Source organism: Hevea brasiliensis, chromosome 4 (assembly GCF_030052815.1).
Source record: "Hevea brasiliensis isolate MT/VB/25A 57/8 chromosome 4, ASM3005281v1, whole genome shotgun sequence".
In the NCBI taxonomy this organism is placed as follows: Eukaryota; Viridiplantae; Streptophyta; class Magnoliopsida; order Malpighiales; family Euphorbiaceae; genus Hevea; species Hevea brasiliensis.
The window spans coordinates 9,966,137-10,078,335 of NC_079496.1; the positions used below are offsets into that span (position 1 = coordinate 9,966,137).

At 33.2% G+C, this 112,199-nt stretch overlaps 10 protein-coding genes, 2 long non-coding RNA genes and 2 pseudogenes across 24 annotated transcripts; 7 read left to right on the forward strand and 7 right to left on the reverse strand.

Moving 5' to 3' along the window:
* The first annotated feature begins 4,675 nt into the window (after positions 1-4,675).
* LOC110648548 (stress response protein NST1) lies at positions 4,676-12,312 on the forward strand. Its single transcript, XM_021802825.2, has 12 exons — positions 4,676-5,008; positions 5,734-5,881; positions 6,446-6,541; positions 7,882-7,958; positions 8,220-8,299; positions 9,196-9,256; positions 10,172-10,239; positions 10,336-10,417; positions 10,728-10,811; positions 10,894-10,971; positions 11,085-11,204; positions 11,868-12,312. Exons 1-12 carry the CDS (start codon positions 4,841-4,843, stop codon positions 12,042-12,044), a joined length of 1,239 nt encoding a protein of 412 aa, XP_021658517.2. The 5' UTR covers positions 4,676-4,840; the 3' UTR covers positions 12,045-12,312.
* A 1,536-nt stretch (positions 12,313-13,848) lies between these two features.
* On the forward strand, positions 13,849-20,312 carry LOC110648546 (uncharacterized). The gene is made up of 9 exons (XM_021802822.2): positions 13,849-14,279; positions 14,368-14,460; positions 14,706-14,810; positions 15,652-15,804; positions 16,731-16,829; positions 16,910-17,038; positions 17,566-17,745; positions 17,921-18,037; positions 19,864-20,312. Exons 1-9 carry the CDS (start codon positions 13,920-13,922, stop codon positions 20,026-20,028), a joined length of 1,401 nt encoding a protein of 466 aa, XP_021658514.2. The 5' UTR covers positions 13,849-13,919; the 3' UTR covers positions 20,029-20,312.
* A 941-nt stretch (positions 20,313-21,253) lies between these two features.
* On the reverse strand, positions 21,254-27,761 carry LOC110648545 (O-fucosyltransferase 1). 3 transcript variants are annotated; one of them, XM_021802819.2, is made up of 10 exons: positions 27,551-27,761; positions 27,279-27,438; positions 26,641-26,719; positions 26,450-26,520; positions 26,025-26,113; positions 24,872-24,995; positions 24,458-24,741; positions 23,412-23,541; positions 22,452-23,166; positions 21,254-21,535 (listed from the first exon to the last, which is right to left on the reverse strand). In XM_021802819.2, the coding sequence occupies exons 1-9, from the start codon at positions 27,607-27,609 to the stop codon at positions 22,552-22,554; spliced, it is 1,611 nt and encodes a 536-aa protein (XP_021658511.2). In that variant the 5' UTR covers positions 27,610-27,761; the 3' UTR covers positions 21,254-21,535; positions 22,452-22,551. The 3 variants fall into 3 exon arrangements, with proteins under 3 accessions (XP_021658511.2, XP_021658512.2, XP_021658513.2); XM_021802820.2 differs by having other exon boundaries at positions 27,602-27,760; XM_021802821.2 differs by having other exon boundaries at positions 27,279-27,433; positions 27,602-27,756.
* A 1,256-nt stretch (positions 27,762-29,017) lies between these two features.
* Positions 29,018-31,672, forward strand: LOC110648542 (uncharacterized protein At4g04980). 3 transcript variants are annotated; one of them, XM_021802818.2, is made up of 7 exons: positions 29,020-29,404; positions 29,505-29,631; positions 29,723-30,509; positions 30,625-30,790; positions 30,901-31,065; positions 31,147-31,299; positions 31,384-31,672. In XM_021802818.2, the coding sequence occupies exons 1-7, from the start codon at positions 29,324-29,326 to the stop codon at positions 31,582-31,584; spliced, it is 1,680 nt and encodes a 559-aa protein (XP_021658510.2). In that variant the 5' UTR covers positions 29,020-29,323; the 3' UTR covers positions 31,585-31,672. The 3 variants fall into 3 exon arrangements, with proteins under 3 accessions (XP_021658509.2, XP_058001263.1, XP_021658510.2); XM_021802817.2 differs by having other exon boundaries at positions 29,018-29,404; positions 30,901-31,299; XM_058145280.1 differs by having other exon boundaries at positions 29,019-29,404; positions 30,901-31,299; positions 31,389-31,672.
* Positions 29,629-32,933, reverse strand: LOC131179189 (uncharacterized). Its single transcript, XR_009148168.1, has 2 exons — positions 32,741-32,933; positions 29,629-30,318 (listed from the first exon to the last, which is right to left on the reverse strand). It is a non-coding gene; the product is annotated as an uncharacterized LOC131179189 (long non-coding RNA).
* A 133-nt stretch (positions 32,934-33,066) lies between these two features.
* Positions 33,067-33,494, reverse strand: LOC131179190 (uncharacterized). Of its 2 annotated transcripts, XR_009148171.1 has the most exons (4): positions 33,442-33,494; positions 33,338-33,357; positions 33,199-33,265; positions 33,067-33,126 (listed from the first exon to the last, which is right to left on the reverse strand). It is a non-coding gene; the product is annotated as an uncharacterized LOC131179190 (long non-coding RNA). The 2 variants fall into 2 exon arrangements; XR_009148170.1 differs by having other exon boundaries at positions 33,079-33,126; positions 33,199-33,357.
* A 3-nt stretch (positions 33,495-33,497) lies between these two features.
* Positions 33,498-35,322, reverse strand: LOC110648547 (pentatricopeptide repeat-containing protein At5g62370-like; annotated as a pseudogene).
* A 265-nt stretch (positions 35,323-35,587) lies between these two features.
* Positions 35,588-37,326, forward strand: LOC110648543 (stemmadenine O-acetyltransferase-like; annotated as a pseudogene).
* Positions 37,327-40,641: 3,315 nt separating this feature from the next.
* LOC110648552 (actin-related protein 2/3 complex subunit 4) lies at positions 40,642-44,783 on the forward strand. Of its 2 annotated transcripts, XM_021802831.2 has the most exons (8): positions 40,642-40,861; positions 41,020-41,085; positions 41,177-41,229; positions 41,578-41,605; positions 42,121-42,195; positions 42,991-43,095; positions 43,850-43,939; positions 44,480-44,783. In XM_021802831.2, exons 1-8 carry the CDS (start codon positions 40,859-40,861, stop codon positions 44,567-44,569), a joined length of 510 nt encoding a protein of 169 aa, XP_021658523.1. In that variant the 5' UTR covers positions 40,642-40,858; the 3' UTR covers positions 44,570-44,783. The 2 variants fall into 2 exon arrangements, with proteins under 2 accessions (XP_021658523.1, XP_021658524.1); XM_021802832.2 differs by lacking the exon at positions 42,121-42,195.
* A 2,712-nt stretch (positions 44,784-47,495) lies between these two features.
* On the forward strand, positions 47,496-67,184 carry LOC110648550 (protein NO VEIN). 3 transcript variants are annotated; one of them, XM_021802828.2, is made up of 13 exons: positions 47,496-48,306; positions 50,180-50,517; positions 50,773-51,481; positions 52,479-52,598; positions 55,272-55,437; positions 56,082-57,814; positions 58,485-58,697; positions 59,959-62,175; positions 62,582-62,694; positions 63,020-63,422; positions 63,494-63,811; positions 65,041-65,298; positions 65,592-67,184. In XM_021802828.2, exons 1-13 carry the CDS (start codon positions 47,584-47,586, stop codon positions 66,681-66,683), a joined length of 8,403 nt encoding a protein of 2,800 aa, XP_021658520.2. In that variant the 5' UTR covers positions 47,496-47,583; the 3' UTR covers positions 66,684-67,184. The 3 variants fall into 3 exon arrangements, with proteins under 3 accessions (XP_021658520.2, XP_021658522.2, XP_021658521.2); XM_021802830.2 differs by having other exon boundaries at positions 56,094-57,814; XM_021802829.2 differs by having other exon boundaries at positions 47,497-48,306; positions 56,085-57,814.
* A 1,686-nt stretch (positions 67,185-68,870) lies between these two features.
* LOC110648549 (alkaline ceramidase) lies at positions 68,871-74,211 on the reverse strand. 2 transcript variants are annotated; one of them, XM_021802827.2, is made up of 4 exons: positions 73,901-74,211; positions 73,714-73,775; positions 71,542-71,868; positions 68,871-69,689 (listed from the first exon to the last, which is right to left on the reverse strand). In XM_021802827.2, exons 3-4 carry the CDS (start codon positions 71,790-71,792, stop codon positions 69,176-69,178), a joined length of 765 nt encoding a protein of 254 aa, XP_021658519.2. In that variant the 5' UTR covers positions 71,793-71,868; positions 73,714-73,775; positions 73,901-74,211; the 3' UTR covers positions 68,871-69,175. The 2 variants fall into 2 exon arrangements, with proteins under 2 accessions (XP_021658519.2, XP_021658518.2); XM_021802826.2 differs by lacking the exon at positions 73,714-73,775 and having other exon boundaries at positions 73,901-74,207.
* Positions 74,212-78,152: 3,941 nt separating this feature from the next.
* Positions 78,153-80,076, forward strand: LOC110648869 (paired amphipathic helix protein Sin3-like 4). Of its 2 annotated transcripts, none has more exons than XM_021803231.2 (2): positions 78,153-78,916; positions 79,699-80,076. In XM_021803231.2, the coding sequence occupies exons 1-2, from the start codon at positions 78,371-78,373 to the stop codon at positions 79,741-79,743; spliced, it is 591 nt and encodes a 196-aa protein (XP_021658923.2). In that variant the 5' UTR covers positions 78,153-78,370; the 3' UTR covers positions 79,744-80,076. The 2 variants fall into 2 exon arrangements, with proteins under 2 accessions (XP_021658923.2, XP_021658922.2); XM_021803230.2 differs by having other exon boundaries at positions 78,168-79,056.
* Positions 80,077-82,148: 2,072 nt separating this feature from the next.
* Positions 82,149-90,119, reverse strand: LOC110648870 (probable methionine--tRNA ligase). Its single transcript, XM_021803232.2, has 17 exons — positions 89,869-90,119; positions 89,487-89,631; positions 88,777-88,930; positions 88,458-88,613; positions 87,785-88,015; positions 87,430-87,573; positions 86,446-86,536; positions 86,188-86,294; positions 85,973-86,087; positions 85,302-85,420; positions 85,149-85,214; positions 84,904-85,032; positions 84,666-84,806; positions 83,724-83,835; positions 83,302-83,537; positions 83,121-83,222; positions 82,149-82,660 (listed from the first exon to the last, which is right to left on the reverse strand). The coding sequence occupies exons 1-17, from the start codon at positions 90,008-90,010 to the stop codon at positions 82,430-82,432; spliced, it is 2,421 nt and encodes an 806-aa protein (XP_021658924.2). The 5' UTR covers positions 90,011-90,119; the 3' UTR covers positions 82,149-82,429.
* A 1,894-nt stretch (positions 90,120-92,013) lies between these two features.
* Positions 92,014-110,625, reverse strand: LOC110648875 (beta-galactosidase 9). Of its 3 annotated transcripts, XM_021803241.2 has the most exons (19): positions 110,279-110,625; positions 109,494-109,589; positions 109,265-109,377; positions 109,003-109,069; positions 108,336-108,428; positions 107,731-107,874; positions 107,387-107,475; positions 106,539-106,644; positions 105,807-105,894; positions 105,505-105,626; positions 104,602-104,805; positions 103,923-104,155; positions 103,304-103,419; positions 101,157-101,254; positions 95,758-95,868; positions 94,646-94,756; positions 94,046-94,254; positions 93,543-93,891; positions 92,014-92,743 (listed from the first exon to the last, which is right to left on the reverse strand). In XM_021803241.2, exons 1-19 carry the CDS (start codon positions 110,468-110,470, stop codon positions 92,603-92,605), a joined length of 2,682 nt encoding a protein of 893 aa, XP_021658933.2. In that variant the 5' UTR covers positions 110,471-110,625; the 3' UTR covers positions 92,014-92,602. The 3 variants fall into 3 exon arrangements, with proteins under 3 accessions (XP_021658933.2, XP_058001265.1, XP_021658934.2); XM_058145282.1 differs by lacking the exon at positions 110,279-110,625 and having other exon boundaries at positions 109,296-109,377; positions 109,471-109,589; XM_021803242.2 differs by lacking the exon at positions 110,279-110,625 and having other exon boundaries at positions 109,471-109,589.
* Between the last annotated feature and the right edge of the window lie 1,574 nt (positions 110,626-112,199).

Genomic DNA, 112,199 nt, shown 5'->3' on the forward strand with positions numbered 1-112,199 from the left:
CTCAAAGATTTCGCTGTCCTGAGTCCATCGGCGGTCTCGAATTTCTAATCCGGTTGGATTACTGAAAAAGTAGTTGAAAAACCACTGCCATACCCATTTTCTCTCTCTCTCTCTCTCTCTCCATTAAAATAGGCAAAGCTTGCTGCCTGCCATACCCATTCTCTCTCTCTCTCTCTCTCTCTCTCTCTCTCTCTCTCTCTCTCTCTCTCTCTCTCTCTCTCTCTTCGAAACTCCATTAAAATAGGCAAAGCTTGCTGCCATCTTCCTCTTTAGACTAAGGTGTGATGAATGCTAGCTGAGACGTAGTCGGAAAGTGGCTAGAATGGCAGAAGCAAGATAAAAGCTTTGGTCCTTCTTCCCTTTGCATCACCGAAAAGAATGGAGGATTCCATCTCTATTCAGCTGCTGTTGGGTGTTGTCCAGAAAGTGCCTCACTAAAATAGCCTTCTAGCTGTTGTCCATGTCCAATTGGTGAGGCTCATTGGTGCGAGGGTCCCCTTGCTGTGGGAGACGACACAGAGAGGGAAGGAGCAGTAGCTCCATTTCGGTGGCCATGCTAGGTAGAATCTTGATTTTTTATTGGTTATGATATTTATTATTTTATTCAAAATATGTACTATGCACTAGTTTGCGATATACCAATGCACTAATTAATATATATATACTAATGCACTAATTAATATATATATATATATATAAAGACAATATAATTAATATAATAATACCATATTTAAAAATTTACTCTTTAAAACTAAATAAATAAAACTTGTAATATAGTTAAGTCATGCTAATTTACCTTTCAAATAACCATAATAACAACCATGTTAGGTAAATTAAATAAACACTTTAAACTTTAATAATGATAATAAAAATAATAAAAAAAAATAAATAAAGATAACTAATATCGATTGCTAAATCTTTGAATTAGATTACTCAAGACAATAACAAAAGTTTAACAAAATTTCTTTCTTCCATTCACAAGAAAATAAAAACATAAGTACATAATAAAATAATATACGATTTAAAACTTTGATTTAATATATATATAAATATGAAAGTATTACAAAACTGTAAATTAATTAGATAATATTAAAATAGTATTTAAATACCATTAAAATTTATAAAATTCTTATTTAAAATCTATGTTATTATAGAAAAATATATTTTTAAAAAATTATTTTTCATGAAAATATTCTTCGTTATTTGGTTATAACGTTAAATTAATTATATTTATTTATTTCATATATATATATATATATTTATATTTATCTTATTAAAATTTAAAAAATAAAAAATGACTTTTTTTTAAAAAATATAAGGCATTTTTCTTAAAAATAACTTAATTTTCTTTTGATTAGGAAAATATTTTCTATTGGCTAATTTTCCTCAATGCCTCTAAACACTAAAAAATACATAAAATATTTTTCAAAAAAATATTTTTCAAAAAAATATTTTTCCTAACACAAATGGAGCCTTAAAATTCAATCAAGTTAGGTATTTATAAAAATTAATTTGTTACCATCCCTAACTCAGGTATCATTTTAAGATTTATAATGATGATGAATTAATCAGTTAATTGTTAAATTTAAATTAATTATAAAAATTGCGTGGTGTCATAAGCGAGAAAAAAAAAAGTAATTAAAAAAATATAAATTAAATTAGCATTTTTTAGGCTTGCATGGCATGCAAGTTGCAGCTTTTGTGAAACAATAAAATATCAAAGTGAAATTTTCTTTTGTTGTTAATCAAGTTTAAAAGGGAAGTAAACACTCTGAAATCTCCGATTTGACAAACATTTTTATGTTATGTGCAAAAAGCTGGAAAATTTTTTTTCCTTTATCAAGTGTGTTCTTCAAAATTATGAACCTTGAAAGGCTACCCGTGCTCTCGTTTCTTCAAGCTCAAAATGCCCATACTCTGTGTTCTCTCTCCCTTTGTTCTTTAAGTTTTGTTAAAATGAAAAATAAGTAGTACATAATCAATATAAAATACTATACAATTTCGATTACTTTAGATTTTGTGGAGGTGCTAGGTATTGAATATATTATTTTATTTGTGCTTGTAATTTTTAAAATCAAATGGTTATAGAAATTAATTAGATTAAATGCAGTTTTGCCAATCTAATGAACTAAAGGCAAGTGAATAGAAAATTAGAAGAGAACTTTTTGATTGATTAATTGCAAAGTAAATATGGTATTGTGAAATTTAAGAATAATTGAAAAATTAAAAACTGGTAAAATAAATAATAGATAATATGCTGAAGTCTTATTTGGTTATTTGGTAAATTTATTAGAGTATTTCATATCGCTGCTCATAAAATATTTATACTATCAGTATATGTACTTAAAAGAACCTAGAAGGAAGTGAACAAAGGAGCCAACTCTTTGTACAACGCTTCTCCATTTCTCTTATAGTTTCCTCAGTTGCCTGAGACACTTGGTCTCTTGCTTTGCCGGATCTGCTGTCTCCTTTACCCCATCCGGGCAGGGGAGACATTCCTCTCCTCTATTTGGTAGTGGGTTATAATCTCTCCCTCCCGGTGGGATGTTGTGTGTAAATAAGTTTTGGTGGTTTAGTAGATGGTGCTGATTTGAGAGAGCCTTCTTTGATCTACCATAGATTGGAGTTGCTTTGTCTAGCCTTAGATGTTGCATGCAAGTATTAATGCTTTTCCATCATTCTCTATCTTTTTGGCTCTGGGAGGGTTTGCGTTTTTAAGGGATGTGGGTACCTTGGGGGGTCCTTCGCCGGCTATGACATCTATGGCTAACTCCAAGGCTTAATTGGCTAACCAAGCTCTGCCTCATCATCCTCTTGGAGCAATCTGCTATGCTTCTTCGTCTTGCTGGTCCATCTACCTTGGCTTGGTTCTTCCATCTGTGTTTTTGGGTCCTTGTGAAGTGCGATATCTCTTGGGTTGTAGTATTATGGGAGACCCTTGGATGTAAGGCTATGGCTTTGATGGGTCTCCCTTTGTGCCTCATCTGTTTGTTTAGATCTTCCCTAGAGTGTTGCTGTAGAACTTTTTTGCATGGTGAGGCAGCACAAAACTTCATGTCTCTCGGGTTTTGCAACTGTGGATCAAGTTTCTAGGGTTGTTTGCTCGAGAATAAGTTTCTTGGACTTGGAACTGGGTTGGTTTTTTGGATCCTTATATTTGTTTTTGGGCCTCTAGCTATGGGTTTGTTATGTAATCTTTGTTCTTTAGCTAGGTTTAATGGAGGCTTTTTCTGTTTCAATTGTATCTTTGGACTTTAGCTTGTACTAAGCTCAAGGCTTTTTAATTAATGAACTATGACTTTGGCACACCACAAAAAAAAAATTTAAATTTAATTAAATTTAAATTAGTTTAAATTTAATATTATTTTTATTTTTTATCATATTTTAATAATTATTCAAAGGATGGTTGCATCTACACTTCATCTTTCCATTGCATCCATTACTTTTCCATTTCATTGGTTTTAAAATTTCCATGGAATATGTTAATTATTCGAATAACTAATAGAGTCGAATTTAAATATCGTAATATTTAATTTAAATGATTTTTATTTAGAATTAAATAATTGCTTCAAAAAAGTTGAATTAAATAATTATATTTTATATAATTGTAAATATATTTTTATAATATATAAATATTAAAATAATAAAATTTTAATTTTAATTCGAGTATGAACTCATTTAAATTAATTTGATTTTTAATTCAATTATGATAAATAAATTTGTATAAATTTGCAATAGTATTTGATTTTGAATACACGTTTAAAATAGTTATTAAAATTAGATTAATCATTTATTTTAATTTAAATTACTTTGATTTTATTTTTTATTTTATTATTCTCGTCACTAAATTAGAGTTTATCAAATTATTTAAATTATAATTATTAATAATTTTAAAAAATAATTTATAACAAAATAAAATTGTGATAAAAGCTCTATTATTTATGTAACAATATTACCGATCTCAAACGATACCAATATCACATATAATTTTTCAATAATAATTTAGATAAATACAATGCAACTCAAACCCCAATCACAAAATAATGTAGAAATATAAAGTGTAAAAGATAAGGCAATATCACCGATGAGCTTTAATGAATTAATATTTGAGACATATTCATAATGGTGAATTTTTAAATTTGAGTATTAATTGTGTTATGTTCGACAATAACTTCTATTTAAAATATTATTATTTTTTATTTATATTATTTAATAATATAATATTTATACTAATATTTAGATATTAGAAAAGTGATTTATAAAAAATTAAGAGTGTTTTGATTAGGTTATATCATTATTTTTATCAAAATTTTTTATTTTAACAGTTATATAAATATTTAAAATTAATTTTAAATAATTAATGATTAATAAAATAACTGATAATTATTAAATATCGAATAAGGCTTAAAATTAGTTATATAAAAAATTTGAATTTAACAATTTATTTAGCAGGTTAATATATTAAAGAAAAAATAAAATGCAACAATTAAATCATAAAATAAAAATTAATGAATTTTAATTTGATAATAATGAAATTTTTTATTTGAATTGAATAAGGGGTAGTTGGAAAAAAAGTAAAAGAAAATAAATTAGTTAAAACCCAAACCCAGCCCCTTTTAGGCCTGGCCACGGTTTCAAAACCTAACCTAACCTAACCTATTTTTCTAGGGCCCAAACACATCCTTATTTCAACCGTCTTGACGTTTAATCGTCGACAAGGCTAAAGCCAATAATTTCCAGGTAGTGAATCAACCCCAACACTGCAAGGATTCTCCTAAAGTTCTCCACTTCAAATCTCTTCTCACTTGTCATATCGACGGACTGATCGATCGATCAATCAATGGCTGGAGTATCGTTGAAGTGCGGGGACTGTGGAGCCCTATTGAAGTCCGTACAGGAGGCTCAGGAGCACGCCGAGCTGACCTCTCACTCCAACTTCTCAGAGTCCACGGAGGCCGTCCTCAATCTTGTCTGCACTACTTGCGGAAAACCTTGCCGATCCAAAACAGTACGATTTAATCAATATCACCATTTACTGTTATTTTCTTTTTCTTCTCTCTCTCCCCTCCCCCCTTCCTTTTTTTAATTAAATGGGTCTGGGATTGCCACAGAAGTGGGGTTGATGTGGAATTGAATCTTTTGAAGTATGACAGTTTTGATTTTTCTTTGTGGGTGCGGTGGGACTCTGGAATTTGGAATAATGTTGTAATATTATGTTGGCATTGGACTTCTTGGAACTTGAAGGGAATCGAAGTTATGCAAGTTATTTTCAAATCGATCACATGCAGTCTAAAGCTTGATGTAGTCTTTGTTGGATTTTATATAAAGTTCATGCTTTGATCTGCGAGAGATTAAACCTCAACGGATTAATTTAAGTATGTTTGTAGAATTTTTTTTTATATATTTTTTCTCGTTATTCAGCTGAAGAACTTGTGGGGTTTTGTGTTAAATTCGGAATACTGGTAAAATTATGTATTAATTCATTATTAATTAGGGTTTATATTGCACTTTTGCTTCATATTCTTTCAATGTGAGATTTCCAACACTTCCCGCCCAAGTGTAAACGCCCACAACAATATTAATTTATTATTAATTAGGATTTATATAAGTGATTAAGATATTTTACAAAATTACTAGCCAATTTAATGTTACAAACATTTCTATATATTGCCCTTCTACTTCATATTCTTTCAATTGAGATTCCCAACATTTTGTTTTTGTTTTGTGATGAAGGAAAGTGATCTGCACACAAAGAGAACTGGACATACAGAGTTTGTGGATAAGACTTCTGAGGCAACAAAACCAATCAGTCTAGAGGTTCCAAAGGCACCAATGGATGTCGATGAGCCTGTTGATGTGAGCGCCAGTAGCCAGCCTGAAGGTACCACTTTTTGATGTCCTGCAATGGTTGTATGATTTTTTTTTCCTAATTTTTAAGAAGCATTTATCAGTTATCATTGATTAGTTATATCAATGATGGGTTATATGATGTTATTGTTTCTAGTTATTGGCTGGCTGTTCTCCCATCGGCCTTAGCTCAACAGCATTCTAAGGTTTAATTATATGCTGTTAATGTAGTTGGGTTTGGTGGAGAAAAACTTATGGGGTTGCACTTATACTTTAGCAAAGGCAAGAAAAAGCTTTCATGATACCTCTCACTATCTTTTTCTTGTGAGATGAAAGAAGTAGAATAACATTTGAAGGATAGGAATTATGTTTTTTTGCTATTACGTATGGATGACTTAATTTGCTGTGCTGGTGGTGTATCGTTTACTTTAATTTTTTCATATGCAGGATGTTTTGAAACTTCTAAATTCACTAATTTGCAGATGAATCTCTCTTTGTTCATTGGTGCCATTTCAATCATATGTTATAATCTGTTCAATTATAATGTCATGTTTACCTTTATGCAACATAATGATGTTCATTTCTGTTCATTCTCTAGAAATGGTTGCTCCAGAGGTTGACCAAAAGCTCCTTGAGGAACTAGAAGGAATGGGTTTCCCAAAGGCGCGGGCAACTCGGGCACTTCATTATTCTGGTAAGACCATTGCCAGTACTATCTTATTATTTCCTCAATGGAGTTTAGAAGTGGCCATTGTTGGTTGTGGCTGAGGTGTGAAAAATATATGTGAACGTGTATAAATATGGTTTTGTTTACTTTAGGCATTGAAATTAAATTCAGAGCGATCAAAAATGCACCAAGGATCTTCTGAAAATTATCAGTGCTAGTTATTTGGAAGGTGATTTGTTTCTGCATATAGGGTAATTTGGTTCTATAGTGTGTGTGAAAATTAGGGTATAAACTGCAATATGGCTATTTTGCTGGATCTAATGCGTAAGCAACTCATGCACACATTACTCCAAAGTTCAGTATCATGCAGCTCTAGAGGACATTGATATAAGCAATTTCCATCAAATTGGTACCATAACTTTGTTTATGCATATGAGGAAGAGTATATATGCATGTTTGTAATAATTGATTGTACCATCACTTGCTTACCTACCCATAGATGTGAAAAGAGACATTGACAGTTGAATATTGGGAAGAAACTCCTAATTTGCGGCAGTTAAACTGTCAGCCTATGTAACACAGAATTGGAAACGCGGGAATGGACACAGAGAAACACAATTTCTAAAATTATAGGAAACAGAAATGTGTATATAGAAAAAATATGGTGGTATATTTGTAGATTTTTATTTTTTATTTAAAAATATAGATATATTTATAAATTTTAATTTTATATAAAAATATAGGGATATATTTATAAATTTTATTTTTTATATAAAAAATCTTATATTAAACACCAAAAAAAAAAAAAAAAAAAGAAGAAGAATATAAAAGACATGCACTTTGCTTCTTTATGGCCTTCTTTGAATCAATATCTTTAACAATCTCATTCTTATACAATAATTAGATGCAAATCCTTTGTTCCTCAATAGGCTTGTTTTGTTGCTAAATTTCATGATTTTTCGTTGACGAAAGGAACATTTTTTTTTTTAAAGAAAAAAATTAAAAATGTGTTTCCAATTTTTTCTAAATCACAGAAACAGCCCCAAAACTTTTCAGGAAAGTTTCCTAGAGTTTCAGTTTCATTTCTGAAAAACTCTGGTACCCTAAAGTTTCTGTGCTTCATAGCTGTGAGCTGATAGCTAAATCAAGTCATAGTCATATGAATTAGATGTGCAGACAATGGAATGCATGCAATTCTATGAATCTGCAACATTGTCCATATAATCTAAGTGTCACTAGAGATATTATATGTGTAAATGGGAGGAAGGAGATGATCTGTATTTTTGGATCTTTTTTTGGGTTTCTAAATCTTGTTTACAATTAAATCTGAGAGCTTTTGCTGCAATGGTGGGTTTCTTTTTCTTCAGGAAATTCCAGTCTTGAAGCTGCTGTTAATTGGGTAGTTGAGCATGAGAATGACCCAGACATAGATGAAATGCCCTTGGTATGATATTCTTGTTCATTTTCCCTCATTTGCTTTTGTGCATCTTCCTTTTTACTTTCTGTTCCACCTCATTCTTTGAGAGTGTCTGTGGCTGTGTACACAAAGCTCTAATTGTCACATGCAATGAATTTCTTGCTGATTTAAAGTTCAGCCTGTAGTTTACTGAAATCTTAAGTTTCTGTAACCATTTCATTAACTCAATTCCCCCCTCTGTTTGAACTTTTCTTCTCTCTGATTTAACTTTCTTGAATATTTTCCCAGATATCTGCTAACACCAAAGTTGAGGCTCCTAAACCTACTCTTACACCAGAAGAAATGAATCTCAAAGCACAAGAGCTAAAGTAAGATGTGTTAGCTTGCAATTTTATCTTCATTTTCATACCATTTAATTGTTTTTTTTTATCACTGATACTGTTAATTCTCTTATTTATTTTTTTATTATTGTTCTTGCTGCTGCAGGCCTCTTGGCCTTGCATCAGTTAGAAGATGGGATGGGTTCAGTATAGGTTTTGTTCTAACATGTTCCTTATTTGACCCTTGATTTTATTGGATAAGTGTAGCGGGATTATATATGTAATTGGCCTTCTGAAGTAGATTTTGAGAAGGGTGAGAAAGCTCTTGCAATTTTTTTGTGAAAAGGAAATCTACAACTCTTGAAACTAATTGTTTGAAGACCCTGTTTTAAGTTTCCTATGGCATCATAAAACTACTACTATTGAAACTATTATGGACTGCTATTGTTGGACTGCTAAAAAAATTGCCCTCTGGACTGTTCCATGCATTCATGTTTATTGCTGTTTGCTTATTTCCTGCGTAATTGCATGCCTTTATGGTAGCATATGTTAATGCATCTGCAAGTTTAAAATTTTGATTTTTATTTATCATTTGTTATACTCAGTGTTTTGAACGTTAACCATGGTGGCTTCTATGGTTACATTGCTTTCAACAAAGTAGAATTGCTTTGCTTCACAAAAATTTTCATGTTAACTAATTTTATGTAAAGTTTAAGTTTTTTGTGAAACAAAGGAATCCTACATTGTTTTAGACAAAGTAACCATAGAAACTACCTTAAACCACATAATTTGACCTTGAAAGTTATCTTTGAAGGACAAATATGTATCGGATTCTTTTGATGTCTTCTCTCTGCCCTTCCCACCCCTCCTTCTGGCCTCCACCTTCCAAAGCCTTTCTATTAGGGTTTTATCTCATGCCTCTCTTTTGTGTAAATGATTTGAAGGGAGCGTGCTCGCAAGAAGAAGGAAGAGGAAGAGAAGAGAATGGAAAGAGAGAGGGAAAAGGTTCTTGATTTTCTTTGACTTCTCTTTTATATGAACTTTCTGTATCAAAAGTATGTACATTAATACCTTTTTCAAGCATATTGCCAGTTTTTCCCATTGCACTAATGAAATGCTTAATGGAGCATATTAAAAACTCAGGAGATAATGCCTTGTTTGGTTTTCGTCCTTGTCACAACCTGAGTTCAGCAGCTTGCCATACTTGTACCTTTTTTTCCTTCTTCATGGTAAAGCTTGCATAGGCCATACATTTTAGGGAAAAGTAGCTGCATTTTCATGACTTTCTTATGTAACATAGCATAGACATTCTCAATTTATATCACTCCATTGGCATTCCATTCTCAGAAGAATAACACTGCCAGCTAGTGCAACAAATGTAGTATGAAAAAGAAATAGACAATCTAATAGGAGATTACAGTAATAGATAAACATGGTGGCTTGATGCATAATCTTTCTTTCCATGAGGCTGTCTTAAACTCTATGATGCATCTATTGTGTCCGAAGTTTGTAATTTAACCTTTTATTCAAGCTTTATCATAGAAACATGGATTGTTTCACACATATCTGGTACTTACTGATACATTGATGAACACAGAGTTTAATTTCCAAATATAATCTCCACAATTCAAGCAGTAGTAGTTGAATAGCAATTTGAATGACATTATCTGCAGAGATAAAGCATATTTCTCACAGAATTTATATTTTCTTACAGCATTTTTCATAAAAGGCAAATCTTTATACGTGTGGTATTATATATTGTTGTTTGCTTTTGCCTCCTTGGGAGTTTAACTCTTATTTAGAATTCTGTTTCCTGGATACAACATGAATCCTTTCCTTTGATGTGTTATCTTGTATCTTAATGACCTTCATTTATATATTGCTCATGTCTTGAGCACATACTTATACTACTGTTTTTAGGAGAGAATTCGAATTGGCAAGGAACTCCTAGAAGCTAAACGAATTGAGGAAGAAAATGAAAGAAAACGGTTTGTCTTCATCTAATGTGTCTTTTTGTTGTATTTAGTATGGTCCGATGCTTTTTTCTTAAGTTGTTTGATGAAAGATACATTGTTCTCTATCAGTTTACTGGCCCTGCGAAAGGCAGAGAAAGAAGAAGAGAAGAGGGCAAGGGAAAAAATTCGTCAGAAGTTGGAAGAGGACAAGGTTACTTCTATCATTTTGCTTTGTTTGCACCACTGAGTATTAAAATAGTAGTTCTATAATTTGATGAAATTGGGCAAGTTTTGCTTGTTCTTTTTTAATTAACTTAATACTTCTTGAGAAAGAAAAGCATTTAAACTTCTCTAGATGCTAAAAACCAAGATCTTGCTAGATCTCAATTTGAAGATACCAAAAAATTGTATTAATCCTTCTATCGCTGTCCAACATACTGCATCACAGTTGTTGTTTACTTTATATTTGGAGTGGTCCATTTTTTGTAGTTGATCCCTGATTTTAGTTGGATGTTTCACAGGCAGAAAGAAGAAGGAGGCTTGGATTGCCACCAGAAGATCCTGCAACTGTAAAACCTTCAGCACCTGTTGTAGAGGAGAAAAAGGTAAGGGGAATAATTATGAGCTTGATTTTTTCCATTCAAAAATTGAATAAATTGTGGAACATACTGCAAATATGTTTTGCAGAGCTCCTTGCCTGTTAGGCCTGCCACAAAAGTTGAGCAAATGAGAGAGTGTTTGAGAACTCTTAAGCAGACTCACAAGGTATTTACAGCTCTCCCTGTGTCATCATTTGGTAATGCAGTTGAACCACAGTTTGATTTCTCTTTTTAGCATTATAGTATAGACTCAATTACCTTTGCTTTCTGCGAGTGTAGGATGATGATGCTAAAGTGAAGAGAGCATTCCAGACTCTCCTCACTTACATAGGGAATGTTGCCAAAAATCCTAGTGAGGAGAAGTACCGAAAAATTAGGGTCAACAACCAAACCTTTCAGGTATGGAACTTTTATTCCAGATATTATAATTCCTACATTAGTATCTAGGCATGCTCTTTTTTCTTCTTTTTTTTTTTAAAAAAAAAACGTAGTCTTTGTTCATGTTGGGTGCTCTTATTCTGCACATACCAAGAAATTATGGGGATAAATCCTGAGGGCTGTCGTCCACTAAATGGGACATAGTTGTATGACTTCAACTTGGGATGAAATACTTCACAAGGGCTAAGAATCCCTAGATGCTCAGCTTAACCAAATCCCTTGCATCTTTTTTCCCTTTCATGTGCATGCATGTTTAAATGCAGGTGGACTAATGGAGGTGTTTTTTAACAAAGCATCATCCTTGCTTCCTTCAGCATATTCTGATCAGTCTTCCTTGCCACTTGTAGCACTTGTATTTCTATCTTTGCTGCTGCTCAGTTCCATGAGATCCCAAGTTCATTTCTTACATCTATAATCTCCTCTGCCCTTACAAGCTGTATAATCTAATCTTATTTTCGAATTCTAATAGTTCGCGGCTAAATAGATCATGATTATTTAGAATCAACTTCCATGTTTATTGCATCATTTTTTATGATCAATTAATTTTTATCTGCACATGATGACCTTTCTAATTTTTTTTTTTTAATTTTTTTTATTCACTGTAATTTGAATTTCATTAAACAGGATAGAGTTGGTTCATTGAAAGGGGGCGTCGAGTTTCTGGAGCTATGCGGTTTTGAGAAAATTGAAGGGGATGAGTTCCTTTTCTTACCAAGGGACAAGGTTGAGACGGCAGTGCTGAATTCTGCTGGGTCTGAGCTGAATTCTGCAATTAATAATCCATTTTTTGGTGTTCTTTAAGTTCAAGAAATTTCCATGTACTGAAAAGTGTTCTTTTCCAGAAAAGTGCAAAGTATTTTCAAGAATTGTACAATTAAGCCTCATGTTGGTTAGATTTGAGTGAGTAGCCAGTTGTGAATTTATACATTGTTGAAATTGACAGCACCACCACCGAGCTTATTCGAGCTGTATCTTCCATCTACTGCTGTATACTTATGGTTGCCCAAGGCCTATAGATATGGCTTTATTATTAAAATAATGTGAAAAAAAAAATCAATTTGATGTTAAATTTGATTTCTTATTAAGTTTTCTCTTTAATGATCGACGATTGGAAAAAAAATACAACTGAGAAAATGTTGGCAATAATTGAAACAATAAAGATTAAGCCACCGAGTGTTATTCTTGACATAGAGATGAAATAATAATTTATAAAAAAATCCAATGGAATGATATTTCTTCAACAATGTTCAAATGAGAAATAAAATAATGAGTACACAATATGAGTTCCCAGTTTTTACTATTTTGTTTTTTGTTTTTTGTTTTTTTTTTTTTAATTTTTATCGGGAGATGGGCTAGAAGCCCAGAATTGAAGTAATAGAATAAGAAAATAAGTGAGATTGGATTGAACGAATATGCACGGCAAAAGGGTGCCCCCCACTTGTGTTCTGTAAATTGCAATTATGCAAAACACATGGCCCTGAATAAAGTTCAAGACAACAAAAGCTATAATCCGAAAGCAATTGGATTCTCGGGTCACGCTTGGCTTCAGAATATTTGGTGGTTTGCATGAGTGGTTACTCTTGTGAACACACAATTTTATGCTATTCTAAAAAAACTTTTAAGCTTTTAAGAAGCATAAGAAATTAACTTATTTAATAAGTGTTCACTTTTACTATTTTTTTATCGGTAAGTTACTCTAAATTAAATAATTTATTTCATAAAAAATAAAATTTTTAAAAAGTGATTCATTTAAATAAAATAAGTTCTTATTATAAAGGTATTCCTTTTATGACATTCATTATTCTATTTATAAATATTATCAATATTTTTGTCTCAATTACGTAACTTGATATGAGGAAGAAAACTGTTTTTAATAATTTAAACATTTTTTTTCTAAAAGAGAACAACACATACTAAACAAAATAGACTGTTGAACTATTCAGTGATGCTTTATGGAATCAAAATTCAAGTAGGGGTGAGTTGGCTCAGTTATGAGCCAAAATTTTGAAACTATCATTGGTTAACCATTTTACTCGGTTTTATTTTTTAACGGTTTGGTGCAACGGTTGGTTTTTTTTTTTAACAAAGATATGCATGATTTAATAACAAAAACACATTTCTTAATAATATCATGATAATTTTATTATGATACAAAATCTCATAACATACACCTTTTTATATTTGATGTAAAATCTCAAGGGCCTATGTATAAGATCACTTGATTGGGGCCATGCGAGGGCTCAGGAAACCCTAAGAGCTAAGTGCAACGGCTTTTAACTAATGAAGTAAATTTAATTTATATTAATTAATTTAAACTTAAATTTCATTAAAAAATAATTTCAATAACTATTATTTTCTAGCTACATTTTTTTTCTACTATTATTTACTATCCTAAAAAAAATATATATATATATATTTTTTTAAATAAAAAAATTGACCAATTAAATAATAATTTTACTTTTAAAAAATAATTAACCTGTTAACCGGGCCCTCCCAATTGCACCGTGACGACCATTTCATAACCGCAGTGTGACTCCATTTTCCCCTTCTGTCATTTCTGCGAAAGCACAAATAGAGAAAGAAACTCCAAATATGGGCTCAGTTACCAGAGAACTCCATTAACCACTTCAAATCTTCTCTCTCTCTCTCTCTCTCTCTGTATCAATCTCTCTTGAAATGGTGAAGAAAAAGGTTCCTGATTGGCTCAACAGCTCTCTCTGGGCCACTACCACCAGTTCTTCCTCCTCCGCCGACGACGATCGCCTTCAACGCTACTCGTCCAAACACTCCATTATCGCCGACACCGCCACCCCAACCGAGCCTCTCGATGGGTCACCGGTTCCGGTCTCAACGCCGGCCTCAATAAGAGAGCAGCCTCCTCGTCCTTCGAAGCCTGAAATCAAAATTAAGGATAAAGATAAGGATTCGCGAAACAGCGTTAGTAGTAATATCAATAATAATGAGGAGGATAATGGGAACTCCGTTGCCGGTCCCTCTGCTGAGGATATTTCTAGACAGGCTCAGCTCTTGACCGAGGTCAGAATTGCTTCTTTGATAATTTCTCTCTCTCTTAAGTATATGTATGCGTACATGTTTTGATTCTGGTGGTGGAATGTGAATGTAGTTGTCGAAGAAGGTGGTAAATATTAGGGAGTTAAGGAGAATTGCATCTCAGGGGATACCTGATGGTGCTGGCATTCGTTCCAAGGTCTGGAAGGTACTCGCTTTCTCTCTCTCTCTCTCTCTCTCTCTCTCTCTGTAATTTGATTTAAGTGAATTGTGGTTTTCAAGTTTCTGATTTGGTTGCTATAAAAATTTTTAGGAAATTGGAATTTTAGGTTATCTGATGGTCTTTTTTGAGCTGATTTTGGTAATTAATTTGGGGTTTAGCAATAAGAATTTCACATTCAAGTTGAGGATAAATGGCCCCTTTTTTAATGTATCTTCAAATGATTTTGGCAGCTTTTACTGGGGTATTTACCAGCTGATCGCTCACTTTGGTCAAGTGAACTGGCTAAGAAGAGGTCTCAGTACAAGCATTTTAAAGAGGAGCTTTTAATCAATCCTGTAAGTCATGTTGTTGATTTTGTTTACTTGATTTTGTTATTCTAAATTTGTTGCTTTGGAAAAGACCCTGTTGGCATTAGGGAAAGCATAAACATAAAAGGATAATATAAGCGGTTAGATTGCAACGTTAACTTTACTGGTCATTTTGATGTGTAAAGCAATTTAATTACTTATACAAGTTTATAAGTTAAGTAATTAACTTATATAAGTTATATAAGTAATTAACTTATTATTCTTGGGATAAAGACTGAGTTGAGTTGAGTTGATTTGTCAAATGACAACCATGTGGTTGAGTTTTGGGATTATAAATTCCACCTTGGGAAAGTATAAACATAAAATATAAATATAAGTGGTTAGATTGCAATATTGGCTTGACTAGTCATTTTGATGTGTAAAGTAATCTAATTACTTATATAAGTTTGAATTAAAATGAATTAAATTATTATTTGATTAACACTCTTTCCAAATTTAACACTATTTGAAACTAAAATCGTTGTATGCTCATGATACTACACAGCTATTTCCCTGCTGTTGAGGTTTCTCTTTACCTCATCTCGTGGTCAACTTTTTCAAATTGTGGGATTTTGTGAAGTCCTTAAAGGTTGACCGCATAGTTAAACCATAAAAAGCCATAAAAGGCTGCAGTCTGCACTTAAAGAGCATAAGTTAAATCATGATACTAGATATATGCTCGTTGAGTTGGCTTTACTTGTCATAGATAGGATACTAGCATGAGATGATTAGTTACTCAATTCATGCAATAAGAATCTAGTTTGCATTTATTTTAGTACTTTGTACTTGTAAATAGTTTTGGATCTCTGATTGTTTTTGTGCTAGTTAGTCGGAAATCACAAGGAGGTTGGAGAAATCCACAGTTTGTGAAAATGATGAGGCAAAAAGTGAAAGCAGTGGTATGCTATCAAGATCACAAATAACCCATGGAGAGCATCCTTTGAGCCTTGGGAAGACCAGCATCTGGAATCAGTTCTTCCAGGTATCAATTTATTTGCTTTGGGGATGTGATACTTTTAACCTTAGGCATTTTCTATGTACGAGAAATAAATAAATAAAAAAGAAAACTTGAATCATGTTACTTAATAACTTGTGTTCCATTTCTCATGAATTTAACTTCCAGGGTTCTGTAAAAAGTGTGTATTTAAAGTGTTTGGCTGACAGTTTAACAAGAAGAGAGTCTTCATCATCTTCTTCTTTGTGAGAAAAGTAAGGGTTGGGTCAGGTTGGGTGGGGGTTGGCTTACTTAAACATCATGTTTTTTTGTCACTTATTAATGATCTTTCTCTTCTTGAGGAAGATGACTAGATTTTCACATTTAGTTAAAATGTATTGAGATCTGGTTCCCAAAATGTTCTGGTCCATCACTCTAATAAACGTCTCCTTGTACCTACATCTCAATTGTCATGGACTTGAGAAGAGGAAAATGAAGTTGGTGAATATGCTTGTTAAAGCTTGAAGTTTCTCCAGGTGGTACTGGTGGGTTGGGATTTGGGTCAGTAAGGTTTGGATCTTTCTGCTGCAAAATTTTCAAAACAAATAGATGAATGGATAAAATATTTGATCTGAGGATGCCTTCCTGATTTTTGTTTGTGGTGTTCCGGGCAAATGATTTAAAAGTATTTATGTAGCACGTTGTGACATGTAATGGAATGCCCTCTATTGTAATAGCTATCGCTGAAAATGTATCTTCTGTTTTTGGTGAAGATGTTTTGCATGTGCCAGGTGCATATGATCCCTGATATGCGTTAGTAGAGGCCTTGTTGGCCGTTATCAATGTTATCATAATATTTCAACACCCTGTGCATTTGTGCTGTAATACATGATATCAGCATTCAGCAGAAGTATTTGCAGCATCATCGTTTTTGTTTTTGTGAAATACGTAACTCCAACCTTTTCATTTTTTAGGACGCAGAGATCATGGAGCAAATTGACCGAGATGTGAAACGTACTCATCCAGACTTGCACTTCTTTTCTGGGGACTCATCTTTTGCAAAATCCAATCAGGTTTGCTGGTGTTGTTTATATTTGATGTTTGATGCAAACTTAATTTGTTTGGCTGACTTACATGTGCCTTTCATCTTCAGGAGGCTTTGAAAAACATACTGATTGTATTTGCTAAATTAAATCCGGGCATAAGATATGTTCAAGGGATGAATGAAATTCTGGCACCTCTTTTTTATGTATTTAGAAATGACCCTGACGAGGAAATGGCGGTAAGTTCATGTTTATTTATGCAATTGGCCATTTCAATCTATATCATGCATCTGTTTCTCATAAAATATTTTGATAGGTATTTACCTTCTTCACTGGCTTGCAGTTTGAATTTGATCTTGTCTTGTCTATAATCTATGAATTGTTTTTCAGCAAATTTAAGGGAACACTTGAATATTGATTTACCTTTTAGTAGAATTCACAAATGATTTATCGGCTTTAGTTTCACAAGCATATGAAAGGGACATACTGTTTTCAAAGAAATTGTTGAGGAGTTCCGTGGAGGGGAGAGAAAGGGAAGATGATAGAAATGTCATATCATTCCCTTGGGTTTAGCCTCTTTTGGGAAGAAACAGAAAGAATAAACACTGCCCATTTGCTGTTCCCCAGATTAGGGAGAATACAGACAATGTACAACATGCTTATTGTCATCATTAATTTGTGGTCAATGATGACCTGTATGCTTTGTTTATTTTGTTTTCTTTTTGATTTCTTTTGATTTATCATTTGCTGTTTTTAAGTTTTGCAGGCTTGTTCTGAAGCAGACACATTCTTTTGTTTTGTTGAATTATTAAGTGGATTTCGGGATCATTTCTGTCAGCAACTTGATAACAGTGTTGTTGGGATTCGTTCAACAATTACAAAGTTGTCACAGCTTTTGAAAGAACATGATGAAGAACTTTGGCGCCATCTTGAGGTCACAACCAAGGTAAGATATTTTAAAGTACTAATTCATTTTCTTTGAAGCATGGATGCATTTTAAAATGGCTTTCTTATGTAGTATATTTAATATTATCAGATGTATGATTGTAGGCTACTAGGCTTGTCTTTGGGTTAGATAATTCTTCTCTAATGGCTTGCCACTTTGTGTTTGAATATAACAGGTCAACCCCCAATTTTATGCATTTAGGTGGATTACTCTCCTCTTGACTCAGGAATTCAATTTTGCTGATTGTCTTCATATTTGGGACACACTTCTGAGCGACCCTGAAGGTCCACAGGTAAAACCCATTTCCCCTTTTATTTAACTTGAAGTTGAAGTTGGTATATGATAGGTAAAACGTGGGTCCCATCCTGCCTAGGGGTATGGGCCACAATATAGTGAGCGATTCTGAACTGTAACGAGCTGCAAAATCCGAATAACCAAAAAATATATATTTGTAACAAATCAAACTACTAGTAAAACCAAATTTAACCGAACTGAAAAAATTGGTTCAGTTCGGTCAATTGGTTCTCCAATTCGCATTACAGAGCAAAACTCCCCCAAATCCTTGGCAAACTTTACCAGATCCTTTATTCCCTAGCACAATAACAAAAATCACCAAATAAAAAGGAAAATTGAGCTACGCAAATGGTCCAAACACATAAAAAATCTGCAAATCACCAAATACATAGAATCACATTTCACACATCTACAAATGTGCAAATGGTTCAAATACATCAATTAACTCAAATCTGCATTATGGAAATGGTTCAAAACTTCAAATATAGATCTGTAGTCTATGATCACAGGGTAATTACCTCACAAATCTGCAAATCTTGCACATGCAAGTGCAGCGCAGGCGAGGCCAAGGGAGGGGAGAGTTGAGTTGTCTGTCACGGAGAGGGGAGCCAGGGAGGGACATGTAGAGGTTGTAGTGAGGGCGGAGCCGGAGGCAATACCTGTGAGTTGTCTGTCAGACTTTCACCAAAGATGGAAGCAAAGGCCCAGGGAGGGACATGCAGGGGTTGTAGCTTGGCCGAGGGCTGAGGGACATCATCGGCGGAGAAGGAGGAGAAGGCAGGAGGCAATAAGAAGAAGGAAGGGAAGAGGAACTGAGGAAAGGGAATTTCGGTGTGAGTGTTGCGTTCTATTTTCTTCTGGAGAGGGATGAGGGCCTTCAAAAATAGCTGGATTTTGCTATTTATATGGGGGATAAAAACGGTGTAGCATTTGCAAGGGAGAAAATTGGTTCTTTTTGGTTAATTCGGTTTTTTTTTTTGCTGAATTAACCAAACCTAAAACTAATTGTTTTTTAGAGAAATCAAAACCGAACTGATTAAACAAAAAATAAATTAAATCGGTTCGGTTTGGTTTTTTCAGTTAAAATCGAAACCTGCTCACCCCTATTGAAATCAGCAAAACTTTTCTATCATTAGACAACGATTCAATCATAGGAGATTTTCAGTGATGTTAATGATTGAACAAAGTGACCCACTTTGAGGGATGTACTGCATTTGTATTGCAGGAGTAGTTATTTGCCTATTGGAATACGTTCAATTTGGTTATAATCTTTGACCTAGAATTCTTAAAGTTTGTGTAAATGCTGTAGTGTAGTATGAATAATTCATAAAGCAATTACCCAGTTGCAGTTCCACATTTGATCTCTTGGTTTCAAGCCCAAGATGGTTCAACCATTGCACCAGATATAGAATGCTATATTGAATGTTTTAATCACACTTCGTGAATGAGCTGTGTAGGACCATTATTGATTGTAGTGTGAGGAAATCTAGAATTTGCTTTTATCTGTTGAGATAATCTTATCAAGTCTGACAGAGATGGTTACATCTAGGCAGAGTGTTTGTGTCTGATATGTGAGAACTTATTGATGTGAAGAGCTATAATATCTGATAATTCAACAATCAACACAGTCCAAGTGAAACCCCAACCCACTCACCCTCCTCCTGGTGGGGATTTCCATTTGAATATTTGGACTAGATTCACACTTTATCTTTGTTGGCCAATTATCTAGTGGAGTTCCTTGGTGTCAAATTGCCTATAATTCAGTTCATCACATTTTGAGGATAATGAAAAAATGTGAAAGCTAACAAACATTTGCTCTTTCAGGAAACTTTACTACGGATTTGTTGTGCAATGCTGATTCTCATTCGGAGGCGACTACTAGCAGGGGATTTCACTTCTAATCTCAAGCTTCTCCAGAACTATCCCCCTACAAACATCAGCCATTTGCTCTATGTTGCAAACAAGTTGCGTGCTCAACCATCAGGATGATTAATTTTTGCAATGCTTCTTTGTTTTTCATCTCTCCCATGTTTTTATGTTTGAAAATCTATTGTTTGTAAATTATTGGATGTAAATGTTGGATAGCATGCAGAGAGAATCTCCCATGTCATTTTTAGACTGCATCTTGTTGTAGGCATTTTTTTAAGATTTAATTTTTCCTTTTTCCCTTCTATATTCTAGGTTGAGGAGGAGGTGAGTTGGTCGCTATTTCTGTATTTTGGTTTTGTGTAGGTTTTGTAATCTTCGGCATGAATACAGAAAATTTTCAGTCATATGTTGTTGAAACTATTGGTGAGCATGCTTAGCCTTGCTTTTTGCTTATGGTAATGTTACAAACGGAAACACAACAAGAGCACCATGTCATAATTAGTTGGGTGAAGAGGAATGCGAACGCCACATGATGAACAAAATCAATTGTGAAAGTCACTTTTAATTTTTGAGAAAAATATATGTAATAAAAAAAAAAGCTTTCTTTTTTTTTTTTTAGTACTCCTTTGGGTCGGTTGATTGTTTTTGTATTAATGAAGAAAGAACGAAGTAACATTAATTATTATATATAAAAAAAAGTATATGCAGAAAGCTGTAAGATGGTTTTCGATGCGTGACGTTGATAAAAAAACCGCTTTGGATGCGCGGCCCTGACAGAGAAACCGCGTAAACAGGAGGGGGCACAATCACGATAACATCAAACAATGGCGACGTCGGCTTGAAATATCGCTAAATTTAGAGACGAGGACCAGACCAGTCAATAGTTTGATTATCGTATGGAGCATAGACTACAAATTGATCGTTGAGATACGAATACACTTCAATATCCAGATAAAGGGTGGATTGCAGAAGTACTCTCTACTCGCATGATCATCCGATTAAATAACCGACTGGCCAGCCGGTTGGTAACAGAATGAAGAATTGTGGGGGACTGAACTACTCTTTTCTAACCCCTTCGTCTGCGCAGTCATAGGTACACAAAGCTGCAATAATACCCCTCAAATTCCAACAAAAAAGCACGTAAACCTTGGAAATGGTGCAGTGAATATGCTGAAGTTGCAGATGAAAAGAATCTGCCAGTGACAAGCGCATAAATTTGTGAATACGCTAAACCTCCAGAACTGTATGTCTTTCAGCTAAGCTGATTCACATCGCGTGCACTATATATTGATATTCCTCAATTGCTTCCAGCAATTCTCATTCATCAGCAGCTTGAACACACCAATGGAAAATGAACATACTTAGGTTATGCCAAGCCTCAAAAGCATAGTTGTCTTTTACAGCATATAATTAATTGTACAATATTTTTCTGTAGATCCATAAGGATGCTATTCACTCATATCAGATATCTTCCAATGACAGAAGTACAATGGCAATCAGAGAGTAGCAAATTTAATACAGGCAGAAAAATCATCTGGTCTGATTTGTAGACAGTACTTTGGTAAAAAATGTACCCTCTGTGTCTATGATGAATTAGCGCATACCCAAACTAGAGAATAGCATGAACCTGCAGCATCCAATACAATATTCGTGTATCAGCAAGCTAATTTTAATAAGAATGAAACTAAATTTCTCAACATCCTCAGATCATGGAGCAGAAGATGCTAGGACATTTGCGGGTAATCTCCAGGACCTTTACCTATAATCCTAGAACTGGAAAGTGCAAAAGGCAGAACTTAAGAAAGTTGGCTTTATGAGCAGTCCATTTTGGAATGAACATAGTAGAAAGGTTTAAAACTTTAAAAAAGATCAGTAAATTTGAAGATGCAAGAGTGAAAAATAATTGATGTTAAAAAAAAAAAGAATAACAGAAAAGCCTTTCATTCTTGAGAATTTCCTGTCATTCCTTTCCAAGCTTGTTACCTACAAGGGCATGCTTGGTATGTCTTGGAAACGGATGCCCATATCCCAAGAATCCTATATCAAGTTTTCCTTTTAAAAAACAACTAAATAAAATTAAATGATAATCTTAATACAGTTAAAAGTAGATGCTATTTCAACATAAATTCTAAATAAGTACCATAAAAATTTGGATTCCTGTGAATTGCATTATCAACATTCAGTCTTCTTTCTAATAATATTATGCTCCATGAGAAATTATCTTGAAGTCTACCAAATGCAAAAAAATATCAGCTCCTAAATTCAAACTGCTCCTCCTTCAAAAATTCAGAGCATCACTTATGATGCATCCAAATTTCTGGATAATTTAGCCTTCTCCATGGCATTCTGACAATTCTAGTGCAGCAAGTTTTTCAACTCCCACCCTTAGCTTTCTCATCTGAACCCCTTATCATCTTTAATGCCACCCATAATGCCAAATATGAAGCTACAATGCACTCTAAAGAAGCATCGTAAACACTTTCAAGTTATGTCTCAGACACTTCAACATGAAATATTACACAATTATGAGATATGAAGACTACCTGAGATGCTGAATATAGTTGCAAAGACCCCTTCCTCCAATTTGGCAGTCTTTCATTACCAAGGAGACAACAACAAACTAACTACTCAAAACTCACATATTTATCTTTCAGATACTGTCAAATTTGTTTGGTTCAAGGATTCTGATTCACTGTTCACCTCGCTCTCTAACTGGCCATCTAAAATTTGCAAAACATTCTCTGGTGGGCATTTATCAGCAGGATTCTGTTTATCTGTTTGGCAGAAACATTCAGGCCAAGAATTTGTATAAAATGATTCAGGTGAAATTCGCTTGTGAGGACCTCCAAAGTTTGTTTTGAGCATGACACGCCTAACAGCTTCTTCAAAACCAGCTGTACGACCATTCTCTCGATCAATGAAAACAGGGGCAAGACCTTTCCTGTCAGGTCTAATAGTAGTCCGGAAGCCATAATAAAGGCGGTGACCTAGGAGATTGTTGGCAAAATTGCTTGGTCCATCATATGTAGGCATAAAAATGTCAGCAAGGAGACAGACCATATAATCCACAGCAGATCCTAACAATCCACGAGTGTTCGTGGCTAGCTCCTCTGTTGCGTCTACGGAACTGTGATTCTCAAGTCGAGGGAACAGGGCTTTAAAAGGTTTCATAAATCTTTCTCCACCAAACAGTTCACCAGCTGCTAGATATATCCGGGAGGAATTGTCAAACCCCATTGCACGTAAGATAAGACCAACCTGCAATAAGAAGCAATTTCATACTCAGGTAAGCTTTAACTCCTCCAAAATAATCATCACGAGAGGAGAGATAAATTATCATAAAATGCTAGTCAAATGTCAACTGAGAGTACATAATATTTGTAATCTTGATGAACTCACAGGTGGAGTTGGTAAAAAGAACACACAAAAGGAGAGGGTTTTAAAAAAAAAAAAAGAAGAAGAAGAAGAAGAAGAAGAAGAACATCCATGCAGAAAGATATTACCTCTTCCGGAGTCAAGGGGCATTTTCCAATTGCCCTCCTTTCACTATAAACAAGTCTTTTCTCAGCAAAGTTTTCCTTGCGATACTTCTTCAATATTTTTTGCTCTGCAGGTTTAAATATGTCAAAACACCTGCAAAACATTCAAGCCCAATCTATCAGAATGGTATTATTTTTCCACAATATTTGAAAAAAATCTTCTTATTAGTTATAAGAATTCCAAAACCATAATAGGCCGTTAATGAATAATCCTTGAAGTGAGACAGTAAAATGTTCTTTGAGTAGAACAAAAAATTTTAATGAACCATGTGCATAAATTAAAATGATTCTCCAAAAGTAAGAGCGTAAGACTATCATAAGCCCTAACATAAAACAAAGTTCTTTCAACCTCTGCATAAACCAAATGACATGAACTTGATAATTCCTTAAATGCAAGAACACCAGAAAGAATGCTAAGGCAGCTCAAAAATGAAGAAAATAAAAGAAAAAGGAAACAGTAATCTAATCACAAAGAAGCAGACCATTAACCCTAGCACCCAATACTTATGAACTCAAAACACCCAAGATATGTGAAATAATCATAACTAGTATAGAGGAATACAAAAGTTCCCTTTTATTTGGCTTAATAACTTCGAAATTATGGTCAAACATCTGTATGATGTTGATCCAATGCATAAAGATACGAATTGCAAAAAGAATCCATTGAAGAAGAGACTACAGAAATATTAGGATAATACATTCTATTACCAGAATATCTCACATCTACACCCTCAAAAAACTCATCCTTAGTTGAGTCACCTCTGGCGTGGAGGTGCAGGCATTCACATCAATTTCCCAACCTCAATCCCCCACCCCTTCATTGAAAAAAAAAAAAGGAAAAAAAAAAAAAAAAACCCTTTAAGCTTCAATGCATTCTGGAGACAGTTTGCTTGAGGCAAACCTCAAAAAGCCAGGTTAAATTATCGGATAATGGGACAGAGTTTAGATAAACTTTACATACTAATGCACATAAATTCTCAACAAATACTGAAGATTGATTGAGATTGTACCCAGCAAATGCCAGCATGTCCATCTCAAAACGAAGGTGTATCGCCATGAAGTGACCTTTTGCACGTAATTTATCAACTATTGACTCACTTAGCTTCATAATATGTGGCTTGAATCTTAGGGCATGGTAGTTAACCCTGCACCTCAGTCGCTGGTACTCAGGGTTGTCGATTTCTTCAGCTAAACGATGTGAAAAAGGAGTCAAATAAATAGCTCCATGTTGCTTCATCTTCTCCAAAGCAACAGTTGTATACCAATCAATAGGAGCATCTCTAGGGGGCCGCAGCTGAGGCAGGAGGGAAATTTTTTAAAAAAATGGAGAAGGAAATTAGTATTTCAAGAATTACTCAACAAGATTAAAATATTTGATATGCTTGATTTCACAGATAAGATGAAATGATTTATAAATTCTATACCTGAAAAGCCTTTATCTTCTTGGTTTTCCCATTTTTATGAATTTCTGGTATCCTTTCCACAATACGTACATCAAATCTCAGTGACTGGATAAAATACTCAACATCATAAATGCCATGGAAGCCACTGCATGCAAAAGAAAATATGCTTCAATTCCATTATGCTATAGAATGTTATGTCAAAATCATAAACCGGGTTCAATGACAAACAAAATATTTGATAAAGCAAATTCAAAGATGGATCTACTCAAATCTTGCCAAAGGGATGCGAATGCAAAATGGCATTGTACTGAAAGCTGTGTCATATTCGGAGCATTGAGAAGCTACAGTGGCAAACTGCTTTGAATTGTACAAGGAATTAAGGATTATCAGTAAAAACTTTACAAGTTCTAAGAGACCACACAGAAAAAACCTCAAACATCAATGACATTGAATGGGAAAAAAAGTTTCACAAGAAGAATATCAGGTTGGTTACAAATCCAGGTTCCAAGAAGATACACGACCCCCAGACTACAATACAATTTAACAATCACCACTAGATGATCATGGTGCTGGAAATAATTTTTGCTAGAATTTGTTTTCATATGAGGCAGGTTCTACGTTAACACTTTCATGTTTCCAAGCTTACCAATAAACATAATATGTTTAGGGTCATGCTCAGGCTTTTTAAGAATCTCATGTTGTAGAGATCTAAATGTAGCATTACTGTTAAAACATACAGCATAAAAAGCTTACCAAAACGAAGAATGTGAATGTTAATTTTCCGTCACACAAATATCATGAGAAGTTACAATCACTAAAAACTATAAACAATCATCTTTTCACTATTTTCGAAATATGTAATATCATGGTTCATGATCTCAAGTCATATTCAAATTATTACAAGGCTGAAAGAAAATGAAAAAAAACAAAGATACCATCCTTCAAATGCTACCTTATCTAGTTCTGCCATCACACAGAAGAAGCATCTTAAGTATTCAGTATAGTGGCATAGAATTTGCAAAAGAACAACTGTCCAAGTTCACTGTTATCTACCAGGTCTTATAAAAAATTTCTTCAATTAATGATCTCATTTAACATATTCAGCAGTAAAAGAAGTGATAAATTACTTATATTAACAGATAAATACCCCAGAAATCGAACTAGAAACAGTTACCTTTCATCATGCCAGAAGGAGTTAGCATCCAACTCAGGCAGCACAAGGGTAGCATTCATGATTCTAGCAGCAAGAACCGCATTACAAATCTGTAATATCCAAGGTAGTATATGCCAATTAATTTCAAGTAAACGCATTGAACAGGCATCACCATCCTAATACAGATCTTGAACACATTGAGCTCATCTTAAAATCTAGCATGGTTATAATAACACAGCAAGACTCATTTATCAGAATGAATGAATTTATTTGGCATCTAATTATCCCTGACAAACAATCTCACACAGTGGTACAGCTGAACAGCCACACAGGTAAGTGTTTTCCATGATTGCACCCAATAGAATTTTGCAATAGAAAGCTGTAAGAGGAGCATGTAGGGAAATATAGCACTGATTTATTGAGGTTTCTAAGAATGGATTACAAACCGCACTTCGTTGCTGATTCAAACCACCATTACAACGAACACGCAGATAACCATTGCTCTCTTTTGGAGGAGCTGCCAAACAAAAAGAAAAATAAATAAATTATGCAATCACAAGTTTGCTAAGTGCTATAGCTCTTCAGTTTAGTTATCATAAAGTCTATCTTCACTCTTCAGAGAGCAGAGATTACATACGTGGCCAGTCAGATCTTGGAGCAGATGATGGCCTCCAGCCACCTGAATTAGCACTTTCCCAAAGTTCTTCAACATTGATCTGCTTAAACAAGGGGAGGGGAAGGGAAGAGAGAGAGGAACATTCAGATTCCACAAGTATGTATGCTGGTAAACAATCACACTATAAGAGAAGGGAATGAAAGGCCACTTCAACTGAACATGCACGGGAGAGGAAAGTATACATGCATAAAGGGTAAAGAATAACATTAACAAATTAACTTGTCTAAAATGGAGGAATATTACTTAAGTAACAATTCACGCACTACATTCACTTAGCTCCCTAAGATGGAAAAGCAAACGGGCGAAATCTAGGGCCCTAGATACTATATTTTTGCCTAAACATTTCCCTATTTCTTTTTCTTTATAATCAGCCTACAAAAAACCACAACTCGAAAGCAATCAAAACCAAATCCCTTCAGAAATTGATCTGACATGAGATGAAGAAACCTAGAACAGCAGCAGTTAACAGTGAATTTTCCATAACCAACACACACCACATCAGATTCTCCATAAATTGTAAGGACATTTTATCAGAAACAAATCAAAACACAATCCAAAAGCAAATCTCAAATAATTTCCGACATCCAGCTCCAACTAACCTCAGACGGACCACTCGATCCGCTACTTCCAGTAATCGTAGTCGAAAACAGCAAGGAGAGCGTGCAGATCAAGAGAACAACTACAGCAATTGATAGTTTAGCCAGCATTCCCTTCACTCCTCCCACTCCTTGCTTCCCATGCTGCCTGTGGTGCCCTAGCCTTTCAGCAGATGCACAACCAAACAATCTCGTCAAAACAACCAAAAGAAAGTAACCAGAAAAGCCAAAAAAGAAAAAAAAAAAAAAAGAAAAAAAAAAAGAAAGCGTTTAACCTCTGTTTGTTTCCAGTGTAAAGAGAGATTTTCCGAGAGAAAGAATCGTACCTTCTCATTGTTTAGAGCTAAGTAGATATGGAGATCTGTAATGCTTTATCGGGTGAAGATTTTCTGTGTTTATTTTGTTATCAGTGAATAATCACAGTGCCAGAATGTCACAATAATGAGATTTACCATTTGTTTGCATCCTTAGCTTGGCAGGGAAAATAATGAGAAATTAACGAGAGGAAATAAAGAAAAAAGAGGAAAGAAAATAAATTTATTTTATTTTATATTATTTGTATAAGTTATTAAAATATAAAAGGAATATAATTTTTTTATAAAAATATAATTTTATATTTTTTTATATTGTAAAAAATTATTTAAATATTTTAATTATTATTATTTTTTATTTTTTATTAATTTAAAAAAATATATTTTAAATTAAAAATTTTTTTTTGTCTTCTTTTCTCTTCAATTTTTCCTTTATTTATTATCCAAATAAAAAAAATTTAAAGAAATTAAATTTCTCTACTTTCCTCTCTCTCTCTATCCAATCAAAGGGTTAATTATTTGGTTTTAGTAGCCTCATTCAGACTCATGAGTGCAGGAGTGAATAGTGATGCTCGGCGGTGGGTTGTTTTTATATTAGTTTTTGGGCCTCGGGTCAAACCGGAACCGTCATGGTCCATGGATATTATCCATCATTTTCTAATAATATTTTTTAACTAAATATATATATATATATATATATAAATTATGAGATATTAGGTTTAACTTATAAATCTATAAAATTTATTTATAAGTAGAAAGTTATAAGTAAATTAATATTTAATTTAATTTATAAATTAAAAAATGACTATTTAAGATAGATAAGAAGTTATAAATAAATTTTATTTATTTATTTTAAAATTATTTTTTAATCAAGTAAAAATTATATTATTCTCATTTTAATAACTATAACACTTAGTTGTGTATTTTTTTTTTATAATTTTAATAAATTAAATTACTTTTAAGTATTTTTAAACAAAATACTTAAATTATTTAAAAATTATTTTAAAGTAATTTTATAATTATTTATTTATTTATTTTTAATTTAATTTATAAATTTAAAAATATAATTTAAGTCAAAAATTTTAAATAAGTAGCCAAACTAAACACTCTGTATATCCCGTTACTAATAATCTCTCTATGCAAAGAGCTATTATTATTTAAAAAATAATTAGTTCATATAGAGAACATATTTCTTACCAGACAAAAATTACGAGCAACTGACAGCAAAATAAAAAAGAAGAGGAAAAAAAATTTACCACTTCAATTGACAACGCAGTCCATTCTTATCTTTTGCTAACCATGACATAACAACTATATTGAATTATTGACTATGGATGATTAATCACTATTATCAACTGTTAAGACAAGTGATTACCACAGATCATCCCATCTTATAATCACTGGTCAACAACCACCTGTACCCATCATGGTTAGAGATTTTCAAACGCTGAAATTTATTAAACATTTAGCAAGTATAATGATTGGTACCGCGTGCCCTATTGACTCACACCTTAATTTGTATTTTGTTGGCTTTCCTTAATCCGTAAGCTTTGCTAGTTTGCCTGGTTTCCAAACCAACATCTTCAAAACTAATGGAGACTCGGAGCAGCCTTGTTTGGGGGATAATCACCGGCTTTGATCATTGCGTGATGCCGGGGAAGAGCAACAAATCCTTCGTTTAGGCCTGACAGGTGTGCATAATCATAAACTGGTTTAAGCTTGCAGTTAATAATTGGTATGGAGGACCTACATAAGTTGTGCCTTGAAGCTTTGCCAAACATCCCTATTTCAAATATGAAAGGAACTGCCGTCGATAAGGTTTACCTCTCAGTTGACAAAAGTTGTGCTTATATTGTTCATTATTAGTTAATATAATTGGTAATATGCTAATGAGTTATGACCATATACTGTTTTTCAGAAAGTTGCATATTTCTTCAATGCATTAAAATCTACCAGAGACTCGTGGACTATGAGTCACAAGTGTTTGGCCAAATATGGTTGTGATAAATTTAGTAAAATGGGCAGCACAAATGTAGAGCAACTCGGTATGCAATTTCCTTCTCTTAGCTCTTATTAATCTAATGTGTTCCTTGTTCTTGATTGAAGCTCACTGTATTTTATTTTTCTTTGTTGAAGTTGATATGGTAGTGTTTGCAACACTTGACTCTGTGATTAAGGCAGCAGCAGAACTGTTTGATAGGCTAGAAGATGAAGGGTTGAATGAAGACTACAGCCAACAAGCCAGCAAATCAACAGAGTCCTATACCAGCAACAAATCTATTTCTCTTGCTGTCAAAAATGATGCTCGTACTGGAGTAACTCCAAATATTTCCAAGTCTCCACCTGGTCATCCGTCTCCTGGAGTTCAGTTTTGTCAGAACTCTAGCAACTTGAAACAAAAGAATGAAACAGTCGAGAAACTGAAGCCACAGAGCAAAGAAGAAGTGAGAGCAGCAAACACTGGCATAATTGAATGTCACTTGCAGACAAGCAAAAACACGAAGGTTCCATTCCCCAATGTGAATGAGAATGATCATGAGAAACAACAAGATACAACCGGTGAAACTGACATCCCAAAAAGTGCTCCTCCACTGCCAGCCTCGCTTTCCAAAGAATTATTGCAATCACCACCACCACCACCTGTCATGCCTACAAAAGGATCAATGCCAACTGCAATGCCACTCAAAAAGGGTCCTGGCCCCCCTCCACCTCCACCTTTTGCTGGTAAATCCCTGCTTCAAAGGAAACCGATTACTAAATTGAAGAGATCCACCCAGATGCCCAACCTGTTTCAAAAACTCAAGAACAAGATGGAAGGATCTAACCTGACTATTAAATCATCTAATGTGAGAAAGACACAACTTGGAGGTTCTAGCGGTGGAAGGGAAGGACTGTCTGCCACAATAGCAGAAATGACAAAAAGGTTGCTTCTATCAATATCATTTACTGTAGGAAAACATTCTATATAGAAGCAATAAAACTTGAAAAAAATTAGCAGATAATAATGATTTTCTAATTTTCCCTTTCCGGTAGCTTAGATCAACATACTTTCTACAAATTCAAGAAGATATTCAGAAGCATGCAAAATCGATCCTTGAGTTAAAGGTAGCCATCAATTCTTTTCAAACAAATGACATGGTAAAGCTACTGAAGTTTCGAAACAGCTTTGAATCCATCCTTGGGGTCTTAACTGATGAATCTCAGGTCAGTGGAGTGCGGCTTCTTCAATTTGCTCCATCACTAACCATGGTTGTTAACATTAATAATTTCATTTCTTAGTCAAGAAGATCAATCATCAAGTCTCTAAGTTGCAGGTGCTAGCAAAGTTTGAAGGTTTTCCCACAAAGAAGTTGGAAACATTAAGGACAGCAGCTGCACTGTACTCAAAATTAGAAACTATAGTCACTACCTTGAAGAATTGGGAGATAGTGCCTCCCTTGGTAAAGCTTTTGGATAAGGTTGAGCACTATTTCAGAAAGGTAAATGTAGATCTAAATTTAAATGAGCACATCTCTTCACAATACTATCTTCATAACTGCTTATTTGTCTCAATCATCAAGGTCAAAGTAGAGCTGGATGCATTTGAACGAAATAAGGACGAGGAGTCCAAAAAATTTAAGAGCTATGATATTGATTTTGACTTCCTTATGGTTACAAGAGTAAAAGAATCAATGATAGATCTTTCCTCTGGATGTATGGAACTAGCACTGAAGGTAAGTTCAATAAAAATTTTATATTACACGTAGTTGAAGCACCTACATGTCATTCAATGAAGTAAGTGTTGGCTTCTCTTCTAGGAAAGGAGAGAAGCAAAAACAGAAGGGAATGGAGAAATTGGCATAACAGATGGGAAAATGAAACAAAGCGTTAGATTGCTTTGGAGAGTTTTTCAGTTGGCATTTCAGGTCTATATCTTTGCTGGTGGACAAGATGATCACTCTAATAAGTTGGCCAAGGAATTGGCTGATGAAATCTTAGTTGATTTACAATACCAATAGCTATACTCATTGATTGGAAAATATAGACAGAATATCAAGAAAACTACCAAAAGTTGAATGCATTCTTTGAAAGACACTTGCAACCTTAGTCCACTGAATTTGGATATGTGCCACCAGACAGGAAATTCTAATTGATATGGATGTGACTAAATTTTGCTAATGATCACACAACTTATTATATTATTTCAGCATGTCAACTAAAATTCAATTTGTAAAGTAAAACTCACTAAACTTTGATTTTTCTAAAAAAATCACTAAAGCTAGATTCCGACTCAGAAATCTGATGTGGAAACCAGCCATATATGCCAAATGGCTCCAATAGAGAGAGAACGGACACAGAAGCAACTTTGATTTTGAATGTTACAATGACACAGAAGCAGCTTTAATTTTGAATTTTCACATAGTTTCATCTTTTATTTGAAGAGTTCTGTGAGTTCCTTACTAAAATTTAGTTCAGTAACCTAATTGAAATAATATTTAAATTCAACAATTCTGGCATTAGAAAATGAAATTTAGTTGCCACACTAAAACTAAGTGATAAGTTGAGTGACCATAAATGAAATTTAGTCAATCATGCTGACTTGGCAGCTATAATAGCTCAAATCATGGATTCACAAAAGCTAAAGTGGACCTTCATTACACAGTTTATAATCCACATGCTATTGTCTTTTGAACTTACTGATTGAAAACTTGGAAAATTCTTCTCTTAAAAGTTGAGTAAGTTTATGAAATTCACAAATTTTACAAATTATATTGATCACACACTCGAATAATGCTATGGATTCCATATGTAAAATCTGTACACTCTGTAAGAGACTAAAAAGAAACCTGCAGAAGTCTATGAAGCACGGAAATTTGAGCATTAATGTTGATAAAACTCACAGCAGTATCATTGCAAATGTTTAAGGGTACCCAGCAACTGCCACTTCAAAAGCACTTTTCTCAACTTCCTTGACAAAGAAATACCAGCAAGGCACATATCAAATAAACAAAAGCAAGCTAATGTCAAATCACATCATACACAATCTAACTAAGAGATAAAAGGAGCAACTTGGAGCTGATTCTTTCTGACTGCCATTGTCTTCAATAATATAGACACTAAAATTCATCAACAGATTGGCTTATATTTTTCTATTTATTTTATTTCATTTCTTACCATTTTCATGACTTCCTTCCACTTGACTTGCTCCCCTGTCCTGAATGTTAACATACATCGTGTGGGTAACATAGCCACCTTGATAAGTGCAAAGAAAGGTGCCGATGGACCATTTACTACTATACTCATCAATGTCAAGGTGTTTTTTAGAGCAAAGCCTCCATAACTTGCAAATTTTATCTACAAAAATATGAAAAGAACAGAATTTAAATTGAAATTAAGACAGAAACCTCTTGCATATTCTCCAACCTGCAGAATTCTAGGGATGAAGGAAACTCACCTCAATGGTCAATGCACAGCCATCATCAATGCCATACATATATAATTCATCAGGACCAAAGCCCTCAAAAGTCATAATCCTGCATTGCTTCGGGCTTGAAATAGACCTACCATCAAAACTTCCACTTTAGCTTTTGTGATTTCATGAATACAAGTAAGTGACACAAGAACGAAAATACCTTTTCCCAACCCTGAATGCAAAAAATGTACTCTCTTGGAACATCTTCCTAGGCAACAATCTGAATGCTGGGAAAATAAAGCTCAGATAATTAACACAATCAACACATTTAATTTTGGGAAAATAAATGGTTCACTTACTTTTCTGCAACCACATCTTCCTGCACAAAAAAAAGTTTTAAAAATGTAAATTGACAAGCAAATTAAACTAAGTTGCTAGGGACTAGGGAAGTGAATGGGCATACTTGGAAATAGCAAATGATTGGCTGTTCTGTTATAGATATGGGTATGGCTGCAAGGAAAGAAAATGAAGAAATAAGATTATAGTCATCAACCAAATAAAAATAAGGAGGATGAATAAAAAAGAACAGAAGATGAATTACAGGTAAATTAGGGACAAAATCAGCTAAACGAGGGATGTCTGAAAATGTCACCATCCTTAACCGTCTCAATCAAACGTTGAGGCTCTGAGAGAAAGGAGTTTTGGTACAATTTCTAGGGTAGTGTCTTGCATCAGAATCCTCCCTGTCAATGCATTAGGAAACTTACCTCTCTTATGCATCATTTCCCACAATTTATGGGCTTCATTCAGCTTCTTTTCTTTAAATAAGGTGCAAAGCAACCAGATAGCACTATACCGACGAGGTACATAATTATGAGCAAGCATTTCTTCAAATATCTTGAAGGCAGGAATGCTAAAGTAACAAGCACAAAAACAATGAAGTAAATTTCTTGAGAAGCCTTGTTTGTGAGAGACAAAGGATGTAACTCTTTCCCAGCATTGCAAAACCTCTCAATAAAGTGTTTTATGCAACTTTATCAGGCCTATAACCACCTGCATTCATCAAATTAAACAACTCTATAGCACGATCAATTTGATCAGCTCTACTGTGCGCCCCAATAAGAATAGTAAAAGTCACTTCATTTGGACATATTCGTTCTTCCTGCATGAATTCAAACTCATTGTATGCATTCTCAATCCTATCTAACCAACAAAATCCAGAAATTATACCATTATAGAGTACAAATTGGGCATATAATTGGTTCCTTTTATTCTACGCATGAGCTTCAAAGCAAAGCATTTCATGTGTTCAGAAGAATCAGCACAGAATCTTAAAATGGTTTCCCTAGGCGAGAATTTTCTTTGATATAGCAATTGGAGCAGCATTTCTCTTGCTCTTTCGGATGCTCTGTTTATCGAACACCACCTTTTCTTGATACCAACAATATTTCTGCAAACTCCGCTGACCAGGGCAGTGCAAAAGATAAGGTCAAATTCAATCTGGCTTCTGTCCTTCAAATCAACAAGCCTTAAGGCAAACTCAAACTCTCGCTTCCTCAAGAAATGATAGAAAAGAGAGGAGGTCAAATTCGATCTGGCTTCTGTCCTTCAAATCAACAAGCCTTAAGGCAAACTCAAACTCTCGCTTCCTCAAGAAATGATAGAAAAGAGAGGAGGTCAAATTCAATCTGGCTTCTGTCCTTCAAATCAACAAGCCTTAAGGCAAACTCAAACTTTCGCTTCCTCAAGAAATGATAGAAAAGAGAGTTGTACACGACATCATTTGGCACAAAACCATCTTCCAGCATCCTGTCAAGATACTTGCAACCTTTATCAGTCATGTCACTCTTCACTAAACCACTTACCAGTGCAGCATAAGCATGTGAACTTGGCTGAATGGCATTTTTTTTTTTATCATTTTCTCAAGCAATTGGTGGGCTTTTGAAACTTAACCCTTGCTGAAGTAACCAATGATCATTGTGGTGTAGACAGTTGCATCAGATCCACACCAGCCTAAAGCTGTCAAGCATCCTCTGAAACAAAGTTTCTGCTTCATACAGTCTCTTTTCCCTGCTTAGACAACTTATACTAGAGTCATAAATCGTAACACTAGGTTTCATTCCCCTTTCTGCCATTTGATCCAAATCATGGAATGCTGATGTTATATTTTACAATATTCATTTACCATTATCAAATAAGTTGCCAAGTCAGGGACTATGCCCCATTCTTGCATATTGTCGATCAGAGGTCCAAAAGACTCTGAAAGGCCATCCTGGCAAGTGCATTTGAACAATGAGTTGAAAGTACATGGTCTGGAATGACGCCATGGTTCAGCATACCTTTGTACAATTCATCAACTTCAGTAAACCTATCATCGTTGTAAAGTGCAACCATTAGAGCTGTATAACTATGCACATAGGGGACCAAATTACAGCAGCAAGCCAGGTTATTCAAAAGCGTCGCAGCACAAATAATTTTCCCTGCCTTGCAATAGCACTATTTATCGCAATGAATCACCGTATCTAAGCACAATTATAAATAAATAAATAAAAAAAAAAGAAAGAAGAAGAAGAAGAAGGAAACTCAATAAATAATTCAGTTAAAAGCATACGGATCGGATTTCAAAATGGTCTATCCCTTTGTTTTAAATTATTAACACATCAACATACACACACTGGCACACAACCATATATAGGCTTATGGGCATATTGCCTATTACATTATGTAATCATGAGCCCATACTGTATTTATGCATTCATTTGTTGTTTTATAGCACCTGCTAACTCCCAACTGCCTCAGAATGGGCGAATCTCCTCTTCCAGTCTTTATATAAGAACACTTCCGATTCAGCTTGGAAAATGCAACTAATATCTCTCTCTCTTGCAATATATCTTGAAACTTCCTAAACATCATGGAAGTGGCTATCATTTCAAGAGAAGTCATAAAGCCATCATCACCAATTATTCATCATCAAGAACCCTACATGCTCTCACTTTTCAATCAGCTTACTCCCACAACTTATTCTCCACTTATCTTATTCTACACCACCATTGATGCCAACCCCAGAAATATTACCCAAAAGTTAATCAAACTCAATAAATCTTTGTCAGAGACCCTCAATCTCTACTACCCTTTCTCTGGAAGGTTAGTTGATAACCTCTATATAGATCGTTTCAATGAAGGTGTTCCTTTCTTTGTAGCCCATGTATGTGGAAGACTATCTGATATTCTTAAATACCCAGAAATCCAATTCTTGAATCGATTCCTTCCATACCAGCCTTTCACCGAGGAGGACATGGGTGTGCCGCAAGTAGCTTATCAAGTGAACGTTTTTTCTTGTGGTGGGATAGCCTTAGGCTGTGTTGCATCTCACAAGCTCGTTGACGGACCAAGTGGTGCTGCTTTTCTCCATTCATGGGCTGCTGTAGCCCGTGGAACTCTCAGCAGTGAGGTTGTAAAACCTAATTTCACCGAGGCATCGATTTTCTTTCCACCAAGAAATCCATTTCCAGAAGAGCATTTATCGCTAATGGAGAGATTGTGGTTCACTGAAGCTAACTATATTACTAGGAGATTTGTGTTTGATGCTAAAGCAATAGCTTCTCTTAGGGTTAAGGCCAGAGGAGAGGGAGAGATCAAGCCATCACGAGTTGAGGCATTGTCTTGCTTCCTTTGGAAGTGTTGCATGGCTTCATCTATGGCAATTTCTGGATCGCCAAAACCTTCCATTTTGGTGGAAGTAGTGAACCTCCGAACACGAACAAAGCCACCCATGTCTAATGCTTCAATTGGAGATATATTTTGGTGGGCAACTGCAGTTGCTGATCCATCTAAGCAAAACAGAGAATTACATGAATTGGCTAGCCTGGTAGATGAGGCTATTGCCCGATATAATGATACTGACTACATGCAAACCCTACAAGGTGATGGAGGATTTGAAACGATGTCGGAGTACTGCAACCAGCTACAAGAGTTATTTGCTTCGGAAAATCCAGATATATTTGCATTTACAAGCTGGTGTCATCTTGGAAGGTCGATTTTGGATGGGGAGACCCCATCTGGGTTGGTATTTTAGGGAAAGTTGGTCCTGCATTTAGAAACCTCACTGTATTCGCTGAGACAAGAGATGGTAAAGGGATTGAAGCGTGGATCACCTTAGATGAAGTAAGAATAGCACTACTTGAACGTGATCCCGAGTTTTTAGCGCATGCTTCCGCCATCCCAAAGATTTCAAGCCTGTGAGTACTAGCGGATATTGATCATCAGAATCCATATACATAGTGAAAGAACATGATTTTGAATTATGATTATCCAATACAAGTTTAATCAAAGTTTAGCTGGTCAGTCAAGTATTAGATAATGAATGATTAACGTACTTTCGTAATGTGCATAGTGATCTTGTTTTAATATAACTGTATTTAAACTCTTCTTACAATTAATTCACTATTACTTTATATACTGTTTAAATAAAATATTTTTTGCCTTTTAATAATATATAATATAGTTTGTTTAATTTATTTATTTTTAAAGGGTTTAGGGCTTATTTTGACAAATTCTACGTAAAAAAACACAAAAATTTAGTACTCTAAGTACACTTACCAATTTTCCGTTTATTTTTTTCCACTTTAATACCCGAGCCTAGCCATCAATTTGTTAGGATTTCAATGTCACGAGGGATGAGTGAACCAGATTCGAATCGGGTAGAGATGGTTCTAATTCTTAGGCGGTTTCAATCTCACTGATTTTAGTTTTGGTCCTAAGATTTTTGGTTTGTAACTATTTTAGCTCTATAATGTTATAATAACCAAAATAATAATAAAGGCCGACTATGGGATAGTCGAATAAAATCTTAAGGATTGAACACTCAGAAAACGAAGTTACTCATTTAACTATATTAATAATATTTGGATCATTTCTAAAGGATAAGGATTTCGAAATATCAGCCATAATCAAAATCATACTCATTGATAATGATTCTGAAATATTCATCATAATCAGAATCATGCTGGTTAAAGGATTTGACTAATATTATCGACTTGTAATTCTATTCAATCACAAAACTCCTGATCCTAATAGAAGATTACATCAAAAGTCTATATAAGTGCTCTCAAGAATGTGTACTAATTGAGTTTTTCATTTATTCTATTATCTAATTTTTATTATTGACTTAATCATTAAAGAGGTAGTCATTTAATTCATTCAATACTTTTATTTCTTACAGATTCTATCAAATATCCATTATCCATCAAAGAGGAGAACATCATCACTATGATTTTAATTCCAATTTTGGATCAAATTGGAAAAAAAAAATGATTTTAGTCATAGTTTGACTAAAAAAATAAAAGAACAAACTTTTGTAAAACAATATTGTCACTCTTAACTATTGTTAAAAAAAAAATAAAAACTTAAAAAAAAGATTATATAAGTAAAAAAAATAAGTGAAATTTACTTATTCCAGAACTTGATACATTGTTTGATTAGTTTGATTAAACATAAATAAAATATAGATTACAATAAAAAAAATTACAACTAATTAATTAATTTAACATTATTAAGAAAAAAATAAATAAGATTAAAACTGAAGTTAATTGCGTAAGAATTAAACTGCCTATGCATTCTGTTGGCGCTAAAAGAAATCATATCACTCAAAATTCACTTACATCAAACTTATAAGCCATGAGTTTCGAAATTGCATTAACTCGTGAAGTGACCATTTATGCTCCATTTTAGTATTTTCCTATTAACAATGTAAAACTTTTGGCCGATCATCTAAGTCTGCAACGTGGGGATTCGATGCCAACCCTTATTGCCAGTGTCATTTTGTCGCAAAGCTTCCCGTCAATCAGTTTTGATCCTTCGATTCATTACGGTTGCTTTTGGGGACAAATATAATAATAGCCTTTTTTTATCTGTTTTTTCTTATATTTGTCGCTACGTTAAAATCATTGTAAGTAATTAATTATTTTTATAATAATTTAAAATATTAAGATTTTAATAAAAATATTTATTAAATTAATTATTAATATAAAAATAATAATATCATTTTATTGATTAATGATGAATTCATTACTATAAATAATGAGTCAATTAACCTATCGTTTTTTTTTAAATTACTTTTATATATTAAGTATTAATTTTTTTTAAATATATATTTTTATAATAAAAAATTAATTAGTTTCTATTTTTATTAAAAGAATAAATATTTATATTTATTTAAATTGACGTCGGTGAGAAAAATTTTTAGAGTATTAGACTTTATCCAATGCAATTGGAAGAATATTTTTATTATATATATATATATATATATATATATATATATATATATATTATAAGTTGATCTCAGTTTTTGTTTTTGGATTCGCCATTATTTTTAATTTTTAAAAATTATAAAATATAATTTTAAAATATTATATTATTAAATAATATTATAAAAAATATTTTAATTATTATTTTAAAAATTATTATCAGATCGGACTTAAAAGCTTAGAATATTTGTCTGATTTGATGTGATTTTTTTTTTCTTTTGTATTTGTATTATTGTTGAGCTTCGTTTGTTTTTGGATTCGCCATTATTTTTAATTTTTAAAAATTATAAAATATAATTTTAAAATATTATATTATTAAATAATATTATAAAAATATTTTAATTATTATTTTAAAAATTATTATCAGATCGGACTTAAAAGCTTAGAATATTTGTCTGATTTGATGTGATTTTTTTTTCTTTTGTATTTGTATTATTGTTGAGCTTCGATTTTTTTTTTTTTTCTCCATGAACATGAGCAAGGAATGCTATTTCAAACAACGAAAGGATTGCCTTGTCTAGGAAACCCGGAAATTTTATCTCATGCGTTAGAAATTTTTATATAATTATTTTAAATTAAAAATAAAAAAATTATTTATAATATTTATTAAATCTCAAAGTAAAAAATAATTGATCCTATTATTTATAATTATTTTTACTAATTATAATTACATATTTCATTAATCACGTGTATTATTTTTGGCACCTATAATATAATTTTGGTATATTATTATTATTATTTTTTATTATCAATATTATTATTTATAAATATTCTTTTTTAATATTTTCATAATTAATTAATAAATTTAACTGAAAATTAGGTAGTTAATGTGCTATGAGAACACTGAAAGAGTGTGTTTTCTTAAAATTTTAATTTTATATAAAAATTAATTTATAATATTTTTTGCACTATATTTTTTTATTAAAGATTTATTTAATATTTTTCTTAGAATAACTAAAAAAATATTTTTAAATATATTTATTAAAAATATTAAAAATAAATTAACAAAATCACTTTTCCAAGGTTGATTTTTTTAAAGTAAAAATATCAAATAGCTTCTATACTTTTAGTTAAATTAAAATAAGTTAAATATTAAATTTTGAGTCAAATAAAAATAAAAATTTTTAATTAAGATTAAATAATTTTTAAAAAAAAAATAAAAATATTAATTTTCTTTTTTTAATAATAAAATATTAAAAATAACACTTAATTTTAATTCTTTTTTCATTTTCTTAAAATTTTAATTTATTTAAATTAAAATAATTAATAAATTTTAAATTATTTTATTATTAAAAAAATAATATTTTATTAAATAGAAATATATTTATATAAGAGGTTGTTTGGGGCAAAACTTGTGGGTTATTTACACCTATTGGGTCTTTTTGTTTAAATCCCTAAATGTTCTTTTCAGATTTTCTCGTTTCTTTCAAGGGAACCCAACACTAGCTCTTTCTTCAAATTAAATCAAATCCCTTTCTCAGTGCTTGTAAACCCAGTAACTACAATCCCCTCGGCAACCAAAGAAAACCAGAGAGAGTTGCAGTTTTATTAGGATTTCAAATCCCTACACGTTTCATGGTAAGGCCAAACCCACAATCTCATTTTTGTCATTTTCCCAACGAACATTTCTTTTTCTGGATCTCACTCTTTAACAATATGCTTTCCTAAATCTGGAAACTACTGTTAACAAATTGCTCTATTGTTATGGAATTTGGATTTGTGAATGATCTGTTAAGGCAAGCACATTGAGGTTGTATTTGACATGCATAAGGAACACTCTCGAGGCAGCTTTGTGCCTGCAGGTATGTCTCATTTTTGGCTTTTGGTTATAGCTACAATGGATAGAGTAAAGGATTTGCGGATTTTTAATGCTATTGTTGCTGCTGCTAGTAGAATTTTCCCTGCCAAGAAGTTGAAAGGCATAATAAACCAGAAGTTGAACTCAAGTACGTCTTTCTTTTGCTGTTTTTTTCCCCCTTGCTGATTGCCTTGTAATTTTTAATTCCTCCTTTGTGATTCTGGAAGCGAGAAGGAGATGGATAAGGAGTAGTGGGTATGGATGGAAAATTGTGGAGAATGTGTTATGGTAGTAAGTAATTGTTGTTTCATAAATTTTAGGAACCAGTGAATCTTTTCGCACGTTTTCTTTAAGAATTCTGACATTTGGATTTTGTCATATTATCTTGTCTATTCAAGGCTGGTAATCTGTGTTTTTAGCCTTCTATCAGGTTTGCTTCTGGTTTCTAGGATATGTTGCTTCAAGGAGTTTGTGATCTTTATTTGTTTTTTTGCAGGACAAGCCCAGAACTTCTTCTAAATCCTGTAAGAATTACATTGTTGAACTCAAACATAGGCATATTATGTGTCTGTCTCTCTACATATGTGTTTTATACTTTTATTTGTGATCTGATGATTTGCGGTTGTGAGACTTTTAGTGTTTCTTAATTCTCAATTTTGCAAATGTTCAGTCTTTTTCTGTTTTTCTGATACAGTTGTCCATAAATGTTCCTCTCTAACCCTTCCCCAATTGTCCATAAACAGCAATTTTTTTTATGAGATTCTCTATTTTCCAACTACTCAACTCAACTCAACTAAGCCTTTATCACAAAAATTTGGGGTCGGCTGTATGGATTCGCTTTTTCCACTCTGAACGATTTTGGGTTAAATATGTGTAGATTCTCTATTTTCCACAATTTATTTTTATTTGAGTTTTTTTTTGATACCATATTATGGATGGTGTTTAGGAATCTTTTTTGGTTATCGTTTCCTTTTAATTTGACATATAGATGTTGCAGTTTGTGTGTACGTTCTAATTCTTGGCATGTAATACTTTACAGATTTTGATATGTCGAAATGAGTCTGAAAAATGCTTAATAGAAACTTCCATCAATTCACTCCGTATAAGCCTTAAGGTAAGTAAAACATGTTAATGATGCTTTCACCTATTGAGCTAGATGTTGAAAAATGATGTTTTTTATATTCTTTACCTATAGAACAGCGGAAATCTCTGAGAGCCATGATAATAATATAATTTCCTTTCATGCTTTGGTGTATGAATATATCAGTAAACCCATGTGCTTTTTTAATGTTCTGGATAAAATGCTTTGGAGAATGCAGAATGCTGAATATTAGAAGTATTTAGGTTTCAATTGGAAATTTGCAATAAGTGTCGTAATTCTCAAAGTGTCAAAATTCAAGATAGTAGATAACTCCGGTTTTAATCTTGCTAGGTTTTGCCTAGTTTGGAGGAATTGAGTAACAGATTCGTAAGCATGAAAAGTTTCTTCCTGCTATCACAAATAATTGGTTTCTCTATGTTTTTGGCTAAACCAATAATCTTTTGTTGATCTAGTTGCTACTTGAGAAGTTGTTGGTTTGTAAATGTTTCTTTGTTTTTCTACTTGGTTGCACTTTTTTGGTGTCTGTGGACTCTGGTAATTTTCATTGCTTATTAGATGGAATATTTTGTGCTAAATCAGGTTCATACGCTTTTTATTCAAGCAAACTCTTTTATGACACCTCAAATGGGAAACATTAATACCTGACAATAGAATTATAGATAGTACAATTTCCATTCCCCTTAGTTTCATATAAAGTTTTACTTTATCTACCAGAATTCGATGTGCATATGGTGCCATAGAAATGCATCTAATTGTGATCTTTCTGTGATTTTCTTCTTGTTTGCTTATTCCTTTCCTGTTGTGTAGGTAAAACAGGCAGATGAGCTGGAAAACATATTAACTAAAAAATTTCTTCGATTTCTGTCAATGAGAGCAGAAGCATTTCAAGTGTTAAGGCGAAAACCAATACAGGTATGCATGGTCTTATCTCAGTGAAATGAAAATGAGAATATACTTTTTGCTTGACAAAGGCAAGTGATTGTTAGTTACTTCAGTAATTATTTTCTGAGTTATGAGGGCTTTATAGTTCTACTGTTGTAATGTTGGCATGAATTCTAGACTTCTAGTTGTAGGAAACGGAATCCCTTTGTTTTGGTTAATGTTTTCTTTAATTGGTGCTAGTAAATTTCACTAATGATCACATTATTTCATCTTTTCTACTAAATTTCAATTTGTAACTTAAAAACTAACCTTCAATTTTCTCTTAATTTTCACTGAAACCATATATAGACTTGGAAATCTGATGTGGCAACCAGCTATAAATTTGCTAATGGCTTCACTGGATAGAGAAGGGAGAAAAAGCAATTGTAATTAGAAATAAGCATTCATAGAGCCAGAGTGGCATAATCATACCTTTGTGTCTCTTTATCAAACAACCGTTTCATTGCTTCATGAGTTGGGTCCAGTGGACCTTGTTTTCTCTTGGCAATGGAGAAATTGCAATTATTGGCTATGATAAGGTAATTTCATGCTCATTATAATCGTTCAGATACAGTTGATTATGTTAGGTATTTAGTTCAATGCTGGTGAAAGATGCTTTTTATTGCCCGCACTCTTGTCAAAAACCTTGTGTGTGGCATGCAAGTTTAATTATACCCTTATGCTTTGTGAAGAGGCTTTATAATATTGTAAGCTGCCAATAACTATTTATTGTCTTTGTGAGCAGGGTTATGACATTAGCTTTCTCATCACAAACTACCATTGTGAGGAGATGCAGAAACAAAAACTCATTGATTTTATTGTGCAATTCATGGAAGTAAGGATTTTACTAGGCCTTGTTACTTGCCTTTTCCTTTTCTACTTGATTTTTGATAAAAAGATGGCTTCATATGTTAAATTATGATTTGTTTGTGCACATGGTGAAATTCAACCCCTTCGTATTCCTTAATCCTTATAAAACCATGCCTTCCTTCTTCCACCACACTGAACACATCAAATTGGGTGTGCAAGGTTCTATACTAGTGTCTGCAACTTGGGTACATGATTATGTTTTTGCTGTTATTTAGTGTTGGCTAAATATGTCATTGGAAATTGGGAGTTTTGGATTTTTATAATGATAATTTGGAAAAATGATTCTCTACTTCTGAACTTGGTTATGGGTAAACTGTTGAATGTATTCAAAGCCCTCTAACTTGGGTTAAAGTGGTGACTTGTGACCGGCATATGATTATTTTTGTTAGAATTAAGTTCATCTGTATGGAAGATCTAATTCACTAAGTTGAATTATTTTTGCTTTAGAAATTGTTCTCTAGCATTTTTCAGTTGAGAGCTTTTCTAATCACTTCTTGAATTGCAGGATATTGATAAAGAGATAAGCGAATTAAAAATGTCTGTGAACACGCGAGGGAGATTGGTTGCTACAGAGTTTCTAAAGCAATTTATTTAAGTAGAATTTGTGATACCAATTCTTTGGTTTTGGTGCTAGAACAACCATGCCATTTGGAATGCCCATCGGACAGGCTCGACCCATATTTGGGTTTATTGTTTTCCTTCGCTTGCTTTGATCAAAATGTTTATTAGTTAATCTATAATATCTATCCATCAATAACTCCATAATCTATGTCTTCTATCTATAATAATAGCCTTAATATTGACATTCACTTCCCAAATAATCAAACTGTACAAGAAATAAAAACGTTGTTGTCCCTCACCAATGATAATGGCGGCGCAGAGAGAGAGTCCTCTGGTTCACCATTAAAGCAAGGCATGCAAGAAGAAAGCCTTGATATGGACTGTGGTTTGCACCGGCAATTACTGCCTTCCCTCAGTCCTTGGCAACTAACGTCACTAATCGCTTTGGTATCAACTTGCTTTGCACACTGAAGACCATTTGGGAATTTGGATTGATGGTTTTTTTTTTTTTTAAGGTTTATTTTGTAATTTTGTTTGATTTTGGGTGAATGCTTGCTTGCTTTAAAAGAAAGTGGATGGAAGCTGTGTTTTGAAACCGGACCTGTTGGTCGGACTGCTTCGATTGGGAATCATGATTTGGTGTGGCTCAGTTTAACTCTTAAATTCTATTTTTCAGAAACTCAGATTGAACCGGCCTGAATTGATTGCATAGCCGGCAAATAAAAAACCCGACCGGTTTTAAACAGGGCTGCGCTGGCATGGTTTGGAGAGAGGTGCACGTGTACCTCGCAATTATTTCCCGATAATATATATGTACGCACGTAAAAGGTTTTTTTTTTTTTTTTTTTAACTTGAATTTATTATTATAAAAGCTTTAATTCTTAAATATTTTTATTATAAATAATTAAGACTTTATTTATTTTATAAAAAATAATTTATATATAAAAAATATTTTCATTGTCTTAATATAATATTAAATTAATAATATTTATTTATTATATATATAAACATAAATAATTTAATAAGATTTTTAAAATTTAAAAAATAAAAAATAATTTTTTAAAAAAAAATAGAATTTATTTTTTTTAAATGACTTAATTTTCTTTTGATTTAATTAAAAATTTTTATTTTAAATATAAAAAATATAAAATATATTTTTTAAAAAATAATTTTTATGAAACAAACAAACTCTAAATATTATTACTAAAATTTTAATGAAAATATTAAATTATTTTTAAAACATTTATATATTAAATTTATCTAAATTTATTTTAGTATTATTTATAAAATTATAAAATATTAATTATAATATAACATCATCATTAATTTTATAATATTTATATATTAATATATTGATTAAACTTAAGTTTAACTCTTGTTAAATTTTAAACATTTAATTAATTTTTACCAATTTATTAATCAGACTGACTTTAAAAACCTTGAGCAAAAACTAGTTATCCTTGCTTCTACATTAGATTTGATTGATCTTTCAGGGGAAGTTCATTCCTTTGTAGTGTTTGATAATTTCACTTATCCACTTACATTTATTGATATGATTTCATGTGTAAGAGATGGTCTTAATCCCCTGTTTCAGCAAGAAGTAATATTTGGCGGTTAGTTTATTGTAAAGAAATGAAAGGACATAAAACATTAATGATAAATTATTATTTAATTCATCGATTATATTAAAATAAAAGTTTTAATTTTTATATTTTTAAAAATATATAATTTAATTCCCCTTATATTTTATCCTGTTTTTCATTTTGATAAGTTTAACTATTAGTTAAGGGTAAAAAAGTAAATAAAAGGAAAAAAATGGTAATAATAATAAAACTCATAGATGAAAATATTTACAATGGTAAAATTTAACTATAAAAGTATTTATTATTAATGATAAAAATTTAAAAAATATATAATAATAAAAATATATATATATATATAATTAAAACTTATAAATTAATTAATATATTTTTTAAAATACAAAGAGCATTCATTAGTAATAATAATTTTGTCAAACGTCAATAATGGTAGAACCCAACATTAACTTTCATAATTTAATAAATATTTGCAACAAATGGATGCTGCCCGGCGAGAGGATCCAATTGAGATTTTATTGCATTTTAATTACTCTCATGGCCTTTTTATTTTTTCATAAAAATATTAGAGTAATCTCTCAGCGAACACACTTGAAACTAACTATGATTTTGCTATCGTATCTCTTTTTTTTTTTTTTTTTTGGTTAAAAGCCGTGTTTTACTCTTTAATCCATGAAGATTGATGAAATTATCTAGTTAGTTCAATATTTTTAAAACATCGTGATTGCGTCCTTGAAATTTAATTCTGATAGCAATTTACTAATCAGCACACATTAAACTAGTAAATCAAACATTAAATAATCCAATTTGAACAAAATCAATATCAAGTAACCCAAAAATCAGATAAATCAAATAAATTAATAATCAAAATCAAATAATTCAAATTTTATTGAATAAAATTAATTCTTATCACTCATGATTTATTTATCATTTCATGCATTAATCTATATGAAATAGCTTCTATATGAAAAATTATAAATTAGCACGATGACATTACCTCGGCTATTATCAACATTTAACATGTAATGGCAAGTTAATTATTAATTTATTTATATGTATAATTGTAATTTTATTTTTATTTAAAAAAAAAATTGCTTTGTAGTTTCTTTTAATCACTACTGAGTAGTTATTATTTTATGAACCCATTTGTGTATATGCCTCTAAACCCTTATTTGCTTGACATCAGAGTGGAATATTTCTACATGAAATAGTAGGGCAGTAATATAATCTCTCGATATACACGGTCCCGCTAGTGTGGACCACAGGCTTGACTTGGATAATTGTCAGCCGTTGATCCATTCGAGGTTCAATGCAAGAGCTGGAGCCCCGCCCCGCTGTTTGAACAACAAAATCCCCAACCCTACGCCCACCATATAAAAACTCCGCAAATCACTGAATCAGTCTCTAAAACCCTTTCCTTCGACAGTTGATTTTTTCTTCTTTATTACCTCCAATGAACGGGCACCGTCCCCACTTCCGGCAAGGAGGCGGCGGAGGTGGCCGAGGCCGCGGCCAACCACCGCCATCGCTACCGTTACAATCTCCTCCTCTAAATATGGACCCCAATCTCGCCCTCCAAAACATTTACTTACAGAGCATGGCTAATGCTATGCTCCATGGTTTCGCTCCTCAACAAAACTACTTTCCTGTCCATCAAAACCCTAACTTCCCAATCCAAAATCCTTATTTTCCAATCCAAAATACCAATATCCCTCCTCCGCAGCAATTCTCCAACGGTTTAGCTCAACAACAGCAGGAACAACCTCCTCAGAACTCAGCTCAAAAAGGAGGTCAAAACTTGCCTTCTCCTCAAAATACAGAACAGTTGAAACAGAAAGGGCAAAAACACGAGAGAGGTGAGCGAGAAGTGGAGAAGGCGCAGCATGATTTAGCTCAACAACAACAACAGCAACATCCTCACAACTCAGCTCAGCAACAAGTTCAATACATGCCTCGTCAAAATACGAAAAAACACAAACGGAAAGAAACTCTTGAGAGAGTTGACCGAGCAGCGGAGAAGGCCTGGCAGGATCTTCTTGCGGCCGGAGAGAGTGTTTCAGCATGGAAAGTGTCGCAGGCTGCGCTTGTGACTCTGCAGGTTGACTCGTGGGACTCTTTGGGGTTTCGAATGCAGGAGGTGCCATCGCTGCACCGGCTTATTCTGACTGAAGGGAAGGTAATTACAATCTGAAGCGCTATTTTTTTTTTTAAAATGCGTTTGCCTGGTGAGAAATATTGGGAAAGAGCAGGAATAGTATTTGAGGTGTAGAACATTGAGATTTTCGTTTAAAAGTTACTTCATGAATTTAATTTGAGAAGAGAAGCATTTTTAGTTTTCTATTTTAATTTTCTTCTGGGCAGTGAATTCTTTGCTTGTTTGTTTACCTTTATGTTTGATAAAGTAATTAGTTTTGTTTTAACTATTTTTATTGTTTATGATAATAATAGAAAGCCGTAATGTCCATGTGACTGCTCTATTGAAATAAGCAAAACAATAACTTTTCATAAAAGTGAAAATGAAAGTTTATTGTTAGGAGTCGTGGCTGCTAAGAATCTGAATCAGGGTAGCTGAACAATATATTATGGTTGAAGACTTGGAACCAGCTATTCAGTTCTGCGATGTCAATTTCTTTTTTTCCATTTTGTTTGGACATCTTTTTCTTTGAATTATAGCTGCAACAGGATGTTGTTCTTAATTTGGTTTTGAGATCTGCAAAAAAAGATGGGAAATTAAAATTTTCAGAGCTTTTGCTCTTCTATTTCGTTTTCTGTAGGGAAGGCAGGACCTATTTGTGACGGAGGTGTGTGCAAATGTTTGGTTTTGGTTTATTTAGTTATCTATATTCTTTGAAAACAATATCGAAGAACTTTTAATACACACAGATGCACAGAGAAGAGATTATCATAATGTTCTATGCTCTAATATAATCTTTAGCATTCTGCTTTGTGGGTTTTGGGGAGGGTCTGATGTCTACACTCACCTCCTTGCATTGGTCTGAATCACAAACACACAATGAAGCAATCTTTCCAATGCACCAAGGCTCAAAGTGAGAGAGAGGCATAACAATGTTTTTATATAATCTTGGCTTTCTGCATAGGTCAAGGAGATTCACTCTCTCTTCCTTCCTTGCATTGATTTGAACTACTGACATTTAGATCACCATGGTTTTAAATCACGGTTGCAACCACGAATCCTGGTAACGGAAAAAGGCCGATATCGGCCGTAACGCAATGGTAATGGCTTGTTGCTACACAAATTTTTTTAAAAAATTTGCAAAGCTCATGAAATGGATACATATTTAAAGATATAATTATAACTAAGACATACAACTAAATAATAAATATAAATATATCAAATAAATACATTAAATTCATCATTCATAGACATCGTTAGTATTAATAAAAAAAAGCCAAAGATTATCTGCCAAATAAAATAATGGCCTTTACATAACAGCCATTACCTTTACATAACGGCCGTGACGGCCTTTACAGCTGCTATTTTAAAAATCTGTTATATAACAGCTTTAATGGTAATGCTGAGCTTATTTTCCTTTAAATAATGTAACGACTATTATTTAAAACCATGGATTACCACTGCACCAAGGTTCATTCTTTGTCTTCGCATTCGAATGCATACGAAAATCCTCTAGGTTTGCTGAAAAATCATGTAAGATGAAAAGAACAATAAAAAAAATTTTGAAGGATTTATATATTTAGACCAGAAGAAAAGGAATTCCCCTTGACCAATCGATGTTTTGTAATCATAATGTAGAAAACTTCAGGTTATTATCAGTTGAAAATGAGGGTGGATATACAAAAAGCAAAAGGTTCACAGGCCAAACAATTTTTAGGCTAGGTTCACTGATTTGGAAGCTTATTTGTTTTGGTTGAGTTTGTCTTTTCATTTTCTTTAAGTTCATGGCATAGTTTTATGTATGATTATATTTATATATTCTAACCAGCCGATTGAGATTTGAGATATATAACAGTATCTCAAATTTTGTGAACATTTTTTAATTCCTTCCTTTTTTTTGGCTTTTGGTTATTAGGTTAATGCATTTATTCATTGCTTTGTTGGGGTCCGGAGAATTACATCATTGTATGATTTGGAAGTGGCAATTTGCGAGAATGAGGGTATTGAGGAGTTTGAAGAACTGGAATTGGGCCCTTTGCTGCGACATCCACTAGTCTTGCATTATTTTTCAGTGAATTCTGATGCAACTGAAGTGTTGAAGATAACTACTGAGGACATTATCTTGAGCCTTCATGAGTACATGAGTACTTTTAGCAAAAAAGAAATAAATATTGATGAATTTCTGGATTTCATTGCAAAGAAGCAATCTGTCAAGGGAAAGGGAAATCTTGGTGTGCGTATTCAAGGCTTGGGGTGTGTATTCATGAATTATATTAAATTTCCCTCCTTTTATGTTCCTATAGTTTTCTTTGTATTACCTTTCCAATAATTTTTTGAACAAATTTTGAAATCAGATTTTGTTGCATTTTTAAAAGCATTTCTAAGAAATGGTTTATTGATTTGAGCTAATATTTCTCTTGTCTATCTGCAATTATCCTTCTGATAATTGCTAGTGAATCTTTTTGTTTTATTCAAGAACTAACATAGTGCTAACTTTCTCGCCCGCAGAATGCATATTTCTTTTATTAGGGAGGCCAAGAGATCTAAAAATAGTACTCTAAAGAAATGTCTGAAGACATTGAAAAGAAAATCTGAAGCCAAGACATCACGGAATGGATCTGGTAATAAATGCCGGAAACGTCCTCTTTTATCCACACAGAAAAAGGATCTGGATGAACGTTTTTCTGCCATGTCTCAGCGCGTTGAATCTTTTGCTTCAGCACACAAGGATTTCCGTGGAAAGCACATAAGATTTGATTCATCATGCTCAGAGGATGAAGAAAGTGATGATAGTACAAATGATGATAAAATGAATAGCAGTGATGAGGGGAGGCCCTTCTCATTGCAGAATGTCAATAGTACTGATAGGGTGAGTAGCTGTCCTTACCCGTCTGCAACCGAAGAAATGTCACGGCTGGGTTTGAAGGGTGAAATGGGTGGCCAATCTTCTCCACTTAGTAGCAGCTTGAGGCACAAAAGGTATGGTGGATCACGTAGAAAGAAAAGGAAATTGGAAGATGTAAGTTGCACTGCCTCTGCTCCCTCCAAATTGTGTAAACAAGAAACAGGGAAACACAATACTCATAAAATTGAAAATGACAATGATGCTGAGGAGGTCACCATCGTAAGTGAAGATGATATTTCAATTTCTGATAACTCCATGAGAATGTTTATCACAACCTGGAAGGAGGCATGCAAGGAGCACACTGTGGCTGAGGTAAGTTGATTTGCATTGCAAGCATTATAACAACACTCCTTGTGCCTGTGTTGATGTTGACTCTTACTCCTTAAGTTCTGTTCATGGAGTCTATGATAAATTTTTCTGGATTTACGTTATGTTCTTAACTGTTGGTAAGGAATGCTTTTATTTATGTGTGTGAGTTTGCAAAAAAGTTGACTCTGCGGGGCCATCTAAATTGCAAATATTTGAAGTCAAAAAACCTGTATGTGTGTGTAAATAATTGCAAGGGGCTTTCCTCATGTTGAATGACTAGGATATTGTTTACCATATGAATATTATTAAATCTAAAAGTAGTGCGATGATTTGGACATTGAGGAAATGTTCTCTGATTTATAAATTGTTTTTCTCTCGGTGTTTAAGTTTCTTCAAAGTTATAAAGCTCCAAGAAAACTGTAAAATTGAAAACTTTTCTCCTCGTCCTCCTCCTACTAATAACTTCTGTTCAGAAATGAGAAAAGATATTGAAGGGCATAAGGAGTTACTGACTGATCACTTATGGTGGGGTTGGGCATTCTAGAGAATGGAAGGGCTAGTGAGCTACATCTGTTTTTGTAGCTCAAGGTATAATGAACCTCCTGATGGAACCACGACCCAGAACACCCTGCATCCCAAAAGAAAAAAAAAATCATGGATAAGATCTGATTGTATACCCAGATGGATGATTTTATAAACAATAGTTTATTGGCTCTTCCCAAAAGGGTTTGTTGTTTTGCTGTGATATCAATTTATGTGGTTTATGCAATTGTGAGACATGTTAGACTACAAAGTTGTAGTAATGGTTTGTGGCTCTGTGGTTGCTCTTTTGTTTCTTGGTATGTTTATATTATCAGCAATAATTAGTATACAATTTCTAGTTATTGACTGTTTATGTGGATGTTGCATTGTAGGAATTCATCTTCTTTTTTTTTTATTTATTGATTTGTCATTAGAATATGTATTGCCTTTCTCACTATCTATCCTTTTGTGATTTTAGGTTCTCGAGAGAATGCTTCAGTTTTATAAACCCTCGAATGATAGGAAGGCTTCTCAACAAAGGAAAAAAATCAAGTCATTGTTTTTGTCCTACCCATGTATTGGATTACTCAATGTTGCTGTAAGTTAATTTGGTAGATTAATTATTTTAGTGATGGTGCATGAAATTCGAGTTTGTATTGAAGATGCTACTCGCAATCTGTTTGGTGAAAAAATTAGAGTGATTGCTTGTGTTTACTAGTTGCCGTGAGTCATTTGCTTCATGATTAACTCCTGTTGGAAATAACAATCAACTTCTGTGGTTCTTTTGTTTCACTGATTGTTCAAACAAGCAATTAGTGTCCTTAACATGGTTAGAGGTCTTAAATCTGAGGCTTTAATCTAGCTTTATCTCTGTATGCTTGATTGCTCCACCATCCTATTTTGTTTGTTTGAAAGGAAAAGGGGGATTAGAGATAGGAGGAAGGGGCTCATCCTTTGTTTGGTTGGTTAAAATTGTTGGTAATGAATGGAAAGGGGAGATTGTTCGTCTCCAAATCCAAAATGGAGGGATTGGAGAAAAAGAGGAGGGACCTTTGTCCTTTTTTTCAATTTTATACTTTATAAAACCTGAAATTACAAATCATATGTGTTTCTGTCCACATAACCTTTCCCTTGTTTAATATAACGAAAAGCATGGATGGTTTTGCCCTGTTTCCTTAACTTTCTGTCCTATCTTTTCTTCTGAATATCCCTCCTTCCAACCTTTGCGGTAATTTTTATGATAGTTGGTTGAGCAAGGATTGGTTAAGTTGAGGTAGGATTTGTTTGCTACAAAAAAAGGACCTATAGATTTTGCTGTACAAAATAGCATTGTCAGTCAAAATGTCCTATTAGATATGGTGGACTGGTTGCTTACTCAAAAAGAAAAACAATTATGGAACTAATAGCATATAGTTTATGGCTGATTTCTCAGCATTTTCAATGCTATTCTAATTCATGTGTTGTAGAAAACGCAACTACTGGAAAATAACTGGATTTTGTACCATTTGATGTATTATCATCTTGTTTCCACAGTAAGAAGTTAATGATTAGCAGTCAACTAACCAATAAAGATGTAAATGTTGTGGCCATGTGGGTTGGGAGTCTTTTTTTGTTCTAATTCTAAAATGTTATATTACAACTATAGGTTGCATTACTAGTCCTTGCACTAAATTTCTTTCAATTATTGTTGAATTCTCAAAAGATCATATGGAAATCGGAAATGGAATTTTCAAGATGTCTATTAATAATTTTTTCTTTGCTTAGAAAATTATGCTTGGTATGTACCACCCATCAAGATGTCTATTTAAGTTAAGTAGAACGAAGACAGAATACATACATTGCAAGTTCAGTGAAGGCCAAACTGGTGATAGGGAAGGAGTTAGTTTGAATGGAGTAGTACTGTCCCAAAGTAATCACTTAAAATATCTAGGCTCAGTACTTCAAGTAGATGGGGGATGTGAGGAAGATGTTAGTCATAGGATTAAAGCCGGATGGTTGAAGTGGAGACGTGCCACGGGAGTTTTATGTGATCGTAAGATTCTCAATAAGTTGAAAAGAAAATTTTACCGTACAGCCATACGACCGGCTATGTTATATGGTAGTGAGTGTTGGGCACTGAAAGAGTCATATGCGTCTAAGATAAGAGTTGCAGAGATGAGAATGTTAAGGTGGATGAGTGGCCATACTAGACTAGATAAAGTCCGTAATGAGAGTATTAGAGAAAAGGTAGGAGTAGTGCCAATTAAAGATAAGTTGAGAGAAAGGAGATTGAGGTGGTTTGGTCATGTGAAGCGTAAAAATACGGAGGCTCCAGTTAGACAAGTAGAGCACATTAGGTTAGAGGATAGAAAGAAAAAAAGGGGTAGACCTAAATTGACTTGGAGGAGAGTAGTACAACATGACCTAGAAGCATTACACATTTCTGAGGACTTAACTCAAAATCGTTTAGAGTGGAGAAAGCGAATCCATATAACCGACCCCAAATTTTTGGGATAAAGGCTTAGTTGAGATGTACCACCCAGCTTGCTCTTAAGATATGCAGTTAATAATACACTGACAAAAAAGAAAGGTTGTTGAATGGTGTTTTTTGGTTATAATAGTTGCATACAATATTTCCTTCTTCTATTTTGGTTTTTCATCAATTGTATTTTCTCATGCAATGTACGCTATTGTTGCTTTCGCTTTTCTTTATTAACGATTTCTAATTTAGTTTGAAAATTTTCAGCTACATAGCCACGCATTTTACCTGTAGTTACCAGTCAAAGAAAATTATTTAATTTTTAATTGAAAAATTAATATCATCAATTCAGATTTTCTAGTTCAATTAGGAAGTGTAGATTTTTATTATTTAGGAATTCTAATATTATTTAGGAATATTTAAAAAGTTCTTTTATGTTTAGAAATTTCTAGTATTGTTGGTTTAGTATTTTCCTATTTTGGGATTGCTCATATTACTAGTCTATAAATACTTATGTAATTTAGGTATTTTGGTAGAGTTATTGTTATTGATAATTGAGAATTAATAAATTTGAGAGCTTGATTCTTTTTCCTTTGGGGCGTCTTTTATTGCTTCTATATCAAAGATTCTATTTACATATTCGCAAATAGCAAGATTATAATGTTGCAAAGTGAAAAGGACCTTTTATTTTTTCGACTCTTTATATCCACAATTATTGTTATATTTTAGGGGATGACCTGTCCAATTCTTATATGCTGTGATGTATTCATTTGAGTTCTTTTTATGTACAAAGTTACTCTGTGAATTTTGCAGGTGACATCTATGAAATGTGGAATGTTGGATAGCATCTATGATACTTTCCAAGCCTTTACCCAACATGAATCGCCCAACACCCTTTCTGAATACGAGAGCATTGATGTTGAACCAGGTGAAAAGCAGAAACCAGTTGTCCCTGACCATAGTCTGCAGCAAACACGTGGTGAGTTATCTTAGCTTTTCACAAATGAGTCTTTACTGCTTTATAGTTGTATGGTTCTACTGCAATTTTTTGTCTACTGTTTTCCCCTTTTCCAAGGGTGCCAGTAGTCTTTCATCACATAATTTTTGTGTTCAAACATAGCTAGAAAGTGAAGTTTCAGGTGAAGAACTTAATGAAAGGGCAAACAGAAAATAATTGGCAGAGGGACTTATTAAGAATTTTTTGAGGGTCGTGGCATGGCTTGTTGGTAAGTATAGGGGCCTAGCAATCATTGGGGGTAAGATGGTTCTATGCTTTTTGTCAGTTTTTCCAACTCTTACAAGCAAAGAGATCAACATGACAATGGAGGGAACACAAAAATAAAAAAGGAAATGGTTTGCAGGATGAACAGAAAAAATAAAAAAGGATAAGGTCTACATGCTGTTTTGGACTTATTACTGATTTTAGATTGGGGTTTTTGAGTGATCCATGCTTTTTGCTTGATGCAAAGAGACAACTCTATTATTCTTTTCTCCTCATATGCATTTTTTTATTCATAGATAATTTTTTTTTTATAAGTATTGTATAATGGTGATTTCATTCTATGTTTCTTGTGTACAATTTTCTTTTAAACAATCAATGGACTTGCTTATTAATACGTCTAGCAGGTGTTACAGTTGAAGAAGTTCTGGGGAAAATTAATGAGTATTATGAATTTGATCACAAGTTTGTGAGTAATAGAAAATTTCTTCCAGAGGACAAATTTATTTCTGTGAAGAAGGTGTGCAGTTGTGAGTTCTGGCTGGTTGACCAATTTTGTATTAAGGAATTCAAGTCCCTTGGTTATGGGGAGTTTTTCATTTTCCTAGAGAAACATGCCTCTCTATTACCTACTGAATTACAGAAGCTCTTAGCTGGTGACACATGTGAAAAGTCTCCTGTGGAGGTTTCCCTGCTTCAGCATCAGTTGATGGTGTTAGTATCACAGGCTTCAAATAGTTTATGTGAGGGTGAATCTATCTCCAAGAAGATGATTTCTGCATTGCTTGTAAAGCAATTTCCTATGCTTAGTTTTAAAATTACGGAGAATGGATCAATCGAAGACTTCCTGCACATTGTAGGTGAAAATAAGAATAATGTGATTTCAAAATGTGTTGTGTTTTCTGCAACATTGTTAGAAAATCATCACATTGGAGATCCGTTAAAGGAAGATGATATTGTGGAAAGCACTGGAATAAGAACCAACAACGGCCAGAATGATTCTGCTACCTCTAAAAATGCAATTGAAGTTTTGCTTAGGGCACCTTTGTTATCTGATTTAAACTCATGGTCACATTGGGACCTCATATTTGCTCCTTCTCTTGGTCCTCTTGTGGGATGGTTGTTGAATGAGGTGAGTGCCAAAGAATTTTTGTGCTTGGTAACAAAGGATGGTAAGGTGATTCGAATTGATCAGTCTGCTAATGTAGATTCATTCTTGGAAGCTGCACTTCAGCGATCATCCTTCCAAACAGCAGTCAAACTGTTATCCTTGTTATCATTGGCTGGCGGGGAAAAGCATGTTCCTTTGTCCCTTCTAAAATGTTATGCACGCCATGCATTTGATGTCATTTTGAAGAATCATTTTGAAAATAAGGCAGTACAGGACAATAACAATTATTTATTGCTTGGAAAAATAGTTGATGAGGGTGCTAATAATTTAAGTGGTGAATTGCATAAAAACTCAATCCAAATGAATCAGGTGGTGCCTGTTGCTTCAAGATTTGTACTTGATTCTCTCGCCTATCTGCCTTCAGAATTTCGTGGTTTTGCAGCTGGTGTGTTGCTTTCTGGAATGCAGTCTGTGATTAAAGATGCCCCTTCAGCCATATTGTTTGAATGCAACCAAGAAGAACGTGTCATGCTTCATGAAATAGGGTTATCTATTGGCATAGTGGAGTGGATTGACGATTACCACGCATTTTGTTTAACTGGTACCACCGACTTGTTCACATCTTCTGAGCCGGCACACTTGGAAGCTGCTGGATCTGCAGTAAGCACAGGCTTGAGGTATACCCAAAATGTACTGGATAGGTCTTCTTGTGGTGATGGGGAAACAATTGTACATCAAGAAGATGTGCATAATGAAGCAGTTACTGAAACTAGTCTCACAATTCAAGATATAGTTTCCAGCAATGAAATTGGCATTGGTTGTGCAGAAGAATCATCTGAACTTGACAAACAGAAGGATGCAGCCCTGGTAATTGAATCTATCAGGAGAGATGAATTTGGTTTGGATCCGAATCTTTCATGCATGGAGAGCACCATGCTGAGAAAGCAACATGCTCGCTTAGGGAGAGCACTTCATTGTCTTTCTCAGGAATTGTACTCTGAGGATTCTCATTTTCTTCTTGAGCTGGTAAGTGAACTATCTTTCTTTTTCTTTTTGTTCTTTGTTGAATTCTGCATTGGAGTTCAATATATTTTTCTACTTAATGGTTGTATCAGGGAAATTTTTATATTGGCCTTCCTTTTTTATTTACCTCTTCTGTAGATTTTTAGGTAGTTTCTTTTAGTTCCTTTTCTTTGTTCTTTATTTTTCTTTGAGCAATAGAATTTCTTCATTATGCTAAAAAGATGTCTTGCTTTAGACTGTTTGTTTCCTGGAAAATATTTTTTTGGAAAACATTTTTGCATTTTGTGGCGTTTAGGTACCTTTGGAAAATTGGTTAACAAAAAATATTTTATTGGTTAAAGGGAAAACCAAGCCATAAAAGAGGATGCTATTACCTGTAAGGAACCATGTAAGAACATGCTCATTAGTCCACTAACCACTGCTGGTTATCCCTGGCCATCACTGGCCACTGATTACCTCCTTGGTTGCTCCAATGAGGCATATGTCTTGCTTTTACAGATTCTGGATGTTACATGGACTGGAGTAGAAGAACAAGATAAACAGTTTTTTGTTCATTGTTATAACAAAATATGGTTCATCATTTGTTGATTTGTTTTCCAGGTATCATCTATATTTTGCTGATACAATGTTATTGTGCGATATGATCTTAATCACATGCAAAATGTTGTGTCAGGTTCAAAATGCTGATGATAATATCTATCCTGAATGCGTGGAACCGACTCTTACATTCATTCTTCAAGAATCAGGTGTTATTGTTTTAAATAATGAGCGGGGCTTCTCTGCTCAAAATATCAGAGCTCTTTGTGATGTTGGAAATTCGACCAAGAAAGGATCTGGCACTGGATACATAGGGCAGAAAGGAATTGGCTTCAAATCAGTCTTTCGGGTATGTCCCCTCCCCTTTCCCATGCATGGGGCCAAAAAGCATCTCAGTTTGAAAGGGAGCATGATACTTCATCGGACACCAATAATGGAATATGGGAATGAACCAACTAAGTTTTTATCTAGTGATCAGTTCTGCATTTTGTATGCATTTTGTCATTTTGGTTTTACCTGTCTAAGATAAGAAATTAAAATGCTTAATAGTCTAACTTTTGGAGAAGGGATTTCTACCAGTTTTGCTTCCTCTGTTTGAAATTAAATCTTGAACTGCAATTTTCCCTAGAGATAGAAGCATGGACAACCATGTACCTGAGAATTTTGTAATCTCCTAGACTATTAGCTGCAAGCATGTTGATTTTACCTGGTGAAAATAGTTGGCTTGTCTCCTTATTTTTATTGTTATTAGCAATGTAGTGAGGCTGTTCTTTCTCTCTCTCTGTCCTTAAAGTTCATGTTTTATTCGCTCTAGAAATAAGAATGAAATCCAATTCTTGGAATTTGATTTCTTTTTTTTTTTTTTTAACACAAGAAATCCAATTTTTTATGATTTTTTTATATTTGAATAACTTGAATTTAGCTGAAAACTGCAACTGCTTCAAAATTTAAGATTATTTTTAAAATAACCATTAAATTCTTTGTAGTTATTTAAAAAATTAAATTGGAATAGGGTTCATGGGATTTGGATATTCATTTATATTCCTTGCAAAACAAACATGTCCCAAAAGAATCTTCTAATTAGCTACAATCTAAGAATAGGTGTTCCAACTTAGCAACGTTTTTTAATATGGCAATACCCATAAAAACACCAAGACATGGCTATATATTTTGTGCATCTGCAATTGGTATTAGTAAACATTTATATTCAACTGTGCTAGACATTTTTTTTCTCTTCTTTTCATTTTTTCAAAAGATGATGTTAAATGGCCATAGATGATATAACATCTCAAAATATAATTACTATTTTTTTGAGTTGCTTGACATGTATGCATGGAGCCCCTGTTTTTTCTATGTGCCATTTGGGTAATTTGAATTTCTTGAGGAAAAAAAAGTCACTGGCTAGAACTCTTGTATTATAGAATTGCAGTCTTAGTGAAGTCTGGTTATTCAAATATCATGGAGTATATGAAAAGAACAATAAGATTACTTTTTTTGCTTTGAATTGTTATTATTGTCTCAAGTTGAGAAATTTGGTAATTATTAATCTGGCTTTATTTTGCTTCTATAATAATTTTTCTAATGATTTTTTTTTTTTGGTCTTCTATCAGGTAACGGATGCTCCAGAGATTCATTCCAATGGTTTTCATATCAAATTTGATGTAAGTGAAGGTCAGATTGGTTTTGTTTTGCCCACAGTTGTACCTCCTTGCAATGTTGACTTGTTTAGCAGACTGGTGTTTGGGGAGACTGGTCAAATGGATAAGAAGTGTTGGAATACTTGTATTGTGCTTCCTTTCCGGTCACAGTTATCAGAAGGAACTGCCATGAAAATTTTTTCAGATCTTCATCCTTCTTTACTACTCTTTCTTCATCGGCTTCAGTGTATTATGTTTCGTAATGTTGTTAATGATTCACTTGTTGTGATGAGGAAAGAAGTTTTGCAAGATGGTATTATCAAGGTTTCATGTGGAAAAGATAAAATGACTTGGCTTGTTGCCTCTCAGAAGTTGCAGGCACGTGCCGGTCGTCCTAAAGTTCAGACAACTGAAATAGCTATAGCATTTACACTGGAGGAATCAGATAATGGGGATTACCATCCACGTTTGGACCAACAGCCTGTTTTTTCTTTTCTTCCACTAAGGACATATGGTCTGAAATTTATTCTCCAAGGCGACTTTGTTCTTCCTTCATCCAGAGAAGAAGTGGATAAGAATGATCCCTGGAATGAGTGGTTGTTGACAAAGTTTCCTGGTTTGTTTGTTAATGCAGAGAGATCATTTTGTGCTCTTTCTTGTTTTAGGGAGAATCCAGGAAAAGCTGTGACAGCTTATATGAGCTTTGTCCCACTTGTTGGGGAGGTGCATGGTTTTTTTTCTGCGCTTCCTAAAGCAATTGCTTTAGAATTACAAAGGACAAGCTGCCTCCTTCTGGAAGGGGACAATTGTAAGATGGTTCCTCCATGCAATGTTTTGAGAGGTTGGAATGAACAAGCTCGCATTCTTCTACCTGATGGCTTGCTTCAAGAACACCTTGGCCTTGGATTCTTAGATAAGAATATAGTGTTGTCTGATTCACTCGCAAAGGCACTGGGTATTGCAGAGTATGGACCAGAAATTCTAATAAAATTTATAGCTTGTTTATGCCATACAGAAAATGGCTTAAAGACAATGGGTTTTGGTTGGTTATCTTCTTTCCTAAGTGCTGTTTATATAATGTTTTCCCATTCTTCCGGATCAACCGATCTTATAGATAAGCTTCAGCGGATTCCATTTATTCCTCTTTCCGATGGTACATACAGCTCAGTTGATAGGGGTACAATTTGGTTACATTCTGATATTTTAAGTACTGGGTTTGATGGTGCACAGGAACTTGTGGCGTTTCCACAATTATATGTTAAACTTCAGACTGTAAATCCTGCCCTCTTTTCTGCATCAGCTGTTGATGGGACTTTAGTAGACAATAGTGCTAGGATGCTTCAGAAAATTGGTGTTCAACAGCTTTCTGCACATGAAATTGTCAAGGTTCACATTTTACCATCGATATCTGATTACAGAATCACAAATAGTGATGAGGGTTTAATGACAGATTATCTCTGCTTTGTGATGATACACCTACAATCTAACTGCTCTCATTGTTGTGTTGAAAGGAAGTACATTATATCTGAGTTACAAAATAAAGCTTATATATTGACAAATCTTGGATATAGAAGACCTGTTGAGACATCCATTCATTTTAGTAAAGAATATGGAAATCCTATCAATATAAATAAATTGGTTAATGTTGTAGATATGAAATGGCATGAGGTTGATATCACCTATTTGAAGCATCCAGGAAATGATTCACTCTTTAATGGGTTGATGAAGTGGAGAGGTTTTTTCCAGGAAATTGGTGTCACAGATTTTGTGCGAGTTGAGCCAATTGAAAAAGGTATTTCAGATTTATATCATACTGTTTCGAAGAATATAACATGGGATACAGAGCTCATTTCCCCTGGATCAGTAGTCAAAGATTGGGAATCCTATGAGTTAGTGCAAATATTGTCGCACTTGTCCATGAGCGGTGATAGGGAACGTTGTAAATATCTCTTAGAGGTTCTTGACACGCTATGGGATGATAACTTCAGTGACAAAGCCACTGGTTACTGCTTTTCAAAATCTAGTGTTGATGGCAGAACATTTAAGTCTTCCTTTTTAGGCAGCATCCACGATGTTCAGTGGGTGGTATCAAGCATAGATGATGAGCTCCACTACCCCAAAGATTTATTCTATGATAGCGATGTGGTACACTCTATCCTGGGTGGTTCTGCTCCATATGCTCTTCCAAAGGTTAGTATGATATTCATGTCAGGTGAATTTGAATCATGATTTGAAATTTCTTACTCTCTCTTGAACCACAAGGTCACCTGGTATTATATGCATGAGAATGAGAACTATAAGTACACAGTTTTCATTTGATTCTCCCCTTCCACAGTAAATTGATTGTGAGGATCCATTGGTGATATATCAAAGGATTTAATGCCTTCAATCAATTTGTGGGTTGTCATATAATGACTTAATGAGATCAAAATAAATTTGTTACTGCATTTTGAAAGAAACTGCGTATAATCTGTTACCTGTCATTATAGAATTAGTTATTGATGATGTAGGAAATAGTTGAAGCAAATGTTAAAATATGGTATACGTAGGCTGTCTTTTTGAAATGATCTGTTTTGCTTTATTATCTTTGAAACAGGTAAGAAGCACAAAGCTGTTGGGGGATATTGGCTTTAAGACTAAAGTTACTCTTGATGATGCCCTGGAAGTTTTAAGAATATGGAGGGAATCAGAGACCCCTTTCAAGGCCAGGTATTATAATACTTTTGTTATAAGAAGATACTTTTGTTATAAAAGGTAATGATGTGTCTTATGAACTTGAGGAAACGATGATATTTAACTTCTTTAATGTGCTTATGATTTCACATAATCCTTTTTTTTTTTTTTTGGGTACTGGATTATGTTGCCTTAAATTTAACTAAATATGATGCCTACGAAATATGTGAACCACTCAAAAAGATATCTTTATTATTATATTTTTTTGATAAGTTCGAAGTATTTGCTATATGTTTGTGTCTGCTTCATCCTGCTATTTGTAGTTTTCTTCCTGTCATTGAAATGACTTTTGAACATGCAGCATAACACAAATGTCTAAATTATACACATTTATCTGGGATGAAATGGCTGCTTCAAAGAAGAAAGTTTTAGAGGCACTGCTTTCCGTTTCATTTATTTTTGTTCCATATGAATCTGGTTCAAGGCACGAGGATCTAGTGTCCGGTGTATTCTTGTCTTCTGAAGAAGTTTATTGGCATGATCCAACTGGTTCTATCAACAACATGAAGGAGGTTCATCCTCAATGTGGTTTGACAGGTGTGCCTCAGCGGCCCTTAAGCAAGACGTTGTGCAATGTTTATTCAGGACTTCATGACTTTTTTGTTAAAGAGTGTGGAGTACACGAGATCCCTTCTTGCCGTAGCTATTTTGATATTTTACGTCAGTTATCAACTGTTGCTTTGCCTTCACAGGCAGCTAGTACAGTAAGTAACAAGTCTGAAGATGTTGAACTCATGAAGTTTTGCTGCAATCTAACCCGTACTGTTTGTCTTAGGTTTTCCAAGTCTTTCTGAAGTGGACTGATGGGCTGAAATCTGATTTACTCAGCTCTGAAGATATCATTTACATGAAAGAATGTCTTCTAAAAGTAGAATATACGATACTTCCCACTATACAAGATAAGTGGGTTTCATTGCACCCTTCATTTGGCCTAGTGTGCTGGTGTGATGATAAGAATTTGAAGAAGATCTTTAAGGATCTGGACAACATTGATTTCCTGTACTTCGGCAATCTTAGTGACTATGAGGAAGAGATGCTTCAAACTAAGGTCTCTGACCTGATGCATAATTTAGGGATTCCTGCTCTGTCAGAGGTAAGCATGAGCCCTTGACAATTGCCTACCTTTCTCTGTTTTTAAAACTGCTTTTTTTTAACTTGTCAATGAGTTATGTTTTATGCCTATTCCTCTTTACATATCGACTCTTACCAAGTAAAGCACAATCATTCTCGACTCATTTGGTCATTCCATTTCCACTTCACATCGATGACGTTAAACCAAAATTTCCTAAAAATGTCTATTGTTCTCATGTCATGTTTAGATTATTCCTAGAATCTTTCACTGGAAATTTTTATTGTCAATTGTCATATGTACTTTAAAAGATAAGTGTTATCTAAAATATTGACATTATTATAAAGGACATGTATTTGTGTGCTTTTAATGCTGTATCTTGATTGCTATGCATTGAACATAATTTGGTGGGATCAAATGGAGACTTTATGCTTACTCATTTTCTTCTGGGTGTGTTGTATGAATGTGTTCCCATAATAGTCAGGCATCTTTATTGTTCAATTAAACTGCATAGACTAATTCTAGTGTCGCAAATTCTAAAGTGTTCTTTATTAGTCCTTGTGTTGCGGTGCTAAAATTACTCACACTGGTATACTTGTATTTAGCTATATAACCATCATGGTATATTGCATGAGACTCTCTCTCTCTCTCTCTCTCTCTCTCTCTCTCTCTCCTTTTTAAAAGGTTGAATCAAGTGAAATTAGTCCTAGTCCTACATTCTGTGGATACGTAAAAAGGGTTGGAATGTCTAGATCGTAAATTTGAGCATGGATTGCTTGCTCAGTAACTAGCATGTGGGCTGCATTCAAGCTGATATATATGCTAAGCTGGACTTGAGCTCGAGCACTTGTATATCACTGCAAGTTTAACTACAAGTACTAATAACCAATACATGCCTACATGCATAAAAAAATATGCAAATTGATGCCACTTTCCAGAATGTGATCTTTTTCCTCCCCCCCTGTGACTGCATGCAATGAAATTTTCTTTTCTTTTGTTTTACAATTCGAGTGAGGAGCAGGAGGAGGAGGAGGAGGAGTGGGGTGGAAGGTAGGATGGAGGATGAATTGTTATTTAAGCTAACTAATGCAATTTTAGACACTTCCATTATCAAAACAAAAAATATGTTGCTATATGGTCAGTTTTAAAACCCTCGTTTAAATTTTCATGTAGGTTTCCTTTTCCCTTTTTTTTTCTTCTTTTTCTTTCAATTCTTTACAATGTTCTCTCTCTTCTTTATATCCTTTATACAGATTATAACTCGAGAAGCAATATACTATGGTCCATCAGACTGTAGCTTCAAAGCTGCATTGGTTGACTGGGCACTTCCTTATGCTCAGCGCTATATCTATAGTGTACACCCTGATAAGTATCTCCAATTTAAGCTGTCTGGATTGGATAATCTTGAGCAGCTAAAGATTACTGTTGTTGAGAAGTTATTCTACAGGAATGTGATAAAAAGCTGTGGCAGTGCATCTAAGAAGCGATATGAATGTAGCTGTCTTCTGCAGGTATGGAATAAATTCTCTCATTTATTCTTCTCGTTTTTCTGACATAGTGATTGTTTGATACCCATTAATTTCTTAAGCCAGCTGTGTTCCTTTATGACAAAGTCTTGAGAATATAGGAGATTTCTGCAGTATAGGAGTTTTATCCTTTTATGATGAAACTCATTCAGTGGGAGGAATCCTATGCATGTATCTGTTTTGAGAATCAGTAAACTGATCTTTGATAAAAATCTACTTTCGATCTACTAATACTGTCTTAACCTGCATAATTAGATTGCTTTTAATTTGATCTTCAGGGTAATACATTGTACACAACTTCGGAATCAGATTCACATGTGCTCTTTTTGGAGCTTTCTCGTTTGTTCTTTGAGGGTACTTCAGATTTACACTTGGCAAATTTCCTTCATATGATCACAACAATGGTAGAATCTGGCTCCACAGAAGACCAAACAGAGTTCTTCATTGTAAACAGCCAAAAGGTGCCAAAGCTTCCTGATGATGAATCTGCTTGGTCACTCTCATCTATTTGTACTTTGACAGAGAATGACGAATCACTTAAGATAGGTACTGCGTCAACAGCAATAAACGATCAGAAGATGTCTAAGTACAAGAGGAAAGTGGGAATCAGCTCAAATTGGCCACCTGTGGATTGGAAAACTGCACCAGGTTTTGGTTATGCTCGTGCAAATGGTTTTAAAACTCAGGCTGTTGTATCGCATCCTAGCAGTTCATGCAAGACTGAGGAGGATGATTCAGAGGACATTATCATTCAAACAGATACCTCGGTGCCAATTGAGATTGATACAGATTGGACTATAGAAGAGAACACGGCAGGATCAATTTTACCAGACTCTGAAAGTGTGGACAAACATTCTGCTCATGCTTGCAATCAGACTGTAAATTTGGATTTTGCATCTGACCCTGTTGGCTTAACTCTCATTGCTGATGTCCCTGAACTCAGGAGAGAGAAGTTGAACACTGGGACTGCTAATGCCGCACAATTACTGCTTACTGGAAGACTGGGGGAGCGTGTAGCTTTCAAATATTTAACTGAAAAATTTGGTGAGAAAGTAGTGAAGTGGGTTAATGAAGACAAAGAAACTGGGTTGCCCTATGATATAGTTATAGAGGAGGAGGAAAATAGGAAAGAGTACTTCGAAGTAAAAGCAACAAAATCTGCAAGGAAGGACTGGTTCATCATATCAATGAGAGAGTGGCAATTTGCAGTTGAAAAAGGTGATTCTTATAGCATTGCTCATGTGGTTCTTCTAAGTAATAATACAGCAAAGGTCACATTATTCCAAAATCCTGCAAAACAATGTCAGGCAGGCAAGTTGCAATTGGTTTTTATGATGCCAAGGCATAAGGAATCCACTGTCGTCTCCTAACTGGAGCTATTTTGCTGTATTTCTAACATGGACGAAGGATGTGCGTGATTGTTTGACCTCACCATTTTTTTTTCTTTTTGGTGCAATTGGCATTAACTATGATTCAAACTCAAATCTCACAGTTTGATGACCACCGACCACTGATCTAAAGCTTGTTGGTTGTCCTTACCTGTTATTGATTGATTTGATTTGATAGGAACGGTTTAAAAAGTTGAGCCCGCCTGTGTAATTTTCGTTAGATGCAGTACACTTTCTGACAGAACGCTTCAATCCGACTCTGCATAAAGTGCTTTGCTGCTGGCTATTGTCAAGGTCTGTTCAGTGATATTATAAGATATTTCCAGAGGAAGTATAGTCCGGACTGCCAGGCCTTTTCCTGTTGTATTCATTGGAAGACAATTTTAACACTTTGTATATAGATAGAGAGAGAGAGATACATTTCAAAGGTAATTTACTCTCTAGTTCTTGGTTTTATCATTATTAATATTTTTCATTCTTGTATTTTAAAATGTGGACTTTAATTTGTATAATTTAATTCTTTAAACAATTAAGTCATTTCGTTAATTTTAACCGTTAATTATATATAAAAATTAAGTTCAACCTTTTGCCCCTCCTACACTGTTTTTCTCACACCCACCCCTCTGAACTCCTCTATCCTTTTTCTCCCTCAAACTCCTCTGCCCTCCCCGAGCACTTGCCCCCCTTCTCCCGGCATCAGAATCATCCCCCTTTCCCAACTCTACGAGCTTTTGGGGAAGAGGACCATTAGGGTTTATTAGGGGGCATAGGAATCAAAGTTGAATTTCTTACACCAATTGAAGAGCAATTAATTTAGAAGTTGGAGATGGTATTGAATAATTTATTGATAGAGCTAGAAAACAAGTAGCTATGGTTTCTATTTTTGATTACTTGTGTTATGCTTCAGAACTTGAAGGCTTCTGTTTGAATTTCGTAGAATGAAAGTATGCAATTTGATGAGATTGAGAGGGTGAAGTGGTGGGTGTTATTGGAAGGGCCGTTGGACTGGGGTTGTTTTAACGATAATAATCTTATGTGGTTCAAATAGAATTGGAATCGTAGAATTTGGAAACCAGTTCTCGAGTTCAGTTTCAGCGACTACCTGGACAACGTTTGCACCAGAAAAATCTCTACTGGAGATATTGAAAGTTGTGAAATTTGAAAATAAAATCCTAATTGCTAATTAAAGTGATTATTTTAATTAATATCTCAAGGATTGAATCGGCCAAAAATTTAAATTAATATCCCAATTGATGATCAAAGAAAGAAATGGGCAGAGAAAGATGGATGAGAGAGTCAATAGAAGAGAGAGATTGGGAGGGAGGTATAAGCAGACCTGCCACTAACTAGTTCTAGTTTGAATCGGTCAATTATAGTTGATCTGATTTAAATTAAACTTTTTTTAACTTCTTAAATAAAAAGGTGATCCGGTTAAAAATTATTTAGTTTAATTTGGATTTATTTACCATTCAATTTAAAGATGTGTTTATCAGTCCGATTTAATTCAATTCTTTACCTATTTTTAACCGGGCCTCGGTATAAAAATATTATAGAAATGAAAATTTCTTTTATATGACCTGATAGGTAATATATTAAAATAGATAAAAAGACAAAAATACTGAACAAAAGCAAATTATTAGGACTAAACTAATTAATAAATTATCCTATTACAGAATTATACAGCCCTGAAAGATTCTAATCCGGCGCATGTGTTGCACGATTACTGTTGTGGAATCGACCATTTCCAGTCCACTGTTCCGTACCAATCCAAACTTTTCTTGTTTGATTAAAGCTAAGGTGTCTCTTAAGTGAATACTTTTGTTCTTATAATTACAGAATCATTTCCAACACGAATCATACAGTATAGAAAAGTTATCAACATTCAATATGCTATTTTTTCAACACTCCAAGAGGAATAAAGATGACAGCTACAAATCCTATTTATTAATCCAATGTGCAACTTTTTTTTCCATTGCCCAATTCAATTTCAGAATTCAATTTCAGAATTGATTTGTCTAATTATCCAAACTAGAGAGGCGATATGTATGATTTGAGCGTATCTAAGAGGTCTTTAATATACTTACAGTTCATTTTTCAGCAAGCATAAAGTTTCTCAGATGCTTTATTCAAACTGCTGTCAATTGATTCTCTCATATGAGCACACATGAATTGCAACTTGACGCATTTCACGCTATCCATGTTTAATCACAAAACAAATACATCAAGCATACATTTTCAAGTTTGGAGAATGAAGGACCTATTTGATCTGAAATTAATATATGGTACACTGACCATACATTTTCTTTCTAAGCAAAACCACTAGTTATACAACTTCAATTAACCAAAATCCAACTGATGATCTCAATATTCAACTACCATTTACATCCACTTAAAAGAAAAGAAAAAAATTGACCGCTATTGCTTGTTCATCTGCCAAAACCATATATCTACCTCCAAATGAGGGATAGCATCTCTCACTGGGTCTTCGGTTTTTCAACCTTAACATATGGGAAAAAACCCATGAAGTGGACAACTTTTGGATTCCACCCTAACTGTTGAGCACGGCAAAACATCAGGAAAGTGTTAGCAAAATATGAATTGAAGCCCATGAAGACATGCCATAAAGCATGTCCCTGTGGGTTGAAGTACCACTGAGAAATATCACTGCAGAGAATGCGATCCAAGAGCCAACAAAGACTCCCCAAGAATATGGTACCCACATATAATTTTGCAAGCCGCTTTGCGGACACATCCTTTGTGTAAATGTAGTATTTGTACATCCGGGGTATGCAGAGAAGACAAAGGATTGCATAGTGCACCTTAAAACCAATTCCAAAACGAACCAATGCATGAAAAACTGCAAATGCAGCCCCGTATAAGAACAAGAAGGTGGGCATTGTACTACGGTAGTGCCAATCTGGAGAATAAAGGATGTAGAAATACAAAAGCATTTCCCAAACCATTGGTGTTTCATCACCTTGTTGTTGCCTGACCAAATGTTAAAAAATACCTTGAATCAACATATTTTTACCATCAACAGGGGAAAAAAAAAAAAAAACAAATAGTCAAGTCAATGGAAGTGTAACAGAGAGGCAGTGAATTAATTCCTAGATATATTTCTACAATAGATTCATTGTGTTTGCACTAATACGGCAAAAGCGTTAGAAAATTAAGCCCCAATACCTCCAATTAATGCTAAATCTAAAAAAGGCATTGCAAAAATTAAATTTTGTTACTACATGATATTCTTTTTGAGAACAAAATCAATGTCAATCTTGTCTGATACTCAAAAAGAAAGAGCAAGCAACTATTAAAGAAAAAAGTATTGGCTGTAGAAAAGTAAATACTTCATCTCCCAAGCTTAATTAGATACTCAGTTCCATAAAATCATAGAGATGAACAATGATGACAAACCTAAATACCTTAAAACCTACCCTAGCACCCACAAGGTGTTACAGAGTCATCCAACCACCATTCCACTCAAGCTTCATTTAAATTGTTCTATGCTCTTCTAAATTTAGGGTAGCATTATTGCTAGAGCCATTTTTGTTACAGTAATTTGACATAATTGACTCTTCTATTTAATCAAAATGAAACTGTAATGTTGCATACTATAGGAAAAAATGGTTTGTTTCCATAAAATTCAATTTATAGTCTTCTTAATCAATGGCATCTCATTATGCCATTGTTAATGCTGGACACTAGAATTAAAATTTCCAAGGTAATTTTTATTATTATAATAACGAATCTCCCATTAGTTTGCAGAACACGAGGAAATTACTAATTCTACAGAATTGCTAGTTAAACTTGTTATGGCCTATGAACACGGCATAGGCCTCTTGATTTCAAAGAGGAAATTAATCAGTTCGTTGGAATTGCTAGATAATCCTGCAATGGCCTATGAACATAGTATGGAACTGTCAGTTTGAAAGCTTTAATGGCTTGAGTTTAGGGCCCTATTTAAGTATAATGAATAATGGCTTGATTTTAGGTCCTCAATTCATTTGCTTAGAAAAATGAAATGAGATTTCTGGCAAGAAAGAGAAAAAGAAAATTCCAATTTCTATTCTAAAAAAATACCTTCCAATATAATTTTAATCAATAATGGCAATTAAGTCAATTCAATATTCTAAAAAAAATTAATGCTCTGGCCTAACCAAAATGACTCTAGCAATAATGCTACACCAAATTTAATTCATCAACCAAAAACCCTTAAACACATACATCAATTTATTAACACGACCAAAAACTGAAGAAAACTCCACTTTTTTTAAACTTTCTATTGGGAAGGGGAACACCATACTAACAAACAAAAATGATTTGGTAAGAAACCAAAATAACTATGAAATATCTCTTCAAGGGTAAAAATGAAGATGCAAAGTTGAATAGTCCTCAATTTTTCCTTTACCTTAGTTAGGGAATTACAATCTTCATCTACAAAAATATTTATGTTGCATATAAGTATCTATCAATGCACACTATCTAAAAGGTCTGGAAAGCAGCAAGAGAAGGCTGTCATGTATAAACCTAGAATCGACTGATATATCAGAGTAGCTACCTAGAAGCATTTCTTGCACCTTTGCTTCTTGCAAATTTCAATACAGATCTTTTTGAAGTCCCTAGCTCAATAAAGAAACTCTGAAAGAATGCACAAATTTCCTTCCTAATGACTAAAGAAGTAGAAGACTTTCTCAAACAAGAAAGTTGACTTTATCTTTTCACATTCTAACTTCGAAGCACATACGTACATAGTTCTAAAGGACTCCTAAGCCATAAAAAATAATTAGTGAACCAGTTGAAAGAAATTGATGAACCATATTAAATGATGCAGAACACTTACATGCGTTGTAAGGTGCTGTGGTACAGCATGCTTCCAATGGCAAGTATCATATTAGATATGTTAAGTATGCTAAACCTCTTCTCAAAACGTTGTCTTAGGGCATTTATGAGGCCAATGAGCGCCAACAGAATGCTTGGGATATTTGATATTGTATTGAAGAACTCTGCAATATAAGAAGAATAGACATAATTTTTCTCACACCAATCAGCAGATGTTACAGGACCCCAGAAACTTGATATTCCATCTGCCATTCTTTAATATATATGCCCAAGATGTATAATAAATAAATTGATGCACCTTCTGCCAAGATTTTGCTGAGGTCATAACCTGCAATATATGCACAGCAAGGATGAGATAATAAACTTCAATTGGAAGGAACAACTGCTCACTTTGCATATTAAACCAGGTGTGATTGAGCTATAACCATCAGCAAAAGTGAGAATAAATTTGATGACTACACTTAAAACTAGTCCAAAGCATAAATGCCACAAACCTTACAGAAACTACTATTAAAAAGGCTCATAACAATAACTCAAAACAATGCAAAGTTTTCACAATCTGTTCTGAAGACATATTTACACAAAAATAAGAAAAGAAATTTTAATCTCATTAAATGGACCAAGAGAATTTAAGATATCATGTTTCAAAAGAAAACAAAACGCTGATAAGTGAAGAAATAATGTTAAGTGCCATTTAGTTAGCAAAAATAATAGCATGGAAAAAGGTGTACAAAATAATGGGTAATGAAAGTTTTTTCTTTCGTAATTTATTATCTCCCATTCCCTTATTCTATGTTACCAAACACGTAAACACTCAAAAGGACTGAAGGCATGATCCTGTGACCTCTCCTTCCAGATAATTGGAGAAGCCTAAAGGGCATAAAGGAGGCACAGCGATATGCAAAAGCAAAGGAATCATTTACAAGTTAGAGAATCCACAGAAATGCACATCAGAAAACTTCTAACACGTTTTTAAAAGATAGCAGATTTTATTTCATGACCTAAGCCAAAAAATAAATGATATTTTTTGCTATAAAATTGCAAAATAATGGGAAAACTTCCTCATGTCAACCATGTTAAATATTAGCAGCATGAAAGAAGACAACTAAGTCATCAAACATAGGTCAACAGAAGATCAGAAATCCAAGCATGGATGACCATTTACTAATCCTCTAACTATTATAATCAGCAAATTAAGTTGATTTAGTTCATCATATAGGTCCAGATCTCCAAAAAAGAAAAAGCCAATTACCAGCAACTTCTTTTCATTAAATTATCCAGGGTTAAAGGAATTCCCAACAGGCTCCCATGCAAAAAATAGAACTTCTGTGGGCAATTTTGCCTTTCAAAACTTTAAACAAAATGTGCAAATCGCTCTATCTCAAATAAAGAATTCCAAATCACTATTCCACTCTTACATTAGAATGCCAGTTCACAATACCATCACCATCGTGAGCTATGAGAAAAAAAAAAATGTTCATTTAATGAGGAAGTTCACACACCAAGAACCATGCCAAAAATAAATCAACCATCACCAAGTTGAAAATGAACACAATTAAGTAAAAACTCCTCCTAATATGATACCATAAACCTAACCTCTCTTGTATTTAACCATAGTTAAAGTGTTAAACCCCCTCCGATAATACAAGTTTCCACCAAAAATCTACACAACGCCCTGAACGGAAATAACTCTGGTCTTCAAAAGCGAAAAAGTTAGAAAACTAATTACTAACAATTTAATGTCTGATGAAATGTTTATTTTTTATATTTAGGTGTTGCATCTATTCTGGGGCATTGATTAATAGTTAACAAATCAATTTCGCATGGCAATCTCCATAAATGGCAAACATTGATTAGAGACATTGTAAATAGGCAAAGAAATTTCAATACAACACAGAGATCAAAGAAAATACATTTATAGTCTATCAAAGAAAAACCAACATCTAAAGAATCATAACAACATGCCCAATCGGCAAACACAAGGAAGCACATTTAACATAAACAATTGATCACATTTTTTCAGCCATATATACATGAGCGACACCTATTACCAGCATTAGCACCATGCAAAGTCAACTTATGCAATGCCAATTGGCAAGCAAGTGCAACATCAACTAAAAATCTACATCATTCATCTCTTAATGCAGGAAAAATAAAACGCAAATCAATGTACTTCTAAATCAGCCTACGACGCAAACACCGCAACCGGCCACCACCATCACCACCGTTACTTCACTACACAAGGCCGACAAAAAGAAGAGAACGTACGAACAAAAAACACTTAGCCATTACTCGCATCAAAAAAAAAAAATCTGATATAAGAAAAAAAAAAGAGAATCATGTTAGAGAGAGAAACTAACCTTTCGCGGCCAGATCTATACTGCAAAAGGTGCAAAATTTTCTCTGGTTTTCCTATCTGCGTAGGATTTCTCTTTCCTACAGCAAAATAGAAGAAAATAGGGCAAAAAGAATTCGTAAATGGTGGGAATAATTTTTAGGGTAGTACAGAGTAAGCGCGTAGCGAGGGAACCTATACATAACACGTGCGAACTTTTGAGAACGTGTATGATATTTTACACCGTTGAATTAAGTTAGCGAGTGGTTGGGATTGCTTTTGTTGAGGCGCCTCTGCGCGGTGGTCCACGTTGGATCATGCTTGCTTTTCATGTTTTCGGGATCTGCTTTTGCAGTGCGTTAATGGTCGCGTGAGATATACATGTTTGAATTTTCATTTTTTAAAAGAAAAAATTGTATAATGAGTTATATAATGAAAATGAAAAATGAATATTGAATAGGAATAGGAATATGCCGAGATAACTTTTTAGGCTCTTAATTCAAAATGGGAATTACTATTTAATTTATGAGAATTATTATTATTTATAAATTAATTTTTATTTAAAATTATATTTTTTATTAAATATTTTAAAATAATGCAAAATAACTTATATAATTTAATTTTACCAATTAAATAAATTTTCCATCAAATTTTTTCATATTTTATCATTGAAGTTATGTAAAAAAAAATATTATCCATAAAAATTTGAAATAATTTTTTTTAAAAATTGTAAAATAAAATTTTATATTTATATATATCAGTTTTCTAAATGTATAAATAAAAAATTAATTTTTAAAATTTAACTAGGTTTTGAAAACAATTTTAATTTGTTATATATTTTTTTTAATGAAAGCTTTATTTCTCAAGTGATTTCCAAATAGAAAATAATGATTTATTATAATTAAAATTAGGCTTTTAAGATAAAAAAAAAAATTAAACCTTTATAATTTTCCAATTTTAATCAAAATTTTTAATTTTATTTATTTAATTTTAAATCTTTTTTATTATTTTTTATTTTAGTAATAAATTTAATTAAAACAACTGAATGAACTAACAAAAATAATTCAAATATTTTTACTCATTAATTTTAGTCAATCCTTTAATTTTATTAATTATTCAACGATTTTTAATATTTTCATTAATTTTAGCAAATTTTATATTGATGAAAAAATATATTTGACAATTATATATATCTAATGTTGTTATCTTAATTTTTTTTTTAAAATTTATCATTCTAAACTCACATCTTTATCTCCATTTTATCTCAAAATTTAAGGTATAATAAATAAAAAAATTCATTAATTTAAACATAAAATAAATAAAATCAGAAATCTAATTATACTTTCAAATTATATGTATTTGGAATATGTGAAATAATTAAAATAATATATTTTTATTTAGTAAAATGACATTTTTATTAATTTGATAATAATTAATAAAAAGATTAAATGAATTTATAATATTTATAATTTAAGATAATATTTAAATTATTTTTATTAATTAAATTATCTAATTAAATTAATTGCTAAATTAAAGTGAAAGTTTAACGATTGAATTGATTAAATTAAAAAATTTAACTAAAACTAAAAAAAAAAACTTACGAAAGTTCAGATTATTTTTAGTTATTTGGCCTTAAAATTAAATTATAAATTTGTTACAACTGAAATTAAATTATTAATTAGAATATATTTATTTATAATAATAAGAACTTAATCATTGTATTGAAAAAAATAAATAGCACATATTAACAAAATTTTAAAAGTAAAGTAAATTTTAAATATATTTTATAATAATTTATTTTTTATTATGAAAGATATTAATTTTTTAAAAAAATTTTTGACTTAGAAAATAATTTTCAATTATTGACAAAGGAACAATTTTTTACATTTTTTTATTAGTTTGTGAAAAAATAAAAATTAGAATTTTTAAGAAATAAAAGATAGAAGAATTATTTTCTACAAATAAAGAAACACGTGTGTTTCCAATGATGTTTTATGCATTTATTAACAAACTAATTAGATAAAAAAAATTGTATGAAGAGGCTATTTTTTTAAGATAATAATTAACCTATAAATATTCATTAATATATATATATATATATATATATATATATATATATATATTGTGTGTGTTTTTTTTTTTTATTTTAAAAACTAAGCCTTTGAAATAACTTTGCAAAATGTGTCATAGAACTTAATAAAAGTACATAAAAATTATCATGTGGCATAAAATTTAAAATTATATATATAATAAAAAAATTATTCATAAAATTTAAAAAATTAATTTTAAAAATAATTTTTATATTTAAAGTCTAAGAACTAATGATATTTAAAATTTCATTTTAGTTTATCGTTTTTAATAGAATTTACAAAATTTAAAATATTTAAATTTTTTTAATTTTCTTCTTTATTTTAGTAATGTATAAAAATTTTAAAATATAAAATATTTATAATTTAAATAAAATATTTGGATGGCTGGTTTGTCTAATCATTTAAAAATATTTTCTTTTAATTATTAATTATATAAAATATTCAAATTTAAAATATTTGATAAAATCTTATTAATGAATGTAAATGACCTGTTGTTCAAGCAAAGGTTGAATAAGCATGATTCATCTTATTTTTAATCTCAATGAATTTTAGATTAAAAAAATTTTGGCTAAAATTTAATGGTTCAGGTGAGTCTTTAATAATTTTTTTATTTACTTAATTTCATAAAATTGACTTTATTTTAAGAAATTTAGAGTTATGTAATTGAATCAGGGCTAATTTGCATTAAAAAAAAATTGTAATATCCTTGCTTGAATCTTGAATTGTAAAGAAAATGTTTATAGGTGTATATATACACTTATTTTATATAATTATTTCTTAAAATAAATTAAAAAAATGAAAATAAAAATTTGTTGAAAATAAGATAGGAAAATATTTGATACATCCAAAATCTAATTAATTAATGATTCTCATATCCATTATATCTTTTTATCTGTAATTATTTAGTCTATTTCATTCATTATTCTAATTAGAAGATGAGCATTGTTTGGAGTTTTTGCTTGACATATGTAATAAATGAGTTACTCTTTGCCAATTGAATAGAAAAGAAAATAGATATTTTCAACCTAATTTATACATACAATTATGTTATATTTATTTTTTATAATTAATTATGGTTAAACCATGGCTTATGGATATTTATATTAAATATAGTGATCTTGTATTAAACTGATAATATTATCATATAGAATTTTATATCATGGCCGATTCAATTCTAATTTAGCTTCGGTTAAATCTTAAACTATTAACCCTTTGCCTTTACTGATTTTTAGACAAAACAGGGTTTGAAAACTATGGTTTTTAGAAGTAGTACCTCTCTCCCTCACTCTCTTCCCACCCCTCTGTGTTTCTCCTCCCATCAAAATAGAATTGACTAAAATTAACAAAAAAAAAAAATTTTTGGATTTTTTCTATCATTAGGTTTATGCCATGTCAAATAAAAATATATAAAATAATAATATTTTCATGTCAGCAATAATATTTTAATCGACCATCACGTCATCCACCACATCAGTAATACCATTTAAAATAATAATATTTTAGATAAGTCATCCCCCATATCAGTCCCATAAATCCCTAACTTTTAAAGTTTGGGTCAAAATTGATAAAAATAAAAAATTTAATAAAAATTGATAATTCACCTAAAAACTTAGTTTTTTATTTTTTTATTTTTTACAGTTGTGTCCAAAAATAATGATTAACATGTGATAAAAACTTTATTATATTATATTTTGAATATTAAGTATTAAAATTTTATAAAATTATAAGTAATAAAAGGCATTACTTTTATTTAAATGCCTCAAAAAATTTTGGCAATTTATTATTTCACATATTTATTTCTTATAAATATTTATAAAGATAATTGATTTTATATGATAAATATGATTCATTTTTATATTATTTTTTATCTCATGAATTTTAGATGAAAAAAATTTTATAAATAAATTTATAAATGCCAATTATATACATTTTAAATAAGATAAATGTTGCTTATATAAAAAGAAAAAAATTCAGAAAAAACAAAGTAGTTAAGGAATTTTTATAAAAGTCTAAGAGTAGGTAGAAAAAAAAAATGTGTCGTATAATATATATATATATATATATATATATATATATATATATATATATATATATATATATAAAACCAAGTATAGGATATCTTTGTAAATACATAAAAATATAGGCAGAAAATTTAAAGTTTGAAAACTTTGGGAGCAGAGAGAAATTCCGTTAAATGGATTTTTTATTTTAAAATTTCTTTGTTAATAAGCCTTTCTGGATATGCATGAAGGAGTTGTTAAGTTTTGCCGTCGTAAAAGAAAAATCTTTGTTTTGCCTGTAAACCCTAGTCTTGAATTCGGAACGCTTTCCTCCATCCCACTCGTTTCCTAGATCATAATCGTTCTCTTACTGGGAAAAGAGACCAAAGAAATACTAACCAGGTAATGGGATCGAATCCAATCTTGCCGGAAGGGTCTCAAATTCCAGCAGATGATGATGAGCTGGGTGTTCATGAAGATGCTATCAGTTTTGTCAATAAGGTTCGGAAAAGATTTGAACATGATGAAAGTGTTTATAAAGCTTTTCTTGATGTGTTAACTAGCCATGTGAAGATGAAAGAATGCGACCAGTTGAGTATACGTGATGTTCTTGAAAAGGTTTCTCAACTTTTCTGTAATCATGAAGATTTAGTGGAAGATTTCAAACGCTTTTTACCAGTTCCTGAAGCCTTGGATAAGGATTATAACTCTGAGGGGAAGAAATCTAGTGTTGCAGGAGTTTCCAAGAAAAAGAAGAAGCCAGACAGAATGGATAAATTGCAGATAGAGACAGAGAGACTCAAGGAGAAGGAGTTTAAATCAATTCAAGAACTGGACCTTTCTCGTTGTAAAAGATGTAGCCCAAGTTATTGGATTTTTCCAGAGGACTATCCAATTCCTCAAGCAAGCAATAGGACCAAACTTTGTTCAGATGTACTGAATGATCGATTGGTATGCATTCCTTCAACTCTGCAGGATTTCTCACTCAAACACAAGCGTCCAAATGAACATGGAGAAGTCCTTTTTAAATGTGAAAATGAGAAGTATGAGCTTGACTCAGCCAAAAAAAATGTTGAAGAGTTACAAGGAAGGTAAGATCAATTTGAAGACTCCTATAAAAAATAGAAGAACTGGGCCTTTCTGTTGTAAAAATTGTAGACCAAGTTATTGGTTTTTGCCAGAGGACTATCCAATTCCTCAAGCAAGCAATAGGACCAAAATTTGTTCAGACGTACTGAATGATCAGTTGGTATGCAGACCTTCAATTCTGCAGGATGTCTCACTCAAACACAAGCATCGAAATAAACATGAAGAAGTCCTTTTTAAATTTGATGATGAAAAGTATGAGCTTGACATGAAGATAGGATATTGCAGATCAGCTAAATAATTCAGCATGATCTGGAGCTTAGAAGTAGAGCAGCTGTGTTAGAAACCTTTCAACAAGATGCAGATTGTTGAGCGCTTTTAGGGACCTTTCAATGTTTTTATTGTTTTCCTGCTTTTTATATATTTGAGGGGATAATATTCAGTAGAATGCTTTTAAACTAGATTTGCATATGATATAATCAAAAGTTCAACCTTTTTATGCTTGATTATGTGTTACTCTACTAAACTATAGTTAATGGAAAGCATGATAGAATACCCAATAACCTTCTGCTCTATTGATTTTCAAGGTCGCTCTGGCTAAATCTATTTCTACAATAATTCTGATTGTGAAGTGTGTTATGAATCAGGTGGCAGTACCAGTACAGAAGAAAAGGGAAGGATGTGACAGATGAACTCCAACAGAAAGATCAGATAAGGATAACTTCAAGGGAGGAACAATCTGCTGATTAAAGAGAATTATTTTAAGTTTGTTAGGGATAATGTTAGATTGGGTTATAAATGTAACAGAGGATAAGGGCAAGTTTTTTTTTTTCTTTTTTTCTTTGCATTCTGAAATTCTGGCGTATTGCCTGGGAAAGTGGAAACATTACTCTGCTGCATTGGGATATTTCTTATTCTGTTCTTGATTGCTCCATTTGTTATTTCCTTTATTGTTTTTGAGTGAATTTGATTGTCATTTGTCCTCATTCAAGAACGGAATAAAAGTCCATATTTCCATTCTTTCTCATTTGTGTTCTGAATAAATTCCTAACTCAAAGTGCATGCATTTCTATTCAAAATTTATGCAGATTTTGGACCCTTCAAGAATGTGAAACTTAGATTTCGCCTCTCCTCTATGATGAGATTCAGAATTCCGCATTGGAGAAGCATATTTCAGATTCAGAAGTATAAGAAGATAATTGCAAAGAGAGGGGAAAGTGAGGTGAGGAGGCATCTGCGTGTAAGAAAACTAGAGGCGAGGGAGAGGCTCTAGAATTGCAGAGAGAGGGTAAGGCGAGAGTTAGGCAGAGCAGTGAGCTTAGGCTCTGTTTGGATTGGGCAAGTCAAGGGAAGTGCATGGAAAGATAAGAGAGTAAAAAGGGATAAAAGAAAAAAAAATTCATGGTTAGAAGGAGGAAAATTTAATATAAAGATAAAAAGAGTTTATATATATTCTTTATATTTAGGAAGATGTGAATAAATGGTAAAATTAAGGAGTGTATGAATAAAATAAAAAATCACTATATCCGAAATTGATTAATATTCTCAAAATTTGAATATGTTTTAAATTCGATTAAAATTTATTCTCAACTACTTATATTTTTTCTAAACCTGATTATTATTATCTAAAAAAATTCAAATCAGTTTAATTTTATATATTTTAATTAATAATCTACATAAAAAATTATTTTATTAATAATTTATATTTTAAAATTTTAATAATTTTATAAAATATTTAAATTCTATTTTATATAAAATAAAATATATAAAAATTTATAAATATTTTATATAAAAATAAATATTTTATATTTAATTAAGTATTTATATAAACAGATTCGAATAACGGATACACCACATGTAAAACCTAAATTCATCATAAATATTATTCTTTAAACCCGAACTCATCCCAAATCAATTATATATCATCCACACCCATCCTATAAGGATTCAGTCGAATTTGATACCTACAAAAACTTGACACATTATTATCCCTACCTTACACCAAAACATTTAAATTTAAGGAATAAGAAAAGGTAAAACTTATCTTACTTATCTTTACCTTTCGTTAATTATCTTCTTTCCAAACAATTACTTCTCATTCATCCTCACTCAAACATTGCCTTATAAATTTTATTAGGAGAAGACTTTGCACAACACTAGAGTGCCTTAAAAATTTTATTGAGAAGGAGAAGACTTTGTACAACACTTGTGGGTTATGGGTAAATTACAAAGGTATTACTTCAATTCAAGATATGTAATAATAAAATATCTAAACTTTAATTTGCAACACAAAATTATTTGATCATTAATTTTGCAATACAAAACCACCTAATTTGTTAACATAAAACCCTTTTAACCTTTAATAGTCAATTTTTATATTTTTTTTCTTTTTTACTATTATGACACTTATTAAATTAAAAAATATATATATTTTTTCTATGTTAGTTTGATACTTATAGGAAAAAAAAAAATCTTTATCTACCCACACTTCCGACAATATAAATTATACAAATTGACACTTCAATAATTCATAACCTATTTACCGAAACTATTAATTCATGAAAATATAATTTTTTTAATTTTACAAAAATATTAACAGCATAAATAAACTCCGCCTAAGTAGTTTGCGCTTAGTCGGTCCCAAGCCCGAATAAAGGAAGAGGGTTGCGGTATGTGACAACTAGCGTAAAAATTTCGTCAAAGCAAATCCATATAACCAACCCCAAATTTTTAGAATAAAAGCTTAGTTGAATAATTGAGTATCAACAGCATAAATAAGTTAAAAATTAACTATCAAAAGTCATAAAAAATTTTATGTTACTTAAATTAAAAATAAAAAAATTTATATGATAATTTAAATGTCTAGGTATCATTTATATAATTTACTCTAGTTATGTGTTAGTTCAATCACTTAGGTTAATTATTTTTTAGTGAATTAACCAAATTGAACAAAAGAACAAAATTTTTTAAATGGTAATCGACGTAGAGTGAAAAAAAAATGGTATTAGATTGGATCAACTCGTTTTCCAATTAAAAACGAAATCTACGTGGCCCATGATTAGTGGCAAAATAAACCCAATTTAAACAGAAACACCAATTTGTTAACAATTTTAATCATTAAGAACTAAATTATTAAGTTTTCAAACAGAAGGGACTAACTAGTTAATTTTAACAAGCCTCCTGAACATTTAGTTAAATACCCTTACAAAAATGGCAATACACGAAGCACTTCCATTCTTCCTGTTAGCATTTCTGTATGGTTCACTCATGAAGAAAAGTCGATTTTACTTAAAATTGGAAATGCATGGCGAACTAAGAGAAAAAGCAATGAGTCAAAATCTGGGGCTTTCTACCGTGACTTCCAATAATTTATGCTATCTACCTTACTGATCCACTTTGAATGGATGCAACCTTGCATACACCAGCCGACGTGGTGAACGGAATATCTTTATAGCAGGCTACTAGATCTGTGTTCGTTTGGAGATCCACTTGCAGTGTCTCCCAGACCTTCTTTTTAGGGTTTAGGACATCATCCGGCTCACCTTCAAACCCAGGAAATGTAACTCTCTCTCCAACAGCAGCAGATTCAGGTGGATCAACCAACTCAACCTGAAAGAAATCAAGATTTTATAAAATTACATTAGCAATTACATAACCATCTGCAATCTAAAAATTACTAGTTATGTCAACCTTGAAATCTGAATTATCACCAATAGGAGACTACAACATGTTCATTCAACAACTGGTTTGCCACCCATCAGCTAGAATTCAATTCCATAAAACATATTCCATCAACATAAAGGTACTCAAACAACACAAGCAATATCACTTGAAACTGTCAGCATAAAAATCCCTAGCAGTCACTAGGTCCAATAATTCCCAATAATAGGTCGAGTTACACGTGGAAATATACGTGCATTAACTCACACCTTCAATCCAGCATCACCACAAAAGTCGCTGTTCAACAGTACAAGTCCTTACAGACATTCAAATGATTTCACACTTCACACATCTTCGGAAACATGTGTATAGATGCAAACACAATTGAAAATGGCACAGGCTTGCTTACCTTTGTGTGGTCACTGTTGGAAGCAGCAAGAACCATAGCCTGTGACTTGATACCCCTCATGGTTGCAGGCTTTAAGTTACAAAGGACACAGACCTTACGATCCTGCAAAAGCAATCATATTGCACCCACTTCCTAAAAGTGAAAAACTGCATCATATTGATCTATGAGAGAGAGCAAATACCTGCATCTCTTCTAGAGGTATGTAATTGACTAGTCCACTAACAACTTTTCTAGTCTCTCCTCCCCCGACATCGATTTCTTCCACATATAGCGAATCAGCATCGGGATGCTTCTGAGCTTTCTTAATTAGGCCAACACGAATATCAAGTCTAGTGATGGAGATTTCTGGCTCAACAGTGCTCTTTGATTTGGCTTTGGCAGAAGGCTTTTTGATCTGTTGCTTCTTCCCGTTACCATCTGTCAAAACCCACCCCAACCCAAAAGAAAAAAGAGGTCCTACTTGTGTAAGCAAGTGTTTGAAATGGCACACCAATCACTCTTACAAAGAGTCACAATAAGCAATCAAGTGCAAATTAACAATTGCTTCTGTGATGAAGAATAAAATAGTTTGATTGAGAGGAAAAGGATGGAATGATTAATGACCCGAAACTTTAGTCTTCTTCAGTTGCTCAGCAACCTTTGCCGCTTCGGCTTCTGCCCTCTCAGCTTGACTTCCAGCAAATTTCTTCCTGAAGAAATCCACTTCCTCATCTTTCTGCACATCATTAAACATTAAAACAAATTTTCTTTAAAAAATAAAAAATAAAAAAAGACTAGGCCCCATCAATCATGCCCGCTCTCACATGAACAACAATGGCATGCAAATATGCAGACAAACCCCACCCCCCAAACACACACAGCCCTAACCCCAGACACGCATGCACACAACTACTCAACTCAACTCAACTAAGCCTTTATCCCAAAAATTTGGGGTCGGCTATATGGATTCGCTTTTTCCACTCTGAACGATTTTGAGTTAAATCCTCAGAAATGTGTAATGCTTCTAAGTCATGCTGTACTACTCTCCTCCAAGTCAATTTAGGTCTACCCCTTTTTTTCTTTCTATCCTCTAGCCTAATGTGCTCTACTTGTCTAACTGGAGCCTCCGTATGTCTACGCTTCACATGACCAAACCACCTCAATCTCCCTTCTCTCAACTTATCTTCAATTGGCACCACTCCTACCTTTTCTCTAATACTTTCATTACAGACTTTATCTAGTCTAGTATGGCCACTCATCCACCTTAACATTCTCATCTCTGCAACTCTTATCTTAGATGCATACGACTCTTTCAGTGCCCAACACTCACTACCATATAGCATAGCCGGTCGTATGGCTGTACGGTAAAATTTTCCTTTTAATTTATTGGGAATCTTACGATCACATAGAACTCCCGTGGCACGTCTCCACTTCAACCATCCGGCTTTAATCCTATGACTAACATCCTCCTCACATCCCCCATCTACTTGAAGGACTGAGCCTAGATATTTAAAGTGATTACTTTGGGACAGTGCCACTCCATAGACAAGATATAACACGACATACCAGTTCCTTGAACAATGGCTCTGGTGTCCCAATTTTATGATTGGGAGGTAGAAACTCCCAAGGTCTCTTTGCCCTATCAATATCTCCTTTTTCATCACAAAGTGAAGCTTTCTCAGGAGGAAAATTAAGCTGCTTGAAAACCTTGTACACCAATTAAAAAAAAATGAGTCAGGTCAAATCACTTCTGATGAACTTTCCAGGACTGCCACTTTGCGAATTTACAGAGAAACTAAATTACCTCAAAAGAGAAAGATGGCATAAAGGGTTCTAATAAACAAGCAAGAAGGTATACAAGTCCTACAGAAGTCCTCATAACTATATTACATGAAGATTGGTCTTCCTTGAAAAGCTTCCAGAATTGGCTTTCCTACAACAAAAAAAAAAAAAGTAACAGTTTTATTGGCTTTGCAGCAATCTGAAAACATCAAAATCATAACAAGACATATAAGTGAAAGCTTCTGAACCTGAGTGAATCAAGCTTACTTGCAAATATGCATTCCCTTCACTAGAAATGCTCATTGCAGTTTTCAGTCCTTGCTTTAATTTGACCTGGAAAATTTGTAATTATGAAGATGAGAAAAATTCAAGTCATATGAATTATGCAAAACACTATTTGGTAAAAAAACAAAATGATACCTTTTCCATAGCTTCAACATATTGCTCCACATATTTACCAACTTCTTCAGCCAATTTCTTTGTCAGGAGATGTGAGTCTGCATTTGGAGCATCTGGAATAATGGAACCATATCCTGTTCCTGTTGATTAAAATTGTCAGTTCCCCACAATATGCACAAAAGAACAAGCAACCCAATCCTAGAACTCACAAACATTCAAAGGTGAGCACAGATTGAGGATTGCCACTACTACAAGCTCAAAGATTTTCTTTATAGAAGGAAAAATGGATGATATATTTTTTTTGAAATAAAAAAATGCATGATAGTTAAATCATACACCAAGTGAATCATTTTATTAAGAAAATAATAAATAAATAAATAAATAAAAGAAGGTAGAGCTTTGTCAGCGCAAACCAATGCTTGAAAAATGGGAATATGGCGCAAATGAAAAGGGAACAAAAAAGAAAGGAAAAATTTCAGAGTTAAAAAAATTTAAAAAAGAATAGGGGGAAATGAGTTTTTCCAGCAGTGACCTCAAAATACTAAACCCGATTATTGACAGAAGTCTACAGCTCCTTTCACACATACGTAAATAACGTTAAGATGCATGACTTGCCAAGCCCCAAAAAAAAAAAATCTGGCAATCAAACAATAATTTCAGAAATCTAAAGCATTCCTCAAGTAATCATGTACCTGGAGGTTTAGCAATAAAACTCAAAACTCGATTAATGAAGTTGCCCAAATTATTGAGCAACTCACTGTTAAGTTTTGCTTGCAAATCAGACCATGTAAATAGTGTGTCAGATACCTGATTAAAACAAGCCCAAACGAATTGCATTTTACATACTGCAAGAACAGAATGAAATATTTAACTACACTGAAAATAGGATAGGAAAGAACAGGTTTACCTCTGGTCTGTTAGTTAGTAAATAATATCTCCAGACTTCTACAGGAATGTTTGTGTCTTTTGCATCATTACCAAAAACACCTATACCTTTACTCTTCGAAAACTTTCCTGAAGTAACAAAGTAAAAAATTCACCATGTCAAAGGTGAAACATTCCTTTCTTAGAAAGTGAAGGTTATCCTCATAGTTTTTCCCCCATTTGAGCATGAATTTACCAATTATTGCATATTGGAGAAATCCATATCACATGGTTGACTAACCTGCTTCATAGTTTAAGTATTCAGTAACACTTATAGTCTTCATCAAGGTCCAATTTTCACCAGTTCCTAGAAGTGTTGATGGAAACATCACCTGAAATTAGATTTCAGGTTATAAGAAAGACTTTGAAGAAATCAAGACAGTGTTGGCATACGGACAAAGTAAGTGCAAAAAGGCCCTGATAGAATCACAAATCCCAAACAAAGTCCTTGAGTTTCTCTAGCCTTTGAAGCAGGATTTAGATATGGGAAACGTAGATAAACAACTTATCCTTAAGGAGCCCCCTTAAGGTATAAGAACTGTTACCATATATGAACTGAACCTCATGCTATTTAGTTGCTAAATCCAACATAATCTGATTACCGTGCAGCTTGAACAGCAAGCTAACATTGAGAGAAGATTGCCCAAAAATTTTTTAAAGAAAATTCAAGAACAGGAAGTTTTCAACTAGGTTTGAATTTTTTAAAGAAGAAATAGTCATTCATATCAATTGACATCGGGCCAGACAAAAAAACACAGCATCAATGCAAATATAATGATGTGCCAACATGGTATTATCTCGTCTGACACATCCCAAGATTCTCCATTGGACATATAATCATAAATAAAATTGAAGATCCATCTCATTTACAGTTCTAATTACTACAAAGAAAACAATAACAATCCATTGATCATGATAAAAACTTTAACAGAGATCAAAATTCATAACACGCAATGATTTCTACAGATGCATCAAGAATGAGCTATGACTTTTCCTAGACTGCAACTATTGCCCAAACAGAAAAAGGTGAAGAAAAGAGACAATGAAAATTATGTAGATTCTTGCACATGAAATTAATTTTACGATTCAGCACCCGAAAAAGGCCTAACCAGGGATATAAAACATTTAAACAAATATTATATGACATCTATAATGTCTAAATTTAACATTTGATATCTCCACATGCACAGGTCATCAATGAAAACCTAGCGAATAGTACACTTACAGTGTGGAATGGCACATTATCCTTTCCCATAAACTGATAAAGCTCCACATTTTCAGGATTCTTCCACCACTTCTCCCAGTCAGGTGTGTAGCATGAAGTGATAGAGACATATCCAATAGGTGCATCAAACCAGACATAGAAAACCTACAAAAAATGTAAATTGAAATAAAAACCAATATCAATTAGCGAAAACGCATGTTATTATGAGTACATGTCATGTATACCATTATTCACATGGAAGTAGAAAAAAAGAAAAGAAAAAAATTGATGGATCAAAATGACTAAATGAACCATTTGACATTTGCCAAGACTTTCAACTGGAAGCAACGCCAGTGTACTAAATATGTTCTCTAACCTTGTCCATAAATTTCTCATGCGGAACTGGAACTCCCCACTTCAGATCTCTAGTAATACATCGTTGCTTCAATCCTTCTTTCAACCAAGCATACGTTGCTTGAATAGCATTCTGGCTCCAAGATCCAGCTACTGACATGCTCTCAATATACTTTACCAATTTATCCTTTAGCAGAGGAAGCTCAAGAAACAAGTGATTTGTATCACGAATATGTGGAGTGTTGCAACAAACCTGATCAGGTATTAGGATAAATGCAAAGTAAAACAAGATATAGTAACACTTTTGTAATAGTATCGCTACATGTGAAAAACAAAATAAAAGAGGTGTAACCATTGTGGACTATCAAATTGATAATTCTTTTCCTTAAATGGCATTACACTCAAGAGAAACTAGCATTATGGGCCGTGAAATAAGTTCAAAGGGAGGCACTAAGTTGGCCAATCAGCGTACTTGCACCCAAGTTATTAATAGGATTATCCACCATCATTGTACTTATCCCTAGTATAATAAAGTTCACCTTCTCCACAGAAAAGAATTGATTCAGGGTGAAGGGGGCTTTGAGATATTTAGGCTCACGGCACTATGTTACTCTGCACATTTTGGCCCACATTGTACAATCCTAGATGATGATGCTAGAACAATGCAACCGAAAATTACCAGACACATCACATACCTTGCACCTAGGATCTTTTAACTCTGTTGGATTCAACAGCTTTCCACACTTTTCACATTGATCTCCTCGTGCAGAATCATAATTACACCCTTCAGTTGGACAAATACCCTCTACAAGCCGATCAGCTAAGAACCTTTTGCATGTATCACAGTATAGCTGAATCAAGGTAAGAGTTAGTAACACAAGTTATGATCACCACAAAAATAAGATAAATAAGTAGTTGACAAATAAAATACGAACACAACAACCGAGCAATTATGCAAAGATAGAAGAGCCATGTGATGTCATAAAAAAGAAAAAAAAAAAAAAGAGTCCATACCTGCTGAATTGTGTTCTCAGAAAGCCAATTGTTCTCTAACAATAATTTAAAAATTGCTTGGCAAACTTCGGTCTGCTGTGGAGTTGATGTTCGTCCAAATTCATCAAAACTTATATTAAACCATTTATAAACTTCCCTATGAATTGCATGGTACCTAGAAAGGCATAGAGAAGAAGCTAAATACAATTATAAAATATTTAGCCCAATAAATGAATTATATTCTGTTCAAGCATCAAATAAATAAACCTCTCATCACCCAAGGGAAAAAATCCTTACAATAAGATTCAGCTAAATACATTATTACTCTGATTAACTCCAAAAAGGAAGTTCTAACAAAATAAAATTGAGTTGAAATCACAATGACAGTATGTGCCAACATATTTGAGAACATAGAAATACTGATAGGACCCCTTCCAAGCAATCATAAAGAGACAATTAAAAAAAACATAGATATAAAAATTGAATTCTGTGTTCTCATTGCTGGATGAATGTCAATGTCAAACATTGAGGCTTAAAAATCAAGATCCATTTCATGCTAAACAACATTTATACACACGGTACTGGAACCCAATATAAAAAAAGCTAAAATATCAAAGTCAACCACCAATAAGCTACATAATATATCCCTAAGCATTAACAGATATTATTGAACAACAAATAATGGCTGATAATTATTCAAGCACATCATGGAGTTGAGTAAAAAAAGTCACTTGTCACAAATCTCTTTTGGGGTGCAATTCTCCTCCATGGCCTTGGTCTCTGTTGCTGTTCCATACTCATCAGTCCCACATATGTATAAGGCATTGTAGCCTCGAAGCCGGCAATATCGAGCAAAAACATCAGCGCTCAAAACAGCTGCCAAAAAAAATCATAAAAAAAAAAAAAATGTATCACATGTAATTACTTGCATAACCAACTCAAAATTACAAAAGATATAAGTTTTTAAAGTCTAATTTCATAAACATACAGCTTCAAAATTTCCAAAGGGTTACCAATAGAAGGTAATTTATAGAAACATAAACCTAATTCATCTCAACTAAATTCTAGCGAAAAAGTAAAAATTATGTGAGATTGCGAGGGAGAGAGTAATACAGCCGATGATATTGCCAAGGTGAGGGACGTTATTGACATAAGGCAAGGCGCTAGTGATAAGTATGTTTCTCTTGCCAGGGATCGGGACCTTCGGGACCGTCCGACCCTCGCCGGAGCTATTGCTCGATGAGAGATCTCCCATTGCTCCGGTAACTTGCTGGCAAAGCCTCTAGAGCTCAAATTCAAAGAAATAGACTCTGATTGCTTCGAGTTGTATCAACTAGAGAAAGAGAAGAGGGAAGAAGAAAGGCGCTTCAATTCTAGGTAAACCGTAGACCTGGCTAGGGGCCGGGTGAGAACCGGAACGGGGCTTGAACCGGTCAAAATTGTGGTTGATTAGAATTGTAGATAACCCAGATCGAAATTTAGTCAAAATCAATCGGTTTGATTGCAAATTAAAATTTTAATTTTTATTCAAAAATATTTTTTTTAAAGAGTTATACCATTAAATTTAATTATAATTAAAGCAAACTAAATTGAATCAAATCTCAAATCAAAACTTAAATTGAAATTGAAATCAAAATGATGAGAGAATTTTAAATCAAATCAAATTCATAGTCGAACGAATCAAATTATTAATTTTTTTCCTATTAAAAAAATCTAAAATTTTTAGAATATTCATAATTATAATTAAAATTTTATTTTATATATTATAATTAAATTTTAATTAATTACTACAATTATAGCCAAACAAAATAAATTTAATTTGAGAAAGTTAATAGTAAATTATAGTATAGCCTCTAAAATTTTATTTGATTAATAAAATAATATATTAAAATATTTTTTATTTATAATATAAAATATATTTATTTTTAATTAAATTTTATACTAAAATTTTATTTTTATTGATTAAAATATATATAATATTATAAGTAATTAAAAATTATGCAATAATAAATTCATCACAAAATAATTGGTGTAATTGACAATTGAAAAATAAAATTTAAAGTATAATTATTTTGTAATTACTTTATGTAATTTTTAAATTGTTTATTACATTAAAATATATTCTAATCAATAAAATAATTTTTTAATGTAAAAATTCAATTAAAAATAAATATAATATTTTTATATTATAAATATATTTTATATAATAAATAGAAAACATATAAATATAAAATTTAAATAAATTATTTTACTAATTAAATAAAATTTTGAGACTATATTATAATTTGTCATTAAATTTTAGTCTCTTAATTATAATTATGATAATTAATTAAAATTAAATTATAATACATGCAAAATAAAATTTTGACTATAATTTAATATATCCTAAGCATTTAGTAAATTATAAATAATTGCTTTAACCCCTCAACAGGGTAAAGTCTTTGGTTGTTAAATGCCCTTTTCGTCTTCTTCTTCTTCTTTTTTTTTTTTTTACCTACAAATTATAAATAAATTCACTTCAGAATCCAAGCTTTTCTTTTTCTTTAATTTCCATGAATTGTATTTTATAAATTTATTACCTTTCTTTCTGGCTTTCAATTGGAACCAAACACTGACCAAAAGAACCTATCAGCAATTGAGCTTTTGTTCGTCTTTATATTCACCTCTGCTGATGACATACCAACTCTTCCTGAAAAAAAAAAAAACTGTGAAATGGAACTTGTTACCCAATACGCATAAAGAAACAAAATGTGGAGCAACCCCAGAGCACACAAGCCCATTCCAGTGATTTCAGTTTATGTGTAAAATATAACATTCAAATTAGTACCATTTATTTATTGCTGGAGAGTTGACTCCACAAGTTTATAGAAAGTTTCAATAAAATTAGTAATTCAAACTATAACTTTTAATAATATAATTATAATTTTAAATTGTTAGTTATTAATCTTAAAAAATTAATTTAAAACTAATATTTAACTAATATCCTAAATAAAAAAAATTACCTCAACAATTTAATCAAATGGATCTTCTTATACTAACAATGCATTAGGATTGTATATTTATGAAATGTGAAATTAAAATATATTCTAAATTCTAATCAGTAAGTTATCATATTAACAGAATAAATAATATTTTAATTTTAATTTTACAAAAATTTAATTTATCATGAAATGTTTACAGAATTAAGACGTGTTATAACACATTTTAAAAATTAAAAACGCCACAAAACTTTTTTAGTAAAATTAAAGGGTGAGAATATATATTCAACCTTATTATTATAAATCACACATTAGAAGAATCCATAGGAGTATATGATTCTTGACAATGGTATATCCTTGTATGAATGATGCAAAAGTACGCGGCAGCGGAACTTCATCATTCATCACACCTCGTAGTAACCACAATCAGCCAAACTTTATTCCTTGCCATACGTCTTCTTGTCTCGAAAATTAATATGTCATCATTCATCATAGTACGGTGACTTTTTCTTGATAGGCTAGGCTGTAGTAGATCCACATGCTGACATTTCCAAGCATTTTATATCAGTCCATGGCTCGGAAGAGAGGATAATTCAGCAATAAATTTTTTGTGAACATCTCTGCGACTGCGAGTGTTAATGTATAGAGACAAATATTTTAGTTCAGTAATAAGTTACAGATACCAGTGTTGTTCCCAACACCTATATAAGCCTCCAAACTCCAAAGAATCCTATATAAATGGCTTCCAGCATTGAAACATCTCTGATCAACTCACTTGAAAATATGGGCAGGAGTTGATAATATCATAAAATGCCAATCTGCGATGTTCTATGCTTTAGGATCGTCAACTACACTGACAGCTTGTGACTTCAATACTGAAAGGAACCAACTTTTGTTGATGAGACGCATCTTGCCTCAACGGCCAATGTTTTAACAATGCCATGGCATGGGTCACCTCCAAATACAGCATTTGATACTGAAATATTGCATTTGCTTCTTCCTTCACAAGCCTGCAAAATAGGATAAAGATGTAAATCAGAATCTGCTTGGAAAAAATACCATGTAAAAACAATTTCTTCAGCTGGAAGAACAAAGCAGAAACATAAAAGCGTAGCTAAAATTTGCCTATCAATCTACGCAACTATCAGCATGAAATGCTTCATTTTGCAGAACGATCACTGTTTGCTATTCCCATATCACAACATTATCAACCCTGAGTGCCTGAATTGAGGCAGCCAGAGATTGCAATACATTTTTCCCTGTTAAGATTAATGCTTAGGGCAGTGACCCCACTTAACATTTCCCTCCCTTTTGTCACTCTTTTTTGGCAGCAATCTGAGCAATTTGATGTTGAGGATTCTCTTTTTTCCTGGACTTATGGTTAAGGATGGTAGAAGAGCTAGGCCCCTAACCTAAAACATCGAAGATCCAGAGAATATATATGCCTAGCAAGCAAAAACATAAAAAAAATGCTCCAGAAACCATTTTTATGGTCAGCGAACTATAAGTTGCCAAGATGAATGAATGCCACAAATTTTCAAAAAAAGCACAGGCAAGAGCAAGATTTTCCCACTCGTTTCAAGGCCCAAATGTAGGTTTTTCCCAACTGTTTAAAGGCCCTGGTATACAATTTTCAAGGATTTCAAGAAGAAAGTCAGATGATATTCACGATCATGATGAAAATTCCAATTCATGCTAGCCATTAGTGTTTCATAGCAGAAATATATATGTTTGCTCAGATATAATCATCATCAAAACTAGTTTTCAGGACCCTTAGGCAGGGGTGGTTTGAAAGTGAGGATGGCAAACCTTGGCCACTACAGATAATGAATTGGGTGCATGGCAATTGCTTCTAGAATATTTCTGGCAGCTCCCTTGAGGAGTTCCATAGCTAGCAAATTCTATGGAGGAGATTATATATCCATCTTGACACTGTAACTGTATTTCTGGTGTCATATCTTTAACTGAAATATTTCCACCAATAAAATCTGGATGGACCCACTTCTGAAGAGGTGGATAGTGGGTTTGTGACACTTGAGCACAGATCACACGGGCTGAACGCAACTTTATTGAAATTTCAAATGGATTTCCTCCTGTCTCCTCGAATAACACAAGCAAATTATTTGATGCACGTAACCATGACCGTGGGATGTGGTACCTGGACATTGAACAGTACCAGCTAGTGGCATTAAAACTCGATTTTTAGTGATTATTGCATTATGGATCAAAGAGTTATCTAACAAATCATGTAAAGGAAGCAACAATGAGCCATCACACATCATGCATGGGTGCACATGTGAGTGTTAGTATACCAGGTTTGAGTAGGATTCCCACAATTTGTTGTACATTTCCCAGAACTGTAGGCTCCCCGATAATCACAATTTCTTTGGCATCCATCTTCAGGGGCAACCAGAGTCCAGTATCTTCCAATGTGATGGCCATTGACCCATGCCTGGCCCTTTCCCATGCTTCCCAAATCAAGAGCAACTGGGTCAGCCCCTGCTGGTGCATCAAAGTATGTCTGCATGAATTGGGAAAACAGGATTTATCTTGGAATTAACACAACAGGGCTTTTGACATCACAATTTCAAAAATAAATAAAAAAATTTCTGGGATCCACTAAAGGCAAATAAACCAGAAAAAGTGTCTAGGTAAGCCTTCTTGTGTTGTTTTTATTTTGAATAACAAAAAGAATAAGCCAGAAAATTGAGAGCGGGGTGTCAATTATAAACTATTTGTTATAGAACATGTTAATCAATGAAGATTTAATGAGATGTATGACAATAGAAAAATAAAACTGGTGATTTGCCTGTACAATATTCTTCAAGGAAAATCACTGAAAAAAAAAATCCACACCAATATTCTACAGAATGGGCTTTCACTATTTTAACTCCATGAAAAATGAGATTTACCTTGTACCAGGTAAATGTTGATGGAATATCATCAAGTGTCAAATCAGTCCATTCTGCCCTTTCGTTATTTCCTTCAGTGTATATTTTTAGGTACTCACCCTGAAGTCCCACCTGAAAACAAAATTTAAAACTAACTTATTTTCCACACAATTTATAGGAAGGAGAAGAGAAAAAGTGCTTCATTTCATAGTGTAAAATCTGACCAAATCATGGTACTAAATAATAGAAAAGACAAAAAAAAAAAAAAAACTACCATCTGTATAACTAAAAAGACAGATGACAATGTCTGATAAATTTTGTTACAAATTCAATTACGACATAAGAATTAGAGTTTTAATTTAACATAGCAGACTTATTCTATAAAGTTATAACATATTAGATTTTACGCATTAGATCTTTCTCTCTCCCCCCACCCCACCCCAACAAACCCGCCCCCCACGCGGGGGAAATTTCTCATTGAACTCAAACTTTAACAATGAAAAAAAAAAAAAAAATATGCAGTGCAACAGCTACTAATCCAATATTTCAGATGGGGACCAGGATAGGCATATAGATTGATATAGATTTCTTTCTTTTTTCAGTTCAAACCATGAACATGAGCCTGAGGTTTGTTTTCCAGAATTAGCTGCCCTCTGATGTATATTTCTTTTATAGTAAATGCAGGCATCAAGCACATTAAACATGTTTTAACACTAGAGAATCCATAAATTTAGTCTTGCAAGATTTCATTTAAGAATCAAATACAATAATACATGGACAATATTGCAGGCAATGGCTATGCATTACTCCCAACTACTTACAAATTCATCCGGTGACTGTGCATATGTAATATGAAGAAGAAAGTGTTGAGATTTTTCAATAATAACAATGTACTAGAAAATAGTGTGCCCTCTCTCATTTTTATTTGGGATCCACTCATCACACTTTCAGGTGGTCTTCATATAATTTTGAGTGCAAGATGCACAATTTTCTTGCGTCCCAGGTGCATTCAGTAATTCCTTCAGAGAGAGAGAGAGAGAGAGAGAGAGAGAGGGGGAAATTGCCAACTCCATGCCTTTACAATGCCACCAAAAAGATGCAGAAGAAAGCAGATTAAATTGTTAAGGACATACCTGGTAGGTCCATAATAAGTTTGAGAGGTCTATATCCCCATCCTTAAATCCGGTAAGCTTACTTTGGCCTTTAAAACCTGCTCCATCTCTTTCTAAGAAGGCACCATAATTCTGCATCATTGAGACTATGGAATCAGTAATTACCATTCTGCTCAGAAACAAGATATTGCATAGAATTAGATAAATAGCAAGAAAACAAACAATGTAGGAGGCTACAAAATATAAATGAAACTACCAATAGTCAATTACAACCAACAAGATCTAATATCATTGTTTAGGATGTATTTTGGCATGAATCAATGCTGAGAATCTAGTCAAATCATGAAGAATAAAGAATAATGGGGTTCATATTCATGAATAAGAAACTTTTGAACTGCCAGATTTAAACAGAAATACCTTCTTCACCTCGTGTTATGCATTCTCTAAAAAGGAAAGTTTGTTGGTACAAAAATGGATAATTAACATAAGAACATCAGCAGATAAAATGAAGAAACAAAAAGGATTGGAAGAGCAAAAGTATGAATAGAGTAGCATACTTTCCCAATTTTATGGTTGGTTAGGGTAATGGGGAAGCATGACAGGCAAGTAAGTTATAGAAAACCAACTAATAGATAGTGTGACACAACATCATTCCATTGGTAGTTTAGCTTCGTTTCCTATGTCAAGAAGCCACCTGCAATGAGAGAGTGGGAGAGGAGGACAATTTTGAGACAAATAATTTTTTTTTCTTTTGCTTCTGTTAGACACTCCCTTGACAGCATCCTCTGTTTCCTAAGTTATTTTACCATTGAACCAAGCACTATCATCAAAGACAAACTCTTTTGCTGCAATGAGAGAGGTACTCTCAAGAAAGTTAGCGGCAGGTTGCTCTCATGAAGCAGTAAAATGACAATCTGATCCTAAGTGTAGAAAGAGATGATTCTCATATATTTCAATTAATCTGTACATGGGTATTTATACAATTGATTCCTATAATTGTGTTATACTAATTAGGAAGAAATCCTAAATAAGAAATCCTAAATAGGAATACAGAATACAGAATATACAGAGAAATAATATAATGATTGACTTTCCATAACACTCCCCCTCAAGTTGGAGCATAGATGTTAATCATGCCCAACTTGTTACAAATGTAGTCAATCCTAGTTCCATTCAGAGCTTTTGTGAAAATATCTCCTAACTGCTCTCCAGTTTTGATATGTCCTGTTGAGATGATCTGTTGTTGAATCTTTTCACGAACAAAGTGACAATCAATCTCAATATGTTTGGTCCGCTCATGAAATACCGGATTAGAAGCAATATGGAGAGCAGCTTGATTATCACACCACAATTTCGCAGGCAGGGGGGTCTTAAAACCTATCTCATCTAGTAATTGAAATATCCACATTACCTCACATACTGATTGTGCCATGGCTCTGTATTCGGATTAAGCACTAGATCGAGAAACTACACTCTGCTTCTTGCTTTTCCAAGACACCAAATTTCCTCCAACAAAAACGCAATATCCAGTAGTTGACCTCCTATCAACCTTAGATCCAGCCCAGTCGGCATCTGAAAAACATTCAACATTTAAATGCCCATGATTACCATATAACAAACCTCTTCCTAGAGCTCCCTTCAGATAGCACAAGATTTGTCCCAAGGCTTCCCAATGAGCAACAGTTGGGGAAGACATAAACTGACTTACCACACTAACGGCATAAGCAATGTCAGGACGAGTGACAGTAAGGTAGTTCAATTTTCCTACCAATCTTCTGTATCTCTCTGGATCTTCAAACAACTCACTATCCCCTGCTATGATTTGTAAATTTGGAGTCATTTGTGCACTACAAGGCTTAGCACATAATTTTACTGTCTCTGTCAATAGATCAAGGACATATTTTCTTTGAGACAAGAAAATACCCTTCTTACTTCTCATATCTTCAATACCAAATAAATACTTTAATAATCCCAACTCTTTGGTCCAAACTGGGTTTGGAGGAAGATTTTAAGAGATGAAATACTGCAGAGTCACTCCCGGTGATGATAATGTCATCCACATAGACTACTGTGAGAATTAGACCACCTCAGTTGCTTATAAAATACCGAGTGATCACACTTACTCTTTTGCATACCAAATTCTGTCTCGCTTCACCGAATCTCCCAAACCAGGCCCTAGGACTTTGTTTCAAGCCATAAAGAGACTTCCAAGCCTACAAACTTTACCCAACTCCCCGAGCAACAAACCCGGTGGTTGCTCCATATACACCTCCTCACGAAGATCACCATGAAGGAAGGCATTCTTGATATCCAATTGGTGCAGGGCCAATCATATGTAGTGCTAAAGAGATAAACAAGCTGATGCAGTAAGTTTAGCTACAAGAGAAAAAGTGTCGAGTAATCAACCCCATATGTCCGAGCATATCCTTTTGCTACAAGGCGTGCTTTTAATCTAGCCACGTAACCATCAGATTTACCTTTCATCAGAATACCCATTTGCAACCAATAGCTTTCTTACTAGTGGGCAAAGGCAACATTAAACATGTTTTAACACTAGAGAATCCATAAATTTAGTCTTGCAAGATTTCATTTAAGAATCAAATAAAATAATACATGGACAATATTGCAGGTAATGGCTATGCATTACTCCCAACTACTTACAAATTCATCAAGTGACTGTGTATATGTAATATGAAGAAGAAAGTGTTGAGATTTTTCAATAATAACAATGTACTAGAAAATAGTGTGCCCTCTCTCATTTTTATTTGGGATCCACTCATCACACTTTCAGGTGGTCTTCATATAATTTTGAGTGCAAGATGCACAATTTTCTTGCGTCCCAGGTGCATTCAGTAATTCCTTCAGAGAAAGAGAGAGAGAGAGAGAGAGAGAGAGAGAGAGAGAGAGAGAGGGAAATTGCCAACTCCATGCCTTTACAATGCCACCAAAAAGATGCAGAAGAAAGCAGATTAAATTGTTAAGGACATACCTGGTAGGTCCATAATAAGTTTGAGAGGTCTACATCCCCATCCTTAAATCCGGTAAGCTTACTTTGGCCTTTAAAACCTGCTCCATCTCTTTCTAAGAAGGCACCATAATTCTGCATCATTGAGACTATGGAATCAGTAATTACCATTATGCTCAGAAACAAGATATTGCATAGAATTAGATAAATAGCAAGAAAACAAACAATGCAGGAGGCTACAAAATATAAATGAAACTACCAATAGTCAATTACAACCAACAAGATCTAATATCATTGTTTAGGATGTATTTTGGCATGAATCAATGCTGAGAATCTAGTCAAATCATGAAGAATAAAGAATAATGGGGTTCATATTCATGAATAAGAAACTTTTGAACTGCCACATTTAAACAGAAATACCTTCTTCACCTCGTGTTATGCATTCTCTAAAAAGGAAAGTTTGTTGGTACAAAAATGGATAATTAACATAAGAACATCAGCAGATAAAATGAAGAAACAAAAAGGATTGGAAGAGCAAAAGAATGAATAGAGTAGCATACTTCCCCAATTTTATGGTTGGTTAGGGTAATGGGGAAGCATGAAAGGCAAGTAAGTTATAGAAAACCAACTAATAGATATTGTGACACAACATCATTCCAATGGAAGTTTAGCTTCGTTTCCTATGTCAAGAAGCCACCTGCAATGAGAGAGTGGGAGAGGAGGACAATTTTGAGACAAATAATTTTTTTTTCTTTTGCTTCTGTTAGACACTCCCTTGACAGCATCCTCTGTTTCCTAAGTTATTTTACCATTGAACCAAGCACTATCATCAAACTCTTTTGCTGCAATGAGAGAGGTACTCTCAAGAAAGTTAGCGGCAGGTTGCTCTCATGAAGCAGTAAAATGACAATCTGATCCTAAGCATTGTTAATAGGCTTCCAATCCAGGGGAAATTTAAAAAAAAAAAAAAAGGAAGGTATGGCAGAATTGCCAAGTTGTCCTAGACCGTCCTTTGCATCTGTTGGAATTGATGAGATTCCATGCTCCAACTTTAGGGAGAGCGTTATGGAAAGTTAATATGCATTTTATATATTCCTATTTAGTTGTGTAGCATAATTTTAGGGATTTTATTCTTTTCTTATTTAGGGATTTGAGTTGTACATAAATATATTCGTAAATATATTCGCATTATGAATAAAATAAAGGGATTTCTCAAAATTAACAAGGTATCAGAGCTCATGCTTCATTAGGGCTTCAGTATTGTTCACGGGTACTGTTCATTGGCACTATTTATGGATATTGTTCATTGGCACTGTTTACGAGCACTGTTCACAATTCCTAAACCTATAATTGTTTTTCTAGTTACGTAGTTCTTTGTTTTCAGCCTCTTTCCCATGTGCCGGTGCGTGGTGGAGCATGCTTCACTGTTTTCCAGCTTCAATCTTCTCCTTCGGTGTTGCCTTGATGAGAGGAGTTTATCCTTGTTAACTACAACACCTTGGTGACCCATTTTTGGGCCTGGTGACCCTTTGGTCATTTTGACTTTCGGTGTTGTGCTCTGTTTTAGGTGAACTTTTGGGTATTCTGCTGTTTAGTTCTCTGTTTTAGGGTAGGTGTGTTTTCTGTAAGCTTGCTAGTGTTCTGACCTTCCGTTTGGTATTGCTCTATGGGTATTGGGTTTAGACAGCCACCATAACACAACGCAATGAGCTATTAGACAAAGATCCACCTATTGTTTCGTCTCTTTCCTCGTTAGAGTCGTCTTTGAAGAGGGAAGACAACCTTGTGAGTTGCATTCTGTTGGTGTTTCCTCACCGGTGTCGCCTTTGGAGTGAAAGTGCAACCCTATGAGTTGCTTTGTGTATTGGTGCCTTTGTGTAGGTGGTTTCTAAATTTGGTTGCATTTGGTGATTTCTTGTGGTTGTGCTATTTATGAGCTGTTGTGATCAATAAGAATCTCATCAAGGAGGAATGTTGAAATTGATGAGATTCCATGCTCCAACTTGAGGGAAAGTGTTATGAAAAATCAATATGTATTTTATATATTCCAATTTGGTTCTGTAGCATAATTTTAGGGTAGCATAATTTTAAGGATTTTATTCTTTTCCTATTTAGGGATTTGAGTTGTACATATAAATGTGTATTATGAGTTAATAAAATTAACGGATTTCTAGGTCAAACTTAACAACATCAACTCCACAGTCACAAACATACATAAAAAGGGGTGGCTTATTTTTAATGCTTTCCATAGATTGGGAAATGTGCTACATAGAGGCTTTACAGATTTTTGATGTATGGACTTATGATCTGCTAACTTTACCCTCATCAGCCTATTGTACAAGCCAACGGGGTAACTTGACATCAACTGGTTAGCATCTAATGAGAAGCATTGCATTACTTGGCATTAAGCCATTAACAGAAGATGATATTCAGACAAGAATATTAAACCTTTTACCTGCAAACCCACTGTTTGAGACAACAACACTAAGTCATTATATCCTTTCTGAAACTGAACTGGCTGCACCACCTTGACCCAATGACCGATCACACTGCCTTGACTTCCGAAAGAAAAAAAAAATCATAAACATTGAAAAAAAATACAGGGTCATGAACTTATTTTAGAAAGAAATAATAAATGAAGGTAACAAGCATTAGTAAGAAGTATCTAGAATCTAGAAGGCAAAAATGTTCTCTTTTTGAGGGAGACAATGACCAGCACAAAAGTCATAAATAATGATGAAGCAGGATATTACTTGATTCTCACAATATAACTGTTTTAATTTGTTTCAATAACATAAGTCATAAAGAGATGCAAAGGAGGTTCTTACTCTTTCAAATAAATAATCTTTGTTAGGCACCAAGGAGTGCTACCCCATTACACTAAGGGCAGACGATTTCAAATCAGTAAAAAAAAATGGCACTATTTTTCAAAATCAATCATCTTGCCAATAAAAAATTTAGTCATGCAGCCTCCTCTCTTCAGTTTATCTAAAGAGGATGCATTTCTCTCAAAAGCACTTACTCCTCTCTCTAAATTATCCAAATGCTCTAAAAAGGAGTCTCTTCAAGCATAAAACCACATTTAAAAATTTTCTTCATAAGCCAAGCAAACCCCCTAGGTCACCATATACCAAAACCAAAGAGACTCTCTATAGAGCCATTGGCATTACTCAATTTTACCCAAATCCAAACTATACTGCATTTAGCCTTAAACACAAAACAGTTCCTTTTAGCTTTAGGTGTACCATACCCTCTAAAATATGATTCATAATCAACAGATTCTGGCAAAGATAGCATCTATTTACCAAATATTTTCCCCTTTTCATTAGATTGTCTAAAATGCCCTACTAACACCACCACATGAGCCAGCATTATTTTTTCCTTGAGGATGCAATAGTCCAGCATTATATCTTTCCTTGATGATGCAATAGTTTCACTATCTTGGTTAATGATATAAATTACGTATACAAAAGCTGCAACATAACAACAATAACAACAACTAAACGTTAATTTCAAACTAGTTAGAGTCGACTATATGGATCCTTTTTTGCTATTCAGCTCTATTTGAAACCAATTCTGCATCAATATCCAAAAATTGTAAAACTCTTTTTATACTACTTCTTCCCTCCATGTCATTTTAGGTCTCGCCTTTCCCTTCTCACTCCTTCCACTACTAACTTGTCACACCTCTGCATTAGGGCATTCAATGCTCTGCTTTGGACATGAGCAAATCATCTTGATTGACTCTCCCTCATTTTATCCCCAATGGGCACTACATGCACTCTCTAGTGGATGTGGTCATAACTTGCAACATAATTTGCACCAAAATCAATTGCATACTTTTATGCCATATTTTTCTTATGTAGTAAGAAAAAGAGATCAAGAAGAGAAAGAGAGTTGTTGGCTTCTCTATTTCATATATTTGTTTATTACATCCTAGGCTATATATACAAGACTTCTAAAAAAGGAAAATAACTAAAAAAGAATAAAACCTATAAAGTAGGCTATTATCCTAAAATAATGCCCTAATTAAGTGATATAAAACAAACAAATCTATAAAAATATGGTAATCCCTAAAATCATGCTAACCCAAATCAACTCCAATTTTTCAGCATTTTCTTTTTTGTTTTTGATCCAATGGCTACATTACACAATAGGAGTAAGTCTCCCTATACCTTAAATCTCTCAATTCCTAGCATGCAAGATCAAATCTCCTACATCCTGGAACATTGACAACTGATTTTACTAATCTTTGCAGCACCTTCTTCCATTTTTCAATTTCCTTATCATAATTGCATTAACATGTATTTGAAAATGAATCAACTGGGAACATGGTGCTAGGTTGTCATGCTCTTAATGCATCTAAAATGCATTTTGAGGTCCTAAGAATACTTTCCTAAAAGGTAGACATCCTGTGGCCTATAAAATTAGAACTAGGATTTAGTATAAGATACATCATATCGTATTTATATGTTGGAAAGTAATTTCATTGTAGAGTAATTGAATTTCACCACCATCACCCACCACTCTAAACCCAAACACCACAAATGAAGAAGAAGAAGAAGAAGAAGAAGAAGAAGAAGAAGTAGTTTGAGACATTACCTATAAGCTGGCCATTAACAAATACACGTAACACATCACGCATGCTATCTATTGTAACTGCAGGACTAACTTTGTTTTCCTCCCAAAATGCAATATCATCATCAGAAACATATATTCTGCATCACAAGAAAAGCACCTAAAAATGTATTAATGTATAACAAAAAAGAGTGAATAAACTAATTATTTAATTTTTCACAATAAAGAGCCACAATGATTTGATTCAACACACAAAGTTCATGGAAAAAATTAAACCATAAGCATCTTTAACGTTGAAGATAATCATAGCCAAGATGAAGGTTCGCAGGAGTTAGAGAAAATAATGGTTATATATATATATATATATATATTGAGCAATGTTCACTATAGAGAAAATTTTCAGATACCTTAAAGGCCATATGATACATCACAAACCATTGGGTGGCATAAACACTCAGGCCATACCTCAGAGAATTTTAAGCAATTTCCTAAAGTGAAAAAGGTAAATGACTGAACGAAAAAAGATAATTTATAGCTAGATAGCCAAGTAATTTATGCGATCTAATATTAACATTCACATTTCTTATAAAGTTGAATGCATTTGTAATTTGTAGCCTATATCCAAGACTAGACGACCATATACCTAGTGAAATGCCAAAGATAGTCAGAACGATCTTTTGTCACATTCAAATGCTCCAGAATGCCTTCAACTGTAAAATTGTTCTCACTCCAAACACTAATTGGCTCCTTTACGGTCACCCAGGATGTCCGTATATTGGAACCTTCATTTTGAGCCATTAAATGTGGGGGTGTAGAAATATCTGTAAGGTAAGGCAAAGCAAGCTCTACATATTTGATAGAAGTTTGTGCTGCAACCTGCTTGCATGGGAACAAAAGGGAAGAAGAATAAACAATAACGAATCCAAACTAAACTCCAGGAAGAAAAAGAAAACAACTAAAATCTCTTCATTGGCTGAAAACCAAGCAGTTAAAGTTTGTCCATACTCTTAATTTCAAAATGGAGAAACGTACAAATAAAGTAATCCACAAATGTGAGAGAGAGTGTTAATTTTTCAAAAGCCTCTTAAGTAAAAAAGGAAGTTGCAGTTGAACATGTTTACACGAGTTATTCCTAGCACATATTAAAAATGTCTGACAACAAATAAAGCTGTAACCTTATAGCAGGCCTTGTATTAATATTTGGCTTCATTTATTGCAAGAAATAAAGGAAAAAAAATCCTAGTGTTCAGACAAGTATGTGTCACATAAAGATAATGCCAGATTTTCCAAAACGCATAGTCCCCTATATATTGGAACCAAACCTTGGCAGTGTTGAACACCACATTCTTGCAGTCTGGTAATATACTCACTGACCATGGTGGTAAAGTATATGATTGACCAAGGAACCTAACAGTAGCTGTTTTGCGTTCATCAATATTTGCAAGAAATGCAGAGCAGCTGCTTTTACTTCGATGCCAAGTAGAGTTCAGTATGTCAGTGTGAGCACTTGCACAGTAGACATGTGCCTGACAGTATTGATATGAAAAGCATGGATCAAAATATAGACCCAAAAAAGAAAAAATCAGAAGAAACAAAAGAGGTAGCACAATTGAAAGAAATAACCTGCAAAAATGGAAAAGATAACAAAAGTTCCTCCACCCAATCCAATAAATTTTGGTAACATATGCATGGTAGTAATGTTTATATAAAACTTCGAAGTTCACTAGTTGGTAGAAATTCACAAAGTGGTGTAAGATGTCCGATAAATTGATGTCATGTTCTGTAAAATAAACTCATTTAGTTCCTCCCCCAAAAAGTATTTTATTGAGTTTCTTTATGTCAACAAACATTTTAAGTCAGCCATTTCTGAATATTCCCTACTTATAAGATGACTAAGGTTATGTCAACAGCTATAACATATTTGAATACCAACTAGTAGCCTAAAGACAATGAAATGAGTGTTTCAGCAAGGTTTACCATATAAAAGCTGTTGAGAAATACAAGACCAATCAAGAGTTGTTTCCAGTCCAGAACATTTTTTATTTGCTTTAGCATTTTATGTTGGAAACAATGACCTCAAAGCCTAATGCCATTAAGGGGATCGTTGGTTGCAAACTGAAGTAGCCCAGCTAGCAAAGAAATCAACATCTTGTCTAACATATCAAGTCCAGGAAAATATCAATCTGGAAAAATACTCATAAAGGCTGAGAAAATACAGCACAAACCTCTTGCTTGGATCCCAATTTTATGTAATGAGGTGAATCTGCAGCAACTAGAGCCGGTTCACAAAGCTTTATAGCAGTATGCAGATCTTTCAAATGCCCCCACTTGGGCTCACTCAGCAGACCTAGATGGAAAGGGATAAGAAGAAGAAGAAGAACAACAACAACAACAGGAAGAATTCTTCAATTTGAGCTTCAATGTTATGTTTATATTTGACAAAACATGATGGGCAAGTAACTTATGCCTCAGACACGAGTTTCAAGATTAGGAAAAAAACTGTCTTTCTAAATCCATTTTCACCTACCATATTCATCAATTGGAGCATCATAGTCATAACTAGTTATATAGAAGGGGCCTCCAGCAGTCCGACCAAAGTTTGTTCCACCAAAATACTGCAATCAGGCAGCACGCTCATCAAAATACAGGATGTGTTCATCAGCAGGGTAACTATTACTGACTGAATCTGACATAACCTACATAATATGTTTTATACACAACATAAAGATATTTATTATTGAAGAAACAATGAAACTAGTATAGTTTGGAATTTTACTTTGCAGTCATTGTTAATAAATGAATCTTAGATCATTAAGATGCTTTACAGAAGCCTTTTCTGTTATGCTACGGTGGTATAGAGCCGCTCCCTATCAAATAGTTCACTTCAGCTTCTTTGACAATGTATGAAAATAAACAAAGTTTGTCTACCACTTGTAAAAAAAATGATATCAGGGAAATTTTCTTTAATTGAAAATAAAACACTCCACTTCAAACAAAAAAAATGAATGTAAATACTGAATATTTAACTCAGACAACCAACAAATATGACTAAAACTTTTGCATACCTACCACATAGGGATTTCATTTGGCACCTAAGAAGGTCACTAACAATTGAAACTGACATGAATTTTGAACCATGCATCTCACACCAGCAACAAAATTGCACAAGACAGTACTTCGCATAATATTCTAGACAGAATAGTACTTTATCATGTATTGATCAATCAAAATAGGCATTCATTTCAGTAATACATTGTACCATATAATAATTCTGGAAGCTCCCCCCACGTTCAAAAAAGCGTGCAACTGCAAATGCAAGGTCTTCAACCGGCCTATGAGGCAACCTACCACCCCAAGTTGTATACCTTCAAAAAGCCAATTTAAAATGAGAATCATTTTGATAAACTTGCAGTAAGGTAGCAAAGAATCAAATACAAAGAATTTGATTTTCAGATGAGTTGGGCTAGGCTAACCATCATTATCACTAGCCTTTTTTAACACCTTCCTATAAAGCCTCACTTCAATTGCTAAACGCAACAATTCACAATGTAGTGTGTAAGCAGCATATATGGCAAAAAGGATTTGGCAAGAAGACCCAGCATTAATTTATTAAAATTTCAAATTAATTTTATAATTTATTCCAGAGTTTCTTGCTTTCTTGTAACAAATATCAACAATATTACTATTCCTACTTCGAAACTCTTGCTGGAGTCATAAGATGTTGAAGAAAACTTATGATGGGATCTAGCTGAGTGCTTTTACAAAGCAACTGTTTTGCATATAGCAGAGGCAGATTCCCTATAATTTCACATTCGATTCCAGAGCCAGATATGTATTAACATGAAGCTCAAATGGGAAAAGAAATATCCAGTAGCTTGGCATCAGCCTCTCTAAAATTTGATTTTAAGTTTCCAGGTCAGTTTAGGAAAAATTATAATTGCTCTGAAAACCTCAAGCTGTCCAAATTTTCAAGATATGTCCGCGAGGGGGAGGGGAGCGGGGGGTTGGGGGGGGGGGGGGGTGGTTTGGTGTCTGGGTTGGGAGGAGAATAAGAAATCCTATTGAACTTGGTAAATTGAGCATGAAAATCATAAGGAATTGCCATACCATCCATCCCAATCTTCTGTCCAAAATATTGGCTTCTTATGGGAATTTGGCTTATAACCATCACAATAATATGCATTGCAAGCATCTATCTGCAAAAAGGAAACCCAAACATAAAATGAATGAAATTTAACAATTCAAAACTCAATATATTGTAGTTGAAATTAACAATTTTAAACCAGATAAACCAATAAATGTTTGAGATAAAACCTAACAATTACTTCAAGTCATTTTTCATTATTGTTTATATGCAGGGCTTCCCAAAATTTTGTATTCGAAACAACAATCAAATAAAATTTTAAAAAATAACTTAAAAGCATGTCATACATAGAAGATGAAGACCTTACAATGTTCTCAGGGGCATCAGTTTGCCTGCACATTATCCATGGAACCCCAGCACCGAGCCCTACAGCCATCCTGGCAGCCCACTTAACATATTCCTTTCCCCCTGGCCCAAATGAGTGTTCAATGTTTCCATATTCATTTTCAATCTGTAAAAAATTTCTTTCTAGTTATATAAAGTTTAGCATTGAAGAATAAATTTCACTCTAGTGTTTACATGGGGAAGGTTTGGGAGCTAGAGCCTGCATTACTATAAAAAATCACTAGGCTGTAGCATGCATTTGGAATTTGTGCAAAGTTCATGATCAAAGATCTAGATGTTTTTCTGGTGGTTGAAAATAATGGATCAAGACCTCCTCTCTCCCAATGATAAGAGAAGGAGAAAGCCACTCATAAGAAGAAATAAGATGTGCAAATTTTGAGCAATTACCCTTGTTCATGAAATGTCCACAAGATGCAGGAAATGTGAGAATCAAATGGATAGAATGTGATTCTATCTCTCTATCTTGTAACCAAAATCAAGCCATCGATCTTATCTAAATAATTCAGCCTCATCTAGAAAAGCTAATCTATGTTGTGCACAAACTAAATATCAAAGTTATCTTACAACCTGCAACAAGATGATTGGGCCACCTTGCCAAGAGAATAGCATTTCCTCCCGCATTAGATCCACAATCTTTTTCACAAACCGCTGCATCTCCTCCTGTAAACATTAACCATCATCAGGGAGTCATGATCATCTCTATAAAGTCTAAAACTCTAACTCAAACAACCTAGAGACTCTTGGCTCAATTTCAACAAATTCACATAGTTTTTTAAAAAATAATAAATAACGAGTTTGACAAATTCACTTGTCAGCTTGAGAAATGCAAGAGTTTTGCAGTGAATTCTGTAATGCATAGAGCCGTGATCATCATCTTCCAAGCTAATGGATGAATGGACAAACAAAGGCACAATGGTTGACAAAAGGGAAAAAATTTTTTAAAAGAAAAGGATTGGATCAAAGGTTTTGCTGGCAACAGTTCAGGAATTAATTTCAAAAACTGCACTTTTACATTCTAGCATAAGTTGATATGATCAAACACAAAGGTGGAAGTCTAATTCAATGAGAATGCACCTAGCTGCCTAAATCTCTATTATGGGTCCAAACATTTGAACAAAGTGAAGGATGTTATTTCAATAGAAACAATTTTAAGAACCATTACTACCTATTAAACTAACAGATTTCAAACAGAAAATATTTTTGCAAGTGTGGATACTCATAGGTCCTGTATTACCTTAAAAGGATCGTTGTTTGTTCGAAATACTATGCCAGGGATATCACGCAGCCACACAGGGAAGCCCCTACAACATTGTTGGTCAAAATAAGGAGAAATTTTGAAAGAAAGCCATCTTATAGGCAGAGCACCACGCAAATGCCAGAATCAGTAATTGATTCATTAAAATCATGTGTACTCCATGCTAAAGAGTCATCATTGTCTAGATGGAATTATAATCAGAAAGAAACTTGAAAAATATGAAGGAAAAAGAAGTTGAGACCCAAAATTCCATTCAGCGCAAACATAAGGACCTATGCGGAGATGAAGATAGAGTCCACTAGCTCCCACTAGCTTCACAAACTTGACAATATCATACCTTCCTTCAAAGAAATACTGAAATCATAACAAGAAAAGATTTATGTTTTAGTAAAGAAATTAATAATAAGTGATAAATCAGACAAGCCTTGCAAAGTGAATATTGCTAACCGGCAGAAAAAAAATTATTGCACCTGTCCTTTAACTGGCTCATGCCCATTCCAAAACACATAAGTTTGAATAACATCTACCCCACCTTCCTTGCTCTTTGCTATCAGATCAGGCCACATCTGACATCAAATGAAAGATGTAAGCATGGCAGTCACGTTATCCAAAAAAAACAGGCATGAAAATGAGGATGAAAAAGCCACTAAGCATAAACAAATATACTAATATGCATTCTGCACACATTCCGAGAAGAAGGGAGGTTGGAGCAAATGATATACCACACACAAACTAGAATATTGAACAAGCACATATCAGGGCTGTAGTGAATGTTAGCTGAACCAACATCTACCTTGACTTAGTAAGGTCTAAACATGAATGGCTGCTGCATTCACATTCATTAACTTAAATTCCAACAACCCAAATCAATAACAAGTCTCCTGATAAACAAAATTCTCAAAAATGGTTGAATACTGCCATACTATTGCCAGTCCCAAGTCCAGAAAAAGGAGAAGGGTTACCATAGGTTGACCGCTAGCGTAAAACTCAGTATATGGATCCTTAAGATATTACAGTCAGAGTTTTCTGAGTAGTGTAAGTAAGGTAACACTCGGTACATTAATTAGAATTCAAGATAACCAATCATCGAACATCCCATTATTAAGCATAAATATAAACGAAATATGTAAATTGAGAATTAGGTTAAGAGCGGAGATTGTTGCAAATAGTTGTTAACCGTTCTACTAGTTGTCGGTAAAAGCCTTAAAAAAGAGAAGTGATCGAGAAGCAAAAGAAAATAGTGGAATTGAAGAACCTCAGGAGTAGCGCGAGGGTAGTGAATTCCACCGGAAATGAGCATACGGCGTTGACCATTGATGATCAGAGCCCGGTGGTCATAGCTAACATTGAACGGCTTAAAGAAGTTGGCAGATACGAAAAAAAAGTGAAGTACTATAAACAAAGACAGACATTCAAGCACAGCTTCTCCACTTCCTCTTGCAGCCATTTTCTTTTTTACGGGTAAATGATAAATGAAGAAAACGGAAATTGCATATGTAAAGAAGACGAAGAAGGGAGAAGCAGGAAGCAACCAACAACCGATCAAAACGATGCTTCTGGATAATGACAGGCTGCCTATCGGGTCGCAGAACCAGAGATCCTTGATACGGGTCAGGGTAACGAACCGGGTTTTTAAAACTTGATTGGATAAGGCACCGTTTATGCCAGGCAGCATGATTTATGACGTCTGTTTTTTGTCACATATATTTTTTTTAAATAAAAAAATTTATAATATAATTTTTAAAAATTTTCAAAATTTTTATTTTTTAATCTATCAATTTAGTGAATTAATAATATTTTCTTTTTAAAATTTTTAAATATTTTAAAAAATATTTTTTTACTAACAAATCCAAAAAAATTATGAAAATTTGAAAGTCATAAGAAAATTTTATTTTAAAAAATTTTATTTTATAAAATCTTATTTTACTCTATTTCAAACATAAATAATTGAAAAAAAATATATAAAAAAATAGAATTAAGAATCGTATACATATTTACTCACAATAATATAACATAAGTCTTATTGTATATAATTTAAGACAAAATTAATTTTCTACGAATAAATGTTTACATACACCAAGTGTATTTTATGTATATATATATATATATATATATATATATATATATATATATATATATATATATATATATATATATTTTTTTTTTTTTTTTTTTTTTTTTCTAAATGGAAAACTAAAAAAATATAACGTAAAAATGATTCTCTTAGGTGGGTAATAGGTAATCAACAATTAAGCAAAATTTAATTTTCTTAAAATACAAGTCATAAATTAATAAATCCTAAATAAGAAAGAACACTAAATAATTATACAATATTCTTAACTATTTAATTAAAATGGACAGTTTTTTCCCAATATACTTTCACATAGAAACAATCAAATTATGTTACCTTCTAGGACGTGCATGAAAATTTAAAAAATAAAAATTTCAATTCAAGGGAATTATATTTGAGCGATTATAATGCTTGAAAAGTTTAATATCATTTGAATTTAATTTTTTTAATTAAAAATACTAATTATTTTAAGAAGGAATAAATCTTTATATAAAAAGTGATGATTTTATAATAATTTAATAAAATTTCACTTTAAAATTTTAAATGCTCATATTTAAATTATGTATTTTTGTTTTTAAATAACAATAAATTAAAAAAATAAGAAAATTAATTTTACTTTTCAATTGTTCAAAATAATAAATTCAAATGAATTTTATCATTTTAAAGTTTAGAACTATCAAATTTATTATAAATTTATTTGAATTAAATTATTTTAATAGAACTAAATTAAATTGTAACAAAAAAAATTTCAAATAGATACACATATGTTTCATTTGTTTTATAGATAAATTTTAGGAATGAATTTCTCTTATTAAAAAGTTGTTTTATTTAAAACAAATAACATAATATTTAATGGAAAAATATTATCTCTAATTTTATTTAATATTAATTAACTTTGAATTTTCTAAAATTCTTAAACTAGGGAATTTCTATAATAACTGTGATTCTTTACAGAGTAAAGCTTGCTTTCTTTTTAGTAACTATCATTAGGTGAGTTGGTAAAATTTAATTTAGAAGGTGGCTGGTTTGTTTTCTTACTTTTAATTTTTTTTTTTACTTAAAATGTATTTTTTAAAAATAAATACTTAATTATTTGATAAAATTA

Excerpts from the sequence above, each read along its gene's own strand:
- LOC110648548 (XM_021802825.2), top strand. The coding sequence starts at position 4,841 with ATGGCTGGAGTATCGTTGAAGTGCGGGGACTGTGGAGCCCTATTGAAG. Across the intron at positions 5,009-5,733 it reads AACCTTGCCGATCCAAAACA|GAAAGTGATCTGCACACAAA; the intron begins GTACGATTTAAT and ends TTTGTGATGAAG. Across the intron at positions 5,882-6,445 it reads CGCCAGTAGCCAGCCTGAAG|AAATGGTTGCTCCAGAGGTT; the intron begins GTACCACTTTTT and ends TTCATTCTCTAG.
- LOC110648546 (XM_021802822.2), top strand. The coding sequence starts at position 13,920 with ATGGTGAAGAAAAAGGTTCCTGATTGGCTCAACAGCTCTCTCTGGGCC. Across the intron at positions 14,280-14,367 it reads AGGCTCAGCTCTTGACCGAG|TTGTCGAAGAAGGTGGTAAA; the intron begins GTCAGAATTGCT and ends ATGTGAATGTAG. Across the intron at positions 17,039-17,565 it reads ACCCTGACGAGGAAATGGCG|GCTTGTTCTGAAGCAGACAC; the intron begins GTAAGTTCATGT and ends TAAGTTTTGCAG.
- LOC110648545 (XM_021802819.2), bottom strand. The coding sequence starts at position 27,609 with ATGAGAAGGTACGATTCTTTCTCTCGGAAAATCTCTCTTTACACTGGA. Across the intron at positions 26,114-26,449 it reads TGAATCAGCAACGAAGTGCG|ATTTGTAATGCGGTTCTTGC; the intron begins GTTTGTAATCCA and ends TGGATATTACAG. Across the intron at positions 24,996-26,024 it reads TCCTTCTGGCATGATGAAAG|TGGCTTCCATGGCATTTATG; the intron begins GTAACTGTTTCT and ends TTTTGCATGCAG.
- LOC110648542 (XM_021802817.2), top strand. The coding sequence starts at position 29,324 with ATGGAGGACCTACATAAGTTGTGCCTTGAAGCTTTGCCAAACATCCCT. Across the intron at positions 30,791-30,900 it reads TCTTAACTGATGAATCTCAG|GTGCTAGCAAAGTTTGAAGG; the intron begins GTCAGTGGAGTG and ends TCTAAGTTGCAG. Across the intron at positions 31,300-31,383 it reads GTATGGAACTAGCACTGAAG|GAAAGGAGAGAAGCAAAAAC; the intron begins GTAAGTTCAATA and ends CTTCTCTTCTAG.
- LOC110648552 (XM_021802831.2), top strand. Across the intron at positions 41,230-41,577 it reads AAACCAGAAGTTGAACTCAA|GACAAGCCCAGAACTTCTTC; the intron begins GTACGTCTTTCT and ends GTTTTTTTGCAG. Across the intron at positions 43,940-44,479 it reads TTATTGTGCAATTCATGGAA|GATATTGATAAAGAGATAAG; the intron begins GTAAGGATTTTA and ends CTTGAATTGCAG.
- LOC110648550 (XM_021802828.2), top strand. The coding sequence starts at position 47,584 with ATGAACGGGCACCGTCCCCACTTCCGGCAAGGAGGCGGCGGAGGTGGC. Across the intron at positions 57,815-58,484 it reads CTCATTTTCTTCTTGAGCTG|GTTCAAAATGCTGATGATAA; the intron begins GTAAGTGAACTA and ends ATGTTGTGTCAG. Across the intron at positions 58,698-59,958 it reads GCTTCAAATCAGTCTTTCGG|GTAACGGATGCTCCAGAGAT; the intron begins GTATGTCCCCTC and ends GTCTTCTATCAG.
- LOC110648549 (XM_021802827.2), bottom strand. The coding sequence starts at position 71,792 with ATGGCAGATGGAATATCAAGTTTCTGGGGTCCTGTAACATCTGCTGAT. Across the intron at positions 69,690-71,541 it reads CACAGCACCTTACAACGCAT|GCAACAACAAGGTGATGAAA; the intron begins GTAAGTGTTCTG and ends ACATTTGGTCAG.
- LOC110648869 (XM_021803230.2), top strand. The coding sequence starts at position 78,371 with ATGGGATCGAATCCAATCTTGCCGGAAGGGTCTCAAATTCCAGCAGAT. Across the intron at positions 79,057-79,698 it reads GTTGAAGAGTTACAAGGAAG|GTGGCAGTACCAGTACAGAA; the intron begins GTAAGATCAATT and ends GTTATGAATCAG.
- LOC110648870 (XM_021803232.2), bottom strand. The coding sequence starts at position 90,010 with ATGGGAGATCTCTCATCGAGCAATAGCTCCGGCGAGGGTCGGACGGTC. Across the intron at positions 88,931-89,486 it reads CCAAAAGAGATTTGTGACAA|GTACCATGCAATTCATAGGG; the intron begins GTGACTTTTTTT and ends ATGCCTTTCTAG. Across the intron at positions 88,016-88,457 it reads TAAAAGATCCTAGGTGCAAG|GTTTGTTGCAACACTCCACA; the intron begins GTATGTGATGTG and ends ATACCTGATCAG.
- LOC110648875 (XM_021803241.2), bottom strand. The coding sequence starts at position 110,470 with ATGGCTGCAAGAGGAAGTGGAGAAGCTGTGCTTGAATGTCTGTCTTTG. Across the intron at positions 104,156-104,601 it reads TGGTGTTCAACACTGCCAAG|GTTGCAGCACAAACTTCTAT; the intron begins GTTTGGTTCCAA and ends CCATGCAAGCAG. Across the intron at positions 103,420-103,922 it reads TATCTTTGGCATTTCACTAG|AATATATGTTTCTGATGATG; the intron begins GTATATGGTCGT and ends CTTGTGATGCAG.